Raw genomic sequence first — 118,563 nt, 5'->3', positions numbered from 1 at the left:
CTTGATTGGCTGCCCGATGTGCATGAGTAGCCAAGAAGTGCAATAAAGTCATATGAGATCTTTCAAATGTTACGAAAAATAAGAAGATAGGGGATCTTGATGTGATCCTTAACTGATGTTGTCTTTAAAGTTTACATAGAAAATAATCGTAGGATAGTCACCCTCTGCCCAAACATCAAGAGCTCCATACATAGCAAAAGAAGCTGAGACACCCTCTCAAGAAACATAGTTTTGCTATATGACGGGATTAATGGCTGAAATAAAGCTTATCTCTCCAAAGGCTTTGCTCTCGTACTCTCTAATTACAGTCCACTAGCTACTATGTGGATATGGGAGTCACTGCCTAGCTTGAGGTGAACCAAAAATCCAAGGGAAGGAAATAAGACTTTAGGGTCGGATCTAGGTTAGTGGCAGGGAAGAACCATGCACATGCAATCCGACAACCCTCCTTAAAAGGTGGTCCTAAAGGCAAATAAGTCTCCTATTTTAAGACTACGTTGCATGTAAGATAAACCAACGAAGAGAAAAAAAAAGAAGGAAAAGAGTGGAAGGCGAGAGATGCAACACCCAATGCCCTTGTTGATGCTCCTTCTTTTCTTGGTTTTTAAGATGCTAAGTATGAAAAGGAGGTTAGTTTTTTTGAGGTTAGATGGAGATAGAAAGAAGCATGGGAAGGGATGGAGGTGTAAGGTTTTTGGATGAACCCAGTAGAGTCTTTCTTGGGTCATGGTTGTACCTCCCATGCCAAAAAATACCAGATGTTCTTTCGCACGGTCAGTTTTATCTCATGTTTGATATTCCACTTAATTTTTAAAGCTTGCACAATAATATTTTCATGAAAATATAAAGTCTGTCTTGATGAGATTTAAAAAATCCAAGCAATCTACAAACTGAAAGTTATTTAAATCTTTGAATTATATAGAAACAGCTACTATATGATCATGTCTTCATTCTGCATTTAATGATTTTCTAGTGACTTATTTAATAGGAAATTTTAAATTATAGACATTTGTAATAGTCTTCATAAATTTTTGAAAAAAGAAAAAATATACATATATATATACATATTTCATAAACAAGTTCTAAAAGGCATGGTTCATCTTTTTCCGGCTATTGTCAAAAAAGTCTTCGGAGCATAGATGCGGTCTACTTGGGAGCCTATGTCCCTATCTTTTAAAAAATCTCAATTTTTCATCCAAGTCTAATCATTTGCTTAGAAATTCCATGATACTCATGCTGCAATATTACTTGAGACCTAAAAGAAGTCGAAAACCAATGTTTTAATGGATTTAGAAGAGTGCTTTGGAGTTCTTTTTATTTTCATTAAATCTCCTTCAATGCATATGTGGAGGAGAGACTCTTGCTTCTATGTCTATAGTCCGAAGTTCAGCATTCGGGAAAAACTCAGGGTTGAGAAGTTCAGAATTTAACAAGAATCTACTAAATTGAGAAAAAATTAAGAAGTTTGAAACTTCTAGGAAGTAAAGAAACCAAATATCCTTGGAGAGATGCAATGTCAAGGTGGCCAAAGATGTCGGAGAGAGTGTGATGGGTTTTGATAAGGGTGAAGTTAGGATGCCCAGTGATACCAGAGGACAATGGACAACCAGTTTCAAACTGAGGATCTGTGAAGTGGAGTCGAGAGGCGCAGCCATGTGGAAAGATGAGAAGAAGAGAAGTGTGGAGAAGAAGACATGAGGAGAAAAGTGGAGAGGGAAAGCAACAGAAGCGATAGGAAACATAACTTTTTAGCTTTCCTTTTGGAAGGGGTAAATAAAAGTAAAAGGAGATTGAGATGGTTAGCTGAGTAGAGGACTTTGTAGTGCATATGAATGCTAAGGTGATGGGAGAAGAGCATCTTATCTTGGAATGGAGAGTGCAATCAAAGATCAAATAGAGAATAATCAAATGCTCTATGCTGGAAGGGGCAGCAGGAGGAACATTGATCGACAACATGGCCACTAGTGAATCTCGCATTATAGGGTGGGTCGGATGGAGCTGTCAATACCTAAGGTTTAAGATGAACAGGCTATTGCTACTGATGAGAAGGTTTTACAGATCTCTCGCCGATATATCAAATATGTACAAAATGAACAGCAGCAATATAGCTAGCATGCAAAAGTATATTATGAGTTATATAATTTACTAATCCTAATCACTAATCTTGAACTAGATATTTAAAATATATAGATCAATTTAAGTTAATTTTGATGCTTGAAGACTACATCAAATCAAACATGGTACCAATGAATGGCAGGAAACAACTGCTATTCCAATGGAAAATGTAAAAATCACTGCTATCCATCCCAATCGAAATAGAAGACCAGACCAGAGATTTCAAGTATAAAAGCAAATGGGACAAGAAAGATACAGGCATGAGCAACACAAAATGCACACAGCATTGCATCATCCCCGAGTCACTGATCAAAAGTAGAGGCTAGGAGTCACAGATCAAAAGCAGAGACCGGGACCGAACCAGTTAGAAAGAAACAAGGATATACAAGGCAGGGGTGACATCTGTTGGACCTTTTGAAACAACATAAAATACTTCAACTAAGAGTAGCACTACCATGCAGATAAGATAAATCTAAATCAACAATTTGTTCTGCTTCTGTGTTTTTTATTGTCGTCTCTAACTGATATATCCCTTTCCAGATCTCAAGTTTCTTGTAAAACAAAGTTAGCAGTCATATGTATCATGATGGTCGATGTACTAGTCAACAAGAGATCCTACACTGATTATCCGTTCCTGCTATTACTTTAACCATTCTTCAATGGGTATGCATTAAAGAACCATAACCAACCGAAAAATATGGGAAATTGATATAAGGAAGCCTGATTAGGTAATAACAGTTCTGGTGTTAACAAAGCAGTATGATGGTATAACTTACATTATTCAAAATACAGGAATCAAATGCTTAAATAAGCTTGGCCACAGGGTATTGGTAATCCACCTGAAAACTGCTCGGAAAAATGATTAGAAATGCAAGTTTGGAGATAAGCAGTCCTGAGGATTAAGAAAAATCAAACTGTCAGTGGGAACCTTGAATCTATATACTTGGATTTAAGGCCAATCTAGCCGCACCCAACTGAGTGCTACTGCCAGCTGATGGTCAATATACATCAAAAACAAAAGAGAATCTGTATTGTATTTTAGAAGAAACCACACATCAGAAAGGATTGTGACAGGTTCTCTGCAAAACATGGGCTCTCTTAGAGAAGTATGCAAACTTAATCAATGTTTCTCAAAAGGCTTACTTTGCATGAGTTGGTATACATGGTCCATAAGTTGATCTAGGTGGCCTTCAATTAATGTATATGCTTCCAGAGATTCAGCAGCCCTTGCTGCAATTTTATTGAAAATGCGACATAAAGAACTATAACGTTTTGCTTTAGATGATGTGGAGTCACCAATAAATGCAAATTCACAATTATCTCTTGTGCTCCCAGCCTTAGCATCTTTTCTCCACCTCTTCAAGATGTAACGTTGGGGTAGTTCTTTGATATTAATAACATCAAGCACTTTCAGCACATGACGACATTGAATCCCCATGAACTCAAATTTTTTGCAACTACAAATGATTGTACCATCTGAAATGTCAACCCTAACAACATATTCTGTAGGGTCCCCCTCAGCTGCTACCTTGTAATCTGCTATAGGTCCAAGCTCGCCACCACCGTACACCAAACAATCCATAGACATTTCAAACTCCCTCTGAAACATTTTGAACACTACAGGTGTATATATATTTGCAGCTTGCCTTAACATCCTTGTAGGAGGTATGGTCGGGGAAATTTGGCAAGCTTGGAAATCAGCTTGTAATTCAGCATGCCTCCGGCCATCTATTGCTTTTTCATAATGATTTAAAAACTGCAAAAGATCAAGTTCTGGACATAACCATTGTTTTAGCTCAGCGCTCAAGCCTTCATTCCGTAATGTGCTTTTCATGTCTGCACAAAATATATGCCGGCTATATGGCAAGGCCCATTTTTCCCTATCCTCATACAACTTCGCCAGCCATTGATTGTCTTTAAGATCATACGTCTCTAACATTTCTTTCCATGATGATTGAAACTCTTCCTCCTCCTCAATTTCGTAGATACATTTGCTAAAATCAAGTGCAAAAGTTTTGGAGCCCTGGAACGCAAAACTCAGATGTTTAGCAGCATTATGGTAGACATGCCACATAGAAAGATGACAAACTGTACCTGGCCACACTGCAGCAATTGTATCACTAATTTCTGGAGACTGTTCTATCCAAATTACCTTGGGTTGTTTTCCGGACATAGCCGCCTTGAAGGTCTCAAACAGCCACTTGAAAGATTCAGTGGTTTCATTATACAACAATGCAGCACCAAAGAATACCATTTGCATGTGATGATTCACACCAATAAATTGTGCAAATGGCCTACCATAGTTATTCGATCGATATGTAGTGTCAAAACACACCGCATCTCCAAAGTAATCATAGTCAATTATAGACAATCCATCTGCCCAGAAAATATTTGCCACCCGATCTTCCTTATCAAGCTGTACAGCATAAAAAAATGATGGATCATCAATTTGCCTCTCCTGCACATACTGCAATAGAGCTCCTGCGTCTCCCAGCACTACAGCACTTGCACGATTCGATTGTAAATAATTTTTATAAGCTTGAGAAGGGTGGATAAGATGCTGATGGCCACCAGCATGCCCATTCATAACCTCATCAGCAACTCTTGGTATCATCCCTGATTCCTCAGCTACAACACCACGATCCTTACTTATTCTACGCCATTTTATCATGTGAGCTTTGTTTGGTATAACAAGTGGATGGTTATGCCTTGCCTCAAAGTCAGTCACACGATACTTGCCATTTTTTGTAATTTTAAGGGTCAAAGCGGCAAGGCAACCAGTTCTCTCATATAGCTTTGGGTTCTTTACCTCCCACTCCTCCTTCTTGTTCCCACGAAAGCCCTCTTTATGGCACACATACACCCTCAATGAGATAACACCAGAAGATCTTCGATTTAACCGATTCTTCCGAATACTGAATCCTATCCTTTTTGCGTAGTTATCATAGAACTGATACGCATCCACTTCAGACTCGAACTCCATACCAACCTTCGGCACCCAACTCTCATCAGCACCATCTTTCGAAGGAGGATTAGGCTCCGACATTTTTTCCCTCTCAAAAGCCCAATATCTGGTTTTAAACAAGTATAGGCTTAACGTTTTAGAAACCAAATTCGAGCTATCAAATGATAGAAAAAGCTACAAAAAATTCAAATTTTTGAGTCCCTTCCCCCCTTCCCCTGTTTTCAGAGGAGAAGCAAGAATGGAAAGGCATAATTCAAGAGAAGGAATCCCACATAAAAATAGTCCATATTCCAGCATCTGGTCTTGAACAAGTGAAAAACACACTTCAAAACTAAAGAAAAAGAAAAACGAAAAAAACATCTTATTAGAACCCGCTATGAGGATTAAGTCGGGAACAATGCCTCTATCCGAGTATGTGACAAACGAGAGGAAAAGCAACATAAACTCCAAATGTGTTAGAAAAGGAACAAAAAAAAGGTTTGCCACACGGAGAAAACAAAAGTAAACTTCGATTTGAGAGCAATCCAGGACAAATTTCAAAATATAAGAGATAAAAAGCAGAAGAAAATACGATTTTTAAGACATCAGAATGGATAACACACTACCTGATACGGCTCCCAAGTCCAGTCCACCCTCAAAGGCGAGACTTTTTCCAGTAGAAGCGGCTACTCTCCTCCTAAGAGCTAGCAATGGCGAGGAGAGGCAGAGAGAAACGCTTAGAGAGAGAGAGAGGGAGAGAGAGAGGAGAGAAATGAGAAGAAGGAAAGGGGGGAATTAGAAACCCTACAACTCCAGTTGGAAGAAATCGCGCCGGAAGCCGAAGCGGATGTAGAGACGGAGCCCTAGAAGAAGAGTAAGCCAAAATGGAAGCGATTTGGCGTCCGAATTTAGTTTCTTCGACAAGCGGCTGCCTCTGATTCGATTGAGACGGCGAATCTTTCCAACAATAGTTGTACCTAACCCCATCGCGTGTGTCGAAGCAACGTGGGAGTCTTCTATTAGGTATTTATGAATTTGGTATTCTAACCCGAACAGCATAACTTTCTTTCTTTCCGATTTTAAATAGCGTTTGGGGCAGTGGAAGCCTTTGGAAGCTGATAAAGGTTGGTTTTTTACTTCAAAAGAGGGATCAAAAGATGGGATTTTGGAAGTGGAGCTCCTTCTTCTGGGGAGGAGGAGAAGGCCCTTCCTCTGGCTTCGGCTCTTCCTCCACCGCGGAGGAGGTCACCCAAGGGATTCATGCCGGCCATCTCACGGCCATAGTCACAGGTCTTTCCTTTACCTCTGAAAAAGCCACATCTTGAGCTCTTTTCAAGTAGATTTTGGTTGAAAAGGTTCCTTGATGGTCTGAGAGGGTTGATTTGTGTTAATGTTGGGTCTGTGAGCAGGGGCAACCAGTGGGATCGGAAAGGAGACTGCGAGAGTTCTGGCGCTGAGGGGCGCCACTGTCGTCATTCCATGCCGGACCCTGGAGAGTGGCAGGAAGGTTAAAGAAAGCATTTTGGAGCACAACCCGGATGCCAGGATTGATATCATGGAGATGGATTTGAGCTCACTTGATTCGGTTGGGTCTTTTGCTCGCGCTTTTAATTCGTCGTATCAGCACCTAAACATCCTCATGTAAGCATGCCATTACTTATATGTAAGGATCTTTAGGATTTTTTTGTTTTTCTTCAATAGTTTGGTTTCCTTTATATACTTATTCATCAGTTTATTGTGTGATGCAAGCTTGCACTTAGTAAAATGCATTGCTTGAACAGTAATAATGCAGGGATTATGGCTTGTCCTTTCCAGCTATCCAAGGATGGAGTAGAGCTGCAATTCGCTACGAATCACCTTGGTAAATGTCACTAGTTGAAATTATAGATTGTTTGTTCATTTTGAGTGCCTGAATGGAATTGTTCCAAGGAGAAATTTCAGTCAGCTTTAAAATCATTTTGTGAAACCATGTAACAGGTTGTTGCTTTCTTTCTTAATAATTTCATGGAATGAAAAAAATGATAGTTAAAATTATACTAAATTCAGGATTTCTAGACTTTTTTTTTTATCTTTATGCTACTTCAATTGCTTACTGAAGGCTAATCTTAAGAAGGGATAATTTATAGTGAGCATGTAGTAGTATCTTAAAGTTGTTTGATTATTCTCTAAAATGCAGGACATTTTCAACTAACAAATCTGTTATTGGACAAGATGAAAAAAACTGCCAAAGAAACAGGCATTCAGGGAAGGATAATCAATGTTTCATCCTTGGGTCATACCAGACAATTTGATGAATCCTGTTTTAATCTAGAGAAAATAAATGATCAATCTAAGTAAGTATTAGCTCCACCTTCTATGTTAGATGGTTGTTATAATATGTTTTACTTTTCCTAGGTCAAATTTTGGTGACAGTATAGTTGCTTTTAAAAGATTCATTGATAGAGTTTCAGCCAAAAAAGAAAAAATAAAAAAGATTCATAGATAGAGAAGACCTCTTGAGCCTTGTCTTATTGGCAGGTATGCACCTTTTGGGGCATATTCTCATTCAAAGCTGGCAAACATATGGCATGCGAACGAGCTATCTCGGCGTTTACAGGTACAGATGTATTCACCATATTCGTGTTCAGGGAGTTGAAATTGAATTGTAGAAACTGAAAGCATTGAATATATATTGATCCTCTGAAGCCCATAGGTAGGCTGATAATGTTAAATGTATTGAAGAAAATATAGCTATTGCATATTCAATTGGAAACAATGTTTCTTGATTATTGCTTTAAGCTAACCTTAGTAGAAGTTATATCAGCACATGCCACAAGATTAGTTTTGCATGCACGAACTATCATGGAAGTAGATCATCATTTTACTCTTGACAATGTTATTTCCTCACATCTTCTCATTATGCTATGCAAGAATTATTTATATTTAAGTGTAAATAAGAAACTTATGGTGAAAGAAACTGTTGAGCTTCATTCTTATTTACTTTCTTAACAGTTATCGAATTGAAATTGATAAATTCGGTTTAAATTCTTAAAAAACATCAAAACTATTTGTGATGTTCTTCGAACTGAAGAGTCCATCGTCCAATTAACAAGTGAATGGATTGTGTTTTGGTTCAAAATTTGTGTTTGTCAGTTTCCATCTCATACCTATTTCATAGTTGCATTGGATGTTAGTGACAAAACTGTTGTAAGGGGGCCAACCCATAGGACTTCCATTCTTATTTTTTTTACTCATAATAGAGTACAGGAGGTTTCTCCCATTTACATGCCCATTCAAATTTTGTATCAACAAAAGTATCCTCCATTTAATTTTGATCATTGAAAGCTATCCCTTTTTTCCCTTTTGGCTCAACCACATTAGCGGCATTGCTATACTAGTTGAAGGCCAACCACCAACCACTAAGCTACTTAATAGTGGAGGATAAACGAGAAAACACATCAAGTTGTCGCAGTGTGTGTTTCTTTTAGGAAGATATTAAGAACAAGGAAAGCGCATGCCTCGAAGAAGTGTGAAGGAAACCTCGGTTGAATCACTGGTTCGTTTTGGCTCTTAAGAGTTGCTCAGGTCAGAGAACCATCGTAGGAATGGAAAGCACTCTCTAATCACAGCATAAGAGCCATGTCTTCCTAGGACAATGGAGGACTCCTCGGTTTCACTGTTTCTGCTCTTAAGATCTGAAGGGAAGTGAATTTCTGATTATGTTGAACGGTTTTTGGTGGTTTCCCAACTGTCCAAAATTGTTCCCCCTTCCTCTTATAATCAGATCTGGTCGAGTTGGGTCAATCCATCATGGATGCCCAACCATGATCCAATTCCAACACCTTTTTCCCTTTTTCGCAGAGAAAGAGAGAGGCACTTTGAGCAGAAAATGCACAATAAGCAGTATATATGATTGAAGATGAAAAAGAAAATATGACAATATACTGAAATTCAGCATCTATATGATAAAGAAAGGTCTAACTGATGGTATAATTAAGCTTCTCTTTGTTGACTAGTGATGCCACCTATGCCAAAAGGAAGTCCAACCTAATAGGATCTTCTATACTAAAATAGATGTACAATATCCATTTACAATAAATATTAGCTGTCGACTTTTTCATGACTGCTATGTTTATTGGCAAAAGCAACTGCACTGTTCAGGGAGAAGTATCTTCCCATATTAAGCAGTTCTTTCGGAGAATACCGTACCCATTCTCATGTTTGAGTGGTGTTTAAACTGCATGCTGTTCGATTATTAAATAATTCACTAGCATGCATTGAGTGAATACACACTAATTGAATTATGGGGAAAACATCACTTTGTTCTTTCATAACAGCATTCACTTTGGTGTCACCTTCATAAAAAAACAATTTTCTAGTCACTGGACCATTCCTAAAGTCTCTGTGCATAAAGCTGCACTTCTTAAGCTAAATTAACATTTAAAAATGCTAATGATCTGCTCTCAAACTGTAAAGCCATGTGGCTCCAAATGCTTAAATAGCTTGTCTTCATAATAGCTGATCTAATTATGGATTTGCTTCATAGTATTGTAAGTTTGAAAGGTGTACTTTTTAGTGATATCCTGTGGATATATATTTTGTAATTGTTCTTATTCAGATGACTATAATTTTATTGAGATATTTTTTCTGCCACAACTGAATAGCAAAAAAAACTGGTGTTGAATGAAGGATCTTGAAATTTTCTTTTATTAGGTAATTTGTTGTGTGTTCATTACCTGAGGTGGAGGCAAGCTTTGACCTCTTTCACTTCTTATTTTTTAATTTTGGCAAGTGTTCTTCCTTGGGTCCTTCTCCCATTTCTATCATTTCAGTTTCGATCTGAAGTGATTGCAACTTCATCATCGTTTGCTGAGAAGAAAATTTTCTTTTACCGAGAGCCAAAATACATCGTTTTTACAAAGGAAAACTCATTATAATTAAATCATAAAGGTTAAACTGGGCTTAAACTAGGTTAAGCATCATGAAGAATAGCACACATTAGTCTCAGTGGAAATTTTGTTAAAATTGGAAGTCGTTGATTCTACATTGGTTGTGCTATTGCATGATTATGTAAAAGTTTAGGTGATTTCATTCCACAGGAAGAAGGCAGCAATGTGGCAGCAAACTCTCTACATCCAGGAGCAATAAGTACGAACTTATGTCGCTACTTAAACCTTAAGCGTAAGTTGCTACCCTTTTTATGCATTTTCTCTCACTTTGAATTGATTTCTATGTATGCCTAGCTGATTTTTTTTTTCTTTTCTTTTTTCCCTTTTAGCATTTATACTGGACTCTATTGCTGCTGTGATGAAAGCCTTTGTAAAATCCATACCCCAGGTGTGCACATGATCCTAGATTCCCATCATTTGTATATTTACACCTGTGAAGAATTCCAATCAAATATTATCTGCAAATGCTTTTTCTTCCACACTCAATTATGTATATTGTATGTGAAAAATAACAGTCTCGAATGTAATCAACTCAAGGTTGAATAAATTCTTGAAGCGCAGGGTGCATCGACGACTTGTTATCTAGCTCTACATCCTGACATGAAAGGTGTAACAGGCAAGTATTTTGTCAATTGCAATGAGGCATTGCCTTCTTTCACGGCAAGAGACAGAGTCTTAAGCAGCAGATTTTGGGACTTCAGCCAAGAACTTCTGAAAAGGCTAGGAGGGGGAAGATGATGCATCTCGAAGGGTTATCTTTGAAATTCCAGAACAATGATGTTGACTACAATTTCTAAGATTTGTAATCAATGACATATATGCTTTTTCTAGGCTCACAAATAATCTATACTTATGTTAATGATGTTTAAGAACAGCCAGTACTTTTCTGAACTGCAAAAAAAAAAAAAAAAAGGAACAAGTTTTCTAGTTAATTCGTTCATTATTTGGGTGGAAATAAAATGCTATTGAGTTTATGTAGAGTGCTGTCAAACTTGTGAGGAAAGGAAACCAACCACTAGGGAGAATTGAGTTTCAAAATATCAAACCTAACAGGTTAGAGAGAGGGGGACTTGGAAGATGTAAATAGATTGTGAGAAGGAATGATAAGCCTATGAGGTGTTTATTTTTATTTTTTTAAAATTAGCAAGAAGGAATAGGAATGCACATTTAAGATCTTGTGAATCAGGCCTTGCCCCAGTGCTCCCAATTTTTATTTAACAATCAAATGATCTTGTCCAAGGCTTTGATGGTGCATTTCCAATTATGTGGGCGGGAGCAACCATACAATCGAGAGATCCTTCCCTTTCTCTGAAAAAATATACCTAAAAGTTTTAATAAATAAAATAAGAATAATATTATATACCTAGAGTTTTTTTAAGTCGGAAAATATAGCTTCAACTTTCAGGCCATTGGAAGTTTTTTATATAGATTTGTTTGAGCTAACTGGAACTTCAAGTCTAGGTATTAAATATTTTGATTTATCATCATTGATGATTTTTCAGATTTACATGGGTTTTATTTCTAGCACATAAGAATAAAGCTCTTTCTGCATTTTCAAAGCTTTATCAAAGGATTTCAAATGAAAATGTATGCAAGTTCTTAAAATGAGAAAAATTATGGAACTAAATTTGAAAATTATAATTTTAAAAAGTTTTACAATGAAAATGGTATAGAACATAATTTTTCTATAGCTAGGGCATATCAATAAAATGAGGTGGTGAAAAGAAAAAATAAAACCTTTGAAAAAATTGCTAGAACTATGTTGTGTGAGTTATCTTCCAAGAAATTTTTGGGCTGAAGCAATCAATACAGCTTGTTATATTTTAAATAGGATTTCAATCACACCATTATTAAAGAAAACACATTATGAGTTTTGAAAAAATAGAAAACCTAGCATTAGATATTTTCATATTTTCGGCTGCAAATATTTTACACTTAATAATGGAAAAAACAAACTAGAAAAATTTAACGCCAAATCTGAAGAAATTATCTTTCTTGGATACTCTTCTTCCAGTAAAGCATATAGAGTATTTAATAAAAAAACTCTAGTAGTAAAAGAGTCCATACATATTGTTTTTGATAAAATTAATAATTTTTTTTAAGAAAGAAAAAGCTTTTGATGATGATGCAGATTTTTTGGGCAAAGAAATAAAAGACATTACCCTAAACGATTTGTAAACTCCTAATCTGCTATATTAGCTTCTAAGCTACTATAATAGCTCGTGTTCTATTACATCAAGCTCTGTGCTGCAACGTTAGCTCTTAAATTACGACCACGCCAGTCTCTAAACTGCTATGTCAGTTTCTAGTCTATTACGTCAGCTTCTGAGCTACTACTTCAACTTTTGATCTAGTACGTCAATTTCTAGGTATATTTAAGATCTAGTTTTCAAACTCAAGTTGGCACCTATATTACCATCTTGATTTTGAGGAAGAATATTAGTATAATTTTAGGGATCATATAATAATCTGTATCGGTTCATAATTTTTTTTTTTGGTACAACGGCAGCTCACATGTGCCGAGCTTAGGTACAGCCGATAAAATCAGAAAAAAAAAGATAACACAGAGACTGAGGCACAGACACATGGTCGCCCCGGATGAATCCTCCTTAGTGGCATGGTGGGCCGCAAATGAGGCCACCCAATCGGTCGCGCTATTCACCTCCCTGTAGACGTGTGTGGCCCATGAGAAACCATCCTCGTCTAAAAGGCTGTAAACATCACGTAGTAGTAGGCTCGAACTCGCGTCGAGACTCCGGCCCCGGATCCACTCTATCATCGTGGCCGAGTCTCCCTCAAGCAGTGTGCGGTTCGCACCCAGCACCCGCCTCGCATAGGTAACTTCCTTCCGTATCAAAAATCCGCCGGCCTCCCGCTGCAATCAGTCTAGCCTTCTGGTCCTTAATGATGAAGCTGACACGGTCCAGTGCACCTCCTTCACCGACACTGCCGTCGAAGTTCATCTTGAGATAGTCAGGGGGTTGGGGCTCCCAGGAGATCTGTACAGTCCTGGACACTACAGGAGCGAAAGTGGAACCCCAGATTTCTTCGGTCGTCCCAAGGGTGACAATGTGGTGGCACGGGAGATCTCCTCCACATGAAGAAGGGCCTAGTCCGCAACCTATCTCGGATGTGCTCTGCTATCGTCGAAGATCCGAGCATTCCTATCTAGTCAGTAGTGGTAGGCTAGGTAGGCAACCCTGATCCCCGATCCCTCTAGGCCCGGCCTCTACATTGAAGTCTTCAGAAAAAGCAGAAAGTCCTCAGTCGACGACCATCCCAACTGTGGATCGTGGGGGCCCCAAGCGCACCTCCAGATCTGGGCGGCTCTCGGGCATCCAAAGATAGCATGGAAGATGAAATCTTCCACCTCCGGGCACACCAGACATTTGGAGGGGACATGCATCCCTCGCTGAGCCAATGTGACTTTAGTGGATAAGCGTGATCCTATATCAATCTATATTATTTTTTTTATAACAATAATTTTGTTAAAGTAATTTTAGGGATCATATAACAACTTGTATCAACGAGTATTATTTTTTTTATTAGCACCATTCTATATCAGCCAATATAATTTTTTTTTATAAACTCTGTAGTAATTTTATGTAACTTTTAAGGTGTATTGAAAATTATTTTTTTCTCCCTTTCTCAGTTGATTTTACCTTCTCAATGCATGTATACCATGGATATTTGGACGAAATGCTTCTCAAAGCACGCAGAATATTATAATAATATACTATAAATGATTTGACAAGCGGGAACAGACGAATCATCATGGGGAGCGTGGGCCGTCGTGCGTCCTCACGTAGTCCGCATAGAAGCCGGGATGGCTGTCTTCGGAATTGGCCACATAGGCGTACCCGCCGTGGCTCGAGACGTCCAGCCCGGCCAGCTCCTCGTCCACCGATATCCGGAAGAGCCGCAGCTTGTGCAGCACGTAGAACACGGGGAGCATGGTCAGGCTCACCCATCCCGCGATGGCCGCCACCTCGACCACCTGCGATCCCAGCAAGCCCCACCCCCCTCCCATCAGGAGGCCGAACGGCCGGCTCGCCCCGACGGCGCCCGAGTCGTACGCCTGCACCACCAGCTCCTCGTGGGCGAAGAGGCCCGTGAAGACCAGCCCCCAGGCCCCGCATCCCCCGTGTAGCTGGGCCGCCTCCAGCGGGTCGTCGAACCGCAGCCTCAGGGCCAGCGCGTTGAGCCCGATCAGCACCCAGGCCGCGCAGAAGCCGCACACAATGGCGGCCCATGGCTCCACCACGGAGCACCCGGACGTGATGGCCACGAACCCGCCCAGGAGCCCATTGCACGCGTCCAGCGCGTCCCAGTGGCCCACCAGCAGCCGCCGCCCGAAGAGCGTCGTGAGGCCCGCGGCCGAGCCCGCGAGCGCCGTGGTCACCGCGGTCCGGCCCACTCCGGTCCAGTTGCCCTCGTGGGGCGCGTCCGGGTAGGCCACCAGGATCCGGCTGAATGACCCCGGGTTAAACCCGAACCAGCCGAACCAGAGCAGGAAGGTGCCCAGCACCACCAGCGTCGCGTTGTGGCCGCGCATCGGCACGGCTCTCCCGAACGCGTCGAACCGCCCGATCCGTGGGCCCTCGATGAGCGCGCCCCACAAGCCCGCCACTCCGCCTACCAGGTGCACCACCCCGCTCCCGGCGAAGTCGATGGCGCCGGACCCGAACAGCAGCGAGCCGCCGGAGTTCGGGCTGAGCCATCCGTCCGACGACCAGACCCAGTGGGCGACGACCGGGTACACGAACCCCGTGAGCAGGAACGAGTAGACGAGGTAGGCGCTGAACTGGGTGCGCTCTGCGATCGAACCGCTGGTGATGCCGGCCACCGCGATGGCGAAGGCCCACTGGTAGAGGAAGTAGGCGTAGCCATAGGTCTCGTTCGGGACGTTCTCGAGGGCGAAGAAGCTGGTCCCGATGAAGGGGTTGGAGTGGGAGCCAGCGCCGAAGGCGAAGGCGAAGCCGAAGAGGTAGTAGGAGATGGTGCCCACGACTGCGTCCACGACGTTGGTCAGCATGATGTTCATGGCGTTCTTTGCCCGGACGGAGCCGGCGCACAGCATCGCAAAGCCCAGCTGCATTATGAACACCAGGTAGGCTGAGAAGAGAAGATAGATGGTGTTGATCGACTCGGTCACGCTGGTCTCCCATGTCGCAGCCATGGCGCGGGCGGACGGTGGGTCGGAGGCAGGAGGGCCGGCGGTAAGGAGGAGATTAGTAGACAAGCAGGTCTTGTGGCGTCGGTCCGTGGAATGGTAGATGAGGAGCAGATGCCACCCATTTATGGGCGGTTACGAACTACCGTGCAGAAAAGGTGGAATCCTTGACAACTATTGGCAAGTAGCTGCTGAACTCACCCAAATATAATGCCAAACCGTCTAGCTCCTAAAAAAATTAAGGGATTGAGTTTGACAGAAAATTTTAAATCTAAATCTGACTTATTTATTAAATGAATCGGGATTTAAAATCTCAATATGACACATGTAATAAACAGATTATTTGACCCAACCTCTTAACATTTTTAATAAATAGATCGTATCAAACAGTAAACTTTTTTTTTTATTGTTAACCTGTTTACTAAATATGCTCAGAAATTAGTTGAGAGCCTAGAACCCGAACTTAATGACCAGAGAGCATCTCCATACTCGATATAGACCATTTTGGCCACTTCTAGTAGGATTGGACAGAAGTCAAATCACAGGCTAAATTTTAGCACTATAACTTAGTTATATGATGTCTGATTTAGATGATCTTTTTTAAAAAAAAAATTGAATAGTTTTTAAAGATCTATGATTGGAGAGAAGTAAGATATTCTTCAACCCCTTCAACTCGAATCTTTCAAAAAAAAAATTAGAAGAAGATGGAGGAATTGGGAAAGTAGGCTTAGGTCCCCTTTTCTTTCATTTCTAATAAAAAATCAATGTACACAACCTCTATTTATAAAGATGAGGTTCATTGTTGTACAATTCGAGTTGGATTCATCTTTCTAATTTTAATAAGTCTTTCTTTCCTAAAATAGACATCATTAATAGAAATAAACTCGAAAAAGCTAAAATTCTTTAGGATGTAGATTTTGATTTCTATATCAACTCTATCTTATGTTGCTCCATCTAATTTACTGAATGGAGAAATATGCCGGATCAAAAACTTATCCAAAAAGAAATTCACTTTGATCGATTCTTTTTAGACCTTAAATGATGGAATTTGGGTTTGATCGCTGAGGTGGTACCCTAAATGTTGTAGATCTCTAAAAGCTGTCTAATTTTTTTTAAAAAAAAAATCATCTCATTTGGTTTTTGTATGGTCAAATTATCTTCTAAAATTTTGGCTTGCGACTCAGCTTCTGATATGATGAATCTCACTTCTGGATTCTGTTCAACCCTACTTGTAGTGGCTAATATGATCCACATTAAGTTCAGAGATCCTCCTGGATCATCCGATTAGATTATTAAATGGTTCAAATGGATCAACCTATAAAACCCGAACCTGTTTAGTCCGAACCCAAATTTGCTTATTACAAGTCAAATATGGATTGGATTGAGGATCAAGTCACCTTTTGCCACCTCTAGTTTGTAGCCCTAGAATTCAAGCCCAAAGTAACCTTCCCACTTTATGCTAGCTTGTGTTTAGTGTTCACATGTCAAGCACATTAGGTGGAGACCAAATGATGGAATGGAATTGGGGATGGAGTTGTACCCAATAGTAATGAACGGTGACATACCTCATAGTTCCCATTATATAGAATTGATAATTAACAATACCATATTTCTATTTCGACACTAGAAAAAGGGAAGAAGAGGAAAAGAAAAAAAAAAAGAAGAAAAGAAAAGAAAAAGAAGAAAAAAGGAAAAAAAAAAGAATATATATATATATAAATGAATGAATGAATAAATAAATACATATATTAAAATGAAATAAAATAATAATAATAATAACAAAAAAGAGAGCGAGTGGCAAATAATCTGATCTCCATGTTATTGATAGATACAGTGGATTTGTCATCTCAGCCTAGAGATCTATGATCGAATCGAGGTAAGTGAGCCTGGCACAAATCTTATTGATTTCAAATTACTGAAATTATTTTAGATATAAAATTATATATTATGACTAATTGTGTATTTTCTTAAAAATTATGGTCAAGCGTAGGTTAGTAAGTGCTTCATGATTTTGGCTTTTATAGTATCCTTTATGAATACTTCATTGTATATCCATGAATTATGATTATATAAAAATTGCATGAAAAAAATATCGTGAGATGATTATGCATTTTAAATATTACGATGCCATTATTTATTTTCCAACCTATTTATGATGAATGGTTTATGAGAAGTATGAAATGATTTATGAACTCTCAGATAGCTATGTACGACTCTCGCCAGTGGGTTACAATAGCTCAGCATACGCCCTTAGCAGTGGTTTATAATAGCTCGGTAGACGGCCCTCGCTAGCGGGTTATAATTGCTTGGCATACGGCTCTCGCCAGCAGATGATAATAACTCGGCATATGGCTCCGCCAACGGATAAAATAGTTGGCAAAGATTACGACCCTGTCACGAGTTATAGTGACCATAGCTGCACTACCGTCTGAGAGCATGATTTTTAAAGTATAAAATAATGGCTGTATTTTACATTGCATTTCCATCTTTACGAACTTGCATATTTGAGCATGCATTGCTTTATGATTTGTTTTGGGTATTTTGTTTATGAAATGTTTTACTCTGCTATAACTGTTATTTTCTTTAAATAATGCATTGGTATGTGAAATATTATGCTTGATCCGGTAAGATGGTGTATGGTTACTTACTGAGCCGCATAACTCATTTATCTCCTTATATTTTTTTTTTTAGATAAATAAGGTTGCTAGGAGCAGGGTGCTGGAAGCCTTTAGGGTTTGAAAAATTGATTCTGGATGTTTAAATTTTAGGGCTATGTATGATTGCTTTTGAAAAACATTCTATGAATAAAATATTATTTTTGTTATGAATTGGTATTGTGGCTTCGTGTTATTGTGGGCAATAGCTTGCAGGGCATGGCTATGTCACGAGCTGGATCTAGGGGATGACATGTTTGGTTCAGATATAGAACAGTTTGCAGTCCGCGAGAGCCACAAACAGCACGACCTGTAACATTAACGGAGGCCTTAGATTTAAGCTACGCAATGGAGACTGTGCTAGAGTCGTTAACTCGTCTTGGGCTCATTCATGGAACAAGTGATTGTAGCATGCATTCACTGTTAATAAAAGTGCTGCAAACAAATCCATGCAATTTAAATTAATGGCAGAGAAACTAAGAGGAACAACGTAAAAGCATATAGATCCAAGTACGCTCGGGTCGGAGTAACATCTTAATCTTGCCATTATTCCTTTGGGAAAATAACAAACCATGAACTCCGAACAAAATCTGTCGCAAAATCAATAACATATGTGCATCTTTGGGTACTACACACAATCAAAGCAAATCTCTAACATGCATCAAAGCTTCATCAGCCCTGTGTCAATTAAAAAAAGAAAGCAACTTTTTTGGAGGAAGCTTCAATGCTAACTAACCAGTCAAAATAACAACATATTTATCTCCATGGTAAAGTTCAAGAAGTGATCTCTCGCACAACTTCATATTGATAATCATAATGAATATATCACCTTAGATGCACAATAAAATTCACCCATAAACATCCTGAATATAATCAACCTAATGCAGAATACTATTAGCATAATTTAAAAGTAAATATGTAAGCAATGTTATAAATATTTCCAAACTAATTTATACATGTATAATCAACATTAAATATTATAACATGGTATGTAGATAGAAACTCTTGGAATATCACGAAACAATTGCTAGTCTAAAGAATGCATAAATGAGCACTTCATCGACGTTGGTAAAATATCAAACAAAATTGATAACATGCTTAAATCCAACACCTGTCAAAATATTGTCATACATCTTGGATCTAACCAGTGTAGTCCAAATATGTAACAAGCTATAAGACATTTAAGCAAACTATAAACAAAAGTACATGGGCTCATTACTTGGAATGGACTAGTTTAACATTATCGGATTGCACCTAAAACCGGATTGCAATAATAGTTCTGGACAAGTGTCATACCTAGAGGTAGACTTCAGGAAACAGATCCAATCAGATCTGTTCATGGAATCAATTGGTAAATGAGTTTGTAATCTGATTGAAGCTTAAATTACTGGACTAAGCTCACATATGAACTAGATTGTGATCAAATCTACCCCCGGATTAGGCTTGGTCTACCAGTCAACCCCTGATGCTCCAATGGTTTCTCACCTATATTTTGACCATGATTGTCTCATCCTCACCCATGCAGCAAAAGCTAATGCAGAGGCACTGCAGAAGATTTTGGAGGATTACATTTATGCATCCAGCTAGCTAGCAGGCGAACCAATATAGCTATCTACCCAATTCAGCCTTAGAATTATTAATCCACTCACGAAGCATATGATCATAGAAACCTCTGGCAATTTCTTTGAGTTCGCCTTTCCGGAAGAAGATTGACTAAGATAGCATGTAGTTTATAGGAACAGATTGTAGGGATGGAAATCAAAATCTTTTTCCATGATGGGTAGGATGCCCTTATTAAGACCATGTTGTGTTGTACCGGTCTACCTCATCGCTCATGCTATTTTTCCAAAAATATATCATTCATAAGTTGAAGCAGATATTTAAAAGATTCCTATAGGATACCGTTGGGGATGCAATTAAAGACGGTGTATCTGTAGACTGAATGGCTTCTTTTGTGGCTAATCATTCTGAAGGAGTTCTCTAGACTGGTATAAGAGAGCTGCTTAGAGTGCTCCATAACTTATTACATTTTGACTTTTTGAATGTATTCGCTAGAATTATATGAGTCATACGTTGTGGGAAAGAAAAAGAAAAAAAAAAAAAGGGGTGCATATGCTTTCTTAGGACAAGGTACACCCGCTTGCATAGAAAGGTGGTTTAGGATTCCATCTCTAATTGCTAGGAGTGAAAAGCAAGAGGTCATAGTTTTCATAAAACATGTTTTACAAAGGACGTTTTAGAATAACTTTATGCAACCAAATAGGTTCTTAATGTTCTAATCCATCTCCTCTTATATACATATGGCGGGGATGCACGTCTATGAAGACAAAATCATTTCTCCCTCTAAATATATAAAGTAACATTTATCATGCATGGTACAACTATAGTATTACATGACAATTTTTCATTCTTTTCTGGCATATGTTCGAAGATAAGTATTCCTGTTTAATTAGGAAGAGGGATATCAGCAAGGTCCTCTCTATATGGTACAGCTCGATTCCCACTGTTGCCCTCGGCGCAATGCATTCCTTTCTCCATCTCAATCTGTTGCGAATCAGGTGTATCAACAAATGTCACAACTGTATCCTTCCTAAAAGTTAAGTAGATAATTGCGAGGATGTATATGGCCATGAGAGGGAAGACGATGATGCCAATGAAAACATTGGCAACCTTTGGCAGGCTACTGTGGATGAGCCATTCAACAAATTGGGTGCTTAGAAAGTAGATGTTGATTCCAATTATACCACAACCGAGGATCCATGAGATGATGATGATCTGCATTAACGAATGTAAATATAACTCAAGTTAGCATAAGATGTGGATAGCGTTTGTATATGAAAGACAATTTTGAATTTTTACACAATAATGGCAGCTCAAAGAGGCTGACATCCTGAAACAATCATACCAAAGGTGCATATAAAGAGAAAACCTTCTTACACACCACCTTTGTTTATTTTATGTTGGGTTCTATTCATAGTTAGAGCTATTGAAATTCTCATAATGTTTTACAATTAGATTTTTACCTGGCAAGGATCGGGTATCATGCATACACACATACATATGGATTAATCTGTGCGTATACACACATATACAAATATATTCAAATATATATTCTTCTTGCTTCATATGCATATACATATGTATCCATGTATACTTGTATATACGTATCCAGAAGACAGAGTTCAGATCATTTTTTGATGCAAATCCTTCGTGTTATATAGCTGGTGGTTGACACAACATGTAGGAGTTGGTAAGCTAACATTTCAAAATTTTCGTTGCATACGTGGCCGGACTTATATAACGGCATGCACCATATGAGTATACTATTGATGCAGTAAATAGGCTTGAATTGTTGGCCGGATGAATGGTATTAATAAATGTCACGAGACAAATTGGATAATCTGAAAAAACTCACAAAGATTGAGTTCTTGTGAGGTCCCATCTTCGTACGGCTGCTGCTGAATTTGAGAAGAGGGATTAGAGAAAATGGCAGCTGAAAAGAGAGAATCATCTGCACAGTTGAATTAATTAGTTGGAGAGATCATCTTTAAAATAATAATGAGTACTCTTTTGGGAAAGATAAAAGATGACTATAAAGAATAACTTCCTCTTGAGAGAAGTTTAATCAAAATGATTAATGGATGGTACCGATGCTATGATGATGAGCCGTCCAGCTCCAGAAGAGCCACCAATGATAGAGACAATAAGACTGGGAGTGATGGAGATGCACCGTATCATGACGTTCCCCAACCATGGCCTCGTCTTGATGTCCAAGAATCCCTGCAAGATTTACCAATAGATCAAGAAGACATTTCAATTGCAAGTTAGTAACTAAGATGGTTCCTTCAACAAAACAAAAAAAGAAAAGAAATCCTACGTGTCCCTTTTTCCTGATATGTACAGGATTGATGGAATTAATCAAGGGTCTCAAAATTCGAAAAAAAATTACATAGAAGACTGAGAGTGTAAACCCCAGGCCAGATAGACCGACGTGGACCATAGTTGGCGGTCCATCTGGAGATTTCGGAAGAAAGGCGGTAGAGAGCGGCAGCTATTGAGGCAGTTATAACAGCCTAACAGCTGCGATCACCACCCCCTGAGCTTGATGGAGGGTTATAAAAAGCCCAAGGAATCCTCAATGAAGGACTCCATCGACCATCCTCTTACCTCCTTTATTACTTCTTCCTTCTGTGCAAAGGAAATGGATCGGGAGCAGCAGCCCTAGAGGAGGAGGGATCTCCAGCTCGTCACCACATGGCATCGTCGGAGCAGACACAGCAGCTCGTCGAAAATGCCTCACGGCTCCTCGGAGCTAGGTAAACCCATAAACTCTCTCCCCTCTCATGATTTATACCACATTTAGCTTAGTGCTAGGATATCTGTAAAATAACAAACAGAGAATGAAGGATTGAAAACAAAGAGAAGAAGGGGAGGAAGGAGATGAGGATATGGGAGAGGGGAGAATCTAACCTGGTCGGCCCTTGACCTGAGATCGGTTCGAGCAGTTGAAGATCATAGCCGGTCCAGGCCGTAGATCTCCTTCCCTCACTCGATCACGTCCTTCCCATTCAATCAACCCCAAAGTATCAACCCTAACTCCCGATCCATGGAAGGAGGAGTCGGTCCAAGCACATCCGGTTCCTATGGGGTAGAACCGGCATGTTCTTAGGGTTGCTGGAGAGGAGGTGGGTTTCTTGCTCCCTTCTCCATCAACCCACGGCTCGGCCACAGCTGTCGTCGACCTCAGTCAAGGTGGTGGCAGAGCCGAGGGACCTTTCCTCCATTGATGTGCCGATGGAGGAGGGCTTCTCCTCCCCTCCTCTATTGCGGCGAATCCCGAAAAAGAAATCAACTAGAAGAAGAGGAAGGGAGGTCGACCGCGGGTGGCGTTGGCCGGTCGCCGGCACCGCCAACCTCGGACCCGGTTTTCTTTTGAGCTTGCCTCCTAGTTTCATGGGAGAAGAGGAGAAGAGGGGGAGAAGATCGGGAAGGGAAGAAGAAAGAAGGAAAAGAGAAGAAGAAAAGGAAAAAGAAAAGAAGGAGAAGAAAGTTCGGGAAGGGAGGAGAAGAAAGAAAAGAAAGAGAAGAAAAGAAAGAAAAGAAAACGAAGAAAAAAAAAGAAAAGAAAAAAAAGAAAAGAAAAGAAAAGAAAAGAAACGAAAAAGAAGAAAAGAAGGAAAAGAAAAGAAGAAAGAAAAATAACATAAAAATTGCTGTGGGCCGAGTTAGGCCTAATTGAGGCGGTGGGCTTCATGTGAACCAGGCTTTAAAGGCCCGAAGCCGCGCTGGGCCCTGGTCAGAGCCCAATATTCTTAAACCCAGGATTAAACTAAACCAGTATGCAACTGACCTATGCCTGAACTAGTAATTGGGTTAGATCTGAACCAATATGCAATTGATCTAGACCTGAACCAGTAGTTGGGTCAGAACTGAACCAGCATGCAATTGATCTAGACCTGAACCAGAAATTGGGTTAGATCTGAACCAGTATGCAATTGATCCAGGCCTGAATCAGTAATTGGGCCAGATCTGAACCAGTATGCAATTGGCTCAGACCTGAACCAGAAATTTAGGTCAGACCTGAACTAGAAAATTGTTTAGACCGAACTCAGACACTGGGTTAGACCCAAATTGAGAATTTGAGTAGACCTAAATCAGAAATTGAACTAGGTTAGAGACCTAAGAATGAAATTGAGTCCTATAGATGGGTTGTAAATTAGTTAATTAAGAAAGATATAAATAAATAAAATTGAATGTGCAAGTAATAAGTAATTTGATGATATTGATAGGTAATTGAAGAATTGGCATTTGGTGGGCAATTTAAGGTAATTAACCTGTCTTAATCTTATTATGGATAATGTATCACGTTTTATATAATGAAAAAGTATTATTTATGCAATTGGAATTGTGTATATGAATTGAGGAAAATATAAGTAATTCTGATATAATCTTATGTTTTATCAAATACTTGTGACTATTTGATTAAAAATTGTATATAATTATTTATGTTTTCACAAAATTAGAATCAAGCATGTGTTAGCAAATGATTGCATGATTTTGGATAAATAGCATCCATCGTGATTATTATATTATTTACACATGATTATGATGATGTTGAAAGATGCATGGAAAGAAAAAAATAAAGTTTTCAGCATAATCATGAATTTTATTCAGCATGATGCCATTATTCACTTTCCAAAGTATCGATGAGAAAAAATTTATAAAAATTATAATATGTTTTAAAGAACTCTCAGATTGCTATGTATGATCCCCGCCAGTGGGTAACAGTAACTAGGCATACAACCTCAGCTAGTGGGTAAAAGTAACTTGCTTTACGACCCCCGCCAGTGGGTAATAGTAACTGGAAGATGACCCTGCAGTGGTAAAGGCCTTGTTGTGGGAATAAGAGCGGCCATAACTACACTACCATCTGAGAGTATGGATTTCAAAGTAGGGAATAATGGCAAAAGTTTTATGATGCATAATCATATTTATGAAGTTGCATGAAAGTGTTAGGAACCCTGGTAGTCGCATGCATATATTTTTTAAAATTTTACAGTGGAAGCATGAATTAAACTATTTAATTTCTATGCATGCTAGAAATCATATCTCTATAACAAAAATAGATCTAGGACTTTAAACATTTATCCTAAACAAGTAGGCATGATTCTATGTCAAACATGTAGTCATGCAAAATTTCAGCAACCTAGTTGATTTCTAATCTTAATTTTTAATGAGATCAGATCTCATACCTTTTTGCTTTGAAAATTTTGATGATGCCTTGATCACTTTGTATAGCCGAACACGCGTCCGGTCTCTACGGATAGTCCACGCGAAGCTCTAGGAAGATCCACAACTGTAGGAGTGCTAGCTTGTACAGAGGTGCTGCAGTGGCTGAACTTTTCTCCCTCGAAGCACTCAACTTTTGATTCTTCTTCAAGAGGATGAAGGATGGAGATGAAGGAAAATAAGAAGGAGAGAAGGTGGCTGGCTCTCATAATTTTTTCAGAATTTAGAACCCTTTCTAAAGACCATCTTTTTCAAACCCTAGGCGTGGGGGTCTTTTTATAGCCAAAAGACCCTCCACGCCTCACACCTCTTTTGGACAACGAATTTGGCTGATAAAATTTCCAAAAAATTTTGATGAATTGGCAGCTAAGAGATGAACAAATTCTCTTTTAATCTTGTGCCAAGAATCCCTAAAAATCAGGGGGTTATTGCACCTCAAACTTTAGCTGCACGCCACCCTCCTTGATGCGCCATGCAATCCCTACAAATTAGGGATTTGATTCCTATCTTTTTAGAAAGATTTGAGGTGCCATATTTTTCTAAAAAATAGCCCCACACCTCCTCTTTCGTCACCCCAAAAATTGGCGAAAAATAAAGAGGATAGGCACCACTGCTTTTAGGGATAAGGATGAGGTGTCTTTCTTCTCCAAGAAAGAAAGCTTGGGTCCTAAATTTTAGGAATTCTTCTCCATAATAAATTTTGATTATTTGGACTCTTAATCCTCATCAAATAAGGACTCTTAATTGAATTGAGTCAAGCCCAATCCAATTGGGTCAAGTTCGATCAATTAGGTTATGCCCAATCGGCTCGGGTCGAACTCGATCAAATTAGGTCAAACCCTAATTTAGCCCAAATTGAATCTAATTTAATTTGGTTTAATTAAAGTCCAATAATTCAATCAAATTGAATTTATTAGTAATCCAATTACTAATTAACCCTTCAATAATTCAATAATTATTTTAATACAACTTTTGCTTAGGATAATTTGTCAATCGAATTGACCAAATTATCCCTGAATGATTCTTAATCATCAATCAGCCATTTGTTCAACCTAGAAACTTCTATGCGTGTGACCCCATAGGTTCGAACCTAAGCCAGTAGCATAAGAACAACTTCTTGTACTAATCGAAATGACCATCTAGCAATAATACCCGACGTCCGGATAGGCCGAATATATGCGAAGCAAATATTTTAGAACCCAGGACTATGGTTACTGTATAATTCATCCCTTTGACTCCTAATGCCAGGATGACTTTAGAGTTCTGTCAACTCTATAATAAGTACATCCTCTATGTGATCAACTTTAAAAATTCTGTGACTCCTCACAAGGGTTATCCTAGTCAAGGTTTTGCTAAATTGAACACAAAGCATTATCTCATGTTTCCAGGAGGGGTCAATTCCATTTTGACTCACATACTGATTTCGCAAGTACTTGACTGCACCCAGTAACCTTCCGTCCTAGAATTAGAAATTCTGCTAGTCCGGTGCCAAAGTACAGTGAGTTGCTTGCTAGTTACTGTGGTGATCTCAGGTCTGAGGGATACTTATACCCATATCCACTCAGAACATCTCTTGACAATAGAGTGTTCCGAAATTGGTTACGTTTAGTGAAATGTACTCCTACACTTCACCTGTACGACATATTCAGAGTCTCCATACTCCTTGGTTAAAAGGACAACCAACGTATATGTCTCACAACGACCTAATCTCGCCAATGCTATGGTCCTATTAATAGCAAATCATTTGGTCGCGAACAGGTTGAAGGACTTGAAGATAAATCCTCCTTTATCATAAAACAAGTCCTAAGGACTTCATCATATAAGATCATTTGAAGATGTACAATGAAATGATGAACAATGTCAAATAACACTTTATTAATTTATCAATTCATTTACAAAATTCAATCATCACGATTGACTCTTAGGAAACAATTTTCAACAGAATGGACTTGCATAGTTTTGTGACTGGTTGGATTATATGAAATGTTTACTTTATTACAAGCACAGATTTCAAAGCATGAATAATGATAAGTATGAATTTCAAAGCATGAATAATGATGAGTACGGATTTTAAAGCATGGGATAAAGACAAAAGTTTTACGTCTCGTTTGATTATATGTTGTATGAAGTGCTTACTTTGTTACAACTGTTAGTTTCTTTAAAATAATGCAATGGCTTGCAAAACATTATACTTGATCTGATAAGATTATGAATGGTTACTTACTAAGCTTTTATAGCTCACACCCATTCATTTATGTTCTCACAGATAAATAGGATTGCTAGGAGCAAGGAGCGTGACATGCTTCAGAATTATGGAAAAAATGGAATATTAAGTGCTGATATTTTTAGAAGCTTGTATCAATCCTTAATGATGAAACATTTGATTATATTCATGAATGAAATTGTTCCTAATTGATTTGAAGGTTTAAAGTGGCTACATATTATTGCGGGCAAAGATTTGCAATAGCACGGCCGTGTCACGGTCCGAATTCAGGGCGTGACAGAGAGTTAATACAAAAAGAAGGGAAATATTTCAATAAGATTTAGACTTTTACCTGTATGATGTATTGGCCCGCATAGGTACCAGTAATGGTAGAGCTTTGTCCAGAAGCTAGCAATGCGATCGCATATATTACAGAGCTTGATTTTCCCAAGACATCCTATAAGAACATGGGATGAATCAATTTTAATCTCATATAGATTACAATTTTTTCTACAACTTCCCATTCACGTGATCTTGTTATTGTTGCTTATTCATGAGATAAAAAGTAATAAACAGTACAGATATGGTCCAGATTTATATTACTTTTATCGTATATCTTCGAATTTTTTAGGGAGAAAATGCGCTTTGAAAATATTAATAAATATAAAAGTATGGTACTAAGTCTTAAAATAAAATTAGTTTTTGATATTAGCTTATTATTTATATATATTTCTATCATTGACGGTACACAGTGCCCTTCTAATAATATTTAACTTTGCGAACTCTTTGGAAATGTGTTCTTTTGAAAAAATGAGCTGGAAAAATATTAAGAAACATAAAAAATCATTAAAAAATTGTTTTTTGGCAAATATATAAAAAAAATTTGTTGTTAGCTTATTATTTATATCTCTATATTTGGGATAGATGGCTCTTCTAATCACCCCTAACCTTTTAAATTCTGATAAAGGCAGGATTTGAATCCAGGCCATATATTACTTAAAGACTTGACCAGCCTGTATAGTAGTATTATCAAAAAAAAAAAAAGTTTAAGCATTTTATATTTTTTAAGAAATTGGCCTTATTTCTTGAATATTCTCTCTATAATTTTTGAGAAGAGACAATGAGCTGGCTGTATCAAGGATGAGTTTGAAGCATGAGGGTAGACCTCGAGCAAAAAAGATGCTGAGTTGAGGGTGAGATTGCTGCATCTGTCCGAGTTCTCTTGTGATAGGTTTTCAGCAGAACACACGTAGCCAGAGACAGACACGACGGCGATGTTGATAAGCAAGGCAACGAGCATTGCGAACGTGCTCTCCAACAGGAAGTAACGACAGGCGTTCTAATAAAAAAATGTCACCATATAAGCAATTGACAAGGGAAGTAATCAACTTAGCAACCTAAATGGTATTTTATTATATATGAAAGTCATATACATCAAACATCCATGGCAATCCCTCTCCAATTTATTATACACCATTGCTTGCATGATGCCAAGAAATAGTCACGAAAATATTGGAACAAAGAGTAAGCAACAAGTCTTGTTGCATCAAGTTTGAATAATATAACGAATAAGAAGTATTCTACTTTCATATCCATCAACACAAACATAAAGTCAAAGCTATGAGACATTGACTTTTATTTTTTTGTGGGGGAAGGAGTATTGTTCATTAATTTGGGATCATTGATAGGGAATGACGGTGTAATTGTTTTAATTTGGCCAAGATGGATCTTACATTGATTCCTTTAGTGGATGGTGGTGTCTTCCTTGAGAGCACAAGAGCTGAGTGCAAAAATAAATTATGCCTACAACCGAAAAAAAAAATGAAGTGGTCAACCGAGTAACTTAACAACCACGAAGCTGTAGTAATTTAAGATGAGTTGCTTACGGGCTGATAAGGGCACCCAAGAGAGCAATGAGATCTCCAGTGGCTCCACTGCCGTTAAGCCTGGGCACAAATAATCCCTTTAACACCTCAGATGCAGGGGGTTTCACATAGCCCATTTCTCCAAAGTAGCAGGCCGCCATGACGAGCAGCAACATAGATATCAGAAACTCAAGTTTCCGAACCTGCACAAGCATTTAGTTTAGCAGCTTGTTTATTATATTATATCATAGGCAAATCCTATTTCTTAATTACTATTTGACTGCAATTCTATGGTTTGTCCTTGGCTAAGTTTCAGATGAATCCCTGTCTTTTAGCATTGCAATCTTGTTCGAATGGGTGTATTGATATGATAAAAGGTTTTCGTTAAAGATGTCAATTGCAAGAGTTTCAGCTAGTTAAGGATGGTATACGTCATGCATCACAATAGGCATTTGAGTGAATTGTCGAAGTGTGGCAGTACCATGCTGCTGCTCATGTACACTATCTGAAACTAGAAAAGCTGGTAGAAATCACTATGCAATAATGTGGTAACCAGCTCATCAGCATTTCCATTAGTGGGAGCAATCACCCTATCCTTACCCCTTTTTTAACAATAAATAAAGGTCTGATCTTAGTTAATTACCCCATATCTCTGTAGTCCGAGAAGTACAAGAGTGCTCAATCCTGTGATAAGGACTCCCGTCCATACAGGGATGTTTAACAATATATTGAGTGCAAAGGCTGTTCCGATCACTGCACCAAACCAAAGAAACAGATATATATTCCCAATGAGCCAAATTGATTAAGGAAAGAAAATCCCATAAAAAGTTGAGCTCCAAACCAACCTTCAGGGATGTCAGTTGCAATGGCTAACATCTCTGCAAGCAACCACAAGCAGAGGTTGACGTACTTCGGATACTCGGCTTTACACAGCTCGGCGAGGTGCTTCCCTGTTTTAAATTTAATGATCAATATCGAAATATGCACTTAATTTGACTGCAATACAGAGTTTCTGGTAGCGTGAAGCTTATAGATTAGCATGCACTATTGCAGATGCCATCCATACCTGTTGTTACTCCAAGATTTGCTGCTAAGGACTGTATAATAAGCGCGAAAACCAGTCCAATCAAGATGACCCAGAGGAGCTGTTGTCGTGAGTTTCCCAAAATTGGTGAGATAATATCAGTTTAAGTTTGTGATAGGAAGTAAACAGCTAACTGAAGAAATAATGAAAAAAGACAAGAATAGAGGTCCTATAAATTGGCGAGTCTGGACCATGGCTCTCATTCTCTGTTCTTAAAGTTTACCTCGTATCTGTGATTAGCTCCGGCTTGCAAGTCGGTTTCCACTGTCCCATAATTCCAGCATTAGATTCATAGACTTGTATGAATATGAGAGAGAGAGAGAGAGAGAGAGAGAGAGAGAGAGAGAGAGAGACATACGATTCCCAGGATCAAGATAAGCAACGCACACAAGAAATCCGGGTCCAACATGTGCCAGAAACTTCTTCCATCCAGGGCCCTGTCACAAAATGGTTATTTAACAGAGAAAAGAAGATACTTGTATGGATTGAAGCATAGTAGGTATACAGAGCCAAGTGTTTTTGCTCAAATGTGCATAGAGAGCCAGGTGTCTCACTGGAAAACATTTTGGTCATTGGCAAGTTGTCGTGCTAATGATAGTCATAAAACAGAAATCATTGAAGTAAAAGGATGGACCAACTCAAGTGATTCAATGAAATTTCAAGATGAATTGAATTTAATCTGATTCTCTTGTGTATTTTAATCTACATAATCACTAGAACTAGAGGTATCAGGCCGGTACTGTAACTTAAAATAGTTTTTTCAAAAGAAAACAAAGAAAAGAAAAAGAGAAACAAAGGAAATGTTAGTGAGGGTGTGGGGAGTGAAGAAAGGAAGGGGGGTGGGAAAGCCCTAGAGAAACCTGCTCCTTGGCATCACCGTTGTCACCACCAACCAGTGTTGTTGCCGTGGCTGCGGGCATCTCTTCTGTTACTGCAGCAGCAGCAGCAGCAACTCTACCGCTCCCTCTTCCTTGTGCACCATCTCTTGTGATCTCTCTCTCCTCACCACCCACCTCCATCTCCTTTATTTCCAAGCAATGCTAAAAAAACTAACGAGAGATGCCTTCTGAATAGCAACTTCCCTCCGTTCATATAGGTCTTGTCAGCTTAAAAGAATGTGCTGCAATATACCACTCGGCATTCCTCGTCCAAAAAAAAAGTATTTTAAACAAAACCAAGTTGATTTTTTGTGCTCGTTTACTTAAATTTTTTTGCTCGTTTACCTTAATTTTCCAAAAGACATGTGCTCGTTTACTTTAATCTTTTAACTTTTTGTCCTGGAGTGATGCGAGACGGTTGACCATCTTTGGTTAAACCCACACTTCCTGGGCCTCCAAATTCTCTGACCAACACTCTTCTAACATTTTTTTTATCATGAAACCACCTACCTTGCTATCTATGACGTTATGATGGGATTTTGTTTTCTGTGCTAGCACGGAAAAAGTTTATATTTCTCTCGCCCACGTGTATTCATGTGACCTGCGACTGGTGTTAACGAAAGATTCCTTTTTTCTTTATTTTGGTTTAAATTTTTTTATCTGAGAGGGGGAGTACGGATACAGATTAGCAGGGACTAGGCTAGATTGCGGTTACATAAATTGATTTTAAATGGTTCATCAAAACTCTTCTAACATTTTTTTATCATGACACCACTTACCTTGCTATCTTTGACTTTATGATGGGATTTTCTTTTCTGTGCTAGCATGGAAAAACTTTATATTTCACTGTTGCTGCCGAAAGATTCCTTTTTTCTTTATTTTGGTTTTTAAACTTTTTATCTGAGGGGAAGTACGGATACTTTTTTTGAAACAGTACGGATACAGTTTAGCTGGGATTATTACATGTAGAGCAGAGGAAACGGCTTTGAACGTGCCAAAGTCCTACCAAAAAAATAAAAAAAAAAAAGGAACGTGCCAAAGACTTTTGTTTTTCGGTTTTCTTAATCTGATCCATTGTGAGAATCCGTGCGGATGTGTATTTAGTTTCATATCGGTTATTCGCTGGATAGATCTTGGATATTTATACAGGATCAAGGAACCCAAATAGTAATTTCCGACTAGCCATTTTGGGTGAGGTCCTGGGTTGTTACAAATGGTATTAGAGCAGATCCGGCCCATAACCTATTGGGGCTGACCACGGGCCAATCGTGGTGTTTGTGATTAGATTTGAATAGATATGAATCCTTAGCTTGACGAGGGGTTGATCTTGGGTACTTATACAGGATCAAGGAACCCAAATAATACATTCCGACTAGCCATTTTGGGTGAAATCCTGGGCTGTTACATCCATGATTTGATTGAGAATTAATTTTTTCTTGCGAGTGGCAGATGCGGAGCACATCACAAGCAAATGTCTTACTTCGTGGAACCGCCTCCGCCAAAGGCTGCACCTGTAGAAGAGACACCTCCAGAGGTTTATCGAGTTAAGCGGTGGATCGATGAGCAGAAAACTGTTAGGCGTGAGTTGGCATTGGAGAGATCATAAAATAAGCCTCGAATGTAAATCTCTTAATTTAAGGGATCCAAACATTATCTTCCCATAGAACTTTTGCTTCAAAATTGTCTGACGAAGATGCAGGAACGGGAAACATTACTACAGAAAAAAAACATTTATTCTCGATATCCAACTGCCGACGCTTGTAAATAGCGTCGGTAGATACCAAAGCGTCGATAGGAGCCTGACTTAGACGATGCTAAAAAGAGTCGTCGGAAATCAAAATAAAAACGAGGCTTTAGAAAGCAACATCAGAGGCCAATTCCTCAATGACGGCGCTTTCTAAAACATTGTCAGAGTCATGTTTGTGTCACGCCCCGAACCCAGTATCCGAATCCGGTACGCGACCGGCCGCATGAGCCCTAGAGCAGTGCCCTAAAGATCATGCAAGACCTGAGATGAACAAAAATCCAATAAATTTATAATTAATTAATTAATTAATTAGATAAATCCAATATGTCCAGATAATCAAATTGGTTCATTTACAAAAGTTTTCAATGTTCATTGATATCAAAATAAACTAACTAATTAATGACTCTGATACTCGTACTCTATGTCCATCCCATCCATGTCTATGCATCCCATAACTCTTAAAAGAAAAGAAGAGGGGGTGAGCTTTACAGCCCAGTAAGAATCCCTGCACATCCATACCAATACAATAATAATATGAATTTAAAAACCACCAGAAATCGATGCACATATCATGAAATCATATACTGGCTATCAATAGCTTGAATAATCAGTATAAATATGCAAATCAAATATCAACAAAAATCCGGCCACTCAAGTGTGATATGTCATGCAATATTTCAAATATCTTCATTAATGTTTTCAATGCTTTTAGTTACATTCCTTTTAAACTTGATCCGGATCATTTATCTTTCCGACTTTAGGCTAAATTCTGGTCACGTTTCCAGCCCGTGACAGGGCAAACCAATAGTGTCACACTTAGAGCCTGTGACAGGCAAACCAATAGTGTCATACTTAGAGCCTGTGACGGGCAAACCAATAGTATCATACGTAGAGTCTGTGACTGGCAAACCAATATTGTCACACTTAGAGTCTGTGACTGGCAAACCAATATTGTTACTCTTAGCGCTTATGACAAACAAACCAATAGTGTCACACTTAGAGCCTGTGACGAGCAAACCAATAGTGTCCCACTTAGAGCCTATGACGGAAAAACCAATAGTATCACACTTAGAGCCTGTGACGGGCAAAACAATGGTAACGAGACGGCCCAAAGTCCATATTTGTTTAATCAATTTTACATCCACACATCAATCCTTTTTATTAATTTCTAGCTTTAGATTAACCAGTGTTACGTTTCCAGCCCGTGATGGGGCAACCAATGATAATAAAGTTAGTCTAGAGCACCACATCCATAAATTCAATTATGCAAGTGTACGTTATGCACATACATGCATCCATCATAATACAAATCATAAGCCAACACGATCAAAATACAATTTAATATAAAACTATTTTTGCTTTGTCTAGATCATAGCATATCATACATATATGGCGCAAAATTATTTATATCATGTAGGATTGGCGCACAAGAATTCTTACTCTTTGTTGAAAAATATAAACAGACTAATCAACCGCCCTCACGGCGATTTATGAACCAAGATGCGCAGAACCCCGCTCAGCGTCCTCTCGTCTAATAGATTGTTCTCCTACAGAATCAAGTCATCATTAAAAATTATTCAAGATATATGACAATCCAGAATCCTCAAAATAATGATTTTCCTGAATCCAAGTTTAGAGAGAGAACCCCAACTAGAGAGAGAAGAGAGAAGGGCAAGGAAAGAGGAGAGAAACGAGTGGCTCTTCCTCTCTCTCTCTCTCTCTCTCCCCTCCTTTCTATCTTGTCCCCGTGGGCATGCTCGCCGCTCGTGGCCGACAACTCCAGCGGTCGACGACCCCAACATGGTGCTGGCCATGCGCCACGCCTGGCAACATCGGCCAAATGGAAGGAGAAAAAAGACCGAATAGAGGTTCAGTTTTCCCATCAATCCGGCGGCTTACCGGCTCATGTCATCCCAATAAATAGGAGATCAGCACTTCCAGCCATACAACAACTCAAAAGGTGCCATTTGTATACTTGCTTGATGGTTATTATTGTAAGCAAACTCTATTAGTAACAAGTGGCTATCCCACTCTCCTCCTAGATCAATGACACAGGCTCTCAGCATGTTTTCCAAAATCTAGATGGTCCTTTCTGACTGTCCATCAGTTTGGGGGTGGAAAGCTGTACTGAAGCTCAATTTGGTTCCAAGAGCTTTATGAAGGCTCTTCCAGAACTATGATATAAATCTATTATCTCTTTCTGACACAATGGTAACTGGGACCCCATACAACCTCACAATTTGCTCTATATATAAATTTGCCAATCTCTCTAAGGAGAAATCGACTCTAAACGACAAAAAGTGTGCTGACTTAGTTGGCCGGTCAACAATTACCCGCACTGCATCATTACCCGATGGGGTTTTGGGCGAACCAATCACAAAATCTATAGTGATATGCTCTCACTTTCATTAAGGAATAAATAGAGATTGCAATGGTTCCACAGGTCTCTGATGTTCTGCTTTTATCTGTTGACATACTAGACACCGAGCTACAAATTGAGCAATATTCTTTTTCATACCATCACTAAAAATGTTTCTTTAAATTCCGATACAACTTAGTGCCTCCTGGATGCACCATATAAGCCGAGTTATGAGCCTCCTCTAAAATTTCATTCCTTAGTTCTGAAACTTTTCGAACACACAATCTGCTACTGAATCTCAAAGAACCATCCTCTTTCTGAGATGACTTAATCTTCTCAATCAGAGTAGGTTGCACCATAAGATTAGCAAGCCGAACTTGAGGATCATGCAGTCGTACTTCAATTTCATATTTCACTAAATCAAGCAAAATATTTCTTCGTGTAGTAATTAGGGCCGCTAATTTACTTAGAAATTTTCTACTTAGAGCATTAGCCTCAACATTTGTTTTTCTTGGATGATAACTGATAGTTATATCATAATCTTTTAATAGCTCTAACCATCTTCTTTGCCTCAAATTCAGCTCCTTTTGGGTATATATATACTTTAGATTTTTGTGGTCCGTAAAAATTTCACAATGTTCACCAAATAAATAGTGTCTCCATATTTTTAAAGCAAAGATCAGAGCTTTTAACTCCAAATCATAAGTACGGTAATTCTGCTCAAATGCTTTTAGCTGTCTAGAAACATAGGCTACCACTTTCTCATTTTGCATCAGAACACAACTAAGGCCCTTGCGTGATGCATCACTATAGATGGTGAAGCCTCCCATCCTAGATGGAATAGTTAATACCGGAGCTGTCATCCATTGTCTTTTCAGCTCTTGAAAACTCTGCTCATATTCTTCCGTCCATTCAAACTTTACTTGCTTCTAGGTTAGATAAGATAGAGGTATGGCAATACGAGAGAATCCCTCAATGAATCTCCGATAATATCCCGCCATTCCCAAAGAGTTGCGCACCTCGGACACATTAGTAGGTCTGCTTCAATCAACTACTGCCTCCACTTTCTTTAGATCAATAGAGATACCATCCTTGGAGATCACGTGCCTGAGAAAGGTGACACTATTTAACCAGAACTCACCTTTCTGCAACTTGCCATAAAGTTTGTTTTCTTTTAAGAGTTTGCAATACTATCCTCAAATGTTCCTCATAATCTTGTGGGCTTTTTTGAATAGACTAGAATGTCATCAATAAACACTACTATAAATCGATCCAGGTAGGGCTTGAACACCCAATTCATAAGATCCATAAAGGCTGCTAAATAATTTTTGATCAAAATATCTCTTTGCACAGGAATTAAGAAAATCCAAATTTTAAAATTTCAAATAGAATTACAGCATAAGCTCTATATCTTTTTGTCCTTGATTATGTAAAGTGTACTTACCATAACTAACTTTTAAGCCATTAGTCAAGTTTAAGGTTATTGCATGATCTCCACAACTTAGAATCCAAAATATTTAGGGTTAATTAACCTTGGATTTCCTTAACAATTCGATTAGACAATCTAGATTGATCTTTCTTCCAACAAGATTTACTCCAAATTCAATGGGTTAGAACTCTTGAGCCAATATCACTATGAGTAGAAATTAACTCTATCATCCTCCAAATCCTTCCTCACCAAAGTCCTTATTGTCTATGATCAGTGCTATATATGATAACTCACATAAGTATCTCGAAATCGAAATCTCTACTAAATATCGTATTTTACAATGACAAAGATTCCTAGTCAAATCGTAAACCTAGACTTAAGTTTAAGTTAACACATTCAATATTCTCCAATAATAATAAGAAAAATTTAGTAGCCCAATCCAAATATGTGAATTCAAATAATTAGAATTCCCCCATCAATATGCCAACTCTATAGCCTCAAAATAAAATCAAATACATCAATAGGAAATAGACCTATTTGCAATATCCAAACATCCCAATACCACATATAGATTCAACCTCAAAGAACATTCCTTTCAATATTATGAAATCTTCTTAGCTCACTCTGATACTATGGAAGATCTATGTACAAATCCCACTCTAATAATTAGAGCAAAACCAAAAGTGTGATCACAACTAAACCCATATCAAATTAGAACTTCCAAGTCATTTAAACAACATATGGACCAATAAATACGATATGGTATAATCAACTAATATGGTATGACATGGTTAACCTTCCTATACTTGCCTTAGATCTAATCTCTCTTACCATGATCAAAGACAATGTATCCAATCCTTCCATACTTGTTGAATATCAAACCCAATGCTTACATTTTATCACAATGCCTAGTGATCTTACACCTAAGCATTAAATTTAATTCTGCTACTTTTGTCATGTCCCAAGTGATTATAACCTTAAGCTATGATACATTTCTGTCGCAAACCCTAGTAATCTTAAACTTATGCTTTGGTTCTAATTTTGTCACTATCCCCAATGATATTAAACCTCAAACTCTGATGCCACTTAGGCCACAGTCCCTAATGGTCTTAAACCCTAAGTTCTAATATCCTTCCTGTTACAATCTCAAGTGATTAACCAAGGCTCTGATAGTTTTCCTATCATAATTCCCCACTCACACTCATCCGAACCTAAACCCTAGGATACCTTAACTTTAAGCTCTGATACCACTTTATCACGCCCCGAATCTAGCATCCGAGTCCGGTACGCGACCGACTGCATGAGCCCTAGAGCAGTGCACTAAAGGTCATGCAAGATCTGAGATGAACAAAAATCCAATAAATCCATAATTAATTAATTAGACAAATCCAACATGTCCAGATAATCAAATTGGTTCATTTACAAAAGCTTTCAATGTTCATTGATATCAAAATAACCTAACTAATGACTCTGATACTCACACTATACGCCCATCCCATCCATGTCTATGCATCCTATAACTCTGGAAAAAAAAGAAGGGGGAGTGAGCTTTACAACCCAGTAAGAATTCCTACACATCCATACTAATACAATAATAATATGAATTTGAAAACCACAAGAAATCGATGCACATATCATGAAATCATATACCGGCTATCAAAAGCTCGAATAATCAGTATAAATATGCAAGTCAAATATCAATAAAAATCGAGCCACTCAAGTGTGATATGTCATACGATATCTCAAAAATCTTCATTAACGTTTTCTATGCTTTTAATTCCATTCCTTTTAAACTTGATTCGAGTCAATTATCGTTCCGACTTTGGGTTAAATTTCGATCACGTTTCCAGTCCGTGACGGGGCAAACCAATAGTATCAAACTTAGAGCCTGTGACATGCAAACCAATAGTGTCACACTTAGAGCTTGTGACAGGCAAATCAATATTGTCACACTTAGAGCCTATGACTAGCAAACCAATATTGTCACACTTGAGCCTGTGACGGGCAAACCAATATTGTCACACTTAGAGCCTATAACGGGCAAACCAATATTGTCACACTTAGAGTCTGTGACGGGCAAACCAATAGTGTCACACTTAGAGCCTGTGACAGGCAAACCATTAATGAGACGACCCAAAGTTCATGTTTGTTTAATTGATTTCACATCCACACATCATTCCTTTTTATTAATTTCCAGCTTTAGATTAACCACAGTCACATTTCCAGCCCATGACGGAGCAACCAATAATAACAAGGTTAGTCTAGAGCACCACATCCATAAATCTAATTATGCAGGTGTAGGTTATGTGCATACATGCATCCATCATAATACCAATCATAATCCAACACGATCAAAATACAATTTAATATAAAACTATTTTTGCTTTGTCTGGATCATAGCATATCATACATATATGGTGCAAAAATATTTATATCATGCAGGATTGGCGTACAAGAATTCTTACTCTTTGTTGAAAAATTTAGACAAACTAATCAACCACCCTCACGGCGATTTATGAACCGAGATGCGCAGAACCCCACTTAGCGTCCTCTCATCAAATAGTTTGTTCTCCTACAGAACCAAGTCATCATTAACAATTATCCCAGATATATGACAATCTAGAACCTTCAAAACAATGATCTCCTTGGATGCAAGTTTAGAGAGAGAACCTAACTAGAGAGAGAAACTAGAAAGAGAAGAGAGAAGGGCAAGAAAAGAGGAGAGAACCATGTGGCTCTGCCCCCCCTCTCTCTCTCTCCCCTTCTTTCTATCTTCTCCCTGTGGGCATGCTCAGCGGCGCTAGCCGCCTGTGGCTGACGACCCCAGCGTTCGACGACCCCAACGTGGTGCCGGCCACGCGCCACGCCCGGCGACATCGGCCAAACGGAAGGAGGAAAAAGACCAAATAGAGGTTCGGTTTCCCCATCAATCCGGCAGCTTACCGGTTGTATTTCCAAAGAAATAATGGCCCAAAGACAAAGGAGAAGGAGGAGGGGGTACTCACCTTACCTCCGGCGAGCTTCTCCGGCAAGACCGATGGCGAACAATCCAAGCTTCTCACAGATCTCCTTTTTTTTCTTTACCTTTTTCTTTTGAAGGGCTCTCGGTTGATGCCCTAGGAAGAGGGGAAAGGGGTCTTTTATTGATGGCATATTTAGTAAACAGGTTAACAATATATATATATAAAAAAAAGCTTACTGTTTGATATGATCTATTTATTAAACAGGTTAAGAGGTTGGTTCAAATAACCAGTTTATTAAATATGCCAGATTGAGATTTTAAATTTTGATTCATTTAATAAATAAGTCAAATTTAGATTTAGAATTTTCTGTTTAACTTAACTCGTTAATTTTTTGAGGAGCCAGACGGTTTGGCATTATATTTGGGTGAGTTCGCAACGGATTGCGTTGCTGTGTATGACCTACATGTATCCTTCATATCTCATATATATCTGTGCGTCACACATTTATCACATTTATGACATCGTCAGGATTCAACCGAAGGGCAACAAAGTGATCAGAAAAGATATTTTGAAACATGAATGAAAACATATGAACACCGAACCGCATAATTTAAGAAGCAAAGAAACATTATAACCTATGAAAACATATGTTCGGCATCCATTCTTTTTTGTGAAGCAGATACCACTCGGATCACTCACCTGAAGCTTGTACCGATGGCATGGATATCAACTCTGAGAAGTTCTCTGGTTTACCTGGGTCAGCAACTTGGAAGGGAACTAAAACTAGCTTACATCCTGGGATGCACTGCAATCACCGCTCTTACAGAAATTGACTGGCAGCCACAGTTGAAGAAATTCGAACAAAAGTTCGCAGGCCCGAAGACGACTGTTGTCAACGGGTGGCAGGCTCACATTGATAAATTTAGTTCTCTCAGCCCTGTCTCTCGACCATATGTCTCTGTTTCTCCTTCCAACTTGGTTACTGACTAAATTAGATAAGTTGAGAAGCAGCTTTCTATGGTGTGGCAAGCCTAGTTCTTTACCAACGTCTAACCTGGTCAACTGGAAGGGGGGGACTGGGCATTCTGAATTGAGCATGATTCAACGGGCGCTTCTCTCTAAATGGGCATGGAGGCTGTTAACTGATGGAGAACAGTCAAGGATAAATCAAATCAACTCAGCTTATTACAAAAGATGCAGCTTTAGCTGCACCAGGAGGAAGAAAATGACGAAAGCATTGGCCATCTGGAGAAACATTTGCAAAATTCTGAATCCATTCCGGATGAGTCTGAACTTCACTAATAGGAGGCTGTACCTACGCAATGGAGGACACGCAATGGAGACTGCGCCAGAGTCCTTAACTCGTCTTGGGCTCATTCATGGAGCAAGTGATTGTAGCATTCATTCACTGTTAATAAAAGTGCTGCAAACAAATCCATGCAATTTAAATTAATGGCTGAGAAGCAAAGAGGAACAATGTAAAAGCATATTATTGCTGGAAATTGGACCCGGGGGCAATCTTCGGTCGAGGAGAGGGAGCGGGGAGTGAGTTCTCACGGCGGGGCGGCGGTCCGTCGGCGAGCGGCGTCCTCCGTCTGGGGCGGTCGGAGAGAAGGGGCGGCAGGTCCTCGTGGCGAAGCGGCGATCCGTCAGTTGGCGGCGTCCTCCGTCCGGGTGCCTGCACACGAACCGGTGGCCGGGTTTTCCGGCGCCGGCCCTCCGACGCTCAAGTCAGGGAGGGGGCAAATAGTGTAGAAAGGGAGATAAATAATGTCTGTAGAGTGTATCAATCTTCCCACCCCCTCCTGAGAGGCCAAGGCTCCCTTTTATAGGCGGGGGTCGGTTTACCTGCGATGTAACAGGGCGAGGCCGTAGTACGGCTCAGCATGTTGTTCAGGTCGGCGCATGGTCAGGCGAATCATTGCTCTGATGTCGGCGGTGAGGGCGTCGTATAACCCGAACTAGCACGCTGTCAGACGAATTATTGCATTGGTGTCGGAGGTATGGCCGAGATCGGAGACTTATCATAGTTGACTAGACTCTGCTGGGCTGATTTGCCGTGGAGAGCTGAGAGTCCGTAGATGACAGGAGCCATGCGCATTTATGGTGGAGTAAGCTGGAGATCCGCATTTATGGTGGAGTAAGCCGGAGATCCGCATTTATTGTGGAGTAAGCCGGAGATCCGCATTTATTGTGGAGTAAGCCGGAGATCCGCATTTATTGTGGAGTAAGCCGGAGATCCGCATTTATTGTGGAGTAAGCCGGAGGGTTACAGCGACCATGCGCAATAAATGCCAGAGGGGCGTCAGGGTATGGTCCTCGGCCAGACCTCTGAGGCGCACGGCCGTAGTAGGTGGCTGACAAGAGTAGACCTCGAACATCGGGGTTTTTCTTAGGTCGGAGGTCTCGAGGTCGGGCGTTCCGAAGTCGGACGCCGACTTCGGCCGTCCGGGGTCGGAAGTTGTACGGCTTCTTAGGGGCATTTATGTCATTTGGAAAAAAAATCTTATTCCCCCCAACACTACCCCCCGACTTCCGAGTTCGAGCGACTTGTGGGCTCGGACGTGGGAAGTAAAGTCTGTCACTGAGGTTGGGGGGCGAGTCTCGTCCGCCCCCTTGCGCTTCTCGGAGCTTTCATGGTGAAACCTGCGCCCTTTGGCGTCTCGAGGCTGCTTTATTCAGTGAGCTTATGATGAAGCTCGTATCATTACGCTTCTTGAAGCGGAGGTGGCGTCTCTTGAATCGCCAGGATCGCCTTACGGCGGATTAATGATGGGGGTCCTCGAGCTCGTCGAGGCGGTGCCTCAATCCCGTAATCGAGGCTTCTCGCTCATTAATGAGTGTGCCGTTACGGGGTTTAAAACGGACACCCGGCGTGACCCAAGGTCGGACGCTTCCGATTTCGTGTTACTGGATCACAATTCCGGAGAGGTGGAGGCCACATCGAGGCTCCACGTGTCCCAGATCTTATTAAATGAGGGGAGCGGGGCAGCGTCCGCTCGTTCCTCAAGACGATTTGATTTTGCAGACCCATGATGAGGCCCCGAGATCCGATGGGACAACGCTTCGATTTCGTACCCGATTTATTAATCCGGAGTGAATACGGTGCCTCGGCTTCCGAGGTCGACACGTGGCGCAACCCGATCGGGGGATGGGAACCGACCCCATCGATCTGGGCCGTCAGGGGGGTCTATATAAACCCCTCGAGGTTGCCCTAAAGGTCTTGTTTGGCTGCTTCTTATTTTCGTTGCCTTTCTCCCTTGCTTCCTTTCTCAACCGAACCTTGCCGTCGGTGCCCAGAGCGATTTCCGGCGATGTCCAGTAGGTTTTCACCCTGTTTTCACTAGGGTTTCCTCTTTTCTTCTCCTCCCCAGCTTCCATTTTCCGTTTTTTTAACTTTTATTTCGTTCTTCTGTGGGAATGGGTTTGGGTCCTGAGGAAGTGGGATCGAGCCTGTCGGGGGAGGAGTTGGAGCTGATCCGCTCCCGGTTCTTCTTCCAGCCCGGGTTTCGTCTTGAAACTGCGGGGCCGGAGGACAGGGTGACGCAGCCGCCCCCAGGTCGGATCGCGGTCTACCGCGAGACACTTTGGGCTGGCCTGCGTTTTCCCGCCCACGAGTTCGTGAGCCAGCTGCTGGCCGAGTACCAGCTCGTCCCGGCGCAGTTGGCTCCGAACTCGTGGAGGACCATAATCGGATTCTTGTCCCTGTGCCTCGGGCACGGGATTCCGATCTCGGTAGGCCTCTTCCGCCGGTGTTTTCTGTTAAAGAAGAACCCGGCGGACGCAGGGTGGCTATACTTCGCCTTTTGGGGCGGTATGTCACTCTTCCAGGGTGCCCCTTCCTCGATTCATGAGTGGAAGGGGAAGTTTTTCTTCCTGGCGTCCGAGGCGCCTTGGGGGTTCGACCCGAGGTGGGGGAACCCTTGGTTGAAGACCCTCAATAAGCTCTCCGAGCCCTCGAGGAGGGAGCTGAGGACCCTGGACTTCATGCGAGCCCTCGGGAGGGGCAACGACCTGACCGAGCTCCTGCGGGAGGACGCCCTGGCGAGCGTAGGTCTGAGCTCGGCGCGCCCCGAGGGTGGTTACATTATTTTATTTTTTCTTCGTTCTTTGCTTTTACTGTCACTGGTCTGACACTTAACGAAATTTTGATTTCAGATATTCCCCGCCTGCCGACCAGCAACACATCACTTTTCTCTCGCCTGAGGAGGCGAGAGGCCGAGGCCGGGGGAGCTAGGCCCCAGCCCCGGAAGAGGGCGAGGTCGGACGGCGCCTCCAGTTCAGCCGGCACGAGTGGCCCCGAGGCGGGGGCCCCTGCAGCCGACCCGAGGCGGGAGCGGGTCGTTAGTGATGCGGGCCCGTCGGCCCCTCCTTGCCCTGCCCCCCTTGCCCAGCGGGGGGAGTCGTCCATGGCCCCGCAGCAGCCAGAACCCGGGCTTGCTCGAGGCCCCGAAGCGAGCGGCTCCGGGACCTCAGGCCCGGTCGTGCCGAGCTCTTCCCGGGCTTTCCGAGAAGAGTCGGTCGAGCCGGACTCCCCTATTCCCGAGGGGAGCTCGGCCTTTCAGGATGCCGAGGTCGCGTGCTCAATGTTGCGGCGTGCGGTACTTCCAGCGGACCGGGCCGTGTTCCGGAATGTTTTGCTGGAGGAGGTCGTTGGCAGCGCTTACTGCAACACCGCCCGGGTAAGCTTCCTTCTTAATTTCCTTGAGTTACTAGCGTACTTGTGTGCTTTTCAACTCACAATACCCTCGTTTCTTTCTTTTCAGCATATTCTCGAGCTCGACACCTTGGCGTTCATCGCCCACGGGTGTCGGGAAGAAGTCCGACAGCTCGGCCGACAGCTGGAGCCGGCCAAGAAAAGAGTCGCCGAGCTGGAGGCGGCGTTGGCCGCGGCCGAGGCTCGGTGGGCGGCCACCGAGGCTGAGCGCCTCGCTATGGCGGAGGGGCTCGGGGAGGAGAAGGCCGCCCACGCCCTAACCAGGTCGGCCTTGCGCGGCACGGAGGCGCGCTTAGGGGAGGTCCAGGCCGAGGTCGCGGCCCTCAGGTATGAGGACGGGGTCTCCCGCCTCCGAATCGAGCAACTTGAGGCCCGGGAGAGGAGGGCACTCGAGCGAGCCGAACATGCCGTGGAGCTCTTCAAGGAGTCGCAAGAGTTCCGCGACATGTTGGAGGAGGAGACAGTGGACGGGTTCCTCCGAGGTTTCGAGAACTTCCGGGCTCAGATGCGCCGGTACTGCCCTCAGTACGACCTCTCGACAGTCCGTCCGAGGGAGGACCTGGGCCTGGGGTCCGACGTGGAAGCCCTCCCCGCCATTTTGACATCCGAGGCGGGGATATACGAACAAGACCCCGCCGAGCCTTCGACGGGGGCGGCCGAGGCGGTTGGCACCATAGAGGCGGCTCCGGCGGCCGAGACGGACGCCGTCCCGGAGGCGGTACCCGAGGCCCCTGCCCCCGACCCCGAGCCTGTGCCGGCTGAAAACCTCGAGATCATCAATGTGCCGGACGACCCCCCGGACGTTGCTCCCGCCGTTTAGGACTTAGCGTATTTTTCCTTTCTTTTTCATTGTATCCGAGGTCGGCTCTTAAATGGTCGACCTCCAATTTTGTAATCGGCCTTCGGCCTTCTGTTAATGAAAAACACTTTCATCATTATGTGTTTGCCTTTCTTTTTTGTTGCGAACGAGGCTAGAGCCTTAGCTAACTGCCTCGACGACCTCTAACTTCACATCTTAGTTTTCGGGTTGCTTAACGAAGTTGTCCCCTTTTTCCGGGCTATGTCTTAGCCTTCTCGGGTTCCAGTCATTCCGACCAAAAGGAGCTCCGAGTCTTAGGTTTTTTAGAAAATTCCTCTAAGTCCCATAGCTCGGATCTAAGAATCGTGGAAGTCATCACGTTTAGCCTTTAGGAAAATCCCAAGGCATCGAGGTCGGGCCTTAGCCCTTCAAGTAAGACCGGACTAGGTCTATGCCTGCTGCTATTCGGAGATTTTAGTCGGGTTTCCGAACTTAACTCCGAACCCCTCGTAGGGAGCGCGGGCTAATAAGTAAGTCATCGTCGAAGGTTTTCGTAGTTATCGTTCTCGGACTCTGCCGAGATCTCGGTGAGCAAGGCTGGAATTTCCAAAAATTGCCTTGGTATCCATGTTTGGCTGATACACTCGTGGTCGGGATCACTTTCTCAGCTAGATATCGGAGTTTACGTAGAAGAGCCGAGTTGGGCCCTAATTTATGAAGCCTTCGTACAGATTGGGGAGACTTGACGAACGGAGCCTGCATAATGTAGTTAGGGGGTCGATCTTAAGCCGACCCATTGGAGAGGCCCGACTTTGGGGCGAGATAAGACTCCAACGTTGGGATTCCGCTCAGCAATATGTAGATAAAATTTAACAAGGAGGGCGTCTAGTTGGATGTACCTCTTGCATTCTCCGAGTCACGCTTCGCATGGTGGAGTAGGTTGCCTCCTTTCCTCGTTGACCTCCGGAGTCATTTTGACTTAAAGGGGGGCTCGGGTTTCTCACGGACCCAACAGCGCCCACCGAGGTTGAGAGGATTTGGTGAGGCTTTATTGAATTGTAGCTCTCTGCGAGGTCGAGGGAGTTTCAGACCCCATGGTAGGACCTCGGGCGCCTCAACCTTGGTCAAGGGATCTTGCGTCAGGTCGGCGAGTCCGTGGACGCTTTGCTGACCTGTGGTGCCTCCCGTGGTCGAGGGAGTTTGGGACTCTACGGTCGACCCTCGGGGCATCCCGACCTTAGTCGAGGGATCGTTCGTCAGGTCGGCGGGTCTGGGCACGCTCTACCGACCTGCGATGCTTTCCGAGGTCGAGGGAGTCTGGTTCTCTACGGTCGACCCTCGGGGCATCCCGACCTTAGTCAGAGAATAGCTCGCTTCGGGGATCGGGGATCGGGGATCGTCGACCGCTCCCGGGGGTCCACTTCGTGCCGCCCCGGGTGGAGCCACCCTTTCCACCCCTTACGGCTTCTTCCCGAGGTCGAGGGAGTCTGGTTCTCTACGGTCGACCCTCGGGGCATCCCGACCTTAGTCGAGGGATCGTTCGTCAAGTCGGCGGGTCTGGGCACGCTCTACCGACCTGCGACGCTTCCTGAGGTCGAGGGAGTCTGGTTCTCTACGGTCGACCCTCGGGGCATCCCGACCTTAGTCGAGGGATCGCTCGCTTCGGGGATCGGGGATCGTCGACCGCTCCCGGGGGTCCACTTCGTGGCGCCCCGGGTGGAGCCACCCTTTCCACCCCTCACGGCGCCTTCCCGAGGTCGAGGGAGTCTGGTTCCCTACGGTCGACCCTCGGGGCATCCCGACCTTAGTCGAGGTAGGAGAACGAGCCGAGCTCGTCTGGTCAGAGAGGACCGTGCTCATAGGGGGAAGTTGATGGAGAACGAGCCGAGCTCGTCTGGTCAGAGAGGACCGTGCTCATAGATGGAAGTTGATGGAGAACGAGCCGAGCTCGTCTGGTCAGAGAGGACCGTGCTCATAGATGGAAGTTGATGGAGAACGAGCCGAGCTCGTCTGGTCAGAGAGGACCGTACTCATATCTTGACGTCTCGAACATCCCTATAGCCGGGGCATCCCGACGAACCGGGGCATTCTGACCTTAGTCGAGGGAATTTCGCGCCAAGTCGATATTCGTCGTCCTGCGATTCTTCCCGAGGTCGAGGGAGTTTGGGACTCTACGGTCGAGCCTCGAGGCATCCCGATTTTGGCCGGGGAATCTGAGGATCACAGACGACCCAATATTAGAAGAGAATTACAGCCATCAAGATAAGAGAATTGTTTGCGAAAAGGAAGCTGAGTCCATTGTCCTGATTGTCTTGAACCCCTAGGGGTTTTACTGGTAGTACATTCGTAGATTCTCGGAGTTCCAGCTTCGCGGGATCAGGGTCCCCTCTAGGGACTTTAATTTATACGCCCCTGGTCGTTGTACCCGGGCGATCTGATACGGCCCCTCCCAATTTGGGGCGAGCTTTCCTTGCTCAGTCGGTTGAGAAGCCTCGGCTCTCCTGAGGACGAGGTCCCCCACTTTGAAGAGCTTGGGCTTGACTCTAGAGTTGTAGTATTGGGCCGTTCGCTGTTGGTATCTCGCCATGCGGACCCGGGCAACCTCTCTTGTCTCTTCGACGAGGTCCAAGTTGCTCCTGAGCTGGGAAGAATTGGTGTCGGGGTCGTAATGCTCCACCCTTAAAGAAGGCAGGCCGATCTCCAACGGGATGACGGCCTCGGTGCCGTATGCTAGGTTGAAGGGGGTCTCTCCCGTGGGCAGTCGGAACGTGGTCCGGTACGCCCAAAGGACATTGTACAAGTTCTCGACCCACTGTCCTTTGGACCGATCAAGCCTAGCCTTGAGCCCCTGCAAAATAGTGCGGTTAATTACCTCAGTTTTCCCGTTTGTCTGGGGGTGAGCGACTGAGGTGAAACGGTGATCAATGCCGAGCTCAGAGCAAAATTCCCTGAAACGAACATTGTCAAATTGTCGACCATTATCAGATATAAGGATACGGGGTAGTCCGAATCTGCAGATTATGGACTTCCACACGAAGTCTCGCATCTTTTGCTCGGTGATCCGGGCGACGGGTTCGGCCTCGACCCATTTGGTGAAGTAGTCGATGGAGACGACCAGGAACTTTCTCTGTCCGGTGGCCAGGGGAAAGGGCCCCAGGATGTCGATCCCCCATTGGGCAAACGGCCGGGGGCGATGATGGAGGTCAGCAGAGCTGAAGGTCGGCGCTGGACATTGGCGTTTCGCTGGCACCGATCGCACTTCCGGACGAAATCCGTTGCATCCTTCTGGAGTGTGGGCCAATAATATCCTTGTCGCAGGACCTTATGGGCTAATGCCCGACCCCCCAGGTGATTTCCGCAGATCCCTTTATGGACCTCTCGGAGGGCATAGTCCGCCTCGGAGGGGCGGAGGCATCTGAGAAGGGGAGAAGTAAATGATCGCCGGTAGAGTCTATTCTCGTATAAGACATACCGGGGGGCCTGGCGCTTGATTCGGCGAGCTTCCGTCTCGTCGTGAGGTAGGGTTCCGTCCTGAAGGTAGCAGACGAGCCCATCGATCCAGCTTGGCTCGGAGTCGATGCACATGGTGGGCTCGGGTTCCTCCGTGCTGGGGATCCGAAGATACTCGAGCGCTGTTCCCTTGGGAAGCTCGCTTATGCGGGAGGTTGCCAATTTGGATAGTTGGTCTGCCCTGAGGTTTTCCGTTCTGGGGATGTATTGAATATTGAAAGAATTCAGGGCAGATATGAGTTCCCGCACCTTTTGGAGATACTTTTGCATGGATGGCTCTTTAGCTCCAAAATCTCCTTGGACCTGGTTCACCACCAGCTGGGAGTCACTGAAGGCCGTCAGGTCTTCCACTCTTAGTTCTTTCGCCAGCTTGAGCCCGGCGATGAGAGCCTCATACTCGGCCTCATTGTTCGAGGCCGGGAATTCGAGGCGCAAAGCTTGCTCGGCCACCACTCCGTCTGGACTGGTGAGGATAAGTCCGGCCCCGCTACCCCCCGAGGTCGAAGACCCGTCCGAGTGCAGGACCCATGGCTGCCTCGGGGCCTCGTCTACGGATTCGGGTGGCCTCTCGGGGTTGTCCGGAAGGGTGCACTCCACGATGAAGTCGGCGAGTATCTGAGCTTTGATAGCCGGCTTGGGCCGATATTCGAGGTCGAATTCCCCGAGCTCGACCGCCCATTTGGCGATCCTCCCCGCACGATCCGACCTTTGCAATATCTGCTTCATAGGCTGGTCGGTCAATACAGCTATCGTGTGGGCTTGGAAGTAAGGCCTGAGTCTCCGAGCCAAGATGATGAGAGCGAAGATGGTCTTCTCAAGTTTAGAATACCGGGTCTCAGCATCCCTGAGAACCCGGCTGGTGTAATAGACCGGCTTTTGGAGCTTGTCCTCTTCCCGGACTAGAACTGAGCTCACTGCAGCTGGGGAGACGACCAAGTATAAGTAAAGAATCTCGCCTTTCTGGGGCTTGGTGAGCATCGGGGGAGAGGCCAGAAGGCTCCGAAGCTCCTCAAAGGCCTGCTGGCATTCTTCCGTCCACCGGAAGTCTTTCGGCCGTTTGAGGCTCTCGAAGAAGGGGAGGCATCGCTCGGCTGACCGAGAGACGAACCTTCCCAGGGCGGCAACCCGCCCCGCGAGCCGTTGCACCTCCTTAACAGTCTTTGGAGGCGACATCTCTTGCAGTGCCCGGATTTTCTCCGGGTTGGCTTCAATTCCGCGCTGGGTCACTATGAAACCCAGGAACTTGCCCGAGGTGACCCCGAACGCGCACTTCGCCGGGTTGAGTTTCATTTGATATCTTCTGAGCTTGGCGAATGTCTCGTTGAGATCGGCTATGTGGTGTTCCGCCGCTCGGCTCTTTACCAACATGTCGTCCACATAGACCTCCATGTTCCGGCCGATCTGGTCTTTAAAAATTTGGCTGACCAGTCTCTGATAGGTGGCCCCAGCATTCTTCAGGCCAAAGGGCATCACCTTGTAGCAGTAGGTGCCCTTGTCGGTGATGAAGGCCGTCTTCTTCTCGTCTTCTGGCGCCATTCGGATTTGATTGTACCCTGAAAAGGCGTCCATAAAAGTTAACAGCTGGTGTCCTGAAGTAGAGTCGACGAGCTGGTCGATGCTCGGGAGGGGGAAGCTGTCTTTCGGGCAGGCCTTGTTCAGGTCGGTATAGTCCACGCACATACGCCATTTCCCGTTGGCCTTCTTTACGAGGACTACGTTGGCGAGCCAGTCCGGGTAGGAGACCTCCCGGATGAAGCCGGCCCCGAGGAGTTTGTCCACCTCCTCAGCCGCAGCTCGTTGTCGTTCCGGGGCGGAGCCTCTTTTCTTCTGCTTTACAGGCCTGCTGGTCGGTCTCACCTGGAGTCGGTGGACCATGACCTCAGGGTCAATTCCTGGCACGTCCGCGGGCGACCAGGCGAAGACGTCAGCGTTGTCCCGCAGGAAGCTGACGAGGCAATCCCTCTCGCGGGCGCCGAGGCCGGAGCCGACCTGCACAGTTAGCTCGGGAAAATTTTCTTGTAGTGGGATTTGAATAAGGAGCTCACCGGGCTCTACTTGCTTCTTCCAGAGGGTGTCCCTCGCATCGAGGGTTTCTATGGGCAGCGAAGGGCCCATCGGGTGGTCCGGCGCCTCGGCTGGTTGCTTTACTGTGTGGGCCGCCATGTAGCATTGCTTGGCGACCAGCTGGTCTCCGCGGACCTCGCCTACTCCTTGGTCGGTGGGGAACCGCATGAGCAAATGGCGAGTTGAAACCACGGCTCGAAGGGCATTTAGCCCGGGCGCCCAAGGATGGCGTTGTAGACCGAGGGCAGACGGACCACCAGGAGGTCCATCCTCACTGTGCTCTCCCGGGGGGCGAGGCCGACTGTGACAAGGAAGCTAGCCTCACCTTCAACCGGGACTGCATCTCCGGTAAACCCAACCAACGGGGCATTGACTCTCCGGAGATGCCCTTCTGTCAATCCTATTTTTTGGTAGGCATGATAATACAAAATGTTGGCTGAGCTTCCATTGTCAACTAGGACACGCTTTACATCAAACCTATTTACAATCATAGAGATGACCACAGCGTCATCATGGGGGGTTTCGACCCCTTCTAAGTCCTCGTCCGAGAACGAGATGACTTCACCAGTACGTGGGCGCTTCGGGGGCGCTCCCAGGGCGGCCGTTCCTGCCGAGGCCCGCCCGATCATGTTGATGGTGCCGGCGATGGGCCTGTTGTCGCCCGGATTTTCGGTTGGTGCGACATTCTCCGCTGGCCTCCTTTCCTCAGGTCGGTTCCTCACGAACCGGTTGAGTACTCCCCGTCGGATGAGCGCTTCTATCTCATCCCGGAGTTGGTAGCAGTCCTCCGTGTCGTGCCCACGATCTCGGTGGAAGCGGCAATACTTCCTGGGATTCTGGGGGAATCCCGTGTCTCGCATAGGAGGCGGGGGTCGGAAGAAGTCTCGACCCTCGATTTCCATCAGGATTTCGGCCCGGGGAGCGTTGACGGGTGTGTAGTTCTCGTACTTTCCCGGGTACGTCCGAGGCCGTGGTGGGGACCTCGGCCGAGGAGGGTCCTTTGCTGAGATCGCCTCTGCTGTCGGGGGCGGACTTCTCAGTCTGGGGAGGTTCTTCTCTCGGCGGGGGGATCGGCTCCTTTGTCGGCCGCGCTCCTCGCGGCGTTTCTTCTGCTTCTTGGAGGCGGGCTCAATTGCCCCCCGCCTGGATGCAACTGCCTCCTCGGCCTTCGCATACTTCCGGGCTCGGGCCAACATTTCAGTGAAGTCGGCCGGGAAGCTCTTCTCGATGGAGAAGAGGAATCGGTAGGAGCGAACCCCAATCTTCAGAGCCGACATAGCCATCGACTGGTCTAGCTCGCGAACCTCCCATGTGGCGGCGGTGAAGCGGTCCAGGTACTCCTTGAGGGGCTCCCCCTCTTTCTGTTTGATGTCGAGGAGGGAGTCTGACGTCCGTCGCTGGCGCCGGCTGGCAGCGAAGTTGGTGGCGAACTGCCTACCGAGCTGCTCAAAAGAGGACACCGTATTCGGCTTCAGTCCAGAAAACCAAAGCCGAGCGGTCCCTCGGAGGGTCGCTGGGAAGGCCTTGCAGAGTATGGCCTCCGAGGACCCTTGTAGGGCCATGAGGGTCCGATAGCTCTCCAGGTGATCGAGAGGGTCGGTCGTCCCGTTGTAGGGTTCCACCTGAGGCATTTTGAACCTCGCGGGAACCAGCTCATCCTCGATCTGGCGGGAGAAGGGGGACTTGGTGGTGAACTCAAAGTCTCCCTCTTGTCTTGCCTTCTTGCTGTGGAGCGCCGCAATCTGACGCTCCAGATGCTCAACTTTCCGGTCGAGCTCCCCCACCCGTGGGATTGTCGCTGTGGTTTGCGCCGGCTCACGGTGATCTGGGGCTGACTCTGCCTCAGAAAGTTGGGGTCTCCGATCGAAACCTTCTCCCGGTAACTCCCTCCGGGGAGAAGCTCGTTCTCCGTTGTTGGCTCTAGAAGAGCCATGCAAGTTTTGGCTTGGGAAAACCGGGCCGTTGGGGAGACACTCCGGCGGGGCCTGAGCCCGTGGGGGGAGCGTAGGTAAGGCTTCCTCGCGCCGCAAACTCTGAACGGCGGCGGCCAGGGCCTGGACTTGCTGTACCAAGGCGTCGAACTGTTCCGGCTGGACCAGAGGAACTGGGTCAGCCGGAGTTGGAGAATTCTGGACAGAGTGTCCAGGGCTTTGCGGGGGACGCCGGGAGATGTTAGAGGCTTCCTTACTTCTCAACTTCATGACTGCTACTCGGTCCCTTCCTCTAGCGCCAACTGTTGCTGGAAATTGGACCCGGGGGCAATCTTCGATCGAGGAGAGGGAGCGGGGAGTGAGTTCTCACGGCGGGGTGGCGGTCCGTCGGCGAGCGGCGTCCTCCGTCTGGGGCGGTCGGAGAGAAGGGGCGGCAGGTCCTCGTGGCGAAGCGGCGATCCGTCAGTTGGCGGCGTCCTCCGTCCGGGTGCCTGCATACGAACCGGTGGCCGGGTTTTCCGGCGCCGGCCCTCCGACGCACAAGTCAGGGAGGGGGCAAATAGTGTAGAAAGGGAGATAAATAATGTCTGTAGAGTGTATCAATCTTCCCACCCCCTCCTGAGAGGCCAAGGCTCCCTTTTATAGGCGGGGGTCGGTTTACCTGCGATGTAACAGGGCGAGGCCGTAGTACGGCTCGGCATGTTGTTCAGGTCGGCGCATAGTCAGACGAATCATTGCTCTGATGTCGGCGGTGAGGGCGTCGTATAACCCGAACTAGCACGCTGTCAGACGAATTATTGCATTGGTGTCGGAGGTATGGCCGAGATCGGAGACTTATCATAGTTGACTAGACTCTGCTGGGCTGATTTGTCGTGGAGAGCTGAGAGTCCGTAGATGACAGGAGCCATGCGCATTTATGGTGGAGTAAGCTGGAGATCCGCATTTATTGTGGAGTAAGCCGGAGATCCGCATTTATTGTGGAGTAAGCCGGAGATCCGCATTTATTGTGGAGTAAGCCGGAGATCCGCATTTATTGTGGAGTAAGCCGGAGGGTTACAGCGACCATGCGCAATAAATGCCAGAGGGGCATCAGGGTATGGTCCTCGGCCAGACCTCTGAGGCGCACGGCCGTAGTAGGTGGCTGACAAGAGTAGACCTCGAACATCGGGGTTTTTCTTAGGTCGGAGGTCTCGAGGTCGGGCGTTCCGAAGTCGGACGCCGACTTCGGCCGTCCGGGGTCGGAAGTTGTACGGCTTCTTAGGGGCATTTATGTCATTTGGGAAAAAATCTTATTCCCCCCAACACATATATATCCAAGTATGCTCGGGTCGGAGTAACATCTTAATCTTGCTATTATTCCTTTGGGAAAATAACAAACCATGAACTCCGAACAAAATCTGTCGCAAAATCAATAACATATGTGCATCTTTGGGTACTACACACAATCAAAGCAAATCTCTAACATGCATCAAAGCATCATCACTTCATCAGCCCTGTCTCAATTAAACAAAGAAAGCAACTTTTTTGGAAGAAGCTTCAATGCTAACTAACCAATCAAAATAACAACATATTTATCTCCATGGTAAAGTTCAAGAAGTGATCTCTCGCACAACTTCATATTGATAATCATAATGAATATATCACCTTAGATGCACATTAAAATTCACCCATAAACATCCAGAATATAATCAACCTAATACACAATACTATTAGCAAAATTACAAGTAAATATGTAAGGAATGTTATAAATATTTCCAAACTAATTGGTACACGTATAATCAACATTAAATATTATAACATGATATATAGATAGAGACTCTTGGAATATCACGAAACAATTGCTAGTCTAAAGAATGCATAAATGAGCAATTCATCGACATTGGTAAAATATCAAACCAAATTGATAACATGCTTAAATCAAAATATTGTCATACATCTTGGATCTAACCAATATAGTCCAAATATGTAACAACCTATAAGACATTTAAGCAAACTATAAACAAAAGTACATGGGCTCATTACGTAGAATGGACTAGTTTAACATTAAAGGATTGCACCTAAAACCGGATTGCAGTAATAGTTCTGGACAAGTGTCATACCTAGAAGTAGACTTCAGGAAACAGATCCAATCAGACCTGTTCATGGAATCAATTAGTAAATGAGTTTGTAGTCTGATTGAAGCTTAAATTACTGGACTAAGCTCACATATGAACTAGATTGTGTTCAAATCTACCCCAGATTAGGCTCGGTCAACCAGTCAACCCTTGATGCTCCAATGGTTTCTCATCTATTTTTTGACCATGATTGTCTCATCCTCACCCATGCAGCAAAATCTAATGCAAAGACACTTTAGAAGATTTTGAAGGATTACAGTTATGCATCCAGCTAGCTAGCAGGTGAACCAATATAGCAAGCTACCCAATTCAGCCTTAGGATTATTAATATACTTGCGAAGCATATGATCATGGAAACCTCGAACATCTGGGAACATTGCGGCCCATGGCAATTTCTAAGAGTTCCCCCTTTCGGAAGAAGATTGACCATGATAGCATGTAGTTTATAGGAACAGATTGGAGGGATGGAAATCAAAATCTTTTTCCATGACAGGTAGGATACCCTATTAAGACCATGCTGTGTTGTAGTAGCTACCTCATCGCTGATACTATTTTTCCAAAAATATATCATTCATAAGTTGGAGCAGATATTTAAAAGATTCCTATAGGCTACTACTGGGATGTGAAAATGGTACATATGCATACTGGGTGGCTTCTTTTGTGGCTAATCATTCTGAAGAACTTCTCTGAACTAGTGAAGAAGAGCTGTCCAGAATGCTCCATGACTTGTTACATTTTGATTTTTTTGGATGTATTTATATTAGAACTATATGAGTTATCCATTATAGCAAAAAAAAAAAAAAAAAAAAAGTTGACCTGCTCGCTTGGGACAAGGTCCACCAGCTTACGTAGAAAGGTGGTTTAAGATTCCATCTCTAATTGCTGGGAGTGAAAAACTAGAGGTGATGGTTTTCATAAAACCTGTTTTACAAAGGACGTTTTAGAATAACTTTATGCAACCAAATAGGTCCTTAATGTCCTAATCCATGTCCTCTTATATTTTCTTTTTTATTGCTGATTTTCATTTTCGGAAGATACATATGGTGGGGATGAACGTCTATGAAGACAAAATCATTTCACCCTCCAAATATATAAAGTAACATTTATCATGCATGGTACAACTAGAGTATCACATGACATTTTTGCATTCTTTTGTGGCATATGTTTGAAGATAAGTACTCCGGTTTAATTAGGAAGAGGGATATCAGAAAGGTCCTCTCTATATGGTACAGCTCCATTCCCTCTGTTGCCTTCGGCGCAATGCATTCCCTTCTCCATCTCAATCTGTTGCGAATCAGGTGTATCAACAAATGTCACAGCTGTATCCTTCCTAAAAGTTAAGTAGGTAACTGCGAGGATGTATATGGCCATGAGAGGGAAGACGATGATGCCGATGAAAACATTGGCAACCTTTGGCAGGCTACTGTGGATGAGCCATTCAACAAACTGGGTGCTTAGAAAGTAGATGTTGATTCCAATTATACCTAAACCGAGGATCCATGAGACGATGATGATCTGCATTAAGGAATATAAATATAACTCAAGTTAGCATAAGATGTGGATGGCGTTTGTATGTGAAAGACAATTTTGGGATTTTACACAACAATGGCAGCTCAAAGAGGCTGACATCCTGAAACAATCATACCAAAGGTGCACATAAAGAGAAAACCTTCTTACACACCACCTTTGTTTATTTTACTATTGGAATTCTCATAATGTTTTACAATTAAATTTTTACCCGACAAGGATCGGGTATCATACATACATACATACATATGGATTAATCTGTGCATATACACACATATACAAATATATTCAAATATATATTCTTCTTGCTTCATATGCATATACATATGTATCTATGTATACATGTATATACGTATCCAGAAGATAGAGTTCAGATCATTTTTGGATGCAAATCCTTCCTGTTATATAGCTGGTGGTTGACAAAATATATAGGAGTTGGTAAGCCAACATTTCTAAATTTTTGTTGCGTATGTGGCCGGACTTAAATAACGGCATGCACCTAAATTATGAGTATACTATTGATGTAGTAGATAGGCTTGAATTGTTGGCCGGATGAATGGTATTAATAAATGTCACGAGAAAAATTGATTAAGCTGATAAAACTCACAAAGATCGAGTTCTTGTGAGGTCCCATCTTTGTGCGGCTGCTGCTGAATTTGAGAAGAGGGATTAGAGCAAATGGCAGCTCAAAAGAGAGAATCATCTGTACAATTGAAATAATTAGTTGGAGAGATCATCTTTAAAATAATAATGAGTACTCTTTTCGGAAAGATAAAAGATGACTATAAAGAATAACTCCCTCTTGAGAGGGGTTTAATTAAAATGATTAATGGATGTTACCGATGCTATGATGATGAGCCGTCCAGCTCCAGAAGAGCCACCAATGATAGAGACAATAAGACTGGGAGTGATAGCGATGCACCGTGTCATGAGGTTTCTCAACCATTTCCTCATCTTGATGTCCAAGAATCCCTGCAAGATTTACCAATAGATCAAGAAGAGATTTTGATTACAAGTTAGTAACTAAGATGGTTCCTTCAAAAAAAAGAAAAGAAATCCTATGTGTCCCTTTTTCCTGATAAGTACACGATTGATGGAATTAATTAAGGGTCTCAAAAGCAACATTCGAAAAAAAATTAAAAAAATTACATAGAAGACTGACAGTTCATGCAAATAGGAGGAAAAGATTTCAATAAGATTTAGACTTTTACCTGCATGATGTATTGGCCAGCATAGGTACCAGTAATGGTGGAGCTTTGTCCAGAAGCTAGCAATGCGATCGCATATACTATGGAGCTTGATTTTCCCAAGACATTCTATGAGGACATGCAATGAATCAATTTTCAATCTCATATAGAATACAAATTTTTCAAAAACTTCTCATTCACAAGATCTTGTTATTGTTGCTTGTTTATGAGATAAAAAGTAATAAACAGTATATGGTCCAGATTTATATTACTTTTATCATATATCTTCGAATTTTTTAGGGAGAAAATGTGCTCTGAAAATATTAATAAATATAAAAGTATAGTACTAAGTCTTAAAGTAAAATTAGCTTTTGATATTAGCTTACTATTTATATATATTTCTATTATTGGGGTACACAACGCCCTTCTAATGATATTTAACCCTGCGAACTCTTTGAAAATGTGTTCTTTTGGGGAAAATGAGCTTAGAAAATATTAATAAACATGAAAATTCATAAAAAAATTATTTTTTTCGCAAACATAAAAAAATTATTTTGGTGTTAGCTTATTATTTATATCTCTATATTTGGGATAGATAGCTCTTCTAATCACCCCTAACCTTTCAAATTCTGATAAAGGCAGGATTTGAATTCAGGTTATATGATATAATAATTAAAGACTTTGTATAGTTGTATTATCAAAAAAAAAAAAAAAGAAATTAAGCATTTTGTATTTTTTAAGAAAATGGCCTTATTTCTTGAATATTCTCTCTATAATTTCTGAGAAGAGACAATGAGCTTGCTGTATCCTGGATGAGTTTGAAGCATGAGGGTAGACCTTGAGCAAAAAAGATGCTGAGTTGAGGGTGAGATCGCTGCATCTGTCCGAATTCTCTTGTGATAGGTTATCCGCAGAACACACGGCGCCGGAGACAGACACGACTGCAATGTTGATAAGCAACGCAACGAGCAATGCGAATGCGCTCTCCAACAGGAAGTAACGACAGGCATTCTAATACAAAAATGTCACCATACAAGCAATTGACATGGGAATTAATTAACTTAGCAGCCTGGAGAATGGTATTTTGTTACACAGAGCAGTCATATACATCAAACATGGATGGCAATCCTTGTTCAATTTATTACACACAATTGCTTGTGTGATGCCAAGAAATAGAGTCACAAAAATATAGGAACAAAGAATAAGCAACAAGTCTTGTTGTGTCAAGTTTGAATAATATAACAAATAAGAAGTATTCTACTTTCATATCCATCAACACAAACATAAAGTAAAAGCTATGAGACATTGATTTTTATTTTTTTGTGGGGGAAGAAATATTGTCCAAGAATTTTGGGATCATTGATAGGGAATGACAGTGTAATTGTTTTAATTTGGCCAAGATGGATCTTACATTGATTCCTTTAGAGGACGGCGGTGTCTTCCTTGAGAGTACAAGAGCTGAGTGCAAAAATAAATTATGCCTACAACCAATGTAAACAAATTTGAAGTGGCCAACAGAGTGACTTAACAACCACGAAAATGTAATAATTTAAGATGAGTTGCTTACGGCATGACAAGGGCACCCAAGAGAGCAATGGCATCTGCAGTGGCTCCACTGCCGTTGAGCCTGGGCACAAATAATCCCTTTAACACCTCAGATGCAGGGGGTTTCACATAGCCCATTTCTCCAAAGTAGCAGGCCGCCATGACGAACACCAACATAGATATCAGAAACTCAAGTTTCCGAACCTGCACAAGCATTTAGTTTAGCAGCTTGTTCATTATATTATATCATAGGCAAATCGATTTCTTAATTACTATTTGACTGCAATTCTATGGTTTGTCCTTGGCTAAGTTTCAGATGAATCCATGTCTTTTAGCATCGCAATCTTGTTCGAATGGGTGCATTGCTATGATAAAAGATTTTCGTTAAAGATGTCAATTGCAAGAGTTTCAGCTAGTTAAGGATGGTATACATCATGCATCACAATAGGCAATTGAGTGAATTGTCGAAGTGTGGCAGTACCATGCTGCTGCTCATGTACACTATCTGAAACTAGAAAAGCTGGTAGAAATCACTATGCAATAATGTGGTAACCAGCTCATCAGCATTTCCATTAGTGGGAGCAATCACCCAATCCTTACCCCGTTTTTAACAATAAATAAAGGTCTGATCTTAGTTAATTACCCCATATCTCTGTAGTCCGAGAAGTACAAGAGTGCTCAATCCTGTGATAAGCACTCCCGTCCATACAGGGATGTGGAACAATATATTGAGTGCAAAGGCTGTTCCGATCACTGCATCAAACCAAAGAAACAGATATAGATTCCCAATGAGCCAAATTGATTAAGGAAAGAAAATCCCATAAAAATTTGAGCTTCAAACCAACCTTCAGGGATGTCCGCTGCAATGACTGCCACCTCTGCAAGCAACCACAAGCAGAGCTTGACGTACTTCGGATACTCAGCTTTACACAACTCGGCAAGGTGCTTCCCTGTTTTAAATTTAATGATCGATATCGAAATATACACTTAATCTGATTGCAATACAGAGTTTCTACTAGCCTGAAGCTTATAGATTAGCATGCATTATTGCAGATGCCATACCTGTTGTTACTCCAAGATTTGCTGCTAAGGACTGTATAATTAGCGCGAAAACCAGTCCAATTAAGATGACCCAGAGGAGCTGTTGTCGTGAGTTTTCCAGAATTGGTGAGATAATATCAGTTTAAGTTTGAGATAGAAAGTAAACAGCTAACTGAAGAAATAATGAAAAAAGACTAGAATAGAGGTCCTATAAATTGGCGACTCTGGACCATGGCTGTCATTCTCTGTTCTTAAAGCTGACCTCGTATCTGTGATTAGCTCCAGCTTGCAAGTCGGTTTCCACTGTCCCATAAATCCAGCATTAGATTCATAGACTTGAATGAATATGAGAGTGAGTGAGAGAGAGAGAGAGAGAGAGAGAGACATACAATTCCCAGGATCAAGATAAGCCAGGGACACAAGAAATCCGGGTCCAACATGTGCTATAAACTTTTTCCATCCAGGGCCCTGTCACAAAATGGTTATTTGACAGAGAAAAGAAGATGCTTGTATAGATTGAAGCATAGTAGGTATACGGAGCCAAGTGTTTTTGCTCAAATGTGCATAGAGAGCCAGGTGTCTCACTGGAAAACATTTTGGGCATTGGCAAGTTGTCATGGTAATGACAGTCATATAACAGAAATCATTGCAGTAAAAGAATGGACCAACTCAAGTGATTCAATGAAATTTCAAGATGATTTGAATTTAATCTGATTCTCCTGGGTATTTTAATCTATATAATCGCTAGAACTAGAGATATTAGGCCGGTACTGTAACTTAATTATTATTTTTTTTCAAAAGAAAGCAAAGAAAAGAAAAACAAAGGAAATGTTTGTGAGGGTGTGGGGAGTGAAGAAAGGAAGAGGGGTGGGAAAGCCCTAGAGAAACCTGTTCCTTGGTATCACCGTTGTCCCCACCAACCAGTGTCGCTGCCGTGGCTGTGGGCATCTCCTCTGTTACTACAGCAGCAGCAACTCTTCTACTCCCTCTTCCTTGTGCACCATCTCTTCTGATCTCTCTCCCCTCACCACCCATCTCCATCTCCCTTGTTTCCAAGAAACGCAAAAACTAACGAGAGACGCCTTCTGGAAAACAACTTCCCTCTGTCTATATAGGTCTTGTCAGCTTAAAAAAATGTGCTGAAATATACTCCTTGGCATGCCTTGTCCAAAAAAAACTATGTATTTTAAACAAAACCAAGTTGGATTAGGTTGCTCGTTTACATTTCTTTTTGAACGTCTTGTCCTGGGGTGATGCGAGACGGTTGAACATCATTGGTTAAACCTACACTGCGTACACCTCCAAATTCTTGACCGGAGGCGGCACAATATGTGCTGCTAATACGACGTTGTTATAAGGTCTAAGAAATTTAGGAAAGCTACTGTGACCAAGCTTGGGGGCCATGTTTTAATGATTCCCACTAAAGTTTCGTTCATGCAAGCAACATGTAGTGGTTTAGTTGTGTTAGTTGGTAAAATCCGGCATGGTGCTTCCCTGACACAAAAAAAAAAAAAAATTTACATGGAGTGCTTGCACGTAAGGTTGCCATGGTGATAACAACCGTTAATTTATATTCCGAGGAAAAGTGGCATGAAGTTTTGAAATAAAAAATGAAACCGTGGCTTGTACTGTCAGACGTTTATTGATGCGTGGGAGTCATCTACAGAAGTTTTGTCTATGTCCGAATCAGGCCAATACATGCATGAAAGACAGCTAGGGAGGGCGAAATTATATGAACTCATGCATCATGTTGCTATACGTTTGGAAGGCACCTAAAAGCCGATCATGCAATATATGGCTTCAGCCATTGCTATTTCTTATCAACTGGCAGATCTATAGCTAACATTAACCAGTCACACTGATAGCACATGGTGTTTATCATCTGAGATCCTGGATAGGTCATTCTCATTTCTACTTTCAATCATAGTGCGACCATATACTGCGATCAGATCCTTCGAGGCACATTAAATTGCCTTGCTATGTATGACCTACATGTATCCTTTATATCTTATATCCTTGCGTCACACATTTATCAGGATTCAACCGAGGGGCAACAAAGTGATCAGAAAAGATATTTTGAAACATGAATGAAAACACATGAACACCGAAGCGCATAATTTAAGAAGCAAAGAAACATTATAAAATGAAATTAAAAAACTAAAAGTTGATAAGAAAATGTCTTTATTCTCTAATGTCATAATAGATATTTAAGGATGTAGATAGTACTTAATCTCTCTTTTGAGTGATTCATTTATCTCTTGACTCTTATATTTTCTTTATATCTTTTAACATGTTAGTTCTGCAAATTTGGAGCATTTTGGGTTTCCACGCCTATCATCACTTCCTTTAATTAGAGGTGAACCTCTGGTTGACACCTTTTTCCCACATGCGAAAGGTTCAAGATTTACAAGTTGAGTGGTCGTGATCCCATCATTTCTTTTTTTCTTTGAAAAAAAAAAACTTTAATTGGAGATGACATTTCTCATACATAGTTTTATAGTGAAAAAAAAAAATCAGTTGTCATATATAACACTGGGCTTTCCACTATATATATATAAGTATATGCTGTGAGTCAAAATTGAATAGTTTCGGTTTTAGTATTTTTTTTTTTTATCTCTTGGCACTTATACTTTTTTATTTTAAACTTAATTTAAGGGATTAAATATAGATTATTGGAAGAAAGGGTCTTTTTCCGTGGGGGGTTTGGGTTGGAGCGGCGTGTCCTTGGCCTCAAAAGAGTAAGCATGCCTCCAAGTGTCTACCAACAAGCATGCTTCCCCTTGCCCTTCGCACCAACGGTATACACCCTTCCCCAGATAAATTTCAAAGGCCGTCCCATACATCAGGTAAAGAGCGTTTAAATAATAACTATCTTTTGTTTGGGATTTGCTTTTGTAAAAAAAGCAGGTATAAACCTTGAGATAAATCTTATGAATTGCAGGTGCCCTTGTAGTTACACTCCCTTAAGATTCTTATTGGGACATCCCAAATCCAGAGCATGACATGGTCATACTGCAGTAGTGTATTGCCCACAATAACATGAAGCTCATAATAAAAAAATATATAAAAATTTATGAAATAATAAAAGTGATCTAAAGATTTTTATTTATTAAATAAATAGAAGCAGAGCATCCAAATCCAACATTTGAATACTCAAAGATACATGATCCAAATTTTATAGTCATGAAGAAAATTTTTTAATAGCTTGCTACTGTACTTGGAGCTTATTCCCTCATTCTTCATTTCATTTATTCTTCCCTACTCCTAGCAACCTTAGTTATCTTAAAATATAAATATGAAGAGACAAATAAGCTTTGCAGCTCCGTAAGTACCATGCACCACCTTACTAGATCTAGCATAAATTTTTACATGATTTAATGCACCATTTAGAAAGTATTTTATTTATGGTAAAATAAAATATTTCATAAACATAATAACAAATCATATCGTAGCAATCCAATCATGTATGAAAAAATTATGCAAGTTTCTAAAGCTAAATTTGAGGGCAATTAAAATATTTATAATCGTTAGATATTTGCTAATTATCTATATTATTTATAAAAACAATGCTCACAGATTTGTCTTACTACGATCACTATAACTCATGATAGGACTATTTTCTTAATCGACAAAGAATTATACTTTATAATTGTTACCAGCTTTAACCAGTTGATGGAGGGTCATTTTTGTTGGATGCTAGCTCCCTTGTGTCAATTGGCCCCTATTTTTAGGGGCGATCATAGCTATCTGGGAGCTCATAAAATATTTTATATTTTTAATAAAACATACATGTATAATTAGGTTGAAAACTTGCTAAATGGAATCATAAAAGTTTAAAATGCACAATCATGCCTTATATATCATTTCATAATAGCATGCATTTTTTTTCTTCCTTTTTTCATAATTTTAGAGAACATAATTCATATATAAATCATTCACAACAAAGCATAATGCTAAAATATGAATTATTCATAATCATAAAACTTTTTTTAAAAGAATGCAAAGCCAATCACATCACTATAATTTATATTTTTATACTCTAGATAAATTAAATGGATCAATTTTTTAAAAATTAGCAAGGTCTATGCCAGGTTCACTTACCTCTGTTCGTCCAAAGATCACTAGGTTTAGATGAGCAAATTAGTTGTACCTATTAAAACTATTTAAAAAGATACATTAATTGACATTCAACTATTTAAAAATCTAAATATAAATTAAGAAGCTCTAAGAATACCGAAATGGACTTGAGCAGACTTTAAGTCCAAATCGAGTAAAGAGGTAGGAAAAAATGATCCAAGCGGTCACTGCAACCAGGAGCGGCTCAGTGCATTTGGGACATAAGGCGAACTCACTAAGAAGGGCCTTTTTTCTTTCTGTTTTATCTTTGAGGCCTTTTCTGCAGTAGGCCAGCTTAAGACAAACTTACTAAGGGGGGCTTTTTTTCTTTTTTGTTTTGTCTTTAAGGCCTTTGCTGCGGTGGGCCTTCTTTGGGCTGGAACCTTAAACGACCGCCTCAGTTGCCTAAGAGTTAGGCTGGCCCTGGCTGCAACATTGGTCTAGAATCCTTAAATATGATCTACAAGTTAGGTAGAGAGAAAAAGTTTGAACCAAAGATGGGATCTCTCTATATCTCCCCCTTTTAATTTTTTTTTTCAATTTTCTCTCTCCTCTTTTTTCACTTTTTTCCTTTTTTCCTTTTCTTTTTTTCTTCTTGTTACGCTCTTATCTTTTCTTTTTTTTCTTCTTGTTATACGCTCCTATCTTTTCTTTGAAGGAATCGGAGGAGGCATGAGTGTAAAAATTACCACTTGTCCCAAAAGCTTAAGCTTATAGGATGAGGTAAATTAATTTATATATTTTATATTTTTTTACACTTTTTCTCACATGTGGGCTAGACTTCCTTTTAATGGGTAAGCTCAATATATGAAATTTTTAATAATAGGGTTAAAGAGTACAGAGACAGGGTTCGAACTCAGGACCTCTGCTCTGATACTATGTTAAATCATCACTTGTCCCAAAACTTAAGCTTATAGGATGAGGTAGATGTATTTATATATTTTATATTTTTTCATAATGAGCCACCCCACCGACGAACAGGGGAGGAGAGGAGGCCTTCAGGTTGACAGCAGTTGCTGTCGGATGTCCAGCAACAAGGCAGTAGGTAGAATAAGGTTACAAATTGGTAGGGTTGACCCGTGACCCGACCCGACCCAACCCGCTTGACCCGACCCATTTTGGAGGACCCGTAGGGCTAGGTCGGGTTCTAATATTGGACTCGTTCTATTTTTCGAGTCGAGTTTGGATTTACTGAATTCAGACCCAACCCATTTGAATTATAGTTGTTAATAACTTATTGCTGCTTGCTAATAATCTCAATGTGATATCACTATGCCTCCACTTGCACTAAAGAGTCTTGAGGGATGAGCAATGAACGGATGTGTGCAACTGTATCATTTTGCTTTTGTCTGTGTCCAAATTTTATCAAGAACATAACTCATTAATACATTGCAGATTAACGGTTTAAGCTTTTCAAAAGGTTAACAACAAAAAAAAGGTACAATAGATAGGTTCGGAGGTAGCCAGTTTTGAAATAGTTGTGTACAATAATTTGATACGGCATGAATGGGTCTATCCTTGAGGAAGATCTTAGCTTTCTTAGATGTCATTGGCTTTTCACAGAGAAACAAAGAGAGGTGATCTAACTCTATCATCATTAAGGAATCTGTACATGTCGCTGGTGAGAAGTTTCAGAATGGAGTTGGATCCCTTTGAGACCACGTCTATGGTGGTCCGCAGCCTTGAATTTGAGAGGAGGGCAACTAGTTGAGTTTGTTGTGATTAAGCTTGGAACGTCGTTGGCCCCCCGAGTTTGAACTACCAACTTTCCATGCCAAAATTGTATAGTCAATGCCTAGACAATCGACGTACAGAACATCTGAGTTATAGGTTCTAAAGAGAAAAACACGATTTTCGCTATGATGATTTGTTTATTCTATTGTATATTGTCAACATCGAGTTGGCGAAGAGGCCAATTGAAGGTGAGGGCCAAATTTAACATTATACAAATAGTGCTATGCTTTACCACAGGATTGAAAGTTTCAATGAAATTTACTCCTAATTGTTAATGAGAGCCTTTTGCAACAAGGCACGCTTTGTACTTGTTGATGGAACTATCTGGATTCTGCTTGAGATGATATACTCACTTATAGCCTACAACATTCATATTGGACTAAAATGGGACAAGAAACCATGTACCAGTGTGTTGGAGAGCAGTTTTTTTAGTGACTAGCAGTATGCCATTCAGAAACTTTAAATGCTTGCGTATAGCATGATAGCTTAGACGATTTAGCAGCAAATAAAGTAGTAGGAAGAGGATGTTTGGTGTTAAAGAAGGTCTTCTTTTTTAACAATTTCATGTTGGACTTTGTCACCATTGAATGAGTGCAGCCTGGGTTTGAGGCCAATTGAATTGGGCCAGATAAGGATAAATTAGATGTTGGATTAGGTTGTAGTCGGCCACTTGCAGTTGCCGGCATGGTGGCGGCCCAGCGAGTATCGTCGGCCACTTGCAGTGGCCGGCATGGTGGCGGCCATGGGTGGTAGCCACGAGCTGCCTCCCAAAACAAAAAAAAAGGGAATAATGACGACGATGGGAATAGGAAGGAAAATAGGGAGGAATAATTTAGGGTTTTTCAAATCTAAATAGTCCATAGTTGCAAGTTGGCTTTTTATTTAATCTGCCCATGTTTATCTGATTATTTTATTTGCATTGCATCCTATTGGACCGGAATGGGTTTTGGCCCTAGGGCTAAAAGTTAGTAACCCATTTAATTATTATTTAAATCTAAATAATTTGAATTAAGATCTCATGCATATTAATTATTAAAGTGTTAAATTAATGAAGTTGTAACTTCTCTTGGTTTTGTTAAAAATATAGTGGACCAATGCATTTATCTCAAGATCAGTGGAAGAAAATTTATTTTTCTTATTTTGTATGTTGATGATATTTTACTTGCCAGCAGTGACTTGGGGTTACTTCATGAGACAAAAAAATGTTATCTGCTAATTTTGAAATGAAAGATCTTGTGTATAAAGATTTATGCACCATATATCACCAATGCATAAAATCAATCCGTAAATCTAGATAAAATAATAATTGTGTATAAAGGATTCTAATCCTGGCATGATAACTCTGATACCAATTGTTAATTATAAATAATAACATGCTAGGATTTAGAATCACAACAACAATAGTGTATTCAAATTTAAAAGATATACATGTGGAAGACATATTCTGGAGTTTCCACTTTCCTGTTTTCGGAGCTGCGAGTCAATTTGCTGTGTTCGTACAGGTTACGCGGTGGCATCACTCTCTAGCTAGGAGCTTTCTTTCCTTCTTCCCTTTGTTAGCAGTTACGGTTTCAGTTCAGAATACATTTTTCAATCACATGAAATAATAGCGACTAGATCTTCCCTTCCTTGCTCCTCACAAAAGATAGGCGTCAATAAGGTAAGCTATCAACCATATGGAGAGGAGAGGGGGACCTAGCCATTACGTAGGAAACATAAGGGAGCTTTTCCATTAAAGGCTCCAAAAATCCTAATTGGGTTTCCTGGCCTATATACCAAAATTACCATAATAAATAGGACTCAATCCTATATATCCAAGGTGCACCAAAGCCCATAAAATAAAATGATCATACATCATATTGGGCTTAACCATCGTACTATTATAAGCCATACGTCTAACCCATTTTATAAAACAAAAAATATGCAATCAGTGGAAGCCCATACTGAAAGAGTAGATGCCCTACAAGCCAATCGCAATATGTATTGTGAAGAATTTTCTTTTGATTTTCCAAATCATGTACATGACATTTAATATAAATGAAGGCATTGTGTTTCATCATATGCTGTTGATTATATTTGTGATGAACCTCTTAGATTAAGACAATGATTTTGAGGCTATGATGAGATCATACTAGTGAGACCTAAAATCTTAAAATCCTAATCTGAAATATTCCCAGTCATTGGTACATTGAGTCGAGGATCAATGTTTACCGGAAAGACTGGCACATCTTATGTATGCTCGATGCAGAGGGTGATTGATCTCACAATCACTTGTGTGGAGACACTAATACAAAGATGTGGGTGCTCATTAGAGAAATGAGTTCACTGAATTGACCTACAAAGAGAAATCTTATGAAGTCTTACTTACATGTCAAAAGATGATTCTCTTAGTGGGAGTTGTGCAACTGATCCTTTGACCTGAGATCACCATAGTATCTTGTGCACATAAATCCATATTTTGGTTTCCACTCATTCATGACAATAAGTTATGTACGAGGTCTTCTGGATATGGTGGAATGTGTACGAAGGTTATGAGTAGGTCAACAAGGAATTAATCACTTCTAGTAAGAGAAGATCGCATCCTATTTATTCTAATCATATGATAATTCAGAAAGTCTTTGATCAAAGCACAATGAAAATTAGAAAGAGTTTCTAATATTTCATTATTCGAATTATCATTAGAAGATTGAGAAATATATGAATATAAAATTGAGTTTGACATATATTCATACTCATATATATATTCGGGATGCAGTTTGATTAAAGGATTGAATTGCACGGTAACTTGCCACTGAAGGGTATTTTTGGTATTTTCACCAAATTCCATATTTTCCGGATAGACATGACACGTTGCTAGACGTCAATCTTGTCTTATAGGTTTGATCGAATTAAAGAGTTTAATTCGATCACCAATTAGAAAGGATTCTAATTGTTAAGTTTGGGTTCGCGCAGTTTGGACTTAAATCGATTAGAAGAGTTCTAATCAAGTTGGGTCAACTTGCACTCACACCTATTGCTGGCTAAGTATGGAACCCAATGGGTCACACACAAGAAAACTTATTAAGGGTCTAATTGGATTAGATCATGTTTGCAAGATAGACATCCTAGCAGGTGTTGCAAACCCTTAGCTCTTGATTCGAATTGGATTCGAATCTGATTCTTAATTGATCTAATTTGATTAGATCATCTTCTAATATGGGTTAGCCAAGAGTTGGCACCTAATTGGCTTGGTTTGAGTCTAATTGGATTAGATTTAATAAATCATTCAATCTAGACCGTTAGATCTTGATCTACCGTTGGATGAAGACATAATGGAGAGTTGGTTTAACCCAATTGGATTGGGTTAGAGGATGGCTATCATAATTGACCATTGGATCTTAATCCCACCATTGGATGAAGACATAATGGGTCAAGTAAATGGCGCCTTGCATTGGAGCCCTTGGATCATCATCATGAAAGATCAAGAGGTGAGGCGTGATGGACATGTGATTAGCATGTGATGTTGACTTGGTCAAAATATGGCACCACATGAAAAGACATATCATTTGATACACCTCTTCACTTGATCTGCACCTCCTCTTATTTGATATGGCTCTTAGATGATGTCCTTTTATGAAAGGATGTGTGGATGGGATGCATCCCTTGGAGATGCATCCCTACACCTATTATAAATAGGCTAGCACTCCATGGGTTTCATCATTCCAACTCCACCCCACTCCTCTCTTCTTTCTTTCTTACATTAGTTTCTTTCTTTCTAGCATTGCTTCTAGTGTGTCCTAAGCCAAGACAAGGTGGTCTTCTTTAGGACAAAAGGATTAGAAGTGATTTTAGAAGGTTAAAGAAAAATAGAAAGAAAGCAAAGCAAGCCATTAGAGTTCTTTAAGAATTCTGCATTAAGGATCAAAGTCTTTGGAGCTTAAGACTTAAATCAAGTTTTCGTGTGGATCAACGTTGGAGGGTGAACACTTGGGCACCTAGTGAAAATTCTGCATATTGGATTAGCGTTAGAGGTATTCTTCTATTTCTGCATTTATATTATATTATTTGATTGCTTCCATTAAGGTGATCTTGGCTTATAAGGGTTTTATGTTAAGAAACTTTATCAAGAAATTTTTAAAATTCCTAACTTCCGCTGCGCATTATAACATGCTAAAACCCTTCAGTGGTATCAGAGCCATCCTTAATTGGTTCAATCAAATAATTATGTATGATGTATGATTATTAATTTACTATGAGATAGTAATGTCATATGCTTAGAGAAATGCTGAAATGTATGATTAATATATGATATGTTATGTAATAAAATATCATGATATGAAATTTTCCATATGAAAATATGTTGAAGCATGTTAATTAATTGCTTATGATTTATATATGCTATGAGATAGCCATGATGCATAATAGTTTATTTTAGACATGTTAAATGTATGTTACAATTAAAGAATGTGCTAGAGACTAGTAAGCCCTCAATAAAAATTATATTAAGTCATAGTGTTGAAAAACTTTGAGCTAACCCATTCTAGAACAATTAATCTAATTAGTGTCTAAGGAAAGCACTAAAGGTGGTTACTTAATTAGGACCTTACTCTCTGAGTAAGGGGAGCCTCCCACCTGCTTACCTGGCTAATTGTTTGATTGCCTATTATGGATAAGCTTAATATTGATATAACACTATTGATAGCCTTCCTTCATGCCTCGATATTATTATGTCAAGATCCATGCTAGTTTGTTGTGCTAACACAAGACTTGCAATGGGGACTGATGTTATACTGTCTTGGTGCATTAAGATGCTTATGGCATATTTTAATATATATTGCCTTGTTGTGCAACCACAAGGGCAATATTATTCGAATATGACTATATGGAAATGAAGGGTTTGACTTAACTAAAATATTATTGTTTGTTGTGCTAACACAAGGCAATAAGTATTTTAAGAGGACAAGATAAAGTTGAGAATTGCATGAGATGCAATTGGAAAGAGTTTCCTACCTTTGAACTCATAAGAGTTTGTTGTGTAAACACAAGGCTTTTTATGATGAATTAGGATCTCAACCCTACTAAGAAAAATTATATTTTTACGTTTATCATAGGAGAGGGCTATGATATTCGATAAAAATAGTAGGAGACAAATTAGATTAAAGTCCTTATCTAGTTGCAAACATGTCATCATGATTGGTCTGCTTATATTAGTTTTGTTCTTGCATATGTAGAATTATTAAATGGCTTCTTCACTTTCACTAAGAGGCATCTTAGATGCCAACAAGTTGACCGGACCAAACTATGTGGACTGGTTGAGGAATTTAAAGATAGTACTCACTCAGGAGAAAATTTTCTATATAATTGAAACCCCTGATCTTGGAGATCTAGGGGATGATGCTACAGAAGAGGAGGTTGCCACACATAAGATGTGGAAAAATGACAGTGTGACTGTCAAATGTATCATACTTGCCTCTATGAACAATGAATTACAGAGGCAACATGAAGGCATGGACACTCAATCCATACTTCTCAATTTAAAAGAGTTGTATGGAGAACAAAGCAGGACTGCTAGGTATGAGATATCTAAGCAGTTGTTCCGTGCTAGAATGAATGAAGGAACTCCAGTGCAAAACCATGTTCTTATGGTTATAGACTTGATCACCAGATTAAGTCAATTAGGTTTTGCTATGGATAGTGAGCTCAGTCAGGATTTGATCCTGCAATCACTGCCTGATTCATTCTCTCAGTTTGTTGTGAACTTTCACATGAACAAGCTGAACACCTCCCTGCCTGAGCTGTTAAATATGCTCAAAACAGCTGAAGGGCATATTAAGAAGGATAAAGGTCCATTCCTTCTTATAAATAGCACCTCTATGAGGAAATCAGGAAATAAGGGTTCTAAGAAACGATTGAACCCCAAGAGTAGCATCAAAAAGAAAAAAGGAAAGAAAAACTCTGGATCAAGTACCTGTTTTCATTGCGGCAAAGCTGGCCACTGGAAAAGGAATTGCAAGAGTTTTCTTGCAAGTATGAAGACCGATGCAAGAGTTGCATCAAAAGGTATGTTTATGTTACATGCCAACTTGTCATTAAGTTCTTCAAATTCAAATTCATGGGTATTGGATACCGGCTGTGGTTTTCACATTTGCAAATCTTTGCATGGACTACAGAAAATTAAAATTTTGAAGAAAGGTGACTTCGAGCTGTATGGCGCTGGAGGAGAGTCCATCCAGGCTAAAGCTGTTGGAACCTACAACTTGGAATTGCCTTCAGGAAAGCTCCTACAATTAGAAGATTGTTATTATATGCCCAAAATTATTAGAAATGTAATTTCCATTCCTTTGTTGTTAAAGAAAGGTTTTGAAATTAATGGAAAGGGCAATGGTTGCTCTATTTATTTTTCTAATAAGCATCTTTGCAATGGCATTATGGAAAATGGTCTTCTAGTTTTATTACTTAATGATAATGTCTTTCATAGTAATAAAAGCAATAAAAGAAAGAGAGAGGAAGTGAATAATACCCTCCTTTGGCATTGCCGACTTGGTCACATAAGTGAATCAAGAATCAACAAGTTATACAAAGAAGAGTTCTTTGATCCTTATGATTATGAATCATTAGGAACTTGTGAATCTTGTCTTATGGAAAAAATGACCAAGTCTCCATTCACTGGACATGGAGAAAGGGCAAGTGAGTTATTAGGACTTATACATACAGATGTATGTGGTCCTATGACAACTCCAGCTAGAGATGGATACTCTTACTTCATCACATTCACTGATGATTTATCAAGGTTCGAATTTGTGTATCTTATGAAACATAAATACGAAGCCTTTGATAAGTTTAAAGAGTATCAAAGTATGGTTGAAAAATAAACCGGAAAGTGTATTAAAATCCTTCGATCTGATCGAGGAGGTGAATACCTTTCTAGTGAATTTTTAAATCATCTTAAAGAAAAGGGCATTCTCTCTGAATGGACACCTCCGTATACGCCACAACTAAATGGTGTAGCTGAACGGAGGAATCGTACTCTATTAGATATGGTAAGGTCCATGATGTGCTTTACAGATCTTCCTATTTCCTTCTGGGGTTATGCCTTAGAAACTGCTACATATGTGCTAAACAGGATACCTTCAAAATCTGTATCTAGTACTCCATATGAGATATGGAGAGGTAGAAAGCCCAATCTTAAATATTTTAAAATATGGGGCTGCCAAGCATATGTCAAAAGAAATTTTGGACATAAGCTAAGTGCTAGATCAGATAAATGTACATTTATAGGTTATTCCAAAGAAAGTATTGGATATCTCTTCTATCACCCTACTGAACAAAAGGTATTTGTTAGTAGGCATGCCACTTTCTTAGAAAAAGAGTTTATCTTAGAAAAGGGCAGTGAAAGAAGAATTGAACTTAATGAAGTTCAAGACCTACAAATAGAAACACAAAAAATTCTTCAACCAGATGTACCCATTGATGAAGTACAACCACAACACACATCTCCTCTCCAAAGGTCAGATAGAGTGCGAAATGCACCTAAGAGATATGGGTTTGTCATTGAGAATGATGAAGCCCACATCGTCGAAAATGATGATCCTCTGACCTATTCAGAAGCTATCATGAGTAATGACTCTAACAAATGGTTAGAAGCTATGAAATCCGAAATAAACTCTATGTATACCAACCAAGTATGGACTTTGGTTGATGCACCAGAAGGTGTAAACCCTATAGGTTGCAAATGGGTCTATAAGAAGAAGATTGGAGCAGATGGCCAAGTAGAAACCTACAAGGCTAGATTGGTGGCAAAAGCTTTCAGGCAAAAGCAAGGAATTGACTATGATGAAACTTTTTCACCAGTTGCCATGCTTAAATCTATTCGGATTTTGCTTGCAATAGCTGCATACTATGATTATGAAATTTGGCAGATGGATGTCAAAACCGCCTTCCTTAATGGTTATCTTGAGGAAGAGGTTTACATGACACAGCCAGAAGGATTTGTCTCAAGTGGGAGAGCAAATCAAGTATGCAAGCTTAAGAGATCCATTTATGGATTAAAGCAAGCATCGAGGAGTTGGAACATCCGTTTTGATACAACAGTCAAAGAGTTTGGTTTTATCAAAAATGTGGATGAACCATGTGTGTACAAGAAGACTAGTGGGAGTGCCGTTGTCTTCTTAATATTGTATGTAGATGACATACTAATCATTGGAAATGATATTCCAATGTTACAATCGATCAAGATTTGGCTATCAAAAAGCTTTTCCATGAAAGACTTGGAAGAAGCATCCTATATACTTGGTATAAAGATCTATAGGGATAGATCTAAAAGGATGCTAGGCTTGTCCCAATCTAAGTACATAGATCGTGTGCTGAAAAGATTCAGCATGGAAGGAAGTAAAAGAGGTTACTTACCTATGAGTCATGGCATACGTCTCTCTAAGAAGATGTCTCCTAAGACATCTGAAGAGAGGAATAGAATGAATTCTATTCCTTATGCTTCGGCAGTAGGATCAATTATGTATGCTATGCTATGTACTAGGCCTGATGTTGCTTATGCCTTAGGCATAACAAGCAGATTCCAGGCTGATCCAGGAGAAAATCATTGGATAGCTGTGAAAAATATTCTTAAGTACTTAAGAAGGACTAAAGATATTTTTCTAGTTTATGGAGGATCTGAGTTGAAACTAGAAGGATTTTCTGATTCTAGTTTTCAATCAGACCAAGATGATAGCAAGTCCACTTCAGGGTATGTTTTTACCCTAAATGGTGGTGCAGTGAGCTGGAAGAGTTCCAAGCAGCAAACTGTAGCTGACTCAACTACTGAGGCAGAATACATCGCTGTAAGTGAAGCCGCTAAGGAAGCTGTCTGGATGAAGAAGTTCATCGCTGAGTTGGGAGTAGTTCCTAAGATTGCTGGACCAGTTCCAGTTTATTGTGACAACACTGGAGCGGTTGCTCAAGCAAAGGAACCAAGATCTCATCACAAATCCAAGCACATTCTAAGACGCTTCCACCTCGTTCGAGAGATCGTCGAGAGACAAGACATAGTCATTGAACGAGTAGACACAAAGAACAACTTAGCAGACCCGTTCACTAAAGCTCTACCACAACAGCAGTTCGATCGCCACCTCGATTGTATGGGGATGAAATATAAGGGTGATTGGCTTTAGTGCAAGTGGGAGATTGAAAGAGTAGATGCCCTACAAGCCAATCGCAATATGTATTGTGAAGGATTTTCTTTTGATTTTCCAAATCATGTACATGACATTTAATATAAATAAAGGCATTGTGTTTCATCATATGCTGTTGATTATATTTGTGATGAACCTCTTAGATTAAGACAATGATTTTGAGGCTATGATGAGATCATACTAGTGAGACCTAAAATCTTAAAATCCTAATCTTAAATATTCCCAGTCATTGGTACATTGAGTCGAGGATCAATGTTTACCGGAAAGACTGGCACATCTTATGTATGCTCGATGCAGAGGGTGATTGATCTCACAATCACTTGTGTGGAGACACTAATACAAAGATGTGGGTGCTCATTAGAGAAATGAGTTCACTGAATTGACCTACAAAGAGAAATCTTATGAAGTCTTACTTACATGTCAAAAGATGATTCTCTTAGTGGGAGTTGTGCAACTGATCCTTTGACCTGAGATCACCATAGTATCTTGTGCACATAAATCCATATTTTGGTTTCCACTCATTCATGACAATAAGTTATGTACGAGGTCTTCTGGATATGGTGGAATGTGTACGAAGGTTATGAGTAGGTCAACAAGGAATTAATCACTTCTAGTAAGAGAAGATCGCATCCTATTTATTCTAATCATATGATAATTCAGAAAGTCTTTGATCAAAGCACAATGAAAATTAGAAAGAGTTTCTAATATTTCATTATTCGAATTATCATTAGAAGATTGAGAAATATATGAATATAAAATTGAGTTTGACATATATTCATACTCATATATATATTCGGGATGCAGTTTGATTAAAGGATTGAATTGCACGGTAACTTGCCACTGAAGGGTATTTTTGGTATTTCCACCAAATTCCATATTTTCTGGATAGACATGACACGTTGCTAGACGTCAATCTTGTCTTATAGGTTTGATCGAATTAAAGAGTTTAATTCGATCACCAATTAGAAAGGATTCTAATTGTTAAGTTTGGGTTCGCGCAGTTTGGACTTAAATCGATTAGAAGAGTTCTAATCAAGTTGGGTCAACTTGCACTCACACCTATTGCTGGCTAAGTATGGAACCCAATGGGTCACACACAAGAAAACTTATTAAGGGTCTAATTGGATTAGATCATGTTTGCAAGATAGACATCCTAGCAGGTGTTGCAAACCCTTAGCTCTTGATTCGAATTGGATTCGAATCTGATTCTTAATTGATCTAATTTGATTAGATCATCTTCTAATATGGGTTAGCCAAGAGTTGGCACCTAATTGGCTTGGTTTGAGTCTAATTGGATTAGATTTAATAAATCATTCAATCTAGACCGTTAGATCTTGATCTACCGTTGGATGAAGACATAATGGAGAGTTGGTTTAACCCAATTGGATTGGGTTAGAGGATGGCTATCATAATTGACCATTGGATCTTAATCCTACCATTGGATGAAGACATAATGGGTCAAGTAAATGGCGCCTTGCATTGGAGCCCTTGGATCATCATCATGAAAGATCAAGAGGTGAGGCGTGATGGACATGTGATTAGCATGTGATGTTGACTTGGTCAAAATATGGCACCACATGAAAGGACATATCATTTGATACACCTCTTCACTTGATCTGCACCTCCTCTTATTTGATATGGCCCTTAGATGATGTCCTTTCATGAAAGGATGTGTGGATGGGATGCATCCCTTGGAGATGCATTCCTACACCTATTATAAATAGGCTAGCACTCCATGGGTTTCATCATTCCAACTCCACCCCACTCCTCTCTTCTTTCTTTCTTACATTAGTTTCTTTCTTTCTAGCATTGCTTCTAGTGTGTCCTAAGCCAAGACAAGATGGTCTTCTTTAGGACAAAAGGATTAGAAGTGATTTTAGAAGGTTAAAGAAAAATAGAAAGAAAGCAAAGCAAGCCATTAGAGTTCTTTAAGAATTCTGCATTAAGGATCAAAGTCTTTGGAGCTTAAGACTTAAATCAAGTTTTCGTGTGGATCAACGTTGGAGGGTGAACACTTGGGCACCTAGTGAAAATTCTGCATATTGGATTAGCGTTAGAGGTATTCTTCTATTTCTGCTTTTATATTATATTATTTGATTGCTTCCATTAAGGTGATCTTGGCTTATAAGGATTTTATGTTAAGGAACTTTATCAAGAAATTTTTAAAATTTCTAACTTCCGCTGCGCATTATAACATGCTAAAACCCTTCACATACCCCGGCCCGCAGCGGCGGCGGCGTCCGCCTGCTGTGGCGCCATGGGGCGGCCGCTTCCATCCGCAGCGGATCTGATGGGGCGGCCATCTGCCCACGGTGGTCGCGGGCAAGCCACCTCGGCCTCCTTCCGCCGGCCGTCCACGGCACAAAGGCATTGGCCAGCGAGGAGGAAGGGCTGCCCCATCAGATCAGCCGCAAATGGAAGCAGCCGCCCCACGACGCCCTAGTGGGCGGATGCTGCCGCCACTGGGGGCCGGGGCGTGTCTCGAGCCACCCCACTGCCTGGCCGGCATGGTGGAGGCCGTGGGTGGTAGCTACGGGCTGCCTCCCAAAACAAAAAAAAAAGAAGAGAGAACAGTGACGACGCTGGGAAGAGGAAGGAAAATAGGGAGGAAAAATTTAGGATTTTTCAAATATGAATAGGTCCATAGTTGCAAGTTGGGCCTTTTATTTAATCTGCCCATGTTTATCTGATTATTTTATTTGCATTGCATCCTATTGGACCGGAATGGATTTTGGCCCTAGGGCTAAAAGTTAGTAACCCATTTAATTATTATTTAAATACTAAATAATTTGAATTAAGCCCTCAAGCATATTAATTATTAAAGTGTTAAATGAATGAAGTTGTAATTTCTCTTGGTTTTATTGAAAATATAGTGGACCAATGTATTTATCTCAAGATCTATGGGAAAAAATTCATTTTTCTTATTTTGTATATTGATGATATTTTACTTGCTAGTAGTGATTTGGGGTTACTTTATAAGACAAAAAAATGTTGCCTGCTAATTTTGAAATGAAAGATCTTGTGTATGAAGATTTATGCACCATATATCACCAATGCATAAAATCAATCCGTAAATATTGATAAAATAATAATTGTGTATAAAGGATTCTAATCCTTGCATGATGGCTCTGATACCGATTGTTAATTATAAATAATAACATGCTAAGATTTAGAATCACAACAACAATAGTGTGTTCAAGTTTGAAAGATATACCTGCGGAAGATATATTGAATATGTTCTTCAATCACCTAGAATATTAGCGGCTGGATCTTCCCTTCTTTACTCCTCACAAAAGATAGCCATCAATGAGGCAAACTATCAACCATATGGAGAGAGGGGGAGCTAGCCTTTATATAAGAAACATGAGGGAGCCTTCTTATTAAAGGTTCCAAAAATCTTAATTGGGTTTTCCGGCCTACATACCAAAATTACCACAACAAATAGAATTCAATCCTATATATCCAAAGTGCACCAAAGCCCATAAAACAAAATAATCTTACATCATATTGGGCTTAACCATAGCACCATTATAAGCCATACGTCTAACCCATTTTATAAAACAAAAAATATGCAATCAGTGGAAGCCCATACCCTGGCCCGCAGCAGCAGGGGCGTCCGCCCGCTGTGGTGCTGTGGGGCGGCCACTTCTGTCCGCGGTGGATTTAATGGGGCAGCCATCCACCCATGGTGGTGGCTGGCGAGCTGCCTCGGCCTCCTTCCATCGGCCGTCGCACGGCACAGAGACATCGGCCGGCGAGGAGGAAGGGCTGCCCCATTAGATCCGCCGTGGATGAAAGCGGTCGCCTCACGGCGCCCTAGTGGGCGGACGCCGCCGCCGCTGCAGGCTGGGGCGTGTCTCGAGCCACCCCACGGTCGGTCGTAGGCCGTGGGGCGTCGCGGCGGCTCGGCGAGTGTCGCTGGCCACTTGCAGTGGCCGGCATGGTGGCGGCCATGGGTGGCAGCCACGAGCAGCCTCCCAAAAAGAAAAGGGAACAGTGACGGCGCTAGGATCCAAAAAAAAAAGGGAACAGTGACGGCGCTAGGAAGAGGAAAGAAAATAGGGAGGAATAATTTAGGATTTTTCAAATCTGAATAGGTCCATAGTTGCAAGTTGAGCCTTTTATTTAATCAACCATGTTTATCTGATTATTTTATTTGCATTGCATCCTATTGGACCAGAATGGTTTTTGCCCTACGGCTAAAAGTTAGTAACCCATTTAATTATTATTTAGATACTAAATAATTTGAATTAAGCCCTCATGCATATTAATTATTAAAGTGTTAAATTAATGAATTTGTAACTTTTTTTGATTTTTTTGAAAATACAGTGGACCAATGCATTTATCGCAAGATCAGTGGGAGAAAATTTATTTTTCTTTTGTTGTATGTTGATGATATTTTACTTGCCAACAGTGACTTGGGGTTACTTTATGAGACAAAGAAAATGTTATTTGCTAATTTGGAAATGAAAGATCTTGTGTATGAAGATTTATGCACCATACATCACCAATGCGTAAAATCAATCTGTAAATCTAGATAAAATAATAATTGTGTATAAAGGATTCTAATCCTAGTATGATGGCTTTGATATTAATTATTAATTATAAATAATAACATGCTAAGATTTAGAATCACAACAAACAATAGTGTATTCATGTTTGAAAAATATACCGGCGGAAGACATATTGAATACGTTCTTCAATCATCTGGAATAATAGCAGCTGGATTTTTCCTTCATTGCTCCTCACAAAAGATAGCCGTCAATGAGGCAAGCTATGAACTATATGGAGAGGAGAGGGGGACCTATCCTTTATATAGGAAACATAAGGGAGCTTTCTTATTAAAGGCTCCAAAAATCCTAATTAGTTTTCTAGCAAAGTTAAAAAACTTACCTACATTCATAAACTATAGTTCCTTCAAAAGAAAACAAAAGGAGAAAACAAAAAATTATAATACTTGCATGATATCTCTGTATACACCAAGCACAACATCTTTTTGGAAATCTATCCTGCCCTACTTTTCCTGTAAGATAAAAATAGAAAAGAGAATCAGACTAAATTCAAATCATCTTAAAAATTCATTGAAATGCTAGAGTTTGTCCATCGTTTTACTGCAACGTTTTCTGTTTATATGACTATCATTAGCATGACAACTTGCTAAAGCTCAAAATGTTTTCCAGTTAAGACTTGGCTCTCTATATACACTTGAGCTGAAACACCTGACTCTATATACCTACCATGTTTGAAACCATTTAGCCATCTTCTTTTCTCTGTTAAATAACCATTTTGTAACAGGATCCCGTATGGAACTAGCACACGTTGTACCCGGATTTCTCGTGTCGCTGGCTTATCTTGATCCTGGGAGTTGTACGTCTCTCTCATGTTCATATTTTTCGCTTAGAACTCTCATATGCATTCAAGTCTATGAATCTAATGTTGGAATTATGGGACAGTGGAAACCAACCTGCAAACTGGAGCTAATCATAGAAATGAGATAATCTTATAACAGAGAGTAACAGCCATGGTTCAGACCAGCCAATTTATTGGACTTCCATTCTAGTCTTTTCCATTATTTCTTCAGTTAATTATTTGTTTCCTATGCTAAACTTAAATTGATATTATCTCACCAATTCTTAAAAACTTACGACAACCTCTGCTCTGGGTCATTTTAATTGGGCTAGAGCTTTTGGTGGGTTAGAAGCATTTTCTGACTCTTCAAAAGTACTTTTAAATAGAATAGAGGTGTTTAGTAAAAAAATCGGAAAGTTATTTTAACTTTACTAGAAAACTATATTGCACATCAGTCTTAAACATGGACAACAAAAGTCTCTTTTTGACCATAGTGAACTAAACATAGACGTCCCAAAGAATCTTCACTCTTGAGTCTCAGCATCAAGAATAAACTTTAAAGTTTTTTTTAGCAAAGCCCTCCATCAGCTGCATAGCTTTAATGTGATATTGTATACTCATGCATTTGTACTTTCTACAAAGCTGCCTGATCATGACTTGAGAGTCACCCTAAACTTCAATTGTCATGCCCCTATATGAAGTATTATTCAATGCTGATTATTAAGGATTCCTACTTGGCCCGATTATTTGAACAAGGAAATCCCAATTGGAAGGAGAAAGCTATCCTTCTTTTAGTAGGGGATTCGATGGTAATCGTGCTCCTATGACTCCCTAGGTCTTCGAGCCACCAAATGATAACTTCCAAGCATGAAGGACAATGTCCCTAATCTCCACATCCTGGATTATTTGCTCATCAATTGTTACACATGGACGATCAGCTAGAAAATCAGCCAAGTCTTAGTGATTTGAGAACATGGTGTTAAGCTTGACAGGGAGACCTCGAGAACAGCTTGGTAGAAGCTCCAAAATGGAACTTCTTCGAAAAAGTGCTTTTAGCATGCGTTGGAAAGTTGTTTTAATATATCCATGATAAAATGTTATAATTACAGAAAATGTCCTTTTATATTGCAGAAATTTGCAGGAGTCCCAACAAAGAAAACAAAAAACTCAAAAATTAATTCCTAAAAATATTATATTAATAAATTTTAATATATAATGATAATCATTATAATATTTTATACTTTTATTATTGTATTATACTATAAATATAATGTTATATTACATTATATCATGATACATTGATATGTTACGTTATATAATACCAATTTTTTTTTATATTATTATGCTATAGCATACAATATTATATTATATTTTAATAATATTATACTATATCATATATTTATGTATTAATACATATTATATTTTATTATGCTCTGCTATATAATACTATATAATGTCTTTTATGGTCATTTTGTCATACCAAAAGTACTTTCTCAGTTTGTTTACTAAACACATATTAAAGTTTCACATCACTTTAGAAATGTAGTTACCAAACAGTAAATAGCTTTTTATAAAAGTTTTACTTCAAAAATCTCTACTTTCGAAAGCTTTACTGCTAACAGCTCTGCCAAATTGGGCCTATATGGTCCTTAGTAGCAAATATTTGAGTAACAACATGTTTGCATTTGTTATAATGAATGCTAATCTCCAAGCTTCACACTACTAGGAACTTTGTATTGCTATCAAATTAAGTATATATTTTGAAATTGTTCATTAAATTTAAATCAGGGAAGCATCTGGCCGGGCAATGTAAAGCCAAGTACCCAAACTATGTCAAAATCTGCTCGTGGTTGCTTGCAGAGGTGGCAATCATTGCGGCAATATCCTTGAAAGGTTGGTTTGGAGCTGAAATTTTTGTGGGACTTTCTTTCTTTAATCAATGTGGCTCATAGGACTATGTCTATTTCTTTGGTTTTGGTGCAGTAATTGGAACAACCTTTGCACTTAATATATTTTGTAACCAGAAAGAATTAAGCTCAGAAGTACAATGTCTATTCAAAAGTTTTCACAACTCAATCATATATGATGGAATCAACAAAAAATTGATTTTTTCTAACTCTGTCGCTAACTCACTACAGTAAAAAAGATGCTTAGTTCAGGGTGAGATCGCTGCATCCCAACTTCTCTGGGCTAATAGGCCGTCCTGAAGAGGCCAGGCCCATTGGTTGCTGATCGTGGTGGACAGATAGGAGGAGGTAGAGAAGAAAGACTCCCAACCTCAATTAGTTAGTTATTAATATAAGATCAGAGGTCATAAGTTTGAATCATCTTCACACCAGATACGATGGTTTACTTATGATGACCGCGTACCATTTTCCGGAATAGAATTTGTGCTATTATAGCTACTGCATGATGTGCACAGATAACTTTCCTTGCAATCATAACCGTTGCATGGCAGACAACCATGATTACAAGACTTTGCTTCCCATAGATTGCCTGCATTTAGATTTAAATATTATATTAGAAAGGAACGAAATAAAATACATGCTGCCTGGCGAGTGTCTGATCTGAAACTTTGTTACCATCTCGAAATTTAAAACCTACTAATCTAGCATCTAATAAACCATACACCAGAACAAGATGAGCCTTTTTTAAGCTCATCCAATAAAATCCAATAAAACAACAAGCAAGCAACGAAGGTGACGCTACATTGTGTCGATTCTAAAGATGCTTAAAAGAATATGTCCCTTTGATAGTCAGGGATATTTATTATATGGCAGATGGTGCTGAGATTGGATTGTTTTATTTTTTGTGTAGCATTTTACAAAAATAATTATATTTTTGATAAAATTAATATTTTATATATTACGAGTATAGATATATACAATAAAATTAAAAAATAACATGTTATGAAGTATTCTAAGTAACTCTTTCTTTCCGGCTCACAGAATAAGCACCCATCCAATCCGCAGTGTCATTGCTCTATAGCCTAAAAGCCTATTCTATCTCAGTTTTGGGCTTGTTGGCTTTTCTGAATAAAAAAAATATATTTTGGGTTAGCTTGTTTGTCTGTTATTTCATGATATTTTAATTTTTAATTTTATTGAATGTTACCCACTGTTAACTTAAAAAAAAAATGGGTGTTATCCATCCGTTAACATTAAAAAAAACAAAACAGCATCCGTCGAGGTGATCGGGCCCCTTTTTCTCGTGAATCGAGCGCACCGCCGACCGCGACCATGTGTCGCGACGAGCCTTGTTCCCTTCCACGTCACTGCTTCTCTTTTCCCCATCCTTGGACTACCGACACCCCACAAGCAGCGACACGACAAATGTTGCCATCCGAAAGGCGCAGAGCCCATGGTTCTCTCTGCAGCATCACGCCTGCTCATTCACAGCTCACCAACGTGGAGATGCGCACGGACTCTGCTGCCTGCAGTTTATCATCAAACCACATTGGCTGTTCCGCAGCTGTCACAGACTTCGCTACGCTTTACTCTTATAATGACGTCTCCCCTCACTCTCCCGTCCACAGAGCCAAAGCAATGGCGATTTCCACTCTCTTCTCCTCCTTGCCTTCTGTTCTCTTCTTGCTCTTCTTGTTTTTCTCTACGGCGTCGTCGGCCAATGTCACCTACGACCGCCGCTCTCTTATTATTGATGGCCAGCGCAAGCTCCTCATCTCCGCCTCCATCCACTACCCTCGCAGCGTCCCTGCCGTGAGCTTCTCCCCTCCCCCCGCGCGCCTTTTGTCCCCGTCCATTTCTTCCCCTCTTCTAACTTCTTCTCTCTCGCTCTTGATTGATCGATTCTTTTCAGATGTGGCCCGGCCTCGTCGCCGCTGCCAAGGAAGGCGGCGCCGACGTGATCGAGACGTACGTCTTCTGGAACGGCCACGAGCTCTCTCCAGGCAATGTGAGCGTCCTTCTTCCTTGAACCTTCCTCCAATCCCTTTCTCCTCTTCATTTCTTCTTCTTTATGGAGCTGGAAGCGAGGATCTATCTTCTTCTGTCTCTTTTATTAGTACTATTTTGAGGACCGGTTCGACCTGGTGAAGTTCGTGCGCATTGTAAGGGATGCCGGGATGTACATGATCCTCCGCATTGGGCCATTTGTTGCCGCAGAGTGGAATTTTGGGTCTGTATCGGATTATTTGTTTTTTTTTTTTGCCCCACCTCTTTTTAGTTTGCGCTTGCATTGAGTGGTTGTAGTTATGGTTTCTCGGAGTTGCAGGGGAGTGCCAGTTTGGCTGCATTATGTGCCCGGGACTGTCTTTCGGACAAACAGCGAGCCATTTAAGGTTTGCAAATTGATAAAGTTGCAGTCTTTTTTCCTTTTTTTTTTTTTCTCATTGTTCATTTTTGGGATTTTTGGGGTTTATTGGTTTCGGTTGGGCCTGATGAAGTGGGATTGTCCTCGTTTCTTGGGTACAGAGGCATATGAAGAGCTTCACAACGTATATAGTGGATATGATGAAGCGAGAGAAGTTCTTCGCTTCACAGGGCGGCCACATTATCTTAGCTCAGGTGAGTATGTCCTGGCGATTTGTATCCCGTTTGTCCAGCAACTAGTTAATGTATCTGTTATAGTAATCTCCGAATGCTTACTGTCGATCCTTAATGCCACCTGTCTAGCCACAATGTGTATTATGAACTCTTCAATTAAACAGACATTCTAATTCCGCTATCAAGAGATATATTTATTGCTATAGTTTGTCATGTTGAGCTTCTACGCGATGCTTGGGTATGCTTTGCTTCGACTGTTGATATGAAATGTTCTATACCTCATGAAAAGATTGCATTTTGGTGTGGAGTTCTGTTGTTTAAGCTCATCTCTTCTGATTATCAAAGTTCTATATTAATTGTCATTTGTGTCACCAATCCGTTTTCTTTGTTGCAGATTGAAAATGAATATGGGGACATCGAAAGGGTTTATGGAGATGGGGGGAAGCCATATGCAATGTGGGCTGCGAGTATGGCTCTCTCTCAGAATACTGGTGTACCTTGGATTATGTGTCAACAATATGATGCTCCTGATCCAGTGGTAAGGAGCGCCTTTAACCATTCTTCATTTTTTGTATAAATATGCTTCCATGTCAAAAACAGGGTTCTATCTATTTAATTTGCACTATTTGTTAAGCATATTCTATTCAAACAGAGGTAATAATTTCAAATATCAAATGAAAATGGTGTAATGTAGTCATTATCCTTGCATGACCTATGTGAGGCCATCACAGAGGTGTAGTCATATAATTCCATCATGTTAAATGAGGGATTGTCAAATTGTTACTTGGTTGGTCAAATTGCCTGTGTATCTGTTATATTCTGAAGAGTGCCAAATTATTGTGTCATGTGGCCATTCCTTTCCGTGACTCTACTTGGCTGTCATAAATAATAAGAGGTGTGCATGTTGATCTTAATAAGTTCATACTGAGGGAATCCATTTAGGAGATTTTCTTATTTTTCCCTTTAATGTGTTATTTTCTTGCTAAATTAATAAATCCCATGCTTCCTTTCACAAAAATAAACTTATAAAATTTATGGCTTTTAACCATTTATATATGCATTTATTTTGTCTGCATGGCTGTGTGCTTGCATGCTAAAATTACATCCTTTCATATGTGTGAGTTTTCCTACATGCTTATTTGGTTGAATGTTCACTATGTTATCTATATTGCATTGATCTTAACGTTTTAAATTTCATATTTCTTGCAGATCAATACGTGTAATTCATTTTACTGTGATCAGTTCACACCAAATTCCCCAAACAAGCCAAAAATTTGGACAGAGAATTGGCCGGGATGGTAATTATATGTATCTGGAATTATTGTTCTTCTAATTAATCTCTTTTTTTTTTGACAGAAAAAGGTAGAAGTCCACCCTGTTGTTATAAATCATATTTTGTTAGTTTAGAGTTCAAAATTGTTCTGTTCATAAGCTTATTCCGGAGTCATCTTGGCAACATAAAAATAATTATTATGCTTTACATTATTTTGTAATTATTCTTTTATGAATGAGCTTGAATTTGATTGTAACAAGTTTGTTAAACAATACAAATTTATTAAAAATAAACATAACCAGAATGTACAATTTGAACTTTTAGATTAATTGCATAGCAGCATAGATGAACTGACTTGGTTTTGTGAGTAAGAATCACCTTTGGAGACAGGCAGCTTTTGCCATTTTCATCTAGGGTCATAACTTCTGTCCAAGATAACCTGGAAAGTAGGTATGACTATAAGGTAATACTCTTATTTTTATGTAAGATAGGCTATATAGCTAGGGTTCCTCTAAGGGGTGACTTATCAACATAGGTTGATCAGGTTGCCACCAATTAACATGTTGTTAGGGATCAAATGAGCGGGCCACTAATTTTCCTTCAACAGAAAAAAAAATGACGCAGATGTCAGACATAAGGTTGGACTTCCTACTAGGGCTACTTTGCACTTAATATTTATAAGAACTACATGGTGGAACTCAGTTTTGGTGCCATAACCAAGATAGTGACAGGCAAGGTTCCTTAAAAGGCAATCTAGATCAGAGCTACACCCACTTGTCTGGGATATTGGTCACCTCTTGGAGGGCCTCGACTCATTTGGGGTTACACATGTATTACGAGAGGCGAACAGGGCGGCAGACTGGGTCGCCTCCTTTGCAGCATATCATACTGGAGCCTCCTTATGGGAGGGAGACACCCCCATTCCGCAGGGCTTAGCCCGTATTTTGTATTTTGATGCTTCAGGGTATATTCACAATACCTAGTGAGATGCCGATTTACCCAAAAAAAAAGGGCAATCTAGGTATCAGGGACAAGGAGTGTGAAGCAACAACATGTAGGTTTGGTTGGTCATACATTTTGGCTTTCAAATTTGTTAATAAGACTTAAGTCTTCGTAGGCTTCAAGATCCAGAAGAAACGTGGTTTTCTTATTTCTAGTTGATTATATTGGTTCCAAATAAGAGCAAAATTTTGCTGTAATTATTAGCATCATTCACCCATGTAAGTATGCTTGTTCATGAATAGCATTCTTTAACCATTCGTGAAAAGAATCTTTGACTTTCCCTTCTAAACTTGCTCATACATCCAATTTTACTTATATTTTTATAAAAAGGGGCGTGCACAAGGATCTTGCAACTATAGGGTCTGGGGAGGGTTAGGTATGCACAACATTACCTCATATACAGAGAAGCTATTTCTATAATTTGAACTCGTGACACCCAAGTAACAGTGAAGCAACCTTATGGTGTCATCAGTGCATGCCCTCGTTTGCTTATATATCTATATCGGGGCAAAATCAAGAGTGAAAATGCTTGTACGTAGCTAGCACAGCCATGATCCCGTTCAAATATGTTCAATTTATTCCCATTCTATGATTGCTTTTTCCCTCTTTATTCAATTCTAAGCAATAGTTATTTTAGTTAAAACACAATGAAAATCACTATTTAATATAATATTTTTAATATTTTAATAATTTATTCACTAATTAGGAAGAAGGGAGGTTACTTTTTAAGATGTGGCGGATGGCCACCATAGGCGCTTGTCTATGGAAATAAACAAGGGAAGACTTACTGTTTATCTTCACTTTGATACGTTGAGGAACTATTTAGGTGAAATTCATTGTCAATTCTGCAGTTTCTTTCTCCTTTCTTAAGCTGTCTCTGACTCTCCTTGGATCCCTAATATAAGCTTCCCTCTGAGTACATATATTTTTGTGCTCAGATGCATATTTATGTATTATTACTTTTAATTTTATGGCTAATAAGTAGATTTTAAGTCAACAATAGCTTTACTTCTGATGCCATATCCAAGTGTTACACCTTTTGGTTAAATAAACTATAAAAATAAAACCATCGTCCTTTTTTCCTTTATGGTATGATTCATGGGCATACAATTCTTTTCTGTAGCACAGACAAAATGACCATTCATGATGTTATTTAATCTACCAAAGTAGACCTAGACGTTGTTTTAGATGGATAACCTTAGCTGCTACCTTTTGATTTGCAATATCGTATAGTCATAATTTGTATTTGCTTTTGAAATTGAATTATATTGCTGATTTGACATCCCTTGCATGCTTGACTGGCTATTTTCTCTTACACTGATCCTTTCATCCAAGGTTTGCTTGGATGATTGTAAGTGCTATTTGGAGTAACTAGGTCTTAACTTATCATTCCTTGTGCCATTGTTGTTTGTCCTATGCAGGGTCAACCAACTTTCTGTTTGGGAGGGTATGGGTGTAACAACCCAGGAGCTTACCTAAAATGGCTAGCCAGAAGATATTATTTGGATTTCTTGATCCTGTATAAGTACCCAAGATCTATCCAGCGAATAACCGATGTGGGACTAAACACACACTCGCACGGGTCCTCACATACTTCCCCCGATCAAGCCCTGACGTCCTCGTCAGGCTAAGGGTTCAAATCCATTCAGATCTAATCACAAACACTATGATCAGCCCGTGGTCAGCCTTAATGGATCCGTACTGCAATATCCCCTAGTCTACATAGGTTATGGGCCAGGTCCGCTCTAATACCTTTTGTAACAACCCAGAAGCTCATCCAAAATAGCTAGCTGGAAAGTATTATTTGGGTTTCTTGATCGTATATAAGTACCCAAGATCTACCCAGCGAATACTGATGTAAGACTAAACACACGCCTGCACGGATTTTCATATAGGCTAAGGGTTCAAATCCATTCAAATCTAATCACAAACACCATGATCGGCCCGTGGTCAGCCCTAATAGATCCGTGCTGCAGTGTCTCCTAGTCCACATAGGTTATGGGTTGGATTCGCTCTGATACCATTTGTAACAACCTAGGAGCTTACCCAAAATGGCTAGCTAAAAGGTATTATTTGGGTTCCTTGATCCTGTATAAGTATCTAAGATCTACCCAATGAATAACTGATGTGGGACTAAATACACGCCTGCACGGATCCTCACAAGAGGAATGGCCTATTTGTTTTTGTGAACTTTTGTTCAAAAAGATAGACAGTCCTGTCATGTAACAACCGGTTTAGGTTGTATTTTGGAGCTTGCGTATGTATTGTAGCATGATGCTGCACTAAGCTATGGTACACTTTTACATGGGTAAATGCATGCTGCTACAGGCAGCTTCCTATATTCACCCCCTATATTATGTTGATAATTATGCTGTAGGTGCTTAAGGTATGTCACACTGAGATGGACTGGCATTTAAATTCTTGCCTACAAGTTGAGAGAGGTAAAAAGATGGATTGACATACTCTGTGGCAACATGGCACTTGCGTGGTGTATACTTTGTTGTGCCATGCTAGTGCTTTGCATGCACTAGCATGATTGCATGCCAAGTGCATGCTGTCCCTCATATGTTTTCATAAATGTGTGTCAGTTTCATGTATTATGACACTTTATGACATGAAGTGGCCTTTGACTTCTCACCCATAATTTGGTACATGTAACACCACTGACTAGGCAACCCATGTTGGCCAAGCCGACTGATAACCTACTTGTGTGCCACACTGTGCTCGTCTTCTCAGCTTACTTATGGTGTTCCGTACTCAGCATTGCTCTTTCCACCTTGACAAAATCTATGGGCTCGTTTGGTTCGCGGGAAAAGAAGGGGGGAAAGTGTGGTCAACGGGAAAGTAATGAGATGCCTCTTGTTTGGTTGGAGTTTTCAAAGGAGAGAGAAGGGAAAGTTGTATTCCCATGGGAATATGATTCCCACATTTCATGGGAAAGTCTTTCCCATGAGAAACATGGGAAAGTTACTTTCCCATGAGGCGGGAATCACTCCATTTTTACTTTTTCCCAAAAAGTCCCTTCAGCATTAAAGAAGCATTAAAGAGGCATTAAAAACCTAATTTTTATTAAGGGCATAATAGAAATTATATATAACTTTCCTAGGAAAGTGGATGGCCAACCAAACATAAGCATCTTGGAAATTTGTCACTTTCCCATGGTCAACCAAACATGCCAAAGGTACTTTCCTAGGCATCCTCTTCCTAGGAATTTGTTTCCCAGGAATCATATTCCTAGGAAGGAAAATGCTTCCCGCGAACCAAACGAGCCCTATATGTGATCCACTGTAAGTACAGGAGGGGGCACGGTGGAGGAAAGTCCAAAGAGATTTGCATAGTGTCTCTTTGTATTATGTACTGTGGTACGTTTGCTACTGTTGTGATTCAGTTCTAGTTTCTTTGTTGTACACGTTAGAGTCTTTTGCCCTGATGAATGGAACATATGCTTCTCCCAAATTTTTGCAACGGAAACTGAACTATTCATTATGGAATCCATTTTGAATCCAAACTCTGCTTTTGGTTTTTTATGCCTCATTTTCTCACACATGACCTTTTTATAGTATAATTCTGTGAAGGCTAGCTTTATTCAACTAATACTCAATGACAATTGAAAACAGTTTTTTTTTTTTTTTTGCTTTACAAACAATGTCGATCAAAGAGGATAAATCACAAAGCATATTTTCTTAGTAGCATTAGTTTCTTATTGGTCCTCTTATTCTAGCTATCTGACAACCAATTTCCCTCAATCACACCTAATTGAAATTTTATATTTTTAATGAGAACCATATTTTTTAAAGTGGATTTGTCTGTATCAGTTAGAATGATGGTTCATAATATCATTAGAGATTCAAAACGCAGGCACATCTAAATTATAGCTTTTATATCAACTTCTTGGTGTATGGCCAGTGTTATCTTGTTGCTCCTAATAAAAGTTTCTTTATTATTATATAATATTGAGAGTTTATATGTGATTACATCTCAATATGAAAGATTAGGGTACAATATCTGTTACTAGGTTTTCGAAGGCCAATCCTATCTCAGATCTGGTGCTCTTGTTTTTGTTATTATCTGAAGTTTTCCTTCCTCATCTCCAATATCAGGTTTCAAACTTTTGGGGCCAGAAATCCTCATAGGCCAGCTGAGGATATTGCATTTTCCGTTGCTCGTTTTTTCCAGAAAGGTGGTAGCCTTCTAAATTATTACATGGTATGTGTTAACAATAATTGCAACCCCAATGTATGAGATAACAGATTTTTTTTAATGCTATCAGTGATTGATAAATACTAATTTATTATATTATTTCTGAATTGCAATTTCTTTTTTTGTTCCTTCTGCTCCCTTTGCTAATTCTCCTCTTCAAGTATCATGGTGGAACAAACTTTGACCGCACTTCTGGGGGACCATTTATCACAACAAGCTACGATTATGATGCACCTATTGATGAATATGGTGTGTTGCTTTCTAGACCCCTTTGGACGAGCCTTTTCTGCAATTTCTGGATACCATGAATTAAAAAATAATTTCCTTTGAAGAAAATTTGAATATTGATTCTATCTTTTTATAAAAATATCATATTTTGATGATATTTTGTTCCCATTTTTTCCCATCTGAAATAAGTTAGAATGAGCTTTCAGGGTTGGTGAGGCTTCCAAAATGGGAACACCTGAAGGAACTTCATAAAGCTATAAAGTTATGTGAGCATGCTCTGCTTCATGGTGAGCAAATGCTTCAAGTCCTTGGTCCTCTCCAAGAGGTGAAGTACTATCTCAATCCTTGTATCATGTCCTTAAGATAGATTCTAAGTACATTATATACTTGAGCAAAAATTTATACTGTGTAGGTTATTTATACCTGATATTTTCAATTTATGGAAAGATACTGAATTAGACTATAATAATTACTGGATACAAGTATATCTTGAACTTCAGTTTATAGTGTCCACATTTTCTAATCAATGACATCTAATCAGGAAGAAAACAAATGTGCCATATCAAAAATAAGGCAACTTAGTGGTGACTGGCATTTGTCCATTCCCCATGATTTTGTAGAACTCTATCTAGCTTCTTCAAAAAATTTCTAGTATTTTGTTTTTAGTATCTTTCCTTAAATAATATATCAGAAATTGTATATGTTATGATGTGGAAGTTGGTCTACGTTAGACACAAGATTGCCAAGTATTCCTGTATTTGTAGCATGCTGTTGTTGTTTTGAACATTTATTTCAGGGATGCAATGATTAACAATTTGTTTTTTCTTTCATCTCCTTAGGTTAACTGGGCCCTTGATGATATGCTTCAAATATTTTAATATCCTCTTGGTCAGAATTTTTTAGCTTTTTGTCCCTCATTTAGTTAAAATTGTGGCCATTTTATTTGTGCAGGTCAATGTTTATTCAGATCCCTCAGGAGGATGTGTTGCATTCATTGCTAATATGGATGAAGAAAATGATACATGGATCATTTTTCAGAACAAATCATATAATGTTCCAGCTTGGTCAGTTAGTATTCTGCCAGATTGCAAGAACGTGGCATTTAATACAGCCAAGGTGTTTCTACTTTTCCATATTCTTCTCCTTGTCATTTTTTGTATTGTAAACAAATACTGTCATGTAAAAAGGTACTAGATATTGCATTGAGGTATTAATGGAGGCATATGTAAGGAAATTGTAGAACACATTCAGGTGTCTTGTTCTAAGTAGTTCTGAGATGGAACAATGGGATGGAGACACAGAGATAGCTAAATGACGTGACTATTTTAAGTGTTTAATATTATGCCTGATATAAATTGTTGACTCATTCCTTATAAGCTCAAGCCTTTGGTTTCAATAGGTTAGTTAACATGGCATCAAAGCTAAAAGTTTGCTGGAGGTCATGAGTTCGAATACCCTTGATGCTAATTTTCTATTTAATTAGACTGGTTATTGTTTTGACTCATTGCAGTCATTGTTTTGGCTCGTTTGTTCCTCCATGTGCTTGACCTGGGCTACATATGAAGGGTGGTCTTAAGTGTAAGCCTTTGACATCAATTGATTAGTTAACATTTAATGAGTTACAGGAAACCATCTCTGAATCATTTAAAGAAGACTATTGTTTTAATGCATTAATCATATATGAGACATCATCTTAGGCCATTGATGCTCATCTGCACTATATATAAAGCCAAATCTGGGCCACGGCTGGTACCACCTGTGGTTGTGCAAAGGAAGATGATATATTTTTTTCTTTCAGCAAACTGATAAAGGCAGTGCACTTCATTTATGTGACACTCCTTTTTCCCCTCTAAGTAGAAATGCTAATTATTGCTGTCTAATAACAAAGAGTGCATATATTGGTGTTGAATGAGAAGTTTTGTGATTTTTCTAATCTGAACTATCTACACAGTTATGCAAAACATTGCATGCATCTGCAGATGCTTCATGCTAGCAAGCGTAAACAATATGCAACATTCCATATCAAAAATTCATTAAAAAAAAATACATTTCACTATTAATAAAAGAAAACATCACAATAAATAAGCTTCCAATTAACTTGGGCTTGGATCATAATGCATGATTACAGACCAACCAGTTCTTGGAGATACAGAGGTACAGAAACACCACTAACACATGTGAATCTTGACCTAAGATATGGCATCTTTACTGTGCTGGTTCATGTATCATGTTGAATATTTTGAATAAATATGGAAGCAATGACAATTGTGGTCCCAAAAGTGAAATAATTTCCATGGAATACATTCGATATATGTATATCAATTCACTGGCGCACTGTTATTTACCTGTTTAAGATATTAAAACCTTGTGTTTTCAGAACTATCAATCTTATATATTCTTGGGATGTATATTGTTTTTGCACATTTATGGTATCAACAAATATACCAATAACTTTATTAATGAGCCATTGTAGCCCTTGGATTTAGTTTGGTCATCACCACCTGTGAGATTAGGTCCTTGGTTTTTCTATGTATCCACTTGAATCCAAGCTTTCTCAATTGAATTGTAATTCCAAAACTTTCCAACCCATGTCTTTTTATTAGATTAGAGCTTTTCCACTCAAATTACAATCGCAGAACTTTCCAACCCATGCCTTAAAAAAAAAACTAATGTATAAGAGGATTCTTGTAGAACTTGGAAATTAGAGTTCACTTTTAATCTCTCTACCATAGCCTACTCAAACCCATCTCCCACCCCTAACATAAGCAAGTAAACAGCTACTTCCTTAGTCTATGTCCACTATGATCCATATATCCAGCCACTTCCATCCTTTTTATTAAGTCCCTTGGTGAGCCCACTTCCTACCTTGCTCTAATTTAAAAATATTTATAACTAGGTCATGGGTTTTGAATATAGAAGGGGAGTTTAAAGGAAAGGGATGGTTCTAATCAAGGTTTGCCGAATTGTACTAGAGGTCGTACCGGTCGGTAACTAGTTCGACACGGTATGGAGAGAGAGGGGGAGAGGAAAGAGAGAGGAAAAGAGAGAGAAAGACAGAGAGGGAGGGAGAGGACGAGGGAGGGAGGGAGGGAGGGAGGGAGGGAGGGGAGAGAGAGGGTGAGGGAGGAGGCAGAGAGAGGCTAGGGGAGAGAGGACTCGAAAGCACCCATCATCGTTATTGGGGAGGCGAGAGAAAGAGGGAGCGGGAGAGGGTGGAAAAGGGAGGGCCGAGGGAAACCTTAATGCTAAGAGGGAATGCTTGTTGGCGATGATCGAGTGGGGGGTGAGGGGATGATTGAGTGACGTTGGGGGGGGGGGGACTTCATCGCGAGCTTAGGAGGGTGGGGGAGGGGGATGGTGTGGGTGGGGGACGATTGTGACCCGGGGGGTTGGGGGGGTGTTGTTTTATGAAAGGGCTCGAACCAGCTTTTAAAGAAAAGAATCATCAGTATTATGCATACGATGAACTGGGCTTTGAAGAAAAGAATCGGCTTGTAGAGAAGAATATCTCAGCTTGTTTACTGAGTTGATAGGGCAAACCATCCCGGTTCTCTGTCGGTTTGGTTTGGAACACCCCGAACTAGATAGTTCAGGGCAGTACGGCCAACCCTGGTTCTAATAATTCATTGTTAGATTTTAAATCTTTTAATTGTTTCAGAGTGTGAATAAAAATGTTTTGGTTTATTGGGTGCTTGGTGCTGCACTTTATGGAGCCTTTTGAACTCCAAGTCTTGTGTCATCATTCCTTTAAAGATGAATAGTCAACTAATATAACTAGATTAATAGAGATGTAATGGTATTGAAGTCCAACTGATGTGTTCTGATTATGGTATGCCGTATCGGCCCGAACCAGATGATATGGAGCGTACCGTACTGTACCGGTTAGGTATCGGTATTCGGTACGGATGGCGTACCGATATTCGATACACCAAAAAATTTCGTATCATACCATACCGACACTGTGCTAGTATGGCACCAGTATGGGATCCGGTATCGAGACAACGAACCTTGGTTATGATAGAATTATTATGATCTTGATAAGTCAGTAATATCATTTTTCTTTAACAAAAAAGATTACTGAGTTTTATTAAGTTAAACTTACTGGATGGCATCTCTTTGCTAATTTGCTTGAAATAAATAAGGAATAGATAAATGTCTGGATTGAAGTCCAACCACAAAAATCAAGTTTAAAATAATTTTACACTCTCTCTCTCTCTCTTTCTCTCTCTTTATCCCATCTTCTCTAGATAGGTGCCTATGTCAACCTACAAGATTCTACGATTATAGTCCCTTTCCTGATATTGTCATGTAAGTTCTTTCCTTACCACATTTACCCACAGCCCACAGAATCTGACATCCATTCACATACAATTTCAAGTTGTTATTAGTTTTATGGAATATGGATCACTATAGTTGCAATGTGGTTGTCCAAAGTAATATACTAATTTCTTTCTGTGAAGAAATGGAGTGAAGTTATTTGATAAATTTGAATAGGTAAGTATTTTTTTCTCTTTTTAGGAGAATTTGAATAGGGAAGCCAACAAAGTTGATTATATCTTTTCCTTATACATGTGCATTTGCATGTACATTTTTTATTATCTTCAAAAAATACATAACAGCAAGATGAAAAGAGTATTTTTGTTTTATGCATGTTGTTTGTACTTTGTACCAAATGTTGTTTGTTTTTTTCTAGAAATTGCTAAAATCCACCTATGTTTGCTCGGCAACTATCACATGTATGATTTTTTCTAAGAAAAAAATTAATGTGAGACAAGTCATGTTTTCTGTTGTGAATAATTCAGTAATTGTCTTTTTGCATGCCTTTTGCTTACAGTCCTAACTGGAGATCACTTTCTCCAGGTTCGATCTCAAACTTTTATAGTAGACATGGTACCAGAGAATTTGCAAGCATTAATAATTTCTCCAAAGAAAAGTTCAGGAGATCTCCAGTGGAACATCTTCATGGAGAAGGCTGGGATTTGGGGAGAATCTGACTTTGTCAGAAAGGGATTTGTAGATCATATTAACACCACAAAAGATTCCACTGATTATCTTTGGTACACTACAAGGTCAGTCGCACTAACTTATCCCATATCTTGTTAAATATTTTACCTGTCAGTGGATCATCCTGTTAAATTATAGTTTGCAGAATACACTTGAATAGCATCAAAGATATGCAATGCACAGAAAATTGATATTTATGTTTGAGGGTTTGATTACATGCCATGATGATTAATTCTTCATATGATTGCAAAACTCTAGATTTTCTTGGTTGCTGCCACTTTCAGTTTTATGCTGTTTGCCTGATCCATATATGTTATCAATGCAGAAAAGCAGAAAGAAAAAAGAAATTCCTTTCTTTGTATAGCTCTACATATAAACAAATCTTCCTTTACACCTGTCAGGCGCTTGCATAAACCTGCATCTTGTTTTAAATTCTTCCTTGTTCTTTATTCTTAACACAAATTTACCACTTAACTTTACAACACTTATATATCAGCACATGAAAAATTAGTACATCCATATAAGTTGATTGACAAGCTTCAAATCATTTTATGAAATCACAGTTTGTATGTAGATGAAAGTGAAGAATACTTGAGTGGCAGGAGCCATCCAATTCTCATGGTTGAATCAAAAGGCCATGCTGTCCATGCTTTTGTCAATCAGGAGCTTCAAGGTGATCAATCATGACAGAATCTAATGCGTGAAATTTATTCATATATGATACCTAAAATCAAAATTCAGCGACAATAGTTTTGCATGGAGGCAATGGATTCTAGTACTTGTGTTTGGCTTCTATTATATCATGTGCTGAACTTTTGTTAGTATATTGCTCATTGGTTGGTATTTCATGAGGTTTGATATTATTACTTTTTTGTTCAAGTGAGATGTGTTTCTTTTCTGATTCAAAGGAGTGCATTATTGTATCAACTTGTTTTACAAGTGTTGACAAACTTGTGTTTGTTGCATTCTGTAATTGAAGGTATTTACTTATTGAAAATTAACTATGATTAGGGGAAAAATCATAAAATTATTTTAAAACCTTTTTTCTTGTTTTTGATGTAACAATTTGAATTACATTTGGTCTTTTAAAGTAATGTCATCAAAATCTTCATGCATGTTACTCATCATAGGCGACCTTCCATGTAATATAACCAGCTTGTGAGCCTCTTGTCGCCCTTACTTCCACCACATCTAAATGTCCTTGGAAGTTATGTGAAGTAAATGTATAAAGTATCATTGTAGAGAACAAAGATTTTCTAAAATAAATTAAAGTTTGTTGCTTCATGTCATAGAAGTACATGATAATCCTTCACCTTAACAGCTATTTAAAAGCCCATACTCGCTTATGCCATGAAATGTCTCATGTTCTTCTGGTTATCATTACGTAGATTTAAGATATAGCTTGGCCAAGTGCTTTCGATGTTATGGGTAAAAGATTGGACATTTCTTTTGCACCTCATGCTTTATGTATGACGTTTGGATCATGTGGCATCTTTCATCATCCAAGTTGTTAAGTGCAGCAGTTGACCTGGGCCTTAGAATCATTAATTTAGATTTCCTCATAGGTGAAGGGGAGACAGGCCCAGTTTTCAACTTGTAGATGTTTTATATGTGTGCATGCATGTGCGTAAGCATATATGTATTTTTTTTTTATAATGGCAAAGTAGTGGGAAAGACCACTACACGTCTCATTGGAAATGAAATGGATCCAATAAAAAGAAGGAAAATTGGACAAAGAAAGGGAAGAGAACAAGAAAAAATGGAAAGAAAGAGATAAGGGAATCCAACCCTTCCCAACAGGGAGGCCTAGCCCAAATACAACCCACATGACAAGTAACATACCCCAGCTACAAGTTGAAGCAGCCATGGCCTCCCACAAAATATAAGGCCTAGCCCTGACTGGCCCATTTAGCTCTATAAAATTCAAAATTTTAAATATTTATATTTTTGTTCGTGTTTAAATGTTTATATGCATGTATTACATACATATGCATGCATACATATGTGTGTATTTTATTATCCTTTTAATATTCATAATCAATCTAATTCTACTGAATAGGAACAGAAATATAGACATACCAGTCCTTGGTCCATATATAATCTTTTCTCTATTACTATAGACTAGGATCTGATATTTGCAGGCTGAGATAATCAATGAACAACAATACACATTGTTGAAGTATCCAGAATCTCAAAAATAAAGTAATCGAACTCCATGCAATATGACTATTCAGAGAAATGGCAATTTCCTTTAGGTGGTCCGGCAAGTTGTTCTAAGAAATGGCAATTTCCTTTAGGTGGTCCGGCAAGTTGTTCTATTCATTAGATGCATGATCTACGAAATGTTAATTGCCATATAACGATTCAATAAAAGATGGTCATTTGATGTTGAAGTGTTAATTTTCTTTTCTTTTTTGTACAATGTCTTTATGGTGATATATGGTCCATCTTGCTGTTTTCCATACTTATAAATCCTGAAGTACCATTATATCAAGAAGAAAGTGGCAGATGGTCGCAAACTCTGATTTTTTGTATGACTGTCGTACATAGTTACCATGTGTGTCCTCTTGGATTACATGCCCCTAAGCAATGAGAGTAATTTAGTACTTGTGTAAGTACACCCAGTGTACCATTACGAAAAGCTGTAGGATATATTCTAGATAATACTATCTTTTGCATATATACAAACTCAAATGAGAAAAGCTGTAGCATATGTTCTACATAATGCTATCTTTTGCATACATGCCAACTCAATTTAGTGGGCTTACATGTTCTGTCACTTTATTTTACAGCCAGTGCATCTGGAAATGGCTCAGATTCAACTTTCAAGCTTCAGACTCCCATTTCCTTGAGGGCAGGAAAGAATGAAATTGCTCTGTTGAGCATGACTGTTGGCTTACAAGTAAGCAGCTTTTGTTAGGTCTTTCTGGTGTTGATCTTTATAATTTCTATCATGATCATTTAGAATTAACAAGTATAAATCTAGTGAAAATGTAGACACAATATTATTCTTTTCTCAGCTGTTGACTCATACATATTACAGGTTGTTTCAGTTATTTCTCGACATTGGGCTAATCTACCTTTTAATTTAAAGTTTTTAGTTTTAAAGCATAATTTTGCTGTTATGAAGATTTATTTCTTTCTTCATTGATTTCTTACTATTGCATGGAGTATCCTTTTATATAATGTTACTCCCATGCTGTTTTGTTTTCCGAGGAGAAACTTCGATCTACTGTGCCCATACAATTGTAATTAAGTAACAAATGTCCCCTGACAACACCCAAACATGCACATTCTACTGCAACGTCAGCTATCAAGATATGTTTCATTAACTCTATCCCATATGGGCTCATGTGCCAGCAATGAGGTATGAGAGTGGTGTTCTGAAGGTAGCTATTTTGGCGTCATCATTCTTAAAGACAGGCTTCTGGACTTAGATAAATTTTTTGCAGTATTATCATCTGCATTCATGCAGTAAGCTCCATCTTCTCATAGGCTATATAGATTGATATATTATCTTGATGGGTGCCTCTCCTTAATGACATTCTGGAGTTGGGAAATGTTTCTCGATCCTGCTAAAATTGGAAGTGGTATTTGGTGATGGTAATATTCATCTTCTAATCATTGCAACTCAAGGAGAAAATGTTGGAATTATATCTATACTATATTATAGAATGAGAGAGTAATATACTGAAAGATTCTTTCATATTTTACTGATAAAAATGTCCTTACTTTTTTGAAAAATTATTATCCAAAAATCATGTTATCAATGACACTTTCAGTAAATATAAAAACAATGTATTTTTATTTTATATCTTTAATATTTTTAACTACATTAATTGCTCTCTCCAATCCAACTGATTCTCCCACCGGTTTTAAATTTGAACAATTTGAGAATACTCTCTCTCCAATCCTAGCTGCTCCCCTACTAATTTCAAACTTAAAATGTTTTGAGAACACTTGTGTCTGATCCACCGAATCCATGTTCCCAACTTTCTCCTATTGTTAATTTATACATCCAATTTATTATTTTTATCTTATATTTATGTTTTATTTAATGCAATTTAATTGCTTATAATCATATTCTTATTTTATTTATTATTCTTTCTTAAATGTGCATTGCACGTACATAGGTTCCTATATATATATATGTGTGTGTGTGTGTGTTTATGTATCGAATATATTAAATATAGATAGATAGTTGCATGGTTGCAAAAGACTTGTATTTTAAGAATAAAATGTCATAGTAAGGAATTATTGGATAGGATCCATATGCATATGAGGGCCTATTTGGGAAACCCAGTAGGGTTAGGGTGCATTTCCTTCTGGATTCATGGACTGGGTAGCCTATTTGGGTATGGTCCATGTCACACCCCGAACCCATCACCCGGGTCCGGTACGCGACTGGCCGCATGAGCCCTAGAGCAATGCCCTAAAGATCATGCAAGGCCTAAGATAAACAACAATTCCAATAAATCCATAACTAATTAATTAACTCAAATTGACAATTCGACATGTTTAAATTAACGATCGGTTTAATTACAAGATTTTCAAATGTCCAACAATAAAAGATAAGCTGCTTCTATCTATCTAGCAGTCAGACTCCATGCTGATCTCATTTCTCGTCCCATCCGATGGACTCTACAAATCCAGTGCCTCTGAAAAAGAAAATAAGAGTAGTATGAGCTTTTCCAGCCCAGTAAGAATCCTAACAGCCACACACAGTAATAATAATAAAATAATCAAAACATCAAATAAATGCCATTTCATCTTTTCAAAAGCTCAACAAACAACAAGTGTATATAATCAGTACATATACACAAATCCTTTTTCACATTATGTGATCAATTCCCGTATTACTCTGATTTCCAAGTTTTCAGATTTTTCACTTCTGGCTTTGGACTAACCAAGTTCATGACCCAGTCCAAGACTGCACAAATCCCACGCATAAGCTCGTGGCAGCTATCCCACGCGTAAGCCCGTGGAGGCTATCCTACGCATAAGCTCGTAGAGGCTATCCCACGCGTAAGCCCGTAGAGGCTATCCCACGCATAAGCTCGTAGAGGCTATCCCACGCATAAGCTCGTGGCAGCTATCCTACGCATAAGCTCGTAGAGGCTATCTCATGACAAGGTTAGTCCAACCCATTTTACATATCTAGTTTTACATGTTTAATCACATTTCAATCACGTCACATATTTTCATAATTTCTCAAAAATATGTTATTCCTTCCCAATTTAATTATTCCAATACTCATAATAAACAAAATGCACACCTCATGGTGTCATACAAGCTCAAAAACAAATAGTAACATACTGATAAAATATATCCAAAGATAAATTCCATACATGCATAAATAGAGGTACTCAGTTATAGGGATTCTTACAGAATTTGTGGACCGACTCAATATACGGATCCGGATCACAACCTACGCGCTGGGGTGCTGAGTCTCCTGATCAAAATCTGCTGGCTCCGCTGACTCCTCCCCTACAACATCAGTCACAAATCATAAACTAAATTATTTAATATTTAAATATTCTAAACCATAATTCACATCTATTATGGGGTCCATCGCCAGGTTCCCAAACATCTCAATCCTTCCAGATCTAGGGCAGTCGGGATGGCCCGACCCCCACCCTTCTACTACCATCCTATGTCGTCGCCCGCCGTAGCCGCCGCCACGCCGTGACGATGATCGGTCCTGGTGAAGAGACCAAAAGAAGGGATGGATGAGAGAGAAGGAAAGAGGACCCTTCTCTCTTCACGGATGGAAATATGTCTCCCATCCCCCACCTCTTAGTCCAAGGCAGCAGCCATGGTGGCTGCGCCTTTACTTTCCCCATCACGACACACCTCGGCCCCCACTGGCCGAACCATCGCCGGCCGCCACTTTTGCAGTCGCCGGTGATGGAGGCCGGCCAAGAGAAAGGGGGAAGAAGAGGTCTCCTCTTCTTCTTCCTCCTATGAACCCGCAAAGGGGTCCCCCCTTTCTCTATCATCAGCCGAAATCCACTGTAGCAGTGGCTCGGCCCCCACCCGACAGCAACCCCCGTGGCCACGATCGTCGCCGTCGTCGCCTGCTGCCGTCGCTGCCGCCGACGTGAGGGAAAGGGGAAGGAAAGAGAAGATGGAGTCTGGAGGAAGAAGACCCCGGATCCATCTCTCCCCTTCTCCAATAAACCCTAGAAATCCCAAAATAATTCTCTCACAGTCCCGACCGACCACAATGCCATGGTTCTCGGCCAATCCCGGCGGCCGGCGGCGGCCAAAAACTGGAAAGAAGAGGCCGAAATAGGGGTACTTTGTTTCGGCTCTTCTCCGACGATTCATCGGCTAATAACCCCTCCATCTCCACCCAAAATCCCGAACATGAAGCATGAGGAAGGGAGCCCCACTTACCTCGGCCGTTGGCGCGCTCCGGCGACCTTTCCGGCGAGAGATGGGTGGAAGAACCCGTGAGCAACTCCCCTCGGATCCACGCTTCTTCACCCGTCGGAATCCTCGGCGAAGGAAAGTGGTCTTCCTCCGCGGCCGGCCGGATCCCGACGTTCGGTCTCCTCCGGCGAATCGCCTCTCCAACGCCGCCGCCGCCTCCCCTTTGCACCCCCCTCCTCTTCCATCCACGATCGTGCCTAGGGCACGATCGTAAAGGGCCCGGTCTTTTCGGGCCGGCCCGTTATCCCTTTTTTTTTGGTTTTTACATTCTTCCCTCCTAAAAAAAAATTTCGACCGCGAAATTAACGTACCTGTAATACCAAAGAGTTGAGGATGTTTGGCTTTTATTTCTTCCTCGAGCTCCCAAGTGGCCTCTCTTTCTGAGTGATTGCTCCATTGCACCTTTACATAAGAAATGGTCCGTCGTCGCAACACTTGATCCTTTCTGTCCACAATCCGTACCAGGTACTCGTAATAAGTCAGATCCTCATGCAGACTTATAGGCTCAAAATCTACCACATGGTTCGGGTTTGGAATATATTTTCTCAGCATTGAAACATGGAATACATTATGTACACTTGATAAAGCTGGCGGTAGAGCCAAACGATATGCCACTTCTCCAATTCTATCCAGGATCTCGAACGGACCAACATACCTAGGGCTCAATTTGCCACGAACCCCGAACCTCATCATACCTTTAGTAGGAGATACTTTCAAAAAAATATGATCACCAACCTGAAACTCCAGTTCTCTTCTCCTATTGTCAGCATAACTCTTTTATCTACTCTGAGCTATAAGGAGCCGTTCTCTGATCACCTGTATCTTATCCACAGTTTGCTGTACTATCTTTGGACCCAATACTTTTCTTTCTCCCACATCATCCCTGAGATCTCAAATAGTCTCCCTCTCGGAGTATCTACTCACAAGATTTTGACATACAAAAATCACAGCATCTCAAAACTTGATCCTTTTTATTTACCACACATAGTAAGTTCTTTTGATCTCCTTCAAAAGAATTCCAAACTCCCAACCTTAGATTAAAATGCCATAATTATACCTCAAGAAATTAATTTCTCTTGATTCTACACAGAGATCATAATTGGCTTGACAGAAATAGAAGAAATCTTTAGTATCAAATGCTCTTAATATTCTATAATCAGTTTTCTTTTCTTAACTTTGCTTGTGATTAAATGATCAACCTTTATCCTAGGAAAACCGCAAACCTGTTCAAATAGGCATATTAACAATGTCAGAGCTAGGAGTCGAAGAACTATGTTAAATCATTCCAGGCCCAAGCTTAATCACTGAGCTATCAATCTGTTAACGCTAAATTTGAGATGCCCCAAAATTCTTCTTAGAATTATCAAAAATAGGAGAGCCCATAACTACTTCCAGTAGGCAAAGAATCAACGACATTCCCCTCTACTAAAAAACTAACTCAAGTCTTCTATCATAATACCTTTCAGATCAAGGTATTATTATTATTATTATTTTTTCCTTAATCGGTTTCAAAATAACTCAAGCCACTACACTTCTGCTGCGCACTCTGATCTAACTCATCAAATTCTTTAAAGTCACAAAATAATTTCTAACCAAAGCATCACTTTGCACCGAGACTAAGAAAATCCAAATTTTAAATTTTAAAGTAGAACTAGAGCAAAACCTCTAGATCTTTTTATCCTCGATTTATATAGAGTGTACTTACCATAACTAACCCCTAATCCTTTAGTCAAGTTTAAAGTCACTACGTGATCTCCATAACCTTCTTAGAATCCAAAATATCTAAGTTTAATTTAAAGGGGGTAATTCTTGTATTCCCTTAGCAATTTAATTAGAAAATCTAAATTGATTTCCTTCCAACAGAATTTACTTCAAATTCAATGGGTTAGAGCTGTTGAGCCAATATCACTATGAGTAGGAATTAACCCTATCAACCTCCAAATTCTTTTTCACCAAAATTCTTAATGTCTATGATCAATGCTACACATAATAACTCACATAAGCAACTCAAAATCGAAATCGCTAGTCAGTATTGTATTTTACAATGACAAAGATTTCTAGTTAGATCATAAATCTAGACTTGCATTCAAGTTAACACATCCAATAATCTTCAACAATTATAAGAAAAATTTAGGAGCCCAATCCAAATATACAAATTCAAATAATTAGAATACTCCACCAATTTGCATACTATATGGCCTTAAGAATTTAATCCACTAATAGAAATACGCCAATTTACAATATTCAAACATGTCAATTCCAAATATAATCCACATACAGATTTAACCTCGAAAACATTCTTTTCAATATTATGAAATCTTCTTAGCTCACTCCAATACTAAATCAACGTCGAATCCCACTCTAATAATTAGCAGCAAAACCAAAAGTACAATCACATCAAAACCCATATCAAGTTTGAACTTCCTGATTGTTTAAATAATATCTGCACATGGTATAACCAATATGCCATTTCTGACCTACACTTATCTTAGGTCAAACCTCTCTTATCATAATCAAAGACAATTTATACTTTCCTTCTACACTCATCGAAAACCAAACCCGATACATACATTTTATCACAATGCCCAGTGATCTTACACCGTAAGCACTGAATTTAATTATCATGTTTCAAGTAATCATAACCTTAAGCTATGATATATTTCTGTCACAATACCTAGTGATCTTAAACATATGCTCATATTCCGATTTTGTCACTATCCCCAGTGATCTTAAACCTTAGATTACAATATCATTCCTGTTACAATCTCAAATGATTATAAATCAAGGCTCTGATAGTTTTCCTATCATAATTCTCCACTCACACTTACCTGAACATAAACCTTAGGATACCTTAACCTTAAGCTCTGATACCACTCTGTCACGCCCCGAACCCATCACCCGGGTCCGGTACGCGACCGGCCGCATGAGCCCTAGAGCAATGCCCTAAAGATCATGCAAGGCCTAAGATAAACAACAATTCCAATAAATCCATAACTAATTAATTAAATCAAATTGACAATTCGACATGTTTAAATAAACGATCGGTTTAATTACAAGATTTTCAAATGTCCAACAATAAAAGATAAGCTGCTTCTATCTATCTAGCAGTCAGACTCCATGCTGATCTCATTTCTCGTCCCATCCGATGGACTCTACAAATCCAGTGCCTCTGAAAAAGAAAGTAAGAGTAGTATGAGCTTTTCCAGCCCAGTAAGAATCCCAACAGCCACACACAGTAATAATAATAAAATAATCAAAACATCAAATAAATGCCATTTCATCTTTTCAAAAGCTCAACAAACAACAAGTGTATATAATCAGTACATATACACAAATCCTTTTTCACATTATGTGATCAATTCCCGTATTACTCTGATTCCCAAGTTTTCAGACTTTTTACTTCTGGCTTTGGACTAACGAAGTTCATGACCCAGTCCAAGACTGCACAAATCCCACGCATAAGCTCGTGGCAGCTATCCCACGCGTAAACCCGTGGAGGCTATCCTACGCATAAGCTCGTAGAGGCTATCCCACGCGTAAGCCCGTGGAGGCTATCCTAGGCATAAGCTCGTAGAGGCTATCCCACGCATAAGCTCGTGGCAGCTATCCTACGCATAAGCTCGTAGAGGCTATCTCATGACAAGGTTAGCCAACCCATTTTACATGTCTAGTTTTACATGTTTAATCACATTTCAATCACGTCACATATTTTCATAATTTCTCAAAAATATGTTATTCCTTCCCAATTTAATTATTCCAATACTTTCATAATAAACAAAATGCACACCTCATAGTGTCATACAAACTCAAAAACAAATAGTAACATACTGATAAAATATATCCAAAGATAAATTCCATACATGCATAAATAGAGGTACTCAGTTATAGGAATTCTTACAGAATTTGTGGACCGACTCAATATATGGATCCGGATCACAACCTACGCGCTGGGGTGCTGAGTCCCCTGATCAAAATCTGCTGGCTCCGCTGACTCCTCCCCTACAACATTAGTCACAAATCACAAATTAAATTATTTAATATTTAAATATTCTAAACCATAATTCACATCTATTATGGGGTCCATCGCCAGGTCCCCAAATATCTCAATCCTTCCAGATCTAGGGCAGTCGGGATGGCCTGACCCCCACCCTTATACTACCATCCTATGTCGTCGCCCGCCGTAGCCGCCGTCACGCCGCGACGATGATCGGTCCTGGTGAAGAGACCAAAAGAAGGGATGGATGAGAGAGAAGGAAAGAGGACCCTTCTCTCTTCACGGATGGAAATATGTCTCCCATCCCCCACCTCTTAGACCAAGGCAGCAGCCATGGTTGCTGCGCCTTTACTTTTCCCATCATGACACACCTCGGCCCCCACTGGCCGAACCATCGCCGGCCGCCACTTTTGCAGTCGCCGGTGATGGTGGCCGGCCAAGAGAAAGGGGGAAGAAGATGTCTCCTCTTCTTCTTCCTCCCATGAACCCGCAAAGGGGTCCCCCCCCTTTCTCTATCATCAGCCGAAATCCACTGTAGCAGTGGCTCGGCCCCCACCCGACAGCAACCCCCGTGGCCACGATCGTCGTCGCCGTCGCCTGCTGCCGTCGCTGCCGCCGACGTGAGGGAAAGGGGAAGGAAAGAGAAGATGGAGTCTCGAGGAAGAAGACCCCGGATCCATCTCTCCCCTTCTCCAATAAACCCTAGAAATCCCAAAATAATTCTCTCACAGTCCCGACCGACCACAATGCCATGGTTCTCGGCCAATCCCGGCGGCCGGCGGTGGCCAAAAACTGGAAAGAAGAGGCCGAAACAGGGGTACCCTGTTTCGGCTCTTCTCCGACGATTCACTGGCTAATAACCCTCCATCTCCACCCAAAATCCCGGACATGAAGCATGAGGAAGGGAGCCCCACTTACCTCGGCCGATGGCGTGCTCTAGCGACCTTTCCGGCGAGAGATGGGTGGAAGAACCCGTGAGCAACTCCCCTCGGATCCACGCTTCTTCACCCGTCGGAATCCTCGGCGAAGGGAAGTGGTCTTCCTCCGCGGCCGACCGGATCCCGGCGTTCGGTCTCCTCCGGCGAATCGCCTCTCCAACGCCGCCGCCGCCTCCCCTTTGCACCCCCTCCTCTTCCATCCACGGTCGTGCCTAGGGCACGATCGTAAAAGGGAGACGGGCCCGGTCTTTTCGGGCCGGCCCGTTATCCCTTTTTTTTTTGGGTTTTTACAGTCCATATTAACCTAACAACCCAACAGGCCCACAAACTGGGATTTATGCTAGGACTTGGACAAGCCCTTAGAAGGCTGCAAGCTAGGCAGGCTAATAAGCTCGATTCCTACAAAAATATCCAAACAGACCCTAAAAGAAAGAAGAAAAAAAAAAGATGCAGAGGGCAATGCGGTAAACTTGTTAATTTCAAGCCCATATGCTACTAATCTTTCTATAAAATATGTGCAAGTTGATAGTGAAGAACTTGAGCAGAACATCATGCTCCTTTTTCTTTTAAGTTTTTGAAAAAAGGAGCCACGTGGTTAAAAAACTAATCATGTCTATCCACTGGGCAGACACCTATAACTAAGTGACTGCAACTATTTCTTGTGGAAGATGTAAAGATAATGAAGATGCCTTATCATGATTTATGACTGATCAAGAGTTTAACATCAAGGTTTATGGCTGTTATATTTTCATATGTGCATATGGTTTCTGAGTCCAGCTAATATCGGTGCAGTATCATCTTCCAATGTTTTGACTCCACTATATCGCATCAGATGAATTTCCAGACAGCATAAAAACTATGCCTTCCCTCTATGCCGAAAATTTCAGGACATAAAGACTTCTGATTCCCTCTAAGATTAGAGAAGCATCATCATTTGTATTGAAGAAGTAGACACCATCTTTTCATGTTGCATATCATATAATATTTCGTGCCTTAATACCATAGAGAGCAACAGTAGAAATTAAAACCTATATTATCATTTTTTGCATAGCGATAGGATTTTTTTTGTTGAACTCCACAATATTAAGATAGGTTTTTATGGCAACCTTCATTAATGAAGTTTGGTGGAGCCTGTCTCCACCATTTCTCAAAACAAAGGATAAATATTTCTGAATTTAAGTCTCAGAATTTCGGTTTTTTATAAGGACAATATAAAATAGCTTACCATCTTATTGATACACTTTGATTCTTTCAAATGAAATTGATCTATCTCCTCCTGATTGAATGTTTTATAAGTTTCCTGAGGATTTTCTTGTTCTCTTGTTCTTAAGAATGCAGGACCATTTTATGAATGGGTGGGAGCAGGGTTGACCAGTGTTAAAATCAGGTTGAATAATGGGACCATTGACTTGTCCTCAAATACGTGGATATATAAGGTAACCTTTAAATATGACCTTTTTCTGAGTTTCAAAGTCCAGTGGATTTATGGTTCTTTGACCTGTCTTTCTAAGAAGATATTGTTAGTCTTCTGTTAAGTGCAATGCTAAATAATTTGTAATATATGGAATGGCTTGTCTGTCTCTATGATAGAAGACTTTTTTCTTTTACTTTTTATTTCTCTAAGAGAGATGAATCAATATCATATAAAATTTTGCTACTATTGATGGAAAAGAAAATAGTCTCTTATGAAATGACTATTTCATTGTGGCAATATCTTGTATTTTTTTTTCCCTGTTTTCAGGCATGCTTATATACTGCTCTGCTTCTGGATAACATAAGGCTATCATACTAGTTGAAACTTCCTAGAAGCATGGTGAAATATAGTCTGAATATTTGGAAGGCTGGGAAGTGTTATGGTCTTTAGAGAACTAGACACAGTATGGATTCCATACTTTACTATTTGTTTCCTTCAAGAGTGAAGTAATGATCAATTACTTATTATATTTTCCAATTGGTCAATCGATTCACTATGGATCAAACTTTAAACTGTGAGATCTTTCTAGACTCAATAACAAGGACTTATGATTTTTCAAGTAATTATTCTCTGATGGTATGAAAATTAAGTAGACTAGAATATGATTTTTTTGGAAAATACAAAAAAGAAGGATAATGATTCAAAATACAACCAAAAATACTTTCATTAAAGTAACTGATTGACCCACCCATAGTCAGAGCATTTACAACACCACTAGACCTCTTAAATGATATGGACGTCATTACAATAAATTAACATAATCTGGTTAGTCTCAAAGTCTGCCCCGGAAAAATTCTTAAATCATTCTTCTGTTTTGTTGCAAAACCAATTTATTCCAAAAGCTTAAGCTGATAGGGAATGAGTCAACAATGTATTTCAAGCTTAACAGCTTTAACTAATGCTCCCGCCACTAACCACATATTAACCGCCTCTGATTCAATTTTTACAGGAAGTCTGATTATGCACATTTTGCAAACTAAACAGATCTCCATTTGTCACCTGTATATTGTCCCACCCGTGTGTTTCAGCTGACTTCTCTCATCTGTACCTGAATGGGCACTGCACTGATTGTAAATGCTATGGTTTTCTCTACTCTTGCATGTTTTATGAACAAGAACTAACCTACTACAGAAAATATGTGCGCCAAGATAGCAGAGTTTTCTTTTCCTTATATGAGGTGTTGTAGAAAACTAACAAAAAATGTGGTTGTTATATGCAAGTAAAAAGTCTGCAGCCTGGCATTAATATCTCAAAATTTCCTTTCCGATCTAGAAAAGAGATGGTAGGATTTAATTAGATCTACTTTATGACCGAGTGTCATAGACCTTATTCCATCTTAAATATTTTCCCTGGATGAATTAAGTCAAGCCTCCTGTAATTAAGGACATGATATAAACATGATGACAGAAATGTGATAGGGCACATGGTGACTGTTGCATGATACATCTACAATCCCCTAAGTTTTTTGTACATACCTTGTAAGCGACATGTCTTGTCAGTATTGTGGGAAAAATGATGCATAAAGTATGCTTTGTAAGGACGATTTGAAATACAACATATCATGCTTTAATATAGCAAAATGTATGTAGTGAATGTTATAATTTTTGTGACGTGCTTTTCAGCAAAACCTATAAATAACATAAGCTCAGAAAGGAAACCTGTACATTCCAACTTTATTGTTGCATTCATAACTTTTACTCCACTCATACTGCAAATACTGTGATGCTATCCAGATAGCATAGAATTTGATATTTGAATGAGCAGAAGAAATATATTGAGTCTGATTGCCACATTGTCAAACAAAGCTATCAAGATTCTTCTTCTTAACAATATCTGACTACCAAGGTGCAAGATGATTTCTATCCAAAGACTGAATTCTTGATGAGCTTGCATTTTCAGTTCAACATGAGTTCCTTGATGGTGATAGAATCATGGAGAATATTTACATTATTGTATTATCTGTGAAATATTAGTTTGTCTATGCAAATACATCAGAGTTCATTTTATTGTGTGTATTTCATATCAAAGGATCCATTTTCTATTACAGTTGTAATCATTAGTGCATCACCTCCATTAAAAGTAATTGCATTATTTGATGTCCCATGTCAGTTCCTCAAGCTAATTCTAATTTCATATAATTTTATGAAAAGTTGAGCTCTACTTTTCTTTGTATCTTATACTGTGCATTGCAGAGGTTTCTATTTTGTGTTGTTCCTCATCTTAGGTAGGCTATTAGCAATGTGTTCTTCAGCTCATAGAACATAAAGAATACTGTCATCGAGAAGTTCTTCTATCAGGGAGATTTCACAAGTTCACTCTTGGTCTCTAGCTCTATGAGGATTTTTATAAGCACCATGTATACTTCAGTTTCCTTTTTTTTTTTTTGATGCACATATATTGCATGATCACAATAAGGTTATTAGTGTGAACAACAACAGGCAAATAGCTACATCAGTTTTCATGTCTCAAGTTCTTTTGAACTTGAAATACCCTTCGTATTTAATTATCTCTTGTTCATTGCTGTCAACAGTGTTATTTAGTAACCATTGCAGGAAGTCTAGTTCTTATCTGTGTTTTTTCTTTGCCTCTTTGTAGATTGGGTTAGAAGGGGAGCAGCAAAATATATTCAAGGCAGATGGTAAAAATGATGTGAAGTGGATGCCAAAATCAGACCCTCCAAGGAATCAACCTTTGACATGGTACAAGGTACATTGTTTGCCATTTCTTATCTTTATTGATTACTTTGATGTCTTAAAGGTTAAATTGGTAACAGTTTGAGACCAGTAGTCATGAACAAAAGGATTTTATCAGAAGTAAATTGGTTGGGATGAGAATGACAGGTTTTATTGTTACATCAGGTTGCAGTATAGTAGTTTGTTTGATATTTCATTTTGTCATAATCATATATTCAGAAAATAAAAATGCTTTTGACATGTTGAAGCTTTGTAGTTGGCCATGTTTTAGAGTAATTATTTCATCCCCTTTGTAATTGGCTATGTTTTAGAGTAGTTGATTCTCTATCTTAATGTTTTGCAGGTAGTTGTGGATCCTCCAGAAGGAAATGAGCCTGTTGGGCTGGACATGCAATTTATGGGAAAAGGCCAAGCTTGGCTAAATGGAAAAGCCATTGGAAGATACTGGCCCGTGACAAGCTCCATACATGATGAATGTGCTCCTAGTTGTAATTACAGAGGCAAATTTTTCCCAGACAAATGCAGAACAGGATGTGGAGAGCCAACTCAGAGATGGTAGTCTAAGTAAAATTACAAAAGAAAAACTGACTGACATTAGCTTTTCTTTTTGATAGAAGAATGAAGTTAGCTTATAATAATTAACAAGGTCCATCAAATGTTTTTAATGGAAGAAAACCCACTTCATTAGAAAACAAAAACCTGTTACAGCAAAAGAAGAAAAAGAAAGAAATAGAACTGGAATCATTTCTATGTCTGAAGTAGCTATATAATTTAAATGAAAACATGTTACTCATTTTTTTAATAATCAACCTAAAAAATTTTATCATCATAAAGGAAAAAAAAATGTTTCTGTTTCTCATAATAATTCCATTTTCATTTCTGACCATGCTGGCAAGCGCCCAAATTTCTGATGAATAATTATAAATTGTCTGTAGTTAAAATAATCAGCAATTTATGTAGGACATGTATCTGCTGATGTAGTGCATATTTTAACTGTTTACCTGGTTCTATAAAATGGAGAAACAAAATGCTGGTTGCTTCTTACTCGACCATAGATTTCATTTTGAAAAGGAGTTGCTCGAATTTTAGAATGTTTCTTAGGTTGCGATTTTCAGATCTTTATTTTGGTAAACTTGCTACTGCTTGCATAGCTTTAAAAGACATTGGAAAAAGGCGTTAGTTTTATATCTTTTCCTCAATCTACCGCATCATGTCACCAAGTAATTTGTGTTTATTGTGCTTAATTTAATGAGAAGACTTATAGATGCTCTTTTTTTTTTTGAACACTCATGTACATCATCTTGCAAGCATCCGTAATCCTGGTTTCTTCTTTGGCCAGGTATCATGTCCCCAGGTCCTGGTTTCAACCATCAGGGAATATTCTGGTGATATTTGAGGAGAAAGGTGGAGATCCCACTAAGATTACTTTTTCAAGAAGACGAGTGATAGGTCTCTGTGGATTTGTATCGACAGACTATCCTTCCATGGACTTGGAATCTTGGGATCAGAGCATCAGAAGCAATAATGGAGATAAGGCAGCAGTGCATTTGAAGTGTCCTGAGGGCATGCTTATTTCCTCCATTACATTTGCCAGCTTTGGAAATCCAAGTGGAACATGCAGATCCTACCGCCAAGGAAGCTGTCATTATCCCAACTCCTTCTCTGTGGTTGAAAAGGTATTATAAATCATTTTAAAAATTATCTCGGAACAATAATGATTTTTTTTCTTTTTAATTTTGTTTGGATTAATAATCAAATTAATCATGGTACTGGATGGTATTTTTTCTAAAATTCAGCAGTAACACTAAAGATATATTTTGACCTTATAATTGTTGAGATGCCAAACTTGGAGGGGCATATTGAAGCTTGCAAGATACAGATGTAATATTCTTGTAGCTACATGCTTTTGCCATGAAAAGGCTTTATATAAATCAACTAAATTCATAGGAAGGAAGATTCTTGCACTGCAAGGCAGTGCTGAAAGCATGTGCCTTCTTACCTTATTGGGTGTATCCGTTCCCGTCGGGTATGATACCCCGTTTTAGCAAAAAAAAAAAAAAAAAAAAAAAAAAAAAAAAAAAGGAAGCATGTGCCTTCTCTTAATTATATGTAGATATCACTATCTAAAGTTATCAGTTATTTAAATGATTTCTTTGAGCTTATGACATGATCTTCTTATGGCAGGCCTGTCGACATAAAAGTCAGTGTGCTGTGTCATTGTCTGAAGACAACTTCGGTAATGATTTGTGTCCCAGCATGGTTAAGATGCTCGCTGTTGAAGCAGCATGTAGCTGGTAGCATGCAGGCGTCTAAGGTTAACATTTCCAACAGTTCCATTGATGAAAATCATTCAAGGATCATTAATTTATTACACACAAATACTAGTACCATATTGTTTGTCCCTAATTTCTGATTCAGAAAGGGAAAGAGATGCTTTTGAGCAAAGTGTCGTATTTGAAGTGTTCTCTATGATCAGTTCATTTGGATCTGTGTGAAAATAACTGTGCTATTCAAGGATGTATTTTGGTTTTCATTAAATAGAAATGAAAATTTTTGGTCTTCTAATTCTGATATTCTATGCTCAACCTGCTTTGCAAGCACAATTTTTTGATGTGTTTTTATCTGTAGGTATCTTGATCTCCGAAGCTTTTGTTTATGTATTTTATAATTACGATATCATAGTTTTCCGTTGTACTGGCTCCTTCCAAAATTCTTAATTTCTACTGTAGCATAAATTATTGCAATTATCAGAGTTCCGGTTGCATTTATTGGCCTAAATCTTAACTAATATATATAAGATCCAATAGTCCTACATCGAAAAGACTCGTTCTAGAGCCTGGGCATATGGGACGGGTGTCTCCAAATCCTGCAGACGTGTTTTGGGTAGAAACAAAACGAGGGAGGGTTTGAGCGGTGCGTGCGGCGCGCGTGCGGGCCCCAGAATCGGACAATATCTGGAAGGAAAGCTCCGTGTTTCCTCATGTGGTCCCCATGTGGGCATTGGGTGCCGCACGTGCTCCACGCAGATGGGGGCGTGATATTTGATATCAGAGCTGAGGACGACTATTGTCCGATGGTATGAAGGGTATGAGGCCCAATAGTCCTACATCGGAAAGACTCATTCTAGAGCCTGGATATATGAGGCGGGTATTTCCAAATCCTGCAGACGCGTTTTGAGTGGAAAACAATATTGGGGAGGGGAAGTTCTATGTTCTTCCCTCATATAGCCCCCACGTGGGCACTGGGTGCCGCACGTATCCCACGCAGGTGGGGGCATGACAATATAGTTCCTATATATGGAAATTCACAGATTACAATAGTAAAACAGAAATCTTGTTTGATCACAATAACATTTTCATACTATCTCTTCTCTTCCGTCCCTATATCTATTAAATAAATATGAGAAAGAAAGCCCAACTTGTCACAACCCAATTCTTATCCAAAATGGCTAGCTGGAAGATTTTTCTAGATTTCATAGTCTTAAACATACGAACGGGTCCTCACATGCTCCCCTCATTTAAGCCCTAATGTCCTTATAAGGCTAAGGGTCCAAATTCATTCAAATCTAATAATAAGTATTATGATTAACCCGTGGTCAGCCTTAATGAGCCCGCACTACAATGTCCCCTAGTCTACATGGGCTATGGGTCGGGTCCGCTCTGATACCATTTGTCATAACTCGGAATTTTATCTAAAATAGCAGTCGGAAAGAATTTTTTTGGTTCCTTAGTCCTGTATATGTATCCAACATCTTTCTGGCATATAATTGATGTGAGACTAAACACACGCCCACATGGATCCTCATACTATATATTCCAAAATTTAGAAATTTTTTTTAAAAAAAATAAGAAAAAATTGAGCACGTAATGTTATGAAGACTATGATTCGATAATAAAATTTGATTTTAGAATTTCAAACTAACTAGACTCTTTAGATTATTTTTTTGTTAAAATTTATTTCTAATTATTATGTTGGTTTGAATATAACCGAGCATGGACAGATTCAGAGATCCACCATGTCCTCTTCAAATTTGAAGAAGAATCCAACTCCTTGTACAATGGGCCATGGAATCTCTGGTACATTGTTTTTTCTTGCCTTTGATTTTCTCTAATCTTAGTGACTTCAAGTTGAAATCAAAAAATGTGATTTATTTCTTTTGATTGGCATTTTCTTGATTAAAGCCTGTGTATGATCAGATGAATGTTGGAGGTACATTAGTTCTTTCTTTTTAATCTTGGATCTTAGTATTATAGTTAGTTCTTTCTTATCATAATTATACCCTATTAGCTATTGGACAGATTGCAAGGGTATCTACACTTTGCTTTCTCATTTGTCTATTTTATGTTAGAAGTTCATTAGTTCGTTGCAATCGGAATTAGAATCAAAATTGAAATGGATTAGAATAGGGATTGGAATGGCTATATTCTCCGACAAACTTGTTTCACAACTGGAATCGAAATTGGAATTGGAATGGGATTTGAAAACTAGAAAAGAGTCGGGATTCGATTTTAGGGGTTTAAAGTATTCTCATTTCCTCGTGAAATCAGAATGAGAATCTTTTCAACCAAACAACTGGAATGGGAGTCACTCATTTCTATTTTCATTCCAGAATTCAACTCCTCCCAACCAAATGTGCCCTAGAGGTGGATGTTTGTCTATCTTTTCCACAAGGACAATCATGCTATAGGGTTTTAAAATAATGTTCTTAGAATTGGATCAACTTAATGACATCACATCAGGGTTTGCAATTTGTTTTCAGACATTTTATTTTAATCTTTGATCAAGGGAATTGAATGGTATATCACATTCACAATAGTTTTTAATGAGAGAATGAAGCCCTTTCTGCTAGAAAATTTGGAGAGTCCTGATTCTAGATTAAAGAACTTAGCATGCCCTCTATCACCATTTCTCTTTGTTCTTTGTTCTAATATGTTGTCCAGCTCCCTGAATGCAGCTATCACTGAAGGCAAACTTAAAGTCTTTCAATCAGGTACTACTAGTCCATATCTACTTTTAGTTGCCAGGGCTACAGAGTAGAGTATGTGTGAGGACCCATGCAGGCGTGTGTTTAGTCCCACATCGGTTATTCGCTGGGTAGATCTTGGGTACTTATACAGGATCAAGGAACTCAAATAATACTTTCCGGATAGCCATTTTAGGTGAGGTTCTGGGTTGTTATAAATGGTATCAGAACGGACCCGGCCTATAACATTACTGACTGCTTTGCTTGGTTTAGAACTTGATCTGCAAGAGTGCAAACAAGGATATCAGCAAGCTATTAAATCAGGAGGACTTTGACTATTCTATGACCCAATTATTATTTTCTCTTCTGGAGAATAGCAGCTGCACCAAGGGTTCTCCTTTTTCTTTGGAAAAGAATTCCCTGTAAGACTTTACTTGCTCAGAGAGGATTGCTCAATGGCATTCCAATTATCTGTGATCTTTGTGCCATTGAGGAGACTTTGGAACATATCTTGTTGGAGTGCACAACTGCAAAAACCTTGTGGGATGTGATTGGCATGCGCATAAGGTCCTCCATTAATCTGAATTTTGACTAACTGTATTCCTTAATATCATGCTTCTCATTGAGAAGGAATAATGGTAATAATAGTAATAATAATAATGCTTTTGATGTTGCCTACCCTCATGTTTTCATTGGTCCTGCATATTTAAATTTGACGTGTTGCTGATGTTGTTAATGAGGATACGTTGGTATGTGCACACAGAGTTGGGTTGATGTATTTACCATCATAAATGAGAAAGTACTTTTTCAAGGCAAACTTGGAAATTTAATAACAGCAACAATAGAAACAACAGCAACAACAGCTACAACAACAAAGACAAATAATAAGTTCTACAGTAGTTATTGTTACTATTGTATCTTAGGAGGATAATTAGGCATCACTATTGCTATTGTTGATACCATTGTTTATTATCTCCATATACAAAGGCAAAAATATGACTGCTTGTTGGTCGAGTGTCCAATTCTGCCTTTTTCAGCACTATTCGCAGTTAGCAACAAATATAGCTTTCTGTAGTTCTCAGCAATAGAGACTATTTTCCTTCTCTTCTGCTAAATCTCCATGTTCATTTGCCGAGTGGCACATATATTTATATTCTGCATTCATGTTTATCTCGTTCACCTTCTCCCTGTCGTAGCATTGCAGTAAATTTTAACAAGGGATCAAGTAGCTTTTAAGCAACAAAGCATTCCTCCTAACTCTCAAACAATTTCCAAAAATCATGATCTCATATATCGATCTCAGCTGTCTCCATGAGCACAGCACCATTAATATTTCTCTGAGTTAAATATGCTGGAGTTTCTCAACATAATTATTACGGCTGAGCATGGCTTACTTTTCAAAGAGGCCCTTTCAATTTCAATTGCTGTTTTTAGAGGCCTTACTATCAATTTCAAATTTTATCCCCATTTTTTTATGAAGCAAAAAATTTATTGGAGGGATATAAGAGGGCCCTAGTCTGAAGCTGATATGTCCAAGGCCTGTTTGTGTGTGTGTGTGTGTGTGTGTGTGTGTGGCTAACTGGGATGTATAGTTTCAGGATGTAAAAATCTACTATTATTATAGATCTACCTTTCTAATGATTGCATTCATAATTGCATAGGAATTAACTCCGGTGGCCTGCAAGCCTTGTTATCACCCAAACCACAAGGAATGTTGCTATCCGAAGCCACACAGGATATGTTTAAGTGGTCCTAACACTATGAATCACTAATTAAGAAATAAAATAAGCTAAATTAGCCACAATAGAATCTGTCGAACACTTGTTCTGCTCATAGAGATCCTGGTGTCAGTTGCTTAGCTTTAGCTTCTACATGGCCAACTCCAAAACCTAATGTCAATGATGGAGAAGACAAAATTAATTCAT

At 40.0% G+C, this 118,563-nt stretch overlaps 6 protein-coding genes across 8 annotated transcripts; 2 read left to right on the top strand and 4 right to left on the bottom strand.

Annotated features, from left to right (window-relative positions):
• Nucleotides 1–2,812: 2,812 nt before the first annotated feature.
• Nucleotides 2,813–5,903, bottom strand: LOC103713904 (protein FAR1-RELATED SEQUENCE 5-like). Of its 2 annotated transcripts, XM_026807235.4 has the most exons (3): nt 5,686–5,903; nt 4,268–5,186; nt 2,813–4,138 (listed from the first exon to the last, which is right to left on the bottom strand). In XM_026807235.4, the coding sequence occupies exons 2-3, from the start codon at nt 5,159–5,161 to the stop codon at nt 3,236–3,238; spliced, it is 1,797 nt and encodes a 598-aa protein (XP_026663036.3). In that variant the 5' UTR covers nt 5,162–5,186; nt 5,686–5,903; the 3' UTR covers nt 2,813–3,235. The 2 variants fall into 2 exon arrangements, with proteins under 2 accessions (XP_026663036.3, XP_008799178.3); XM_008800956.6 differs by having other exon boundaries at nt 2,813–5,186; nt 5,686–5,900.
• A 249-nt stretch (nt 5,904–6,152) lies between these two features.
• LOC103713903 (short-chain dehydrogenase TIC 32, chloroplastic-like) lies at nt 6,153–10,865 on the top strand. Of its 2 annotated transcripts, none has more exons than XM_008800953.6 (8): nt 6,153–6,349; nt 6,469–6,700; nt 6,841–6,920; nt 7,236–7,392; nt 7,577–7,655; nt 10,138–10,219; nt 10,317–10,375; nt 10,549–10,865. In XM_008800953.6, exons 1-8 carry the CDS (start codon nt 6,217–6,219, stop codon nt 10,723–10,725), a joined length of 999 nt encoding a protein of 332 aa, XP_008799175.3. In that variant the 5' UTR covers nt 6,153–6,216; the 3' UTR covers nt 10,726–10,865. The 2 variants fall into 2 exon arrangements, with proteins under 2 accessions (XP_008799175.3, XP_008799176.3); XM_008800954.5 differs by having other exon boundaries at nt 6,166–6,349; nt 10,544–10,865.
• A 2,830-nt stretch (nt 10,866–13,695) lies between these two features.
• On the bottom strand, nt 13,696–15,305 carry LOC120105011 (ammonium transporter 1 member 3-like). The gene has a single exon (XM_039117051.3). The coding sequence runs from the start codon at nt 15,164–15,166 to the stop codon at nt 13,760–13,762; it is 1,407 nt and encodes a 468-aa protein (XP_038972979.2). The 5' UTR covers nt 15,167–15,305; the 3' UTR covers nt 13,696–13,759.
• A 4,729-nt stretch (nt 15,306–20,034) lies between these two features.
• Nucleotides 20,035–30,851, bottom strand: LOC103713927 (metal transporter Nramp7.2-like). The gene is made up of 13 exons (XM_039122203.3): nt 30,616–30,851; nt 30,114–30,192; nt 29,979–30,019; nt 29,738–29,816; nt 29,517–29,621; nt 29,315–29,424; nt 28,693–28,874; nt 28,540–28,609; nt 27,972–28,145; nt 27,159–27,263; nt 21,463–21,594; nt 21,230–21,325; nt 20,035–20,589 (listed from the first exon to the last, which is right to left on the bottom strand). The coding sequence occupies exons 1-13, from the start codon at nt 30,772–30,774 to the stop codon at nt 20,260–20,262; spliced, it is 1,662 nt and encodes a 553-aa protein (XP_038978131.2). The 5' UTR covers nt 30,775–30,851; the 3' UTR covers nt 20,035–20,259.
• A 24,365-nt stretch (nt 30,852–55,216) lies between these two features.
• On the bottom strand, nt 55,217–60,684 carry LOC120108562 (metal transporter Nramp7.2-like). Its single transcript, XM_039122202.3, has 13 exons — nt 60,455–60,684; nt 59,956–60,034; nt 59,829–59,869; nt 59,588–59,666; nt 59,371–59,475; nt 59,169–59,278; nt 58,548–58,729; nt 58,392–58,461; nt 57,818–57,991; nt 57,005–57,109; nt 56,634–56,765; nt 56,401–56,496; nt 55,217–55,781 (listed from the first exon to the last, which is right to left on the bottom strand). Exons 1-13 carry the CDS (start codon nt 60,605–60,607, stop codon nt 55,452–55,454), a joined length of 1,656 nt encoding a protein of 551 aa, XP_038978130.2. The 5' UTR covers nt 60,608–60,684; the 3' UTR covers nt 55,217–55,451.
• A 22,565-nt stretch (nt 60,685–83,249) lies between these two features.
• Nucleotides 83,250–114,240, top strand: BGAL10 (beta-galactosidase 10). Its single transcript, XM_039117050.3, has 19 exons — nt 83,250–83,648; nt 83,749–83,844; nt 83,954–84,066; nt 84,163–84,229; nt 84,363–84,455; nt 84,829–84,972; nt 85,644–85,732; nt 90,810–90,915; nt 91,071–91,158; nt 91,344–91,462; nt 92,089–92,253; nt 95,998–96,206; nt 96,705–96,814; nt 98,934–99,043; nt 108,840–108,944; nt 111,578–111,688; nt 112,019–112,230; nt 113,015–113,351; nt 113,860–114,240. Exons 1-19 carry the CDS (start codon nt 83,262–83,264, stop codon nt 113,971–113,973), a joined length of 2,775 nt encoding a protein of 924 aa, XP_038972978.3. The 5' UTR covers nt 83,250–83,261; the 3' UTR covers nt 113,974–114,240.
• The last annotated feature ends 4,323 nt before the right edge of the window (nt 114,241–118,563 follow it).

Source organism: Phoenix dactylifera, chromosome 11 (genome assembly GCF_051530095.1).
Source record: "Phoenix dactylifera cultivar Ajwa chromosome 11, Ajwa_hap1_PhDact_Kaust_v1.1, whole genome shotgun sequence".
Taxonomy (NCBI): domain Eukaryota; kingdom Viridiplantae; phylum Streptophyta; class Magnoliopsida; order Arecales; family Arecaceae; genus Phoenix; species Phoenix dactylifera.
The sequence above is the reverse complement of the archived record's forward strand: the minus strand, read 5'-3'. Positions and strand labels throughout refer to the sequence as shown.

What these genes read in the sequence shown, in the direction of transcription:
- LOC103713927 (XM_039122203.3), bottom strand. Translation starts at nt 30,774, where the DNA reads ATGGAGGTGGGTGGTGAGGAGAGAGAGATCACAAGAGATGGTGCACAA. An exon ending in TTATCTTGATCCTGGGAATC is followed by an intron (nt 30,020 to 30,113) that starts GTATGTCTCTCT and finishes ATTATGGGACAG; the next exon opens with TGGAAACCGACTTGCAAGCC. An exon ending in AAATCTTGGAGTAACAACAG is followed by an intron (nt 29,622 to 29,737) that starts GTATGGATGGCA and finishes AATTTAAAACAG; the next exon opens with GGAAGCACCTCGCCGAGCTG.
- LOC103713903 (XM_008800953.6), top strand. Translation starts at nt 6,217, where the DNA reads ATGGGATTTTGGAAGTGGAGCTCCTTCTTCTGGGGAGGAGGAGAAGGC. An exon ending in CAGCACCTAAACATCCTCAT is followed by an intron (nt 6,701 to 6,840) that starts GTAAGCATGCCA and finishes TTGCTTGAACAG; the next exon opens with TAATAATGCAGGGATTATGG. An exon ending in TCGCTACTTAAACCTTAAGC is followed by an intron (nt 10,220 to 10,316) that starts GTAAGTTGCTAC and finishes TTTCCCTTTTAG; the next exon opens with CATTTATACTGGACTCTATT.
- BGAL10 (XM_039117050.3), top strand. Translation starts at nt 83,262, where the DNA reads ATGTTGCCATCCGAAAGGCGCAGAGCCCATGGTTCTCTCTGCAGCATC. An exon ending in TATCTTTGGTACACTACAAG is followed by an intron (nt 96,207 to 96,704) that starts GTCAGTCGCACT and finishes ATGAAATCACAG; the next exon opens with TTTGTATGTAGATGAAAGTG. An exon ending in AACCTTTGACATGGTACAAG is followed by an intron (nt 111,689 to 112,018) that starts GTACATTGTTTG and finishes AATGTTTTGCAG; the next exon opens with GTAGTTGTGGATCCTCCAGA.
- LOC103713904 (XM_008800956.6), bottom strand. Translation starts at nt 5,161, where the DNA reads ATGTCGGAGCCTAATCCTCCTTCGAAAGATGGTGCTGATGAGAGTTGG.
- LOC120105011 (XM_039117051.3), bottom strand. Translation starts at nt 15,166, where the DNA reads ATGGCTGCGACATGGGAGACCAGCGTGACCGAGTCGATCAACACCATC.
- LOC120108562 (XM_039122202.3), bottom strand. Translation starts at nt 60,607, where the DNA reads ATGGAGATGGGTGGTGAGGGGAGAGAGATCAGAAGAGATGGTGCACAA. An exon ending in TGCAGCGGACATCCCTGAAG is followed by an intron (nt 59,279 to 59,370) that starts GTTGGTTTGAAG and finishes GGTTTGATGCAG; the next exon opens with TGATCGGAACAGCCTTTGCA. An exon ending in CTCACAAGAACTCGATCTTT is followed by an intron (nt 55,782 to 56,400) that starts GTGAGTTTTATC and finishes TCCTTAATGCAG; the next exon opens with ATCATCATCGTCTCATGGAT.